This window comes from Mauremys reevesii, linkage group 26 (assembly GCF_016161935.1).
Source record: "Mauremys reevesii isolate NIE-2019 linkage group 26, ASM1616193v1, whole genome shotgun sequence".
NCBI classification, from domain to species: Eukaryota; Metazoa; Chordata; order Testudines; family Geoemydidae; genus Mauremys; species Mauremys reevesii.
In genome coordinates, this window is record NC_052648.1 from 2,291,775 (window position 1) to 2,412,216 (window position 120,442).

The 120,442-nt window shown below is 52.2% G+C and overlaps 2 long non-coding RNA genes across 2 annotated transcripts; both read right to left on the reverse strand.

Moving 5' to 3' along the window:
- Positions 1-8,553: 8,553 nt before the first annotated feature.
- LOC120391560 lies at positions 8,554-52,740 on the reverse strand. The gene is made up of 4 exons (XR_005591389.1): positions 52,141-52,740; positions 11,072-11,224; positions 10,229-10,403; positions 8,554-8,683 (listed from the first exon to the last, which is right to left on the reverse strand). It is a non-coding gene; the product is annotated as an uncharacterized LOC120391560 (long non-coding RNA).
- A 39,920-nt stretch (positions 52,741-92,660) lies between these two features.
- LOC120391813 lies at positions 92,661-94,734 on the reverse strand. Its single transcript, XR_005591496.1, has 2 exons — positions 94,349-94,734; positions 92,661-93,864 (listed from the first exon to the last, which is right to left on the reverse strand). It is a non-coding gene; the product is annotated as an uncharacterized LOC120391813 (long non-coding RNA).
- Between the last annotated feature and the right edge of the window lie 25,708 nt (positions 94,735-120,442).

Genomic DNA, 120,442 nt, shown 5'->3' on the forward strand with positions numbered 1-120,442 from the left:
TCGTTCCCCCCCCGTCCCATGACACAAAAACCGCTTTGAGAATTGATTTTACAGCCCCCCCCACTCCTCCCACCACGATTCATAAATTAGCATCAGCAAATGGAAGCTCCACAATGGCCCGTTGTTGGCGCCCTCGTAAGTTACTAGCTTAATGAGGGATCCCCCCCACCCCGCCATGGCCCTCCCGGCACGGCCCTCTGAGAAGGTGTTTAGGGGCTGGAGCACCATGGAAAGCAAGGTGTCCATGTGGGTGTGGGGAGGATGGTGTGGGGGGGTGAAGTCTCTGTTCCAGGGAGCTCCAAGCTCTGTTTCCGCATGGAGCAGAGACCGTCCAAGTTCCCTTCCAGCACCCAGGCACTGAGTGTCATCGCGGGTTTCATCTGCTGGCAATAAAGACAGTACGGAAATCTCCCTGTGTGCTAGAACATGGAGGGGCATTTCCCCAATGGCCTGCGTGGGAGGCAGAAAGAAATCACGAGCCCTCCCTGTGTTCCGCCATTCCTCTGCGTGCTTAGGAGAGAGGGGTTAGCGAGTGGGTAGCCCTGGTGCTCCCCTTGCATTCATGGCTCGGTGGCTGGCTGGAATGGGCTCTGGCTGGCCCCGGGAGGGAGCCAGGGGATGAGCTGAGCTGAGCTGTGCTGAGCATGGTGTGCAGCCTGGCCCGGGGCAGCAGCAACTGAGCGTCACTGGTGCCTGACCCGCTTGGTGGCCTACGTGACATGAGTTTGGTGAGTCCAATCCAGTTCCTGGGGGACGTTGTTCACCGTCCCAACTGGTCCCCTGCGGGCGGCTGTGTCAGAGAACAAGAACTGAATGGGTCCCAAAGACTGAATTTCCTCTTGCCCCATAGCCAGGTGGTCCCTGCCAGGGGTACAGGGTAGGGGTGTAGCTTCCTCGGCCACTGCCCGTTCTGTCCCTGCCCTGCAGAGAAGCAGAGTCCCCCCCGGACTGTCCCACGATGGAATAAGAGCCCCCATCCCTGGAGAGGAGACAAGCCTGATGCACGGGAGCTTTGTACACTTAGCTGAACAAAAAGCGCCAGGAATCCTCCCTGACTTCCAGGGCTTTACATCAGCTCACACCTGGGCCCGTGCTCTTCAGCTGCCCAGCCCGCCCCCACCCATCCCGGCAGACTTTTCCCAGCTCCTTCGCCACCCCTAGCTCTCGCGTTGCCCCTGCACCTGGCAGGCTGAGAGCCGGCCTGGCCCATTCACCCAAATAAGTTTTCCATTTTGCACAAAGGCTGGGCTGGGGCGACGCCTGGCATTGTCTGGCCTTGCATTACATTACCCAGGGCTCCCTCAGAAATCACTCGGAGTTCATGCTCCATTGAGCAGCTGGCTGTAGATATTTTCTGGGTTGCACTTTTAGCATGACAAAGGGAGAGGGCCTGTGAACTCCTTGCTCTTCAGACCTCTCCGCCGTGTCCCCTGGATGGACCCCCCCCCCCTTGGTTAGCATAACAAACTGACACACTCCGTCAAAGCCAGTGTGGACTCCCTCCCAACCCGTCAGCTGGGTAATTTAATAGATAGCTCAATATTTGGGCGTCTGGGCTGCTTTCCCCTCCCACCCATGGGGGCTTTTCAGAATTCTCAGACAGGGCCTTGTGTGGGAGGGGTGGGGTGGGGGGGATACCACCAGCCATGAACTGGGCTCTGACTCAGTGATGTTCTGCTGCTATTTGGAACAAATCCCTTCCCCCCCTCCCCCGGGCTGGACCCCCTGTCCCAGGGGCACATGCGTCCTGTCTGTCCCTGGCCGTTGCTGGCTCCCCGCACTGAGCACTCGCCCTCGTCACTGTCTGTAGCCTCACGAGCGCCCTGGGAGGTGGGCAGTGCTGGCATTTCACTGCACAGGCGAGACCCAGAGGGGCACCAGGGAGCAGGGGCTAGTTCCCACGCGAGCCCTCTGGCCAGCGGGCGACCTGCCCTCGGCTTGCAGACACAGGGCGTAAGGGGGTGTGTGGAAGGGGGCCCTCGCCCTTCATTTTAGCATCAGCATAATGCAGGGAGGGTGCAGCAGCCACACTGGGCCAGTGATCTCCTGGGCCGGACTAGCCCTTTGCGCCTGGTGCTGGGACCGTTTGGCTTGTGTAGTCGCACGGGGAGGAGACCACCCGGGGAGCCTGGCTGTAGCCTCCCCAGGGCCCGCTGGGAACACCCCTGCCATGTGGGGCTTTCCAGTCCATTCCAAGCACAGAGCAGCTGCCCCATGGGATAAATTTACCCCCCACTGTAGGGGCTGGTTTAGCAGGATTCAGAAGAGAGCAGGGGGGTAACTGTCAGACACGGGGGGAAAACACAGCAAACTGCCCTGCTGTTTGGTGGCTGGATCTTAGCACGGGGTTCCTGGGCTGGCATGTGCCCATGGAGCCTGCTGCAGCCTTTGGCTTTCATAAGGAACTGGGCACTGGAGGCACCAGGGGAGGAGCCTGTCCTCCCTCTCCCTTTTCCCAGCCACAGAGGCCAGTGTCAGAATTTCTGGTGCCCCAAATGAGACCACCTTGCCCAGTGGCACGTCAGGCCTGGGGTGTGTTACCAGCAGTGTTGTCTGTCAGACACAGGAGGTCATTGTCTCGCTGCACTGAGCACCGGTGAGTGGCAGGCCGGTCATCTGCTTTTAAACCGGGCAGTCCTGCTTGTCTAATGTCTGCCCCCCGTCCGGTACTGAGACGGACCCCGTATCAGATGGGGGACACGTAGGCCCCCACCGGCATCACCTCACACAACGCTGGCAGGGGCAGGGTGGCATGCTCCTCAGAACGGTGCCCACCGTGAGGCCACCTTGCACGTGAAGCCACGCTGAGGCGGACAGAGTCACACCAATGGTCCCAGAATGTCCAGTAATCCAGGAAGGTGTGAATGGCCACCCTGAAGGTGAGGCCTCAGCCTGTCCTTTGTCCACTTCCGGGTGACACATTCTCGGAAAGATGTGGACGAACTGGAGAGAGTCCAGAGGAGAGCAACCAAAATGATCCAAGGATTAGAAAGCTGTGCCCCCCACCACCACCACCACCATGAGGAAAGGCTAAAAACTGGGCTGTTTAGTCTGGAGAAAAGAAGCCTGAGCAGGGAGCTGAGAATAGGCGTCAAATCTGTTCAGGGCTGTTCTACAATTGTTCTCCACAGCCGCGGACGATACGCCAATTACTGCTTGGTCAATTACCTGCAGCAAGGGAGAGTCAGGTTAGATGTTAGGGAAAACTTTCTAACGCTCCCGGTAGCCAAGCTCTGGAACAGGCGTCCCAGGGTGGTTGTGTTAGTCTTTGAGAACAGGCTTTCCCCCCCTGCCCCCGAGCGACATAAATTATAGCAACAAAAGTGCTGGTGTAGAGGTAGCCTTTGAGACGAGGCTGGACAGCTGCCTGTCTGGGATGGCTGATGTTACTTGGTCCTGTCTCAGCGCAGGGGTTGGACTAGCTGGCCTCCTGAGGTCCCGTCCAGCCCTACATTGCTATGATGGGGGGGCACCTTTATCCCTCCCTGCTGCATTTCTAGCAGTATAAGACCAATCCCCTGGCCTGGCAGACTCCAGCTATGAGCCAGTGACAGACAACTACAAGAGAGGCCTGGGCATCGGGACTCCTCCGCTCAATGTCTGAAAGTCAGGCCCTAAATTAGGAGACTTAATTCATGCAAATTTGCAAATCTGTCATCCCACCTCCTCGGTTTCTCTCAAACAGTGCTAGCTGCTCAGCAGGGGTGACTGATTTGTCTTTCAGCTGGTTGATAGCAAAAAAATGGGCTATACCTGGAACCAGCTAGAGCGAATGGCCCAGGATAGAAGACTATGGAGATCTGTTGTTGGCGGCCCATACCCCGGTTGGGGTGACGGGCATGAATGAATGAATGATGATGGAGGTGCCGGATTTTCACCTGTACATCCCCAAATGGCTCAGGGGCTGCCTTCCCCTCACCCCGGACCATAGTGCCAGAGCGGAGAGCAGCAGCTAGTGCCCGGCTGATATACGGGGGAGGTGGCTGCTGACTGGGCATTCTCAGGGGGAGGCCCCACTGCTTTTGAATTCACTCTCTCTTTGGCTGAACTAGCCGGGATCCAATGACGACACTTGGCATGGTTTATGTCCCAGCCCACCCCTCGAGGATTTGACAACGGGGAGGTGGGGAGAGAGCTTGAAACGCTGTGTGTGTGTGTGTGTGTGTGTGTGTGTGTGTGTGTGTGTGTGTGTGTGTGTGTGTGTGTGTGTGTGTGTAAAAGTAATAGCTTCAATTGTTGCACTTCAAATGTATTTTTAAGTGACGTGAAGAGTGCAATGGCCAGGCCCGTTTTATGGTATTCCTGGAAATCACAATAAGAAAAATAGTCACAAATGACACATTGCAGAACTAGTGCAGGTGGGGCAAGAATACGTCCGCAAAGAGAGAAACCAAAAGCCAGGGGGTTTTCCAAGGGAGGGGCTTCAGGTCTTTCATCCCAGCACCCTCAGAGCAGCTGCTGCATTCCCAGCTCTGGGCCTGCTGAGATTTCAGGCAGGGGGATGGAGCTCAAAGGCTGACAGGCAAAGGAAAAGAAACCCCTTTGCTTCTGGCTTTCAAAATGCCCCTCACCTGAGTGCAGCCGAGCTCTGGAGCAGGAGGCCTGGCCACAGCACAGGTGAGCCACAGGTGTTGTGCTGGAGCAGATGGAACCATATGGCTTCAGGCTCCACTTCCTGGGTTATACAGGAGAAGGGCCAATTTCATCCCCTCATTCCACGGTGGCCTTGGCTTCACTCATTGCCAGCTGGGGACTTACATTTCTGAACACTCCCACAATGAACAAACTTTTGTAGTACAAAGTTGTGTGGTGTGGCCCCACTAGCCTTCACAACCGTGTTAAGTACCTAACGAACAACATTTAACTCAAGGTACGAAGTCTTCTCAACCCTGAGTGTTCAAAATCATGATGCCTAAAAGAATCACAAGCTTAGTTTAAAAAAAAGGTATGATTTTTTTTTAAATATACCATTTGGGGTTCTTTATATTGTGCCAAGCCCTTAAGGGGGGGTCACATTTTCCAGCTTTTCTCTGCAACCACAAGGGATGGAAACTTTCCTTTTTTTAAAAAAACCAAAGGCTGATATTCTCACATAAACCCATGACTCCAGGAGCTGGGCTTTAAGAAAAAACACCAAGTAGCCTCCTGATTAAATTGTGAGCATTGGCTACATGGCTGAATACTGGCTATGCCAATTGCTTTCCTTTTTAAAAGCTTTCTTGGGATGCAGGGCAAGGGTTCTAAATATGGTTCCCTTCTCAATCACTTGGATCCATTCTCTTGTGATGTCATAATCCCCCAAGTTCTCCTGTTGCCATAGAGTCTTTCAGGGGAGACACGGACAGGGATTGATTTTTCTAACACAAAACACAAGCAGGATTTTCTTTTTTTAAAAACCAAACCTCCAGGCGCCTTTATCCTGCATAAACAAACAAAGACGACATGAGTTGGAGGCCACTGGCTTCTCCATCTTTGCAGGTGGTCATTTGGGCACAGGGCTTATCGGGAATGGCTCCATCCTGCCCTACGTAATAGGCCATATCATAAAGCTTTCAAAGGGGGACAGAATTTGATGTTGATTGAAACAGAGCAGCCTGGGGTGTCTGTAAAGTTCACAGCAGCTCCTCTCTGTGAATTAGTCTGTCTTGATTGCTGTCATGGCGCTCACCTTACCAAAGCCCAAACATGGAGAGGGAAGCTAGCGGCTCCATAGTTCAGGTAGCATCTGAGGTTCCATTGTAGGGCTGGTTTGGATGATTCCCAGCACACCTCTAAAAGCTACAAAAGAAGTCAGGTCAGCCCCAATGTTGGTAGGTTAGGTGTGAGGCCAGGTTAGAATTTGTCGTGATTGGGGAAAGGGGTTCCTGACCTGGCATGCTAAGAATAGCGAGTCTTTTGCGTGTATGTTTGAAAGCCCGGTTCTGCTCCCAGGTTCAACAGTGTAAATCTGGAGTGACGCCAACCACAGCAGTAGCGTTAGTCTGGCTGTGCACTGGGGTAACACAGCAGAATCTGGCCCTATGTATCTTTTCATGACTTGATTATTATTGGTGCCTTTCAGTGGCAAGTCAGGCCCTTGCTGAGGGCAGGTCCTTTGGGAGGTGAGTGCTGCTCCAGCTGTTGGCAAAGTCTGGCTGCTGGAATTCAGTGGATCTGCTCAAGCAAAATGGAAACAAACCTAATCTCCAAGGTTGGGGGAGGGTCGGGGGTGGAAGAGACTTTTTGTCCCCCTGCCTCCCAGCTGAAGGCTGGCTAAGCCCTAAGTCTCTTGTAAACTCTCTATGCGTTTTATACTATATCAAGGATATATCATGGCTGAGTGCTCCCTCAGTGGGTGGTCTGTGGCCTAAAGCTGGATTAACATGAGGGATGGTCAGACTTTTCATGCCTCCAGCCAGCCAAAAAAAAAAAAAGTATTTTCTTCCTGGGCTGGAACATTTCCCTCCCTGGACACTGTCTCCTAAAATGTTTTTCGTAACCACTTCGTCTATTATTGTAGTTTTAAAAGCTTGTTTCCTTGGGCATGGGAAAAACTACCCATTCTACGGGGACCTCTTCTGGGGCAGAGATGGGCTGCCATGAAAATACCAGAGCCAGGCGGCACAACGAGACGCAGGAGAAATGAATATGTACAGCCGGCCCAAAGCTCTCCAGCCCTTCCCTCAGAGATCCTGCTGCCTCTTCTTTAGAGGGAACAAAACTCTTAAAGCAGCAAAGGTACGAAGGGCTTGTCAGGTTGGGAAGACTGGAGTTTGCTACTGCTTAAGGGCCGGATGCCCTTGGAATCGCTGACATGGGAAAGTGACTCTGTCAAAAGACCAGGCGGCCAGTTTCTCAAAACAGCTTGGGGACAAATTTCCACAGTCTGAGCAGCCAGCTTCTCCAGGGCTCAGCACCCCATATGCAGCTGATGTGCTGAGCTTTTTATTTTGCTGCCTAGATGGGAGCTGCGCTCCTTGGAAAGTCTGACCCCAGTTGAGGCCATTGATCACTTTTCAAAATCTGGCCCATGGTGGGGCAAGTTCATGCTCTCTCAGCAGCTTCCAGAACAAAGTAGCTGAATTGTACAAGTCAAGGGAAGGTGTTTCTAACAGCTGGCACCTTGAACTCCACTTGCTAAGCAGAGCTGGGGTCTGTCTGCCTCTCCCGTCATTAATAAAGATCCACAGTGGGAATTTGGCCAGTGCTCAGATGTTACAGGGCACCATAGAAGAGCCTAGAAAAGTGGATTCTAGGGCTGGTGCAGGAGGCAGAACGGACTACGTTTCACACTCCCATAGCTGTGTTGTCTCTGCAGGGGTGAAAACGCCTCTGTGTCAGTGCACGTGGCTAGCACTCCCACCACGGGCCCATCGGGATTCTTAGCAGCGCCCCAGCACGCTAACAACAAGAGCAATTCATCACAACGTAAAGAGGGGCTGAAACAACAAAAGCCAAAATCTGAATTTTGAACATTCGGAAGGCTGGGAGCAGGGGTTGGCTGGGTGGCTTCCTAAAGGGAGGGGCCATTTGCAACTTTCATGTTCGGCTGGGACTGCGAATGCCCCAAAGTCTGTGTGTGTAACAAGCCCATCTCCCCAATCCCCTTACAATTAAATCTCAGACTTTTGTTACAAAAGAAACCCTCCCCCCACTTTTAGTCCAGTGGAACATTCCTCCTCGATCAGCCAATCAGAATTTCACCTGCGAGATCAGCCACTGAGCAAGATGAGCACCCCTTGGAACCTTGGGGAATCCTGGCTGCCCATTGGCTGGTGAGGTAATCCCCTGGTTTATAATGAGAGGACTATTTGCAAAGACCCATCCAATCTGAGAAGGCAAAGGGACGCTTAATATGGCGCATGTGATGGAGGATGTGTGTGAGCTGTAGCTCCGGCCGGGAGCTCGGAGGCGTTCTTGGCTATCCCAGCAAGAAAATGGGAACATCAATGCTACAAGCTTCAGCAAAGTAAATCAATAAAGAGGAGTCCAGACTATGAGTCAAATTCATATTTTTAATACACATCTCACCCAGCAGCAGCCAGGACCGTAAGAACTTACTCAGCCAATGGAGTCTTTCATTCCACAGGGTCCCAGGACACATGACAAACGGATACACAAATTAGACACAGTCTCTGTGTAGCAGCACGCCGCAATGCTATGTAACCCGTGCTTGTAGGCTGCGGGGCTTTTGTCACCCTCCAATGACTAGTCCACATAAAAGACTCAGTCTGCCCCGGCTTCCAGCTGTTGGATTTAGTCTTTGAGCTTAAGCATTAATGCTGTTTATGGTTTGAAATCCCACCAGTGACCCAAGTGGAGTTCATGACAACTATACAACCCCAGAGAAAAGGAAGGGAAGACTAATCCCATAGCCAGTGGAAACCACAGTGGGGATTTTAGGAGGCAGAATGCAACCCCCGCCGCCCCACACTGGGTTTGGCTCTGTTTACCTTGGTGCTTTCTGCTCAGAGGGGAGATGCACAGCTTGTCTTACTACTGGCCAAGCGTTTGTTTGTTTGTTTGCTTGTTTTTTGGCTATTTACCAAAAAATGACCCTCCTCTCCCATCAACGCTCTCCACATGCTAGTCACTGTTTTTATTTTGGAAAGGAAACAAGTCTTCGAATGGAACCTCTTGCAAATACTGGGCCGTTCTTGTGGCTTTTGTGCTCATCCAACATCACATCTTCTGATCACGCCACCTGTCAGTCAGAGAGAGCTGTTTCAGTGATAGGACATCACATACATTTCCTGCCTCCCTGCCTGGCTAGGAGTATGGACTCCCCAAAGGCCTGATTTGCAGACATGATTGGCATCTACAACTCCAGCGTTAGTCAGTGCGGGAAAACTTGCCTCACTGAAATCAATGGGCATTTTGCTACTGACATCATTTGGGCCAGGATTCCAGCAATGGGAACTGCAGGTGCTCAGCACCTCTGAGAATCCAGCCCTCAGAGGCATGTACTTGTTGACCAGAATGTTTCAATCAGGCTGTGAAACTTAGACTCTTAAATGCAAAAAACAAATTCCCAAAAGATGCAGATTCAGAGTGACCAAACTGTGTACGAATTTGAGTAGATTTTTCAGTTAAAATAAATTAATTATTCACCCAGCTCAACTCTTCAATCCATATTTAGCCATTTAAAGAAAAGGTGCTGAGGGCCTGCAGATCCCATGGAAGTCCCTGGGAGTGAGAAGTTCTCAGTGCCTATGGAAATCAGACCTCTTTTCCTTGGGGATCTCAAAGCTGGTTTAGGAACCTCACCCGAAGCCCCCAGGTTTGATAATTATAGCCTTTATTTTGATAATACAGCAGTGACCTCCATCGCGTGATTGTTGACATTTAACCAGTTATCTAGCTCAGTGGGGAAGGAAAGTCCTCTGGTTAAAGCACTGGACTGCGACTTACGAGACTGCCGTTCTATCTCTGGCTCTGCCCCAGGCTCCCTGTGTGACGCAGCCCAGTCACATCAGCCCTCTGTTCCCCATCTGTGAAATGGGGATAAGGGTCTTTCCTTTCTCCCACCCTTTGTCTGGTTGGTCTCTGGTGTCTGTGGGAGCTTTGGGCCAGAGACGCTCTCTCACTACATGCTTGTGCAGTGACTGGAGTCTAGGGTGACCAGATGTTCCGATTTTATAGGGACAGTCCCGATTTTGGGCTCTTTTTCTTATATAGGCTCCTATTATCCCCCACCCTGTCCTGATTTTTCACATTTGCTGTCTGGTCACCCTAGTATTACTGTGACACCCCCCCCAACAGGCAAACCTAGGTGTTCAGAAAGCAGCGAGAGAATCTAATGAGAGTGATGGGAAGAGGGAAGAACGTTTACTGGTTATTCTCCACTGCACACATTCTACTGCAGGGAGCAGTCGGGCCCTGGCTGTGTGCGGTGTGCATGGGATGATCTAACAGAGGTTTTTCCCCATCTCGGATTTCTGCTACTCTCTGACTCACACTGTGGGCCTGGCCTGCCTATTCCGCCCTCTTTGCCCACAGACAAGAGATAAACCAGCGTATCGGGGAACTTCCATGAAATGTTCTGTGCAGCTCGTCCCCTGGATCCTGTTTCTTTTTAATTATCAGGAAGTTTGGCAGATCCTTTTGTTCTCCTCCTGTTAACCTTCATCCCCATGACCTAAATTATCACACAACATCCTCTCCCCCGCGGAAAGCAGCTACTGCAGTCATAGGTTCCTCCGGGCCATCGGAAGAGAAGGAGATGATAATGAGAGGTTTTATGCTTTACCTTGAACTTGTGGGCCAGTGACGGAAATCCCCCTTATTAATTCGACTGATGGGAAGTCGTCATTTACAAATGCCCTGTTCATCGGACACAGGTGGCCGCCGGTCAGGTGTCAACAGGGAGTGGGAAGAGCAGATGCACTAAGAGGGATTCTGCTGAGACTGTATTAACTGCTTGGCTGCTGGGAAACAGAGCCGTGTAAGGCACCGGGGAGCGAGACCACTTTGCACACGCAGCGTGGCTCGGACATTGCATCGACTGCAATGGCCGCCCGTGGCCGCAAGCCCTGCAGCTTGCAGGAGGGTCCCTGCAGTATCGAGGACCCAATCTAGAGCCTAGTGCCCTTCCAATGGGATTTGAACCTGGCCCTTTATTGATTTTAGAAGGGGGTTTACTGGGCTAGCAGATGTCATGGAAGTCTGGCTGGGGTGAGGGGCCATGTGTTTGGGGGACAGGTGCACCCCAGCTCTCCCCAGGGAATCTTGAAAGAACAGAGAACAAATGATAACAGGGGCCTCAAGTCACGGCTGTGTCAATGCTTAACAGGGAGAGGAGGGGCGACCTTGTGGGTAAAGCACAGGCCTGGTACCTAGGAGACCTGGCTGCAGTTCCTGGACTCAGGGCTCACAGACTCTCTGGGTGACCCTGGACAAGTCACTCTGGGCAAGATTTTAAAAAGCAACTAGCAATTTTGAGTGTCCTAATTTTGGGGGGCCCAACTTGAAGGGGCCTCATTTTCAGGAAACACGGAGCCCCTGCATGCTTCCCCCCTCCCAGTTGGGTGCCTAACTCCCATAAGCTGCTCTGGAAATCCCAGCCTAGAGCAGTTCTTTTCCATGGCCTTACTTCGAAGCACAGTTGTGGTGGCGTGAGATGCGCAGCATGAATCTCTGTTGTTAAGTGAGTCGCCTTCCAGGGCTGCCTGACCCCCGGAAGTGGATGAAATCGGTTGGCGGAGCCCTCTGGGATAGGGTCAGGCCAGCGGGATGGCATAATTTCCTGAAAATGAATGCGTACATCATGTTAGCATCTGGGCAGGATGGTTTCTTTGTACTTTCTCTCTTGTTCTTAGTTAATAACTTCTTTGTAGAACATTGATTTCTGCCTGGATTCCCCCCTTGTATGCAGCGTGACCCCACCCCCGGGCACTGCCCCCTCCTCTATAAGGCCCTACATGCAGCTTCCCAGGGCTGAGGCCACATTGATTAATTGCCCCATCAGGGTATTTCTCTTTTCCAAGATGAGCTGTTTGGTGCTCATCTCACGCCACGCCTGCCGCTCACGTAGAGCGAGCCCTGAGCCGAAGACCATCACTCAACTTGCACTTGCGATCTGAGGCTATCTCGCTCATTTACACCCTTGGATCCATGTCTCTAATCGGGTTACAGCAGAATTTGGCTTTTAGGCTATTTCTTACTCATCATCGTTTTTCCCTGATCTGCTCCGTGTAGGGAATTAACACAGATTTATTCCTTTCTCCAAGAGTGTATGCACATGTGTGTACATGCATGGCTGCATGAATGATCATGTGTACACATGGGCACTGTGTCTGTGTGCGCATGCTAGAGCTGCTAAAAGTACTAAACAAAACTTTTTTGGTCAAAAATGGCTGTTTTTCAAAAATAAATATTTTTGCAAAAAAAGTTGACAATTTTTTGTTTTCATTTCTTGCAAGATTTTATACAGACATTTTTACTGTCAATATTATCAAAATGGTTTTCGATAGCCAGGTAATCAAACCTGGTTTTCAGTAAATGAAATGTCTTCAAATCGAGACTGGCTGCCTTTCTGGGAGATCTGCTTTAGACAAACACAAGTTATTGGGCTCAGAGCAGGGATAACTGGGGAGTGTCTCTGACCTGTGCTAGTGGGGGTCAGACCTGATGATCTAATGGCATCTTCTGGCCTGAAAATCTATGAATCTATGAAAAGTTTAGATCAACATTTTAATAAAATATTTCAATATCAAAATTCAACACCCGCACCCCCCCCAACCCAACCAACCAAGGTGCATTTTGAACCTTGCAAATAAAAACAAGTTTGCAATTTCAAAACTTTTCACCAATTATTTAAAAAACTGTCAGCCAGCTCTACTGCATAAGTGGTTTACCATATCCCTCTCTGAGCCCTTTCCCTGCCTCTATTCTATAATCCTCTGTACACACACCCTCAGCACATCGCACCGCATCCACAGGTCTTCCTGCTGAGGAGGACAGGATGGGCTCTACCTTGGCTGTTCGTTAGAACCACTTTCCTTACGCAGCCAGAATCTGGGCTCATTGTCTCGTCAGCATGCCCAGCCCTGGGGTAGGAACCCAGCACTCCTGTCCTGCAGTGCAGAGCTGGCCCAGAGCAAGTCGTCCTCAGAAGCCAAACCATTGCTAACACTCTGTGCCGTCTATAGTCCTGGCTGGCTTGTCTTCTGAAGCTTCCAGTCGTTCATTTCCCCACCGGACAACAACACAACTGTGACCAATATTAAAAGGGGCCTAGTCTGGAGCTGACGGTAATTGAGTCTATGCAGGTTCCGGCAGAGGATTTGCCTTGTGAAGGGTGGTGTGCACTGGGCCAATGAGTATTTATATTGTGGCAGTACCCAGTGGCCCCCAGGACCAGGATAGGGCCACATGCGCTTGGTGAGGTACAGACTTTCAGGAAGTCCCATTTGCTGAAGAGCTCCCAGCCTACCCAGCAGGGCATGGGCACCACGGCTGCTATATCCATGAACAAAGCCGCTCAGCCCAATGAGCTTCTGGCCTGACCATGAGATTCCCAAGGGGGGTCCACTCCGCCCAGCAGGCCAGCTTCCTGCAAATCTCCCCAAGCAGTACGCCTCACTGTCCCCTTGGACTGCCCACCGTCATCTCTCAAAGTGGGCAGGACACAAAGGAGGATGATTAGCGCTGGTGGGAAATCCTGGTACTCCCATCCTGGGCAAAGTTTTGTGATTTCAGGAATTCTTCCTGTCACGAATGGGGACGAAACATCGAAATGCTAAACACGGCCGAGAACGGAAAAGCCCGAGAAACCTTTTGACTTGGGTCAGTCGGAACACGGAGTTTATATCATTTCAAAGATGTTTCACTGACACTTTGAGCGTTGTTGTTTGAAATGATTTTTGCCATAAGGCGATTACATTTCTAAACAGAAAAGCTCTTTGAATCGGAAACGCGGAACTTTTTGTTTGGAAAACGTCACAGCGAAGGGGGTTGACAATCTCTAAACTTCCTTTTTCTCTCTCTCAAATGATTCAAGTCAAGAACTTTGTCAGACCCGACCTGTCCCCGCGAGAAGGTTTGATTTTGACAAGTGGATATTTTCCATTTCCCCCCACCCCCCATCAGATCTCATAAAAAAATGCCCAACCGTCTCCAGTGATGATGAGTTAATGGACACGTTTAATTGGCACGGCAGCTAAAGCTGCAGAGCCTGCCAGCAGCTGCTCTACACTAGGGCTCCCAGTGGGAATTGCTGGCTAGCAGAGCTGAGGCCTGGCTGGGTAGCTGAATGCAGACCGGAGCTCCCGAGGAGGGTGCTGTCGGAGGCTGGCTCGTCCCGCTCACATGGCTCAGCATGTGTGGGGGTGGCAGAGAAAGCACCTTGGGGCATTCGCCCCCCAAGAGCGGCCGGTGGAGCTGGATGGAGGGGACGGGGATGTTGTCATTTCAGGCTGGGATTCAGGAACGTTGAGGCATCTGGAGATGACGGGAAAAGGGGAGTTATCGCTCCACCTCCTCCATGCCCCCATGTCTCCTTCCTTCCTCTGCTCACCCCCTGCCTCCTCCCCTCACAGCTCCCCCCGCCATTCCCCCCGCCCCACGCATGCAGGGAAAAGCTGTGTCGGGGAAACAGCTGGTGATTCCAGTCACAGAAGTGATTTACATACATTTCCATATGGATTAATTGCTTCCCCCTCCCCATCCCAGCAGTGGGAATCGGAGTCTGCTACCAAGGGGTGTGTGTGTGGGGGGTTCCTGTGAGCCTGGAGAAGGACAAGCGGCGTGGGGGGGAGCTGAGCTCAATGGCGGGATCCCTTTGAGGAGGGCTGGGGGGGGCATTACGGCTGGCGCTGGTGCTGTGCATGAGAAAGGCTGAGAGTGTTTTGCTGGGGACATGGGGTGGGCCCCCGCTTCCATCCTCCCATTTTATTAGTCTCGTGCTCCCAAGGGAATAGATTTACTGAGTGACCTGTCCTCCCCCCGCCCCCCATGCCTTGCAGTAAAACCCCCAATAATAAAAGTGAATTTGTACCCGGAATCTTTAGCAAATGAGGAGGACTTCAGGCACCCCTTATACACAGCTGATTGTGGGGTAGGGGGCAATTGGGGGCAACTAGGAGTGGGATTGGGGCCCTCCATCTCTAGGTTGCTGCTGGCCCTGGGTCAGGAGGGTGCTGGATGGCTGGGTGGGGGAGGGGGGATGGAGTGTTTAACCCTTTACCTCCTGGCAGTTGGCGCCCGCATGCAGTGAGTTTGCCTGTTGCAAAAGCCTTTGAAATGAAACCCCACAAAATTTTGCTGGGTTTGGGTTCAAGTCCAGTAACAAAACGTAATGAGTTCCAATCAGGCTCTGGCCTGAATCCATTTGGGCCATCACTGGGGAGTCTTGGGTCCCCTTGGACAGAGATGGTTTTGTAACAAGGCTCCAGAACCTCATGACTACACTGAGAGCCATGGCGATGGGTTGGAGCCTCAGCTTTACTGTATGGAAACAAACTCTGCACAGGACTCAGTGGGTGCAAAACTGTCTGAGCAGAGACCAATGAGAAATAACCAACCTTTGCTCTTTTCTGGCACCTCCTATGCCAGGACCCCTCAAAACACTTCATGGACTTGAAGGAATTTAGCCTCACAGGTAGGTCGGTTTTATTATCTCCATTTTACAGATGGAGAAACTGAGGCACAAGGAGGGAAGTGACTTGCCCAAAGTAACATACATGGAGGCTAAGGCAGAACACAGGCTGGAACTCAGGTGCCCTGGCCCTTGTGCATATTCTTTAACCATCCACACTATTCGGCCCATATTCTCAGTAAAAGACTAGTGCTTTTGGGTTGCCTTAAAGAGGCCAGATGGTCAGAAAGTGCTGGACATGCACCCTTTGAAAATGAGTATGGGGAGGCCGTATGGCCTAGATCAGTGTTTCCCAAACTTGGGACAGCCGCGATCGGCCGGACCTGCGGACGCAGCAGGTAAACAAACCGGCCTGGCCCGCCAGGGGCTTTCCCTAAACAAGCAGCGCCCCATGTTTGGGTAACACTGGCCTAGAAGATAGAGCACTAGACTAGAACTCAGGAGACCTGGCTTCTATTCCTGGGTGACCATGAGCAAGTTACTTCATGGCTCCGTGCCTCAGTTTCCCCATCTATACATTGGGAACAATATACTCTGACCTCCTTGGTAAAGCATTTTGTGATCCACTGATGAAAAGTACTATATAAGCCCTGGGTATTTAGATTATTATTGGGTTTGCAAACACGGACGCCGCCAACATTACTGGCCCCTTTGAAAGTTTGGCACTTCCCTTCCTCTCTGGGCTGTGGGGTGGGGAGGATAAAACCTCACTGACTGTGAAGGGCTCAGATACTACAACAATGGGGCCCAGAGACAGAAAGATCCACCCTGTGCTGGCCTCTGCACAGGGAGAAACGTGCCCTACGTGAGTAAAACAGCCACCAGGGCGGAGTTCAGATGCTCACTATGATGGCATATGGTTCTTTAAACCTGCTTTGGTTTTACCCAGGCGTCTCCGTCAGGACTGAGTGGGCGCTTCGAGGAGAAGAGGGATGAGGGGAATGCCAGCGGGAGAACCACCCTTGGTAAAATACCCCACGGGGGCCCCACTGTGGAGAGTGGCCCCTGTTGTTATTTAGGCAGTTTCAGTGAAGTTCCGCCTGGGCCAGGCAGCTGGCAAAGTGCTGCTGGACTCCGAAGTCATTGGTTGTGTGGACTAACCCTCAAACCAGCAACAACATGCATTAGAGGGGATGCTCGCTGAGGTAAACCCATGGAAGTGCAGTCTGGTCCTCAGCATGGGGGCTGGGGGAAGTGAGAGCCCGGACTCCTGGGTTCTAGCCCCAGTGGGATCTACAGCAAGGAGAGAGGCGGAGCATCAGGGAGCCTGGGCTCTAATTTGCATCTCTGCCACTGGTTCACTCTGTGACCTTTGGGCAGTTGCTTCACTTCTGAATTGAGCAAGAACCTTTTAAAATCTTGCCTTTAGTGACTTGCCCGGTCTGTGGTGCAGACACGAACTGAACTCAGGTCCTCTGAGTCCCAGGTCAGTGCCCGCTGGCAGAAGGTTATTCTCACTCCTTTTCCCTGCCCTTACTCTGGGGACTGATTGAATTTCAAACAGCTAGAGTTTATTGCCAGGCCCAAGAGGGTCAGGTGGGTGCTTCCCCTCCCTGCCAGTCCTGGAGGGCTCTGCACCCAGCCCTATCCTACAGTTTCCTCTCACTGCCATTCTCTCATTTACCCAGTAACGTTGCTGGCTGGAGGCTGCTTTCCTTTGTCAGTGGGAACACAGGGGTCTAGGCCTCTCTTCTCTGCCGCTGCCAGACTCTGTGCTCAAGGCCCTTTTGGCTCCTGCAGCCCGAGCGCGCCGCGGGGGGCGAGGACGCAATAGAGCTGTCGTGAGTGGGTGACAGCAGAACGGGCCCCGTCTGAGGCCTGCTGGGAGGTGACAAAGTAGCTCAAGGCTTACGAACGAGTGAGCCCAAACCGCCAGCCTGCTGGGAGCAGGTGAGTCTGCAAAGGAACAGTCAGGCCAGTTCCACCCTGACGAGACCAATCAGTGTCAAGCGGGGCAGGGTAATGCCCGTGCACTGAGCTGATCTGTGCCAGTGTCCGGTGAGGGTGGGGGTGGCAGAGGGAAGATGCACATAAAATTAACTGTTTGCACCCCCCCCTCCACCTTTGGAAAGATTTCGGGGATGGGGCGGGACCCTCTGATGGAGGGAACTTCAGTGAGAAGAATTAAATAGCAAAGGCTCTCATAGAATCCGACTGAAAAGAGCCCAGGGGTCCCTTCTAGCCCAGTCCCACTGGCCAGGAGGGCTTTGCTCCCTCCAGGGCTTTGTCCAGCCTTGTTTGTGTCATGAGATGTGCATGCAGACTCCCTACGTAATGGGACGGGCCTGATCTCGATGCGTCCTTTCACCAGGCTGGCCCCCGGGATGTGGCACCAGGAGACGGGGTCAGGGCTCAGCATCGAGGGGCCAGGGAGGTGGAGATTTTAACCACCAAACTTTCTTTCAAGGCCTTAATTCCGGGCTCAGGAAAAGATCTGGGGGTCGGCCTCATCCTCAAGCAAGGTGGTCTGTAGCAACAAGTTTGCTCAATGCCAGAGAGGGCTGCACCAGCTCCAAATAGGGAGGGGGAGGAGAGGGGAGTTGTTTCTTGGCACACACACCCCCACCCCCGGAAATTCGTGTTGCGTTTCAGTTTGGAATTAAATCTCCTTTGAGTTTGTTTCCTTGTGCACTAACGAACAGAGATCTCCTGAGCCCCAGGCCACCTCCTTTGTGTCGGGCCCATCCAAACGCTCCTCGGTCTTTATTTCATGTTCCCGCCGCGCTTGCTTGAGGGAATTTTCCTTCCTTTTTCTGCAGTGACTCTCCAGGGAGAGTTACATGGTGACCAACAACTGCTCCAAGCCAGTCGTGTGTGTGTATGGGGGGGGTATTTTGTTGGTATCGAGAAGGGATTCTCCCCCCTCACACACACATATTCACTGATGTTCCTAAGCTACAATTCGCCACAGTCCAAGCAACATACTGGGCCCCAGCCAACGAAACCCCAGAGGGTCTCGGCCTGAATTCACATTCGGGGGACACAAGGGGACCTTTTCCCCTTGAGCCAGTGAAGCTCAAGTGCAGATGAATAAGGCCACCCAGCAGAGGTAAGAACCTGACGCCCACTGGGCTGCAATCAGGACCTTTCACTGCTAAATGCTCCATGGCTGCTGAGTAATTTAGTCCAGCGAGGGGGAGGAGAACCACCTCTTACAGCACCACTCCTGCTAACTGCCTATTCCACCCTCACGACGCCTCAGTGCGGCAAGCAAAGGGTGGTTTTGCTTTTGGGCTGGGGAGTGTCAGGTCTGCCCCATAACTCTGGAGCTGCAGACCCAGAGAATGCCGTTCCTCAGGTCTGCCCCATAACGCTGGAGCTGCAGACCCAGAGAATGCCGTTCCTCAGGTCTGCCCCATAACTCTGGAGCTGCAGACCCAGAGAATGCCGTTCCTCAGGTCTGCCCCATAACTCTGGAGCTGCAGACCCAGAGAATGCCATTCCTCAGGTCTGCCCCATAACTCTGGAGCTGCAGACCCAGAGAATGCCGTTTCTCAGGTCTGCCCCATAACTCTGGAGCTGCAGACCCAGAGAATGCCGTTCCTCAGGTCTGCCCCATAACGCTGGAGCTGCAGACCCAGAGAATGCCGTTCCTCAGGTCTTTCCCTTGGAAATCTCACAGGCTGCTGCTTTAAGATGGGGAGCTCCCAGGGCTTTCTCTTCCCTTTATCCCCCGTGTGCTGGGTGACTCAGCCTGCTCTTGTCATCTTTCACTCCTCCGACGAGGATGGTCGTGAGCTACAGCAGAGTGGAATGTTAATTCTTATTTAGTATCTGTATTGCAGTAGCACCTACAAGGCTCAGACACGGACCGGTACCCCATCGTGCTAGGCTCTGTGCAAACACACTGACCAGCAGCACCCTGCAGGGCGCCGGATCAGGGTGTGAAGGGAGCGGGCTGCTCCTGTGTTGGTCACTTGGGAGCAGGGTTTGGAGTGCAGCAGGAGAGCACATGCTGTGTCAACATCATGCAGCATCTGACTGGCGTGCAAGCCGGGATGAAGCCCTGAAAATACTATAAATGCCATTTGGGGCACGTTCCAGAGGCTGAAGCCTGTTCTGAAGCAAAATACTCTGATGCCATTGAAATTTAAGCCCATAAGAATGGCCAGACTGGGTCAGACCAAGGGTCCATCTAGCCCAGTATCCTGTCTGCTGACAATGGCCAGAGCCAGGTGCCCCAGAGGGGATGAACAGAACAGGGAATCATCCAGTGATCCATCCCCTGATGCCTATTCCCAGCCTCTGGCAAACAGAGGCTCGGGGCACCATCCCTGCCTGGCCTGGCTAATAGCCATTGATGGACCTGTCCTCCATGAATTTATCTAGTTCTTTTTTTCATCCATGTCTATAGTTCTCCTCTCGAGGGAGTTTTGCCCTAGACACATACACCGGGGGGTTGGGGGGTGGAGCAGATACCCCAGGCTGGCTAAGGAGACTGGGGAAATGGAACAGGGGGGCTTAGCAGCACTAGAATACTAGTTCCAATCCAGGATTTGCCCCGATTCCAGCCCCGGTGACCAGCTATCAATGTAGCTGCACCAGTACAAATGCCTCCATGTAAACCATGATTTGCACGGGTGCAGCTGAGTGTGGTTCATGCAGGAGTGAGCTGGTGCAAATCACAGCTTTGCTTGTCTGTGCTAGGGCTTTGCACTAGTGCCTGGTTGCCAAGGGCTAGAATGGGGGCAGAGCCCCAGGGCAGAGAGGGCTGAGGTGAAGGGACAGGGAGAGGTGGCAACTGCTAGATGCAGCATGGCCTAGTAGACAGGGCACTGGCCTAGAACTCAGGAGACCAGGACTCTATTCCTGACTTTGCCACAGTCACAGGTGTCTCTGTTTCTCCTCCCAGCCTGTGCCTGTCCTGTCAGACTGTGAGAGGTGGAGGCAGGGACTATCTCTCTGCCTGTGAGCTGCCTAGCACACGGGGGCTGGATTTCAGCTGGGGCTACCATAACACAACCAAACAATATCGCCACAGATAAGGGGAGGTAGAAGGGAGAGGAGGATAGATAAGAAGTCAGGTAACCTTAAAGTCAGTGGGAGCAGAGGATGCTTATTGGCATCCATTTTATCAGCTGGACCTAGCCCAGGGCGGGTTTTAAAAACAAAAACAAAGCTGGTAAAAAATAAAAGCTCTTCTTCTAAATTAAAAACGAAGCATTGTCCAATCTACTCAAGAGTTTGGACTCAAAGCCCACAGTGCTCCCCCAAACCAATGCAAAGAGATTTTTCAAAAATAAGATTTAGTGAAAAATTGAAGCTGCAAAGCAAGGGAAACACCCCCTCCCCTCATTGTTAGCTTTAAAGTGTGTCTGTGTGTGTGTGTGCGTGTGTGTCCATGTGTGTGCGTGTGTGTGTGTGTGTGTGTGTGTGTGAAGGTTCCTTCAGAGTCACCATCGCTGTAGGAATTAGTTAGATTCATAGATTCCCAGGCCAGAAGGGACCCCGTGACCAACCAATCTGCCTTCTACCTCCCCCGTATAACACAGGACAGAGCACTCCCCCAGAATAAGCCCTAGAGCAGATCTTTTAGCAAAACATCCCAGCTTGATTTCAAAATAGTCAGTGATGGAGAATCCCCCACAACCGTTGGTCAGTCCATTATTCTCAGTGTTGAAAACGTGCACCTTATTTCCAGTCTGAATGTGTTTAGCTTCAGCTTCCAGCCGTTGAATTGTGTCCGACTTTTCATTAGTACGAATTCAATAAACGTTGTACTGGGAGGAAGGAGGTCTCCGCTTTTCTACTACGCGAGATTAAATAGGGTAAATGAAGATTCCTTTGCAGCCCCGACCCTGACCAGTTGCCCCTGGGGGCTGGGCTCTAACGGGCTTCCCGTAAACAGCAGTAGGGGGGGCGAGGGGAGGGAGATTTATTTCGCATTCTTGCTCTCGGAAGAAGAAAAGCGAGAGGCTGCAATAACACCCTTCAGTTCAGTGCTGCCAGGGCTTCATTATGAAACCTGTGACCAGAGACGTCTATTCAACTCTCCGATGAAGGACAAGGCTCCTTTTAGAGCCACTTAGGCTCCTTTTCTATGCGCTGTGAAGGCAAATTCCTCAGGATGGCAAATATTTTGATTATGAACTGAAAGAAAGAGCCATTCCCTCCCCCCCCTCACTTTAAACCAAGTACAAGAGTTTGAGGAGGAGGGGGAATCAAACTGGAATCACATTGAATTCTGCTTGTCCTTGAACAGTAGGAAAGGGACAACCGTGTCTTTCCCCGTCTCTTTCTTAGCCTTGCATTTGTGGCTCAGGTGTGTTGAGAACAGAGTGCTGAAGTAGCACCAAGACCCTGACCGAATCCCATCAGAGATGCCATTGGGTTCATCTGCAGATGGGGACCCACAGGTTTATAATAAATACTGGAGCTGGTTGGCAAATGGAATTTTGCCTGGCAGGAAACGTCACCATGTCAGAATTAGTTCCCTGTGCTGAGTCAGAATGGAGAGTCAAAAATATAAAAAATTTCCCAAAGCGTTGGAATTGGAAATCACCCAAAACAAATGTGGTTTTTTTGACACTTTTGATCAAAAGGAAACAGCTATTTCAAGGTGACGTTTTTAATTTAGAATCAATGTTTCACAACAAAAAAACGTGGATTTGTTTCAGAATGTCCACATGAAAGAAAAAATGTCACTTGGATTTTCTCAAATTGGAAATGTGTTAAAATGTTAAAACTGACATTTTCCTGCAGAAAGTTTCAGTTCTGATGAAGCAAAATTTTCCGACAGGAAAGCTGCTTCTATGGAAAATATTGACCAGCTCCATTAAATGCAAGAGTGCTGGAAAGATGCTGGTTTGAAGGGCTGTGACCAGGCCAAAAATCATACATGTGTTTGTAGTAAAACTTCCTGCCACCCTTCTCTGGGTTTGTATGATGGGGTCCCAACCTGGGTGTGGCCCTTAGGAGCACCACAGGATAAAGCTTAAATAACAACACAATCATTCAAACTAGGGTCCTGATCCTACAAAGACTTATGTACATGAGTTGGCTTGTTGATTCACACAGCACTGGATGGGACCTCCTGGATCATTCAGTCCAATCGCTGCTAGTACAGATACCCGTGTCACATAATTCTGGTCATAAATTTATCAAGCTGCATCTTCAGACTAGTTAGGCTGACTCACATGCTTAAAGTTAAGCGTATGTCCAGCCTTTGTGAGATCAAGGGGCATAGAAGCTTCTCAGTATTGGGGTGTGGGAGGGGGGAAACAGATGATATAGTTTCATCATATGGTGATAATAATACTCTTTCCATATCACTAGTATCTCTAGAAGAGGTTAAACAAAGGCTACTAAAGTTAGACATTTTTAAATCAGCAGGTCCAGATAACTTGCATCCAAGAGTTTTAGAAGAGATGGCTGAGGAGTTCGCTGGACTGTTAATGTTGATTTTCAGTAAGTTGTGGAGCATGGGGTAAGTTCCAGAAGATTGGAAGAAAACTAAGGTTGTACCAATTTTTAAAGAGGGTAAACAGGATGACCCAGGTAATTATAGGCCTGTCGGCCTGACATCAATCCTGGGCAAGATAATGGAGTGACTGATACGGGACTCGATTAATAAAGAATTAAAGGATGGCAACGTAATGAATGCTATTGAACATGGATTTATGGATCCTATCAAACTAACTTGAGATCTTTTTTTGATGAGATTACAAGTCTGGTTGATAAAGGTAATAGTGTTGGCATAATAGACGTCTGTAAAGTGTTTGACTTGGTACCGCAAGGCATTTTGATCAAAAACTAGAACAATATCAAATGAATGTGGCACACATTAAATGGATTAAAAACTGGCTAACTGATAGGTCTCAGAATGTAACTGTAAACAGGGAACCATCATATAGCGGGTGTGTTTCCAGTGGGATTTTGCAGGGATCAGTACTTGGACCTATAGTATTTGATGTTTTTATCAATGACCTAGAAGAAAACTGTTAAAGTTGGCAGATGACAGTAACATTGGAGGAGTGTTAAATACTGAAGAGGGCTGGTCACCAATTCAGAGTGCTCGGGATTGTTTGGTAACCTGGGCACAAACAAACAAAATACCTTTTAATACGGCTAAATGGACATGTCTTCATCTAGGACCAAAGACCGTGGGCCTCACTTACAGGGTGGGAGACTCTATTCGGGGATGCAGGGACTCCGAAAAAGACTTGGGGGTCTTGGTGGCTAATCAGCTGGATATGAGCTTCCAGTGTGACACTGAGGGCAAAAGAGCGAATGCGATCCTGGGAGGTGTAAACAGGGGCATCTTGAGTAGGAGCAGAGAGGTTATTTTGCCTCTGTATTTGGCACTGGTGTGACTGTGGCTGGAATCCTGTGTCCAGTTCTGGTGCCCACAATTCACGAAGGATGTTGATAAATTGGAGGCGGCTCAGAGAAGAGCCATGAGAATAATTAGAAAACCTGCCTTATAGTGATCGATTCAAAAAGGTCAATCTATTTAGCTTAACAAAGAGAAAGTTCAGGGGTGAGTTGGTTACAGTCTGTAAGTATCTACACAGGGAACAAATATTTAATAGTGGGCTCTACAATCTGCCCGAGACAGGTCTAACAGAATCCAATGACTGGAAGTTGACACTAGACAAATTCAGACTTGAAATAAGGTGTACATTTTTGACAGGGAGGGTAATTAACCACTGGAACAATTTACCAAGGGTCGTGGTGAATTCTCCATCACTGACAATTTTAAAATCACAGTTGGAGGTTTTTCTAAAATATCTGCTTCTCAGAATTACTTGGGGGGAATTCTCTGGCTTGGGTTATACAGGGGAGGGGTCAGACTAGGTGGTCCTTTCTGGCCTTGGAATCTAGGAGTTTCTTAGCCTGATCCTTCAGTCCTGCGGGTTGTCCTTATTATTCCTGTGGATATTCCCATTGAAGTCAAGGGGAGTAAGGGGTTTGTGGGATCATGGCCAAATGAAATGCCGGTTGAATATCTGATACATCGGTGGTTAGATACCAAGATGACTGGTGCTCTGTCAATAGACAGGCTAAACATCCTCCTTTGGGAGACCATGGACCTCACCCCGTGCCACTGAAGTCAGTGTGAGCCTGGCTGCTGAGATCAGCAGAAGGAGAACAGAGCCCTGTCTCCCTGCAATTGTGGCAGGACGTGGGTAGGTGCTCAGCTGTTGTCAATTTCACTGGGCTTTGCTGATTCCCACCAGATGAGGATCTGGCCCCGGAATTTCTAGCACTCAGGGGAAAGCTGAAATGAAAGGATTCACTCAGCCTGGACAGCAGCTTGTCAGTTGCAATTCTGCTCCTTGTCATTCTCTAAGCAATTTCAGTTGCTGGATCTGCTGCATTAAGACCCCAATTCAGGGAAACACTTAAGCATTTGTTTAACTTGAAGGATGTGCTTATGTCCCATTGACTTAAGTACATGCTTAAAATTAAAGCACTCGCTTAAGAGTTTTCCTGAACTGAGCCTAACACAGAGCTGCTGTGTTTCAGGACCAGATCCTCAGCTGGTGGAAATCAGCATGGTTCACTGACTCTGATGGTACTAGAGCGATTTACATCAGCTGAGAATCTGGCCCTGGGATTCCCAGAATGAGGAAAGTTGAAATTAAGAGATACAAACAGAAATAATTTCCACTGTAGTTTTTTAAACAATGCATTTCCTAATATCAATTATTATTATTATTGATGTGTATTGCGGTTTTGCCTAAAACCCCCAATCACAGAGCAGGACCCCATTGTGTTAGGTGCTGTACAAATACAGAATAAAAAGGCTCATTTCAGACCTGCTGCAACCGCTTGTCCATGGCTTGCCAGGAGCTGTTACATTAAACTAAAACCGGACACGGCCCTGGTTCTAAATCCTGTGAACTACAGAGTAATGCCAAGGTTGTGAATGAGCCAGGTTGGTCCCAGAAGAGACCCTGACTGGCTTAAAGGCTGAAGTGGGACAGCAACCTCGAGAGAGAAAATAAACTTTCTACTTGTCTGGGAAGGAGGAACCTCATGTTAGGGATTTCTTTAGAAATATGAAGGGAAATCTCCCCTTCCCTTCTCTCTCCTGGTGCCTCTGGGACATCTGGGGTATTTCCCCGGATCTGTGTTTTAAAACCCCAACCAAGGGCAAATTCTACAAGCCAGACTGGATTTTAATCCCCCTGATTACTGCCCGCTGGCATTTCAGGGCTGGATTCTGGGGCAGAATGGAGCTGGGGCAGCACTGATGCTTAGAATGAAATTAACAGAATTACAGTTTAAAGCTAAGCTCAGCATCAGCACAAAGGTTCTTTGCCATGGAAACAAGGGTTGCTAAGGGATTGACTAATATGTAGTAAAATATTCTAAAAGACAAGTTCTCGTGGTGCTGTGATTACAATCTGTGAGCTCAGGGGCTAGGGAACAGGGAGGGCGGTGGTGGTGGGCGTACCAGCGCCTTTGGCTGGGCATTTCCAATCACATCTGTGTGAGTGCTGCATCATCCAGGTACACGCTTTTTCACTAGCTGTCTTATTGCATGACTTCCTGCAAGTGTCCAGTCACTTACACACACACACCACACTGGATACCAATAATCTGGAAAGCTGTCCACACACTCCTGAGGGCATCATTTTGGCAAGCGTGGCACGTAGGCAAAGAAAAGCAATAACCCCATCACACAGCAAAACGGAAGCTGGCTGCCCCTGCTGGGTACGCTCTCTGCAGATAGGAGCCAGGAGGGAATGCAGGGCCCACCTGTTTATATCCATAGGGAGAAAATCACCGCAGTGCAGACAGGGCCAGCAGCACACAGCCTGTGAGCCATTAAATCATAAAAATAAGGCTGAAGTAGGTCAGAAGAGGTGCACAGGCGGTGGATATCGGCCGGTCACCCCCAGACCAGGTCGCCACCCCACGCACTGCCCTGGCAGCAGACTGGACAGACTCCAGGCAGAAATAACGTGTGCCTGGGCAGCTGCGCACGAGGCTTGCTCCAGGCACCTCGATGGAGCTTCTGAAGCATTGGCACCCCCAGTCTGGGGCCCACTGCACTGTGCCTAGAAGTCCATCCCTTTCAAATGCAGCGACAGACACGCACGCACAAAGCATTTATGTAGATTTAAAATACTAAAAAGAAGCCTATCCAAAGCTCTAGGCTCCCTTCCGTCATGAACACGGGCACATCTCAGACGCAGTAAGTACCCATTGCAATAGGAACTCGGACAGAAAGACACCGACAGAGACTCCTTTCCACTGCCCCATGGGAAGGAAATCCACAGTCCGCTCCAAACCCCTCGCAAACAAGCGTCTTTTGCTTATGTGCTTCCCTATTGTATCATCTGGGGCTTTGATGACACCAATCACACCCACTCCCCCCTATCCCTGACTTTCAGAGACGCTGGACACCGGAAGGTCCCATTGGCATTAGCTGGGTTTGGGTGTGCTCAGTGCCTTTGACTCCCAGGCCCCCACGTTGAGATCAGTTTGACTAACCTCCCAGGCGCTTCTTTTCGACTCCAGACCCCTGACTCTCAGAGCCAGCCGCAGAACGGAGCCATGCAGGGCCTGGCCAGAGCACTGGAGCCTGGTCCTGCCGGTTTCCCCCAGGTTTCCGGGTGCAGAAGATATCACAAATCTAAAACTTTGCCTATTTTTTTCCATGAGCAAAAATTTTCCAACTAAAGTCGCAGGTTTCAGGGCAGCGTGTGTAGAATCACAGCGACCCTAAAGTCCCACTTCTGAGCAGCATGAGACGGCTCCAGGCCACTGAGGGGCTAGCCCAGAGCTGGGCTAAAGCAATTCAGATCTGCCTGTCAATTGCGCTTTCTACCCCCTGCCATGAGGAGCACAGCGTGAACATGTGGACAGACAGAAAAACCTCACCGGGGAGGTTGGAATCAGAGCAGTTTGCATAGAGCAGTCCTGCCCGTCTCCCAGTGACAGGGCAGGATCAGCTCCCTGGCTGCATTCTCTGTTGTTTTGCCCAGTCTGGTCCCAAGCTTCCCTGGGAAGATGATTCCCCAGGTAGATCCTTTTCATGGCAGGGAGCAATGGGGCTGTCTCCCCTCCCCTTGGGGAGCTGACGCCTCAGCCAGATCCATCTCACCGGCAGGAATTTTATGTCTATTCAGCCTACAGGACAGATTCTCAGCTTGGTGTGACTTCCCTGGAGCAGTGCCAAGGATCGGGCCCTAAGCGTCTCTTTTCTTAGCGCAGCCCCGTTCCTCCTGGTGATACACTTGTGTACAACACTCGAGCAACCAGGGAGACTTGGGCGCTGAACCCCAGTCTAAAGAACCGAGCTCCCTCCTTGGCATCGACCCCCTTGATACACCCAAAGAGCATCATCCCTCCCCTCTGCCCCCTCGTGCCTTTCGTTAACCTCCCAGCAAAGACGCGGGGGGGGGGGCTCTTTTTCTGAGCCACCAGAACGTGCAGGTGTGTTCACGTGGACACATGCGTTGGGGGATGGGTGGGAGCTATGTCTTTGGCAGCCCCTGAGCGGGTGGCTCTCAGGGCCTCGGATCAGGGGCGCTGAAACAATGTGTATAGTTAGGGTGACCAGTCAGCAACTGTGAAAAAATGGGACAGAGGGTGGTGGGTATAAGAAAAAGTCCCAAAAAATGGAACTGTCCCTATAAAAACGGGACATCTGGTCACCCTACATATAGTGCGGGGGGCTGAGAGTCATTGAACCAAATTGCAAACCCTGCATATGATGGACACCACTTTGAGCCAGGGGGTGCGGCAGCCCCCCTAGTTCCAGCCCCTATTCTCCCGATTGGCACTGGCAGCCAGTTGGTATGTTCGGCATGTAACAGCCAGTTACTTTTATTAGTTTTATGGACAAAAATAAAGGGGCTTGGCTGAATCATACACGAGGGGCTACCGCTGACCTTGAGCCCCTGGGTCCTTTTCACCCGCTGCGCAGCCCATTCACAACAGCTGGGCTGTCTAGCCACTGCCTGACACTTCAGTGCAGGCATTGTCTGGCCCGACTATCACCCAGCCCAGTCGAAAATGCAAAGAAGTTCCAATATAATATTTATGGAGCACACAGTCACCTTCTCTGCCCCACTCCCCTTTCCACTTCTCTTCTCCCCCTGCTGCCGCCTGGCACAGAATAAAAGAAGAATTCACGCAACACCCCTAGCAAGACTGGGAGAATTCATTAATTTATTGCCAGGAGAGTTGCTGGTATTTAGCCAGTTGACCTGCAATGTTTGGGAGTAGCTAATTCTAGTTTAAATCCTCTCCAGTATCATTCCTGTGTGTGAGTAACGTGCCTGCCTCCGTTAAATTCTTCCTCTCTTCACAGCTCTCTAAGTTTTCTCCATAAAGAGGATTTTTAATGTGCCTACGCACACATATGCACCCACACATGGAGCCAGTCTCCTCCCCTCCAGCAGACAGACAGACAAACAGACATATATTTTCCTTGCTTTTCCCAAATACTGCAAGCTTCTTCTAATAAACTTTGGAACAATGACATTATACTCACAAGAGCACCTTTGGGAAAAGATTCTCCCGCTTTATCTCACTGCATTTCTGTTCACTGCATAACTCCTCCATCAATTCAAACAAAAAAGAAAGGCAAGAAAAGCTTTTCTCAAAAGGCAAATGCCAACAAGGGATATTTGGGATTATTCTGCACAAGCTGATGGGGCCGTACCAGGTTTGCTGGCGTGATTCTCTTTCAGACACGTGAGAATTTCAGATCCCATCCAAAGCCTGTTGAAAAATCAGTGGAAAGACTCCCGTTGACTTCACTGGGCTTTGGATCAGCCTCTTCATGCTGGAAACGAGACCAACTAGGAGAGTCTGGCACTAAAGAAAACACGAGGGGGAGATTTTGAAAGGCACAAAGGACAAAGACCCCCAATTTCCACAGGTCTTTGAAAATGTTCCCCTTAAAGTCTGTGCAAAGCTACTAGAGGAAATTCTCCCCGGTGATACGATTGGATACATGGGAATTTTATTTGTGTAAGGAAGAGGAGGGTTTAGCCCCAAATTTTAATTTTGGGCAATTTATAGAAATGGAATTGACACAATTCCATGTTGCCTCTAAGTTGTTTCCACCTCTGAAGAAAACAGGGCTGAACTGCTGAATCTCGGCAGTGTTTGTAACTGGGCCGAGGGGCTGGATTATTGTATCCTCTACGCATATCGCAGCGCTGCCTTTCATCGACTGAACACGAACATACAGAGCCACACAATCAACTATACCTTGGGTGAGTGGCCTTTAGGTTAAACGCAATAAAAACCCGACTGGAGCCAAATTCTGAGACTAAGTTGTTATAAATATACACAGAAAACGCCAAGAATTGACAATTTCTGCAGAGTTGAAAACTGTGGCAGGGGCTGGTCATCACTAAAGATTCCCCCCCAGCTGCATGGGCACGCTGGGAGAAAGAGGCAATTTTTGATATCATTTAAGTTAAACCATTTTCTTTTAAGCACCAATAAAATTGGAGTTTTACTCCTACCAGAGAGCCACAATCTGTCAAAAAATTAATTTTATCAGAAAAATTGCCACCACAAACAGAAACTGAATCTGCATCATCACATAGCAGAGCCTGGGAGTGGGAACTGTTTTTAAATGGTTCCTCCTATCTGAAGTGGCTTCCAACTGCTATGTAGGTTTGACTTACTTTCTGTTGTCTCTGTATAGGACTGTCTCAGTGACCAGTCGCTTTCTGTCTAGCTCCCATTGATACTTGTGGTTGTTGAATATGTATTTTCACTAGTGTGATATTTACAATTCTAGAGAATCTCTCAGTTAAAACATTCTGTTAAAAAGACATATACTCGCGACACCAGAGATGATGATTGTAACATCTTTGACATTTTAAGTGGGAGGAGAATCAGGCCTTTTAGCATCTCCTTAAAATGAGTGCAGCAGATGCTCAGTGTGCCATTGTCAGATTTGGTGCATGAAAGCTAGAATTCATTATCAGGTTACAGCCATGGAGAAACCTCGATTATTATTTCCACTGAAGAGCATTTGTGCTTTATTTTACAAAAAAGAAAGCCTCAAATGTTTTCTTCACAGGAATAACGGAAGTGGTGCATGCCGATGCCAAGCAGAAACATCCAGACTCTTTAAGAAATAGGAGATCCATTTTTAACACACAAATGCTCCCAGTGCTGCAAAACCCCGTAAATGTACAACACTGCTCCAAACACAGGGGTTGTTAGAGATGAAGTGAAGTCACTCTACAAATGCCACCTGTGAGTACCAGTGAGAGCCATCCCAGTGAATTCAATACGGCTGCAGCACATGGTGGTTCTCACTCGCCACGTTCAGTGGTGCGCATTTGACGGATCAGGCCCGCAGGGAAGTCAATTCTCCCCATGATTCCACTGCTAGCAGGACGGACACATTTGTTCAGTATGTAGTAACCAGGATGACCCTCCACATAACAGCCCGTGTCACTCTAGCCGAATTTACCACATGCGAGTTCCGGCAGAGCAACCGACCTGGGACAGATCCCCAGCTCGTGTCCATCATCACAGCTCCATTGACTTCAGCACAGATATGACAGTTTCAGCTGAGGACCTGGTTTGAGACGGCACCGAAATGAAAAATCACAGCTCACCCTGATACTTCATGTTCACAATGGGGAGGAAGGCACCAGTGGTCTGCTAGAGAAATCCACCAGGGCCTCAAAGATGCCTGCTCCCAAGCAGAGCAGGCACGTGGTAGTGAAAATACAGCCCCCAAAGCAACTCCTTATACATTCTGCTAACTACTGTGGCACCATAATCCATAGAGGAAAGCAACACAGACACCCAGAAAAATATATTTCCAATGTATGTTCCCTGTCCTTTTTTTAAAATGACATGGGGTCTGATGCAAAGCCAAGGGAAAGATTCCCACCAACCTGAAGGGGATTTGACTGGATAATTCGGTTCCTTGTCAATGTTATTCAAGTGGAGAGAAAATCTTGCAATGGATAGTTCATTTAGCAATTCTAGCCTGTTTTCCTGTTTCCATCCCTCTCAGCTATTTCCTCACCTCTATTTACTGGATTTTGTTTAAAAGGAAGAATTGGTGGTAAATATTCAGCCTTCAGACTAAGGATCGTTCAGTTGAGTCAGATGATATTTGGTTCTGTTCCCCAGCACTTCAGGTGAATACTTTTACCTGCAAATCAGACATTCAGGGTTTGGGAACATGGCATTGATGTTCACTTCCTGTCAACCTTCCTCTGTGTTTGTTTTTTGGCCAGCAAACACTGGTACTGATGGAAAGCAAACATGCCCAGATAGAATCCATTACAAAACTCAAAGAGATCTTAGTCCTGGTCCTTCTCTGACTTTGATTTGTTCTTATAAGGAGGCGAGTATGTAGAAAAATAGACATCAGCTGATCTGCATCCCTGAACAGGATAATGGACTGAAAATGCAAGCAGGTATTTTTGCATCTATAGAACATTCCTTTGTGCTAAGATAGACATCGGAAGTGGACAGAGACATTTCTGTAACGCTGGGTATTGAAATGCTACTCAAGCAGTGCTACAAAGAAAAGGTCCATTTGACCCACTTCATACCCTTGCTAAGGGCATCTCTGTCCTAGGGCCAGGATTTTAGGGAAGAGGCTGAACCTTGGCTTCTGGAGGTGGACTTATTTCCCTGAAAGGGACATAGCAGTTGCCTTTTCAGATTACTGCTTAGTTGCAAAACACAGTGGGGGTTGGCAGGCAGGCGGGCGGTAGGTGGGGGCGGGGGGGTAGAACCTAGCTGTGACTTTTGCATAGGTGCAAAGCTCCCTCTTAGCTGACTTGCCTCTGTGGCTGCCATGCAGTGTGGCGGGATCTGCAGGCTAATGACACAGCACAAAGGCTAATCAAATAATCAACCACTAGCCGGAGAGCTGACTGCCTCCTGGATTGCACAGGGCAACCTACCAGATCGGCGGCCGAGCAGGAGTGAAACAAGCGAGGGGGGCCCCTTCGCCGTATGGAGCAAGGCGAAGAGATTGTTCTAGAATCAGAGGTGCAGTTTGACCAAAGATGCTGCTTCGGGGGATCATGTCGTTCCCTAAAGGAACCAGGACTTGGAACCAGTGAACCCAAACTAACCGGGTGTGACTCTTTGATGAAGACCACAGGAAAGGAGAACTTTGGGTACTGGTCCCTCCATCACTGCGCACTGGGCACCTCAGAAACAGAGCAAAAATGTACCCTCACAGCAGCACCAAGCACAAAGGAGTCCTGGTTCCAGACTAGGGGGTCTTAGGCCCCATAGTAACACAAATAAATAACCACAACAACTAAGATGCTAACCCTGATGGGTCTGAATGTCGGTGGGAATGTTTCCGTACTCCAAGCATGTCGGCAAAGCAGCGGGGGAAGTTATTTGAAAAGAGAGAAACAAATCTGTTACCATCCTCTTCAAGTGGGCGCACTGTGAAACACAGAATAGCTTCCTGCGTACACGTTTGCTTGGCTCTAGGCTGCATTTGCACAACAAACTGTAAACCCCCATAGCAAGAGGCAGTGAACACTAGTGACAAAACTAGCGAACACTGATGCTTCTCTCCAAAACACATGGCCAGCGAGCACACCTTTTTCTCCCTTATTTCGCCAGTGCAGCGTTCTCATATAGATGCACACGCATCTTTGGACGTTACTGTGGAGACATGTGCTGAAGTCGGTGCTCTATTAGCATTCCCGTTCCCACAGGGCTCATTCAGAGAAATGCTGCGTGACATTAGCCCCCGAGCAGCGGAGTCCGCAGATGAATTTGAATTGTCAGCTCCATCCCCACCCCCCATAACAGGAGACAGGCACAGCCACCCTTGCTGCACTGAGAGGGAGTGGACACCCCCCCACGCACACTCTTGAAGAGACCCATGGAAATAATACAGTCTCACAAGCAGTGGGGAAGATAGGCAAGATGGGAGGATTGTGGGGTGACATTTCATTGAGATGGCTCTTATTCTCTGGGGTTTTGAAGGGGGAGGTCTTACTCCTCCCCCGTCTTCCGGATATCTCACACCGAGTGTGCATGAGTTATTGGTGGAGTTCCTAGAGAGGAGGGAACCACCTAAAAGAAGCCAAAGCTGCCAGGAAATAACATGGCATAATAATACTTAGCAAACACTAATGCAAACCACAGTAACTGTGCTTGGGGGCCCGGGGTGGGGTGGGCGTACGGCAAGGCTGTGAAGTTATCAGTGAATGCTTAAAGCTGGGGAAGAGTGGTAGCGAAAATAAAGCTGGGGAACAGAGAGTTTGTGGGCAGCCAAGCCAGCCTCTGCCACCGAGTGATCATTGCTGTTTGCAGAACACCCGGAAGCTGGGACGTTCTTTGGGGTCAGTAAAAGCATTGGGACCCTGCGGACCAGCCATGCTCCCTCCTTGGGGGCCTGCTTGCTCTCTTTAAGAAGGGAACTTCATGGAGGAAACACGATGGCACCTTGCATCTAGCACATCCCTCGGGGGAACAAACTCCCATGTGTGTGTGGGGGGTGGAGATTGAGGGTTGTTGTAACAAGCATCATTCCCGACTTGCTGAGCTAGGCATAATTGTTGCAAAACCGCTGTGCACATGCTGGGTTTCATAATTATCCAGCTCGTCTGCCAGCCCTTCCCTTCCCCCAGCATAAATGCACATTTGATTATGATTATAGTGGCTAATTTTGTCTGGTGCATCTTAGGCATATGGGCCTCCACCTGCTCTGAATATGCAAACGCCGGCTGATTGCTTTCCCCTCCCCCCCTGGCCTGTCTGAGGCAGGTCTGTGCCCTATGGATGGGCGGGGGTGGGGGGGAACCTGGCTGCCATTCCACCAACAAAGAAATTCTGAGCAGCAGGGTGGGCACAAAAAGGGGCCAGTAATTGTCACCTGCATGTGTAAGTGCACAAACGCCCCCAGCGTGCCAGTGAGTTCGGGCCCTGAGCTGCAGGCAGCCCCCACCCCTTGCACCCAAACTCCACTTGACACAGATGCATGAAAGGGACTGTCCCGGGTCAGCTGGGAAGCATATTGCATGTGTGATATTTTATATCTATCTGTGTATATACACCCACCCCCTGCAGTACATTATATACACTGGACACAGCACATCTACCCATTCTCTCACACACACACACAACCGTGGGAGAGTACAGCACATGGAGATATTGATAGACGCCTGCAGTACATCTATCCGCACACCGTACACAGAAGCCGTTACATCAACAGACCCACACAGCATTGTACGTGATACGTATCTCACGCTCTCGCTACAGCTGGGCTCCTCTATATCTTTCTGCCCTGCAAAATTCCACTTGTCTATATTTTGGGAAAGCGTGAATCTAGTTTTGTTAGTAAATGAATGACACTTGTCAAAATAAACGGAGGAAGGGCTGGGAGACACGGAGCGGCACAACATCTGCCATTGGTCATTTTTTTCTTCTTCATATTGTGGTGCCCATTTGCAGGTGTGCCGGGGTGGCCTGGCCGGGGCAGTGAGGTTCAGTTGGGGCCCCCACCCCCGGGAACAGCAATAACAATTATTTGTATATTTATGGCAGTGCCCACATCACAGTGGGCTCCTTCCACACACTCGAGGAGGGCAGGCCCTGCTCCCAGGAGCTAACAATCTTAGGGCAAGCAGACAGCGTTTAGTCATCAGTTTTAAGGCCAGAAGGACGGTGATCATCTCGTCTGGTCACAGGCCAGAGACCGCACCTAGGGACCCCCGGGGGACTGGGGAAGGAAAGAGGCCACCTCTAGGCAGGTTAACTTGGTCCGTCCCTGTTCTTGCTTGGGCTACACCGCTGCACCGCTGGGATCAATGAGAGACGTGGCACAGATGGCCTGGGGTGCTAGGCTGGGCTCCTTTGTTTAGTTACAAGTGGCCCACAGCGACGGGAGGGGGCAGCAGCCACAACCCCCGTCACATTTATGTTAAAGTTGAAATTGCTTTTTACAGTTTTTTTGTCCCTCGTTTTCCACCGTCAGGAGGAGAAGAAAATTATGAATGGGGTTGGCGGGAGGTGGGGGGCAAGATGGATCAGGGAGGAGAGAGACGCAAACAGGCCGACAACAGAGACAAAGGAAAGTGTTTCCTCCTGTGGGAGACATGGGGCATTCACATGGTGTATAGAGTCGGGAGGGGAAAGCGTGGTGAAAGCCATGACAAAAAATAATCTCACTGTTGGTTTATTATGTCTCCCTCCTCCTTTGCTGCATTTACAGCCCTGTAATTCCAGCGCCCGTGCACACATCGGTATTGCTGCGCTGCCTCACAGGGGTGCTGGGTGGATTCATTAGCTAGTGGGCCTGATTAATGAGCTAATCTATTCCTGCAGTGGGAACATAAGAACTCTCATGCTGGATCAGACCAGTGGGTCCATCCAGCCCAGTATCCTGTCTCCACTGCTGCCCAATACTAAATGGTTCAGGAGAAGGTGCAAGAGACCTTGCAATAAACCGTTGTGGAATAACCTGCCCCCATTCTTGGTCCCTTAATCCTGCATTTCCAACCACCTGATCCTTTTTTTTTAATAAAATCCAGGACAGTTTGGGCCAGGCAGGATCGGGGGCCGGTGCTTTTAGTGCCAGTGCTGAAAGGCCTGGTGTCAATTCCAAGCACTGTTATTGTGTCTCTCTACGCTGCATAGTGATATAGATGCTCATGTTCACAAAACCCAAACTCTCCCTAGACTGTCTATACATGTGTGTGCCAGGGAAATTGCATATGAAATTACAGACAGAGACTATGAGAAACACTTAATTAGCATCATTCACAGACAAGATAATAACGGTGCTCGGGAATGAGCTGCTAGCGTTTCATATCCTAGAAGCATTTGTTGGTTGGAGCTCTGTGCCTGAGACTAAACTCCCACGCTTCGGCGCCTTTGAACCGGAGCCCACAAGACTCTCCTGCGTACCCTACCCAGCCCCGAGACATCAGCAGTGGTCAGTCTCTCAAACTGCTACCCATTCCATCCCATTTCATGTAGGTGCTTAGACCGTGCTCATCACCCTAAATGTCTGAGCACCTGTCAGTCATGCATTAACCAAGAGGACACATCTGACACTGTTCTTTGTCTTGGTGCTCTCTGTCCCATCACCAGAGTCTGGATGCCTTGCACAAAGCAATAGTGAAGTCACTAGTGAACTCCACAGAGTCTCTGGCTCTTCTGTCTTTTTGGGGTGAAAATGCTACGTGAGGGGGATTTGGGGTTCTCTACATTTTATTCATTGACATTTTTAGGTTGATTTGTTTCATGTTAGGGGTTTTTTTTGGTTGGTCAGGGGTCTGGAGGGGTCTGTGTGTCAGGTGGCACCAAAGACGTCATTCTTTTGGCAGCATTTCCAGAAGAAATTGGCCCAACCAAAAGCACATCTGTGTAGCTGGCCAAGCATCATGCTGGGAGCGACAGAACAAGCCCCGCTCCGGGTGCGGGAGGGATAGATATCCCACCTGTGCTGGGAAGGCTGAAGGGGCAGGGGAAGGCGGGCTGCGTGGTTAAGACACTGTCCTGTCCTGAGACTCAGGGGATCTGCTTTGATTTGCAGCTCTGTAATTGGCACCTTTGTGTGCCCCTGGGCCAAATCTCACCCCTGAACTGGGTACCCACCTGGGAGCTGAGCTCTTCGTAAGTTGGTCCCTTGATCTCGCTGTGACTAAGTTTGCCAAGTCGTAAAACAGGGCGATTAATACTTCTTCCTTCCCACCCTTAGGCTCGTCTATTCAGCCAGCGTGGCCTTTGGGCCAGGGACCATCTCTCGCTCTGGGTCTATGCCGTGCCCAGCTTGGCAGGGCCCTGATTTTGCTTGGGGCTTCTAGGGGCTATCAAAATATACCCAGTACTAATGCATCTGTAATTAACAGCAAGGGTCTGCATTTCTGCCTCCCAGGACCCCAAAGTGCTCTGCAAACATTTAATTAAGCCTCAAAATTCCCAGTTGTTTAATATCCAGGCACTTAAATGAGCACAAAGGGGTTCCACACGCCAAGGCAGAGAAATGAAGCTGCCAGTAAGGGATAGATCACCTAGCTAGTGAATAGATCACCTGCTAGGTCTTATACAGCACGTTTCAAGTGCAGCTTTCCAGGCTCTTTCCAAAGGAGGTCAGTATCAGTATCCTCATTTTATAAATGGGGAAACTGAGGCACGGGGAGGTGGAATGACTTGCCCAAGGCCAACCAAGGAGTCAGTAGCAGAGCCAGGAACAGAATCCAGTCTAGTCCAGTCCAGCACCCTGTCGATGGGCCCCAAGGTAAACCTTAAAGCTTCCATTCAATTCCTTGTGTACTTTCCCTTGCTAGACGTGGGCTCGGTGCACATAAAGCAAAGAGGAGCAGAGACGACCCAACGCCTCGCAGATGGAATGCTGCTGCTAGAGCATCAAACACGTGAATGTAGGAGAAAGAACTGGAGCAGGTCAGTAAAACCTGGACAGGTCCATGCTCCACAAGAGACGCTGTTCCACTGCAGTCCAAACGCTTCGTGAAATCGCGTGGCGTTAGCTGAACTGATATTTGGGGGGGAAGAATGGTTCTGCCACTCGCAATGTGCCGCTCCAACATGATGGGAATGAAGCATTGCAAGGTTCCAGTTTGAAACGACTTTGCAGTAGACGCTCTAACCGAATATAAAACCAACGGGGTGAAACCGAAATGAAACATTTTGATTGACCCCAGACTCCGTTTTTCCGGGTTTTCTCTGGTGGAGAATTTCCCAAGGTTCAGGTTTCACTCCTAACCGGAACAAAGACAAACACTGGAATCGCAAAGTACTTTGTAAAACAGAATTGGTGTCTTTTGCCCGACTCCAAGCCAAGCCAAGGAAAGCTAATGCACAGGACCCGGGAACCCGGTGGGAATCGCACCATCTAGGACCAAGTGCCGCTCAGGTCCATGCACAGCACTACAGGCTCCTGCTAATACCTGCCCCCTCCCTAGCTACAGCGTTTATCTCCCCATCCCTCTCTCTAGCATCTCTCTTCCCCTCTCTCTTTGTCGATCACTCCACCAACCTCTCGATTATCTTCACTCTCGCTTGCTCTGTCTCTTTTTATCTCTCCTGCCGTGTTCGCTATTATCTTTCCCAGAGATATCGCTCTCACATCTTGCCTTCTCTAGAACTTCCCTCCCTCCTGCTTTGTGTCTCTATCGGCTACAGGATTTGAGCTCTCTGGTTTCCTTTTCCCAGAGCTCGCTCTCTAATTCATTTCCTCTCTTCCTTCACCTGACCAGGGACGGGGCTTGGAGGGAAGCTGCTCGGGCTTGCACTTCTACAGAGCAGATACCAGGCCAGGAACAGAAAATCGGTTCCCTGTATAAGCATACCAGGCCAGATTTTCCAGGGAAGCCAGGGTCAGATTTTCAGATGCTCAGCTCCTACCAGGCTGATGATGATGGGCCTGATTTTCAAAAGAGATTCATAGGGTTAAAGGCCAGATGGGCCCATGATGATCCTATAGCATGTCACCCTGCAATCCCTGCATCAGGCACAGAGCTTGCCTTTTAGAAAGCAATGGCCAGTCTTGCTCAGCACCCCAGGTGCCAACTTCTTTGGAAAACCTAGTCTGTGCTGCCTGTAAAGTCCTACTGCTTTCAGGCCTTCTTGTGGCTCTTCTTGCTCGCACAGAGCTGGGACTTTGGTATGAAACCCAGCCAGCCTCTCCATTATGCCGGCAAGGCTCCCTCCAGGGCGTCAGCATTAACTTCAAGACAGAACATTTCAGGTCCACTTCTCCATCACCCTGTACGTGCTGCAGTCGTTCACACCAGCACCATGTGGGCGCACACCAGGAATCAGGGCTGTTTGTTTTAACTAGAACCCACAATAATAGTTACATTTTTTAAAGATGTAATTTTCTCAAAACATTCAAGTTTGGGGGAAAAAACAACCCCGATTTGCCCCAAATCACCATCACCCCAAAGGCAAGAGCTTCTCTAAATGCCAGTGAGCCTGGACTTTATTCTGTTCATTTGGATTTACTCCCGCAAGTGGTGGCTTGTCCTGAAATTCAATGTGCCCCCTCCTTCCAGGAACCACAAAACAAAGCCCCCCTCCCCTGCACGGACCTGCAGTAATCTCTGCTGCCCAGTGAAAGTGACCCCATGCAGGGGCCAGCGCAGACCCACAGGGTGATGTATAGGCCTCTGCAGGATGCAAATTCCACCCCCACCCGCCCACTGGGCCCGTCTGCAGTCACAGAATAGCTCCACCCACTCTCCTCGTGGAACACAGCACCTGGCAGAGCACATCATCGAATTGAACAATTTGCATAAAATGTCACACATGGAGCAGAAGAAAACTCAGCAGGTCTGTGCATGCTGTAACCCAGAGGATTCTCGGGGCCCATGACAGGTTATTGGCTGGATCCCTCGACTCAGTGCAAACACATGCTGCTAATGCTGCTCTGAAGGCCTGGGGGAAGGTGGGCAGAGGTTGGGGAGGGGAGGCAGGGCTCAAAGGGAGCAGGACTCATAGGGCTTTTCCCCCCTTTCCCAGCAGCAGGAGCTGAGCTCCAGCCCTTCCCTGGAATTAAAGGAAAAAGAAAAACGTTTCTTGCTTATTTCACTTGAGCAGGAAAATACAATGTGGTGATTGAGAGAGAGAAGGGGAGATCGGAGGGGGAGAGCGGCTCAGGCCAGGGACAGATTAGCCGAGCTCTGCAGGGCTGAGTTCATTCCAGCTGGGATCTGCTCCCTGACTTGGCTCTGTGCTGATGCCACGCAGCATCCCGCCCCCAAGTCCTGATTCCTAGGCTCCCCTCTGCCCTGCAGCATTATGGGGCTCTCTCATCTCCGCTGCCGCTTGCTCCCCATCTCCAGCCTGCCCTGCAGCATCACAGGAACCCTGTTCTCCCCCATCTCCATGGCTTTACTTCTGGGGTTCCTCGACTCAGCCCTACCCAGTAAGAGCCACCCTGTTCTTTGGTGGCCCCCCCTTCCCTGCTTAACTCTTGGAGCCCAGGTCTGAGGTGCCATTTGGGACTAACACCCAATTCGTTAATCTCCTAACGAAGTGGGCAAACTAAGGAGCAGCTGGATCTCACTGGCTCGTCACCACGGAGAAAAGTTTCCCCTTCCTCGTTCCCTGATGGGTTTTGGCTTTGCGGGGCGGGGGATGGAATTCCAAGGCCCTTTCTAAAATCCCAATTTCCAGGAGGTTCCCATCGGTATCCACCAGGCCCCTACATCCCTGCAGGTCCGCACAGGGTCCCCCCCGCAGCTCAGGTGAGCAGGCCTCTGGCCTCTCCCAGCACATGCTGGCAAACCAGGCCTCGCAGACGGCAGGGTGTTGTCTCTTTAAGTGGGTGTCGGAGGCAGCTCAGGCGGTCTTATCTGGAGCCCAGCTATGTAGGTCACATCCATCGCTCCGAGGGAATGTCGGGGGCTTTCGTCCCTGGAGATTAGTCAGAAGATAACCCCCTCCCTCAGGTGCAGATGCCAGTTTGTATTAAATTGCTAGATGCCTTTTACAGAGGCTGCCACGTGTGTCCCTCTGCAGCAGTATGCATCGCGGAGCAGGGGCTGCAGACATCCAGAGGCAGAAGGGGCATTCTGGGGAAGGATCAGATAGTTGCATCCCAGTCTATTCCTCACTTGATTTTTAAGGATCTTTAATATGGTGGGGAAGCCTCTAACGATCCTGGTTGCTAAACATCATGAAAAACACCCAGGTTTAATTCTGTCAATGTGGTGACGCAAACCAACCCCTTTGGCAGACTGTTTTACTGCAACATGAGAGTTCCTGGTGGAGCAGCCTCACGGGAATAAGAACAGTTCCCCCCCCCCCCACACACACACCAAGAGATTTCCATCAGAGCCTGTCTGTCTCAGTGGGTTTTTCTCCCTGGGGTTTTGGGCAAATGTAGAAACAAGCTGCCATCACCTCAATGTTGGCAGTTGTCACTGTGGTGTTACTGTGGCCTTCAGAGCCCCATTCCTACCATTATAGAACACACGCCATCATTCGGTTTCAAAGAAGGTTGTTACTGCGATCTTCTATCTAGCACAATCATTCTTTTGATACAAACTCGACTGATATTTATACTTTTGCCTTTCCTTATATCCTTCTGGAAAAAACCTAGGTAATCTATTTACGTTTTCCATTACATAACAACTGTGCAGGTAATAAACCTTCTTGTAACGGGCGATATTCTACAATTTAATAATGTCAAATATAAATCAGTAGTCGTTTCTTCAGGTTTTGTTAGTAATCTTTTCACTATTTTAACACCATTTGCAGCAGATTGTGAATAACCTGGACTAAGTGTGATGTGCCTGAAAACACGTGCTATGGTTAACTATGTATCTAATAGCGTGTTGTTAAATTACTAGCCGTGAATTATTATTAAGACTAGCAGATTACTTGAATATAAGACAACAGAGTCTGCTGCACACAAAGAACACTCAGAGCTGCAAAATGACACCAGGCTAACCTCAGAGCTCCAAAAGCATGGACCTCTGTTACTTGAAGAAAAGGAGAATCCCCATCAGATGTTAGCACTATAGGGCCTATAACACACACATATCCAGATCTGATTCCATCCAGGCAGCGGGGTTCGCTTGCACGTGCACATGTGCACACACATATACATGGCTCATTCCATTATTTTCTTTAGTTCCAAAGGTGAACTATCCCCATTTCACTTGAGTCTGATTTCAACTAGACTTCTGCATCCAAACACCCCTGAACATTGGGATCTTCACTTTGCAGATTGGGCCCATTGCACAGACAGGGGAAATGAGGCTGAAAGGGAGAGAGACGTACAATGATCTGGGATGGAACTGGGGACGCTCAATCTGGGCTGTAAACTCAACCTGTCATTGCTTAACCGAATTGCTACTAATGAATGGTAGTAATGGACACAAACTCACCTTGCCAGGTCCTGGTGAAGTATCACAGCAGCAGATCACAATGGTGGAGATGAATATCTAGATGGCTCAAGCTGTCAGACCAGCTCCTGTTTTTAGTAACCTGCCAGGCCCCTTAACCGGCCTCCCTGCAGCCAAGGGGCCTCACAGGACCAGTAGGTTCAAGGTCCCAAGCGGGAACACAGGATCCACTCTGAATACATCCCATTCAGCTGGCAGACCTCAGCCAACCTAAACTACAACAACTCATCCCATCTCCCTCCGGGGAGCACAGTCCCACCAGTCTGTCTTTGGGCAGAGGCCTCAAGGGTTTTCCATAGCAAGGGAGATCTTACTGGAGAGCTCATCTGCAGAGACATCCCCTCCTGTCTGCAATGACGTGGACCCCACCAGCTCCCCTGCCAGTGCCTGGAAACGGACCCCACCCCAACCCCCAAGCACTAAGCCAGAGTGAGAAGGGACAAAGCGCCATGGCCGTTGCAGTTTAAAGGCATAAGGCTGGTCTGCACTGGGCTGCGGCCAGCTTGTTAGTAACGTATTGCACTCCGGCTCTCTTTCCCTGGCGTTGTTCCACCTTTCCCCTCCCTCTAACAAACCATGGCAGATCTTTCCCTAACGTATCCCCAGTGCCTGTTTCCGTCTCTCTCCCTCTTTCCCCACATTGTGTGGCTACCTCCTCTATGGCACAGTATTGTAGGTTCCTGACAAATCTGAGCGCTTCTGAAAAACAGTAGGAGCATTTTCTCTCTGGTAGCACCTAGAGGCCGCACTCAAGGTCAGGGCTCCATTGTGCCAGGGCCTGTACAGACATAGTAAGAGACAATACCTGCACCAAGGGTCTCATAGTCTAAATAGACAAGATGAACAAATGGTGGAAGGGGAAACTGAGGCACAGAGAAGGGAAGTGACCAGGGAGAGAGACGATGACAGAGCTAAGAATAGAACCCACATGTCCCAGGCTAGTGGCCTAGTCATCAGGCCACTCTCTGTTCCCCTCTTCCACCTTATAGCCTGCTGGTTTTGAGATAGGCCATCTCCTCCCCTTTAAGCTCCATTCTGACCTATCCTTCCCAGGAAAAGCATCAGTGCTTGCCTTGTCAGTTTTGCTGCAGTGCACAGGTTCCTAAACAGCAGCAGTGAAAACTGATGAAATCCTGGCCAGGTTTCACTCCACTGCAGCTCAGCAAAGCTTTGAGCAGCCATGGAGGTGCTGGAGCAAACTTTCTGTAGATTCAGGAAAACCGCACTGCACTTCTTGCACTTGGTTCATGCTTAGAAGGTTTTCTCCCCAAGAATAATGGCTAAGAGCCTACATTTTGGGGGGTTTCTGCAGAAGTTGCTTGCACTCACCCAGGAAAGATTCTCCTTCACCGCGGGTGAGCGCATGAGTGGATTTTTCAAGCCCTGTCCCTCTCATTCACAATCACGTAACATCCCCTGTGGCAGCGACAACAACTGCATACATGGTGCGGTAACGTTAGGAAAAGCATCTCGTGGACTCTTTGCTTCCTTTAATACAATCTGCCAGGTGGGAACAAGGAAAAGGATCCGTCACCATGTCAGTAGCCAGCAATCCGCAGAGCACCACTGACCCACAGAGTGTGCTGGGGAGCTGGAAACATCCCAGGGGATTTAGGGCACTGCAGACCTTTCCCAAAACCTCAAGGGGGGGGGCGGAAACTGTGGGGAAAGCTCCTGGGTCTTTGTAGGGCAGGTCAGAGCAGGGGCCCATTGTGCAGCTGGACAGCTCCTGACACTGCAGGCAGGGCTTTGCCAGGGTATCAGGAGACGCAGGAGTGGGACAGCCCCTGGATGTTACAGGGCAGGGCTGAGCTGGGGAGCAGAGCCCAGGCGAGATGGGGAGCAAGGGGCCCCCCAGGACACTGCAGGGCAGGGCTGTGCTCTCAAACATTTTGCCCTGGGCATCTCCACCCTTCCAAATCCATCTGGCGACCAGAGCTTGGCCTGGGCCTTCCGTCACCAGCCCTGCATCAGCTGGGCTCTGACAAACCGCTCAGCGCTGGCACTGCTGGATGGAGGCTTCCACGTTAATTGGTGAGAAATACATGACTCAACCTCCCTTCCTCCTCCGCGCAGCTGCGGCTAAGGGGGTGGGAGAGGAGTGTGAGCAAGACGGAGCCTCACGCCAGCGCTTCCCAAAATAACACCTGAACCCAGGCTGCCTGCGACACTCAGTCCCTTCGTTAACATTGGACAATGCTCCCCTATGCCAGTCGCTTTAAGATGGGGCTGAAGGCAGGAGGGGTTCACCGGGTCTCCCAGTGCTTCCCCCAATTGCAGAGGATCCACAATGAGAGGATGTTGCAAACCGCTGGGGGTGAATCCACATGGGGCAGATTCACCCTCGTGCACAGGTGCCCATCGAGGGCTTTGCACTTGCCCCCAGTCACATCCCAACAGAAAAAAGCAGTGCCGCCAAGATCGTTGAACTAAGTGACTTGCTCAGCGGCATCCCCAGGAGACCCTCATTCCTCAGCAATAAGGCCCGTCCCCCGGGCAGAAAGCTGTCATTTCATCACAGTGAAGCCCTTTACCTCCCTAATTAATTATAATTGTCAGTTTGTCTTCCCCCACTTCTCTCCACACTGAGATGTTAAAAGCTGCTGCACTGACAGCCCTGGGAGCTGGCACTGTCCCTCTCAGGATGAAATCCTCCAGCCCTGTACAGAGGAGACAGCACAAGGCCCATGCCCGGCTTAACCCTGTATTGAGGCCTAAGACTCATTGAGGATAACACAACTTTATCCTCAGACCAGGCAGTGGCAGGGCAACTCCTCCTCCATCACCAGTGTGTCTCAGCCCGAACCCAGAGCAAGAGGAGCTGAGCGTCCCTGCTGAGTCTGGCCTGGTGCGAATCACCAGCAGGACTCCATACGGGGAAAATTGGGCCAGGTTCTCTGGTCTAGTGTGCAGTAGGCCAGAGACTTGATGATCTGATGGTCTCTTCTGACTTTAAAATAAACAAACTAATCTCTGTGATCTGCACAGAGTAAAAACATTTGATGTCTAAATGTTTGGTTTTTTTAATGGAAAATGGCTTGTTGAGAAAAATGGGAATTTTCTCAAAAATAAATACATAAAAAGCCTGTTTTGTTAAAAAAATCAAGCCTTTGTTCAACAACTGAAGGTTATTTGGGTTTTCAGCAACTGAACCCCCAAGTTATCAATTTTAGGGTTTTCAATGAAAACCTGAAAAATGCCAAAACCCAATTTTTTCCAGCAAAATGAAAAAGAAAACTTTAGATGAAAACAAAATTTTCATGTGGAAAAAAGATTCCCTGCAGGCTGCAGATTTGTAAAGGTGTATTAAAGTGTCCGGCCACGTGCTCTTTCTGGTACATATCCAAAACATACAGCAACCAGGCAGACTACAGGGTCAGAGCAGCTGAATCAATCAGATATAAGCAGTTAGAAAATTTAGGGAAAGGAAAAAACTAGAATTCCTGGTTAAAATCTTTCCCTGGGGGGGATGGAGGGAGGAAAGTGCATTCAAACACCATTTTTTTCTTTTTAAATTATAAACTATCCAAGAGAAATTCAAAAGAAACTCAACCTTGTTGTGTGCATCAGACAAGGTAGCAATAGTAGGTAACAGTAAGAGTCTATATTCCACTAAGCTACACTGGGGGATTTCAATATTTGGTGTGCTCTTCTAACGAATACATAATAAAGCTTTGCATTTCTATAGGTCGCTCCTTCCATCTGTGGATCTCAAAGCACCTTCCAAATATTCACTCATTAGCTCTCAGACCCCTGGGAGGCAAGTGTCTTTCTCACCATGATATAATGTGGAATTTGAGGCACAGAGTCATGATGTTACTTGTTCAAGGAAACACAGCAAAATCAATGGGAAAGCCAGAAATAGAACTCGGGGTGAAATCCTGGCCCATTGAAGTCAATGGGAAAATTCCACCTGTCTCAGTAGGGCCAGGATTTCGCTCCAGGAATCCCAATTCCTAATCTCCTGCTCCAGCCGCTAAACCCCTCTGCCCGCTCAGAGCTGCAGATAGAACTGGAGAGTCCTGGTTGCCAGTCTGCTGCTCTAACCACTAGACAATTTTTCTTGCCACGTCAGCAGCACTGAAACAAACAGCCGCAGGTAAACACAATTTGTGTGCGCAAGGAAAAGAAAATGGAGATGTCAGTGATGCAAGGACTTAGGAGAGATGTTTAAAATATCACCTGAGTTTGTTTTAAATGTGGGGAAATAGTTTAGAAACCCCTTTTCCCACTCGAGTGGTATCATACTGAACATCCCAGTCAACGTTATTTAAATCAGAGCCATCACAGCACATAATTTATATCACTAGGTATATAAATATAGCTCTCCACGTACATCGGGCTAATACAAATACATTAACCAGGTTCGATGCAGAAAGATACTGAAGATAGAAAAGTCTTTGTATTATTCGAAATGGAGGCTGAGGGTCAGATTCTCGGTTGGTGTAAATTGACATAGTTCCACTGAAGTCAATAGATCTTTGCAGAATTACACCAGCTGAATATCTGGCCCTGCCCTTTTGAAGATGGGATTTGTGATACAAATATATCGCTTTAAAAAAAAGCGCTTTTAAAATGAATCCACTGGAAATTTCCCCCTGGTGTGGTTGTTGCGTATTGTGTAGCTACGTTTCAGGGGAAGGGGAGATGCGGGCTTGGTAAGAAAGGCTAGAGGTGAAGGGGTATTTGCCAAAGAGAACTGAACAGGGTCCCCAAGACAAAACAGAGCCTGGTGAAGTCAAGGGGAAGGGAAAGCGTTGGCATTTCCTACATGAAACATTTAATTAGGATGCAGGAAGGGTACGTTGGGCGCGAAGGCGGATGGGGGACAGTGCGGGAGGCGAGCACGAAAAGAAAGGAACAAAACTACTAGTATTGGAGGGCTTGATGGCTTAATTACCATATTCAAATCTAATTAATTCCGTTTTGCATAAAAAGGCCAAGCCGGGCGTGGGACCAGCTTTGCAGATGGCGTCTCGTGCTCAGCACCATTTTGGGACGGGCGGCCATTTTAGAGCCAGGCACGGAGGCACAAGATGGCTTCGCCCATCACGTTCAGCCAAAGAGCATCTGCTCTGGGTGCCCTACTTTTGTCGGGCAGTGAGAAACATGCTCAGCTGGCTGCCCCCTCCCACCCCAGGTCTCTGCAGGATAATAGAGAAAAGGAGCCAGCCCCTATTTACCATGTTGGTGAGGGAGGAGAGGGGCGGAGGGGTGTTTAAAAGGGACACAAATGATGCAGGCGGCAAAGCGGGAAGAGAAGGATTGTGGGGGAAGGAACAAAGCTAACGGGGCTGCGCATTTAATTAGTTGCCACTGGAGCTCCTGACACCATCTCCTGCACCCAGCCCTGTCCTCCGGGCAGCTGGAGAGCCAAGACGGGGGGCACTGCCCCCCTCCCGCAATTCTAGGGCGGTCGGCATCCATGGATTCAGATGGGGAGACGTGGCGTCCGGGGGAGTCAGGGGTTAGTGTCGACGTGAGGATTAATCTCGCTAAAGCTAGTTACTGTAAACCAGGGGGACAGGCGGACACAGCTGCTCTCAGGACTTCGGAGTGATCACGGCTGCCATAGGACAGGTCCTAATGAGAGTGGCCCGAGTGGCACCTCTTGGACTGGTTGGCTACCCACACGTGTACGGTCTGGGCCTGTGAGTACCGGGGCACTGGGTGTGGTAGCGTGGCACCTCAGCGAGACGCCACCTCTCGGTCTCAAGAGAGCGACGCTCCCTTCCCAAATAACTGATGCTCTTGGAAGGACTCCTCCCTAAGGGCCAGCCTCCAGAAGCAGCGGGTGACCAGCAGTGTCCTGGAGCTGGAAACACGGATGCTCCCTCTCGACAGGCCGCATCCTGCTTCCACTGATGCTGAGTGGAGTTCTGTTGTTCATTTCCCTGGGAGCAGCTCTGGGCTCCAGAATTAGCAGGGGGTGGGGAGAGTTATTTCATCTTTGTGTAAGAACTGGGGGAGCGCACCATGACTCACTGGAAGCACTCGGACATCTCGAGCCAGCCCCCAGCCGCTGTGAACCAACGCCACTCCGCCGACTGCCACTGACTTCAGGGGGGTGACACTGACTTATGCCAGCTGGGGGATCAGCTCTGTGTGGTCAGAATTTCCTCTCTGACATTACTGGCTTAGGGAAAATTCAAGGCAAGCTGAGCCAATGCTGTTTGCAGCCTCTGATGCAAGCGAGGTTTTGCCTGATATCCCAGAAACTGATCTTCAGCTGAACCAAATGGCAACCGTTAACAGCAGAATCAGTACTGGGGAACAACCAGACATCCTGGCTTTAAGTGAAAACTTGCACAATCTCTCAGGTTTCCCAGAAGATCAGACCAGTGCCATGAAATGTGAAAAATTTCCAACTTCTTGGTGAATATTTTGCGTAACATTAGGGTCACCTTCCACCAGGGCTCAGGCACTTCCAGCCAGTAAGATCCAATCGCTCATGATGGTCTAGTTCATTTGTCCTCCACTTCAGAACAGGTATTAACTGCACAAAGTGGCTCGAGTTTTACAGGGGTCAGACTGGATTACCACAATGGTCCCTCTTCCAGCTTTAAAATCTGCAGCTTTAAAAGTGCAGATACCATCCCAGACAATAGCCTCTTTTTGTTCCCACTAGGCACTGAACTCATCCCTACCCCACAAACGCTTGTGGGTACAGATACACGTGCATGAAGGGTCTCCTGGAACAGACCCTGTTCTTGTCAAAGTGATGGTCAAGGCAGGTTCCAAGGAAGAATTCATTTCCTTCTCCCATGAAGGCTTGGGGCAGGATGTTCCAAAGAGCCCAGCTTGCTGGGCATCAGGATGACCTGTTCTGACAATCTAGACCCTAGGGCCTCATCTGAAGTCTACTGAACTCAATGGAAAGACTCCTATTGGCCTCACTCGCTTTAGCTTCAACTCTTAATATCCACCACTTAATATCTTAATGGCGGAGGAAGCTCTCTTCTCTGGCTGGAATGATGACTAGGAAGGACCTTCCCACTAAACAGGCCAGAAGCCTTTTTTCTGGGAGGAGATTTCCCCCTCCCCAATCACTCTCATTTTGAGGGCAGGGGCTCGGTACCTCCTCCATCCCTTCCACACACACCCCCAATGGGCATCCCATTCGCAGCTCTGCGCTGGCAGGGCTCAGCTGAGATCTTCAAACAGAATCCCTCGGGAATCTGGCTCTGGGGGCTCAGACAAGAACTGAGAATGCTTTGCCATCTTTGGAAGCAGACGCTGCCACACTGGGTAATCTGACAAGGAAAGGAAAGCTGGGACGGAGCAGGCAGTAATTTCAAAGAGAATCGTTAACGCAGGGCCTATGGTCAGGCTCGTTAGCCTTTCTTACCTAGAAAAGGAAGAGGTCTTTTGTTCCCGAAAGTGGCTGCCAGGGCTCCAGAAGGGAGAGGCAAGCTGGCAGCCTCCCGCCCCCGCCGCCTCCCAAAGAAACGTTACAGGAGACGATTCAACAAGACAAAATGGCCACCCCATTAGAAAACACTCATCTCAGAGCCTGCAGCTCCTGCGAGACTGGCAGCAATCAGGAGCCTAGTGAAAGGCTAATAAACAAAGATGTCAAAGACTAGGACGGGTGCCAGTCCTTCGCCCTTGCCTAGACCCCGGTCAACCAAGAACACCAAACCACTTCACGGTCAGTTGAACAAGCCACACAGGTAGGACAGCATTAGCCTCAATCCACAGCTGGTTTGGCCGAGGCACAGGGCGGTGAAGTCATTCACCCACACTGACCAAACACCTTTGGAGTAGAAATCAGGCCACGCAGCAGCCATGTTTAAAGATGGCGGCTAACAATGGAGAGTGGGCCTCAGGGATGCACTCCTCTGCCTCATAAGATCCAGATTTCCACTCTAGGGGCCTGATTTTCAGAGAAGACAAGCACCTACAGATATCACGGCCTTCAGCTGGAGCTGTGGGTGCTCAGCTGCTTCAGAAAATCAGGTCCCAGGTCAAGGAGGCTTGAAAATAGCCACTGCTAGCTGATGGCAGCTGAGACACCTCCATAACACAAGTCAATGGTTCTACGCCCAGGTCAAAATGGACAAATAGGTTAGGGGTTTGTTATAGAAATGGATGGGTGAGATTCTGTGGCCTGCATTGTGCAGAAGGTCAGACTAGATGATCATAATGGTCCCTTCTGACCTTAAAGTCTATGAGTCTATAAATATCCACCTCACACAAACCACCATTCTCTTAGCAGAAGCCTCAGCAGAGCGGCCAAGGATTGACTGGGCAACAGAGACCAAGGTGGGGCAGAGGTGAGCTCCAAGCTGAGGGGGAAGCATGTTGGTGTGAGGTCAGGTATCGGGGAAGCTTGCCACATTGCCCATGCTGTGTGGAATGGGAGACGGCATGCTGTACATGGACCGTCAGCCTCTCTGCCTCTCCAGTCAGCACGGAGCTCACATGCAGATGCACAGCAGCAGAAGAAAAAAATAGCCTTGTTACCGTGGGGTTGATGAAGGGTGACATAACAGTGCCTGCGAATCCTGCAAACGGGGGTTCTGTGTTTAGAAACACACAAGGAAAGGTGAAACTTCTTTTCCTAATGCTTTGGACAGCTCCACTGTCATGTGAAAAGTCGGAGCTTTTAAGACCCCAGGGTGTGTAGTTTTTCTCTTGACTAACTCGCAGGGATCTGTTGTTGTTCAAAGAACATGTTCCATTCCCCCCTCGTCAGTGTGAAGCAGACAGCTAGGAAATTAAAAACATCAAGCCAAAACCCAAGACCAACCTGGGGTGAAGGATGGAATCGGACGTCACTCAGCTGGTAAACCTGACTGCCCCCTCCATGGAAAACAAATGAAAGGAGGTTTGTGCAGGATAGGAAGGAGGGGTCTGTGCATTCGGATGGAGAGCACTGGCAGCCTCTGTGGTAGTAAAGGATCGGGAGCTAAATGCCTCAAGGAAGAAATGTTCCTATATATATATATATAGGGCTTTGTTTGTTTCTTAGGCAGCCAGGATCAATGGAAAGTGACTTCACAGCAGAGAAATGAGGACACTGAGAACAAGGGGAAATGGACTCATTAGGGCAGGGGGAGTTTATGACTTTGCCTCCTCTGGAAACTTCCTCTGTGGATTGAGTTGTTTACATGGGGTTGAATTTTTCACAGAGCCAGATTTGCCAAGGCTCAGCACCCACAACTGGGGTTGGACATTCCAAAGAGCTCAGCTTTGCAAAAAGCGCTTGGAGACATTTGCAGCTAGATTTTTGGAAGAGTTCAGGACCACTGGTTGGTAATGTCCCACTAAGAAGTTTTCCCCTGGGAAAGGGGCATTAAGACTCAATGGAAATGTCTGTTTTTATTGAAAATTTCTGTTTTCTCATTAAAAAACAAAAAAACTCAAAGCTGAAAATTTCCCAGTCACCAAAAACTGCCTGGTAGAGTTGTTTTGTTTTGTTATGAAAACCTGCAAAAAGAAAAAAAATCTAAGAAATATTTTGACAAAAATGAAAAAAGAAATTGTCATCAAAATTTGTCCATGGTAAAAACTAAATAAAATCATGTCCTGGCCAGCTTGAGAGCGCAGGTATTCGTACAGCGCCTGGCACAAGGGGATCCCTGGTCCAGGACTAGGGCTTGTAGGCACCATGATAACACAAATGATGATGATGAGTTCTCCCAGGTGACATTCACCCCAGACAGAAGGCCGGCACAAGGCCTAGACCCTTTAATTCCCATTGACACTCATGGCTGGGACTCCCAGAATCCCGCTCCCCCATCCAGGTCCAGCTCCAGTCTCCACAGGCTAAACTCCTGCCCCTACTGCTAATTGGCTGTCATTCTGTGGAGCCAAGATCCCAGAGCCAAATGCCCCCCGACACAAGAGAAGTTGAGCCACTGGACAGAGTCCCCAGAGAGTCGCAGGTGTTTGACAGGGGTTCCTCACTTCCATCACCCATCCAAGGGTTTCCTCTGATTATCATCCATTGCTCTGCACTCCCATCCCCCTCCCAGGTCTTCTCCTGCTCTGCTCAGCCCTTCACCCCAGGAGACTGCTGATGCAACCTGAAGCTCAGGGCTCTGGCTTGTCTGCCCTTTTCCCCACTGCAGAAACCCACCTTCCTTAAGATCACCAGGAATCACTAGGTGTTTGGGCTGCAGCCGCTGGCTCTATGTGTCTGGGCAATTCTTGGGGGCTTAGGGATCAGCGGAAGGGACTCATCTCGTGGTAGGTGTGAGTATGTGCGTGGGGCAGGTCAGTGACAATGCAAGAAAAGCTGAGGCTTACCTTCTGCAAGACAGCCGGGGCCTCTAGCATCCATGTGTGCAGTGAGGGAGCTCCTTTCCTCCCTGGATCCCCCAGACTTTCATCCTTGCCTTGGAGTTATACAGCCAAGCCAGCCAGTCATCCAGAGCCACTCAAAGCATTGCAGGTAGAAGACAATGACATTAATCTCTTCCTGACCAGGCAATTCCTCATAGGCGGGAAAAGTCTAGCCCACCCTAGGCCTGGGGAGGTGTAACCTATCTCTGTCGAGCCCTCACTGTCTCTACGCAGATCCTGGGTCAGATTGTGTTTGTTTTCTCAAGTTTGCATCGTGACCGTGCGTTGCAGGCACACGCGCATCTAGGCAGTTCTTACGCGCCGTGGTGTAGGTCACATTCCAGCTTAGAGAACAGAACCCTCTCAGCTGTGCTAAGTTCAAAGCCTGCATGTTCCAATGTTCTTTATTTCCCCTTCTGAACTAGGGATGCTTCTTTCTATCCCTCTTCCCTGGCTGGGATTGGTGCAGAACTGCATCCATCGGAGGTGGCCGTGGTTTGGTTTTCTTCCTCTTCTGCAAAAGAAAAACAAACGAACAAATAAAGAGATGGTTAAAGGATGTCCTGGTAGAAGGTGAGAAGTATGCTAGGTCTCTGGGCATTCTCCAGATTACAGCCCCATTGTGCTGGGCTCTGTACAAACACAGTCCCTGCCCTGAAGAATTTACAATGTAAAGAGAGTCCTGACCTCCTGAGGCACAGACCCAGTCACAGAGGGAGTCTGCGGCACAGCCAAACACTGAAGCAGGTCTCCCAAGTCCAGCATCTTACCCACAAGCCCATCTCCAAACAACATAATAAATCTGAGCTGAAGACGAGCTCTGTGTAGCTCCAAGGCTTGTACCTTCCCCCAACAGACGTTGGTCCAACAAAAGATATTAACTGACCCACCTTGTCTCTCACAATGAATATTTGGCATTTACCTAGCACCTCCTCTCCAAAAAGATCCCAAAGGGCTTGTCAGTCCTAGCAAAAGGTATACGTGCCTCAATTCGCCCACCCCTGAAAAGCAGTCTGCCAAGAAGAGACGTGTTTAACAACCTGTGGCAATCCTAGATAATACCTTAGGTCAGGAAGTAAAGAATACTGTATCCAGTTGAAACTACATGCAAATCGGAATCTGGCCAGGACACTGGGATTGACATACGCTCCTGGTCTGGGGGGAGGGGGGGGTGAAGTGACTTGCCTCAGGTTGCAAAGCAGGCCAGTGGCAGAGTCAAGAAGAGAACCCAGATGTCCTGACTCCTAGGCCAGAGTCTGATCCACTAGATAACCACTCTGCCTCTCACCTAGTCCTGTATTCCTACTACTGAACTGATATCACACTTTACAGCACCAGGATGCTTCCTTGCAAGGTCTCCTACCCTCACGGGGGGCAGCTGAGCTACAGAAGTGCCATCTTGATACTGCGGACCCTGATTTTGCCCATCAGATCAAGATGTCATGCAGATTTTCCCCTGCTCCCACAAGCCTCAGGCAGCCAAACTCCAACCCTGGTCTCTAGTTTCAGAAAAATTAAGAGAGTCACCAAAGCTTTGCAATGAACCCATCAGGTTCTCTGGGTCAGGCCTTGGCAGAATCAAAAAAATGCCTGCAGCGTACATTGCCACCTAAAAGTTATACAACAAGCAGCCAAGTGAGTGGGATATGGGGAAATCATGGCAATAGGGGAATTATTGGACAAGCATAGATCCTTTCTTGCAAAAGCAAAATGGATGGGGAGTCAGATACCTGATGTTCCTTTTCTCAGATCAATAGATCATACTTTGGTTACCCACCCTATTAAATATGTGGCTTTAATTGTTTTGCTAAATCCCATTCGCTTCCGAGGAGGTCTCTAGAATCCCCCTATTTACTTTGCAGCACAATCGGCCAGTGAACGGGGGGAATGCACCCCAAAGTTCTGTGTCTACCGGCCTGTGGTGGACTCTCCCCCGTCCTCCCCAATTCACTCCTTTTATGTAAATGGAAGACTTGAGAGAATAAAACATGAGCTCCCCAGAGATCAAAGAGCCCGAGCAGACGTTCTCTGCTCCTGAGCCCGCAGCAAAAGTAGGGGCTGGAATGGAGCAGAAAGGAGCTGATGGGCCTGATTCTGATCTCATTTACACTGGCTCAAATCAAGGGTATAACTCCAATGACATCAAGGGAGTTCCACCAGCCTCAGAGCTGAACATGGGAACTGCGCAGCGCAATGCCGAAGTACTGGTAAAATGCTGGGCTGAGGCACTTTTTAAGATCTCGGCCAAATGATTTGCTTTTCTCTAGGTCAGGGGTTCTCAAACTGGGGGGTCGGGACCCCTCAAGGGGTCGTGAGGTTCTTACATGGGGGGTCATGAGCTGTCAGCCTCCACCCCAAACCCCACTTTGCTTCCAGCATTTATAATGGTGTTAAATGTATTAAAAAGTGTTTTTCATGTATTAGCGGGGACACACTCAGAGGCTTGCTGTGTGAAAGGGGTCACCAGTACAAAAGTCTGAGAACCACTGATCTAGCTCCTTTCCCCTGAGGATCTCAAAGCACTTTACAAAGTCAGTCTCTAAGCCTGACACCCTCCCCAGGTCAGTATAACCATCCTCATTTGACAGAGGGAGAAGCTGAGACACACAGAGGGGAAGTGATTGCTCCAGTTCAGTGCCGGGCCTAGAACCCATGAGTCAGAGGGGCCCAATCCCCCTGCTTAGCTCCTAGAGTATATCACAGACTCACAGGATGGGAAGGGACCTCGAGAGGTCTTCTAGTCAGCCCCCTGCACTCAAGGCAGGACTAAGTATTATCTAGACCATCCGTGACAAGTGTTTGTCCAACCTGCTCTTAAAAATCTCCACTGATGGAGATTCCACAACCTCCCTTGGCAATTTATTCCAGTATTTAACCACCTTGACAGAATTTTTTTCCTAATGTCCAACCTAAACCGCCATTGCTGCAATTTAAGCCCATTGCGTCTTGTCCTGTCCTCAGAGATTAAAGACAACAATTTCTCTCTCTCCTCCTCATAACAACCTTTTATGTACACCTCTACCCCGATATAACACGAATTCAGATAGAACGCGGTAAAGCAGCGCTCCGGGGGGGCGGGGCTGTGCATTCCAGCGGATCAAAGCAAGTTCGATATAACGCAGTTTCACCTATAACGCGGTAAGATGTTTTGGCTCCCAAGGACAGTGTTATATCAGGGTAGAGGTGTACTTGAAAACTGTTATCATGTCCCCCCTCAATCTTCTCTTTTTCGGACTAAACAAACCCAGTTTTTTCAATCTGCCCTCACAGGTCATGTTTTCTAGACCTTTAATCATTTTTGTTGCTCTTCTCTGGACTCTCCAATTTCTCCACATCCTTCCTGAAGCGTGGTGCCCAGAACTGGACACAATACTCCAGTTGAGGCCTAACCAGCACGAAGGAGAGCAGAAGAATTACTGCTTGTGTCTTGCTTACAACACTCCTGCTAATATCATCCCTCTTGGTTTAATCAATATCCTAACTCATGCCCTCCTGCTTCCCATGGCCAATAGCATCTGCCACAGGTACCAAGAAGGCCGGCCTGCCTGACGGTGATGAGTTTAGAATAACACATGTTGGGACTGCCATGGCCCTTCAGCACGTTCCCTCTAACAGGAAAGGTTTTGCACCTTCCTCTTGCTAGAAGGCTGGAAAACACCAGGCTGCAATGGAATCATATGGGCCTGAAGAAGGCAATTTTTGCTGCCATGTGTTGGTAGCAACCTGGACAGGCTGCCGAGGGTGGCTAGCGCAGGCTGGAGCAGAGGGGGAGGAGGGAAGGTGGGTGCTGAGAAGATGGAGGACTCAGACACAATGGTCCCATTCACTGGGGCCTAGACATGGGCTTCAGCCCTTCCTGATCAGACACAATAGGGGCTTCTCCGCTCGCCACTTGTGTGCATTGTCAGCAGGCAGCCGGCCCACACCCCTCCTTTCCGTCCCCCATTGCATAATGGCACTGCATTGTGTGCTTGGCTGGACAAGGACTTTGTTTAGGAGAAAAACTGTGTTTGTCTGTCAGGAGAGATCAGGCAAGAAAGAGAGAGGGAGGGCTGGGTCCCCACACTACCCCCCTCAGCTCTGGCCTTCTAAGGCCCCAAACCCAGCTATAAATATTCAAAGTGCTGCAGAGGGAAACTCCTCTTTGGGAACGCTCCCCCTCCCTGTTGTAAATTACAAGGAGCCAGACGGACAGGCCCATCTGAACTCCCGTTCCCCTCCGTCCACATCCCCCAGCAGCCAACCCTGGGCAAATGTTAAGGCCAGAAGAGACCATCCTGCATAGAAAATAGACATGCTGAGGGCAGGCGTGTCCACTGCCCTGCTCCTCGCCTAGTCGGCTGCGCCAGCACAAAGGTGGTGGTGGGGATGGGCAGCGCTCGCGTTCTGATTTCACTGCCCTTCCCACACGCTCTGCACTGGCGTGAACGGTGCAGGGCCCTGGACACAGCTACCGGCAGAGTGTCTGTCCTGGAGGCAAATGGCCCTCGGTGTGTATTTACCTCCGTGTTTCCAGGAAACGCTGGAACAAGCTAAAATGAACTGCTCATGGCACCAAAGCGTTAGGAGAGCCGCTGCCCACCTCAGCAGTGATGAGCTGAGAGGATGGGTCGTTAGCGCGTCTGCTCCTGCCTGCTTTCTCTCTTCCAGGGGCTGCTGCTGCCTTGCCTTGAGAACCTCATCTGATCTGAGAGACTGACAGGGGATTAAGTCTCCCTGCAACATTGCTCTGATTGTAACAACGTCCAGCCTGTGGGGAAAGGCGGGTAAAAAACCCCTCCCTGACAGTCCTAGCGAGAGCCACAAACAGCAGGATTAATGGGAAACAGGCATTAATTTAGACATCCGTAGCTGGGTTCCTTTTATTCCCCCTTCCCCAGCACTTCTCTGAAAGCATCAACCCGTTACAAGAAGCAGGAGCCTGGCTTGCTGCCTCCATCCTCCCTTCGCCAGGGCCTGGGGCTTGCCAGCGAGACGCTGCTCCCAGAGCCAGCTGCGGCGTCGCTTCTCTTTTTAAACGTTAGCCAGGGCAATTCCTGAGCTGGGAGTCTCAGCAGTGGCGGTAGCTGCTCCTGAAGTGGACACGGGGGTTGCCTCGGTCTACCCACCTCCCAGGCCCACTTCTCTCGCCGGAGCTACGCTCACAGTGAGAACTACTGTACGCCCTGTGCTGTGCCTGTACCAGGCCTGGCACACCAGGGACGCGGCTGGCAAGGGCTCCCGGCACGGCCGCCTCTGCAATTCCACATGCAGAATTGCCAACCTCTTGCCAGGAAGCTACCGGCCCCGATTTCCCATGGCCCCCATTGCCTCTCCCCGGTGGAGTCACTTACATCAGTGCAACGCGGGCGTGAAATGTTCCTGTTGTGACTGGGGCAGTGTGTTATACCCACCTTGCACTAGCCTGAATGACTCCATGAGGTGCAGGGCAGAGGGGAGCTGGGCCTTTGTGCCATCACTTACCCCCCCTGTGTGAAGTGCACATAAAATGCTACCAAAATTCTCCACTCCCCTGGTACCTCTCTGTGCCCACTCTGCACAGGCGTCACAGATTAGCACAGCCACAAGGCAGGGAAGAATCAGGCCCCAAAGGATCCAGATAAGCAGCCAAGCTTTAGGATGCCTTTCCGAGCTGGACTTTGAGGTGACTCTCTCCTGAAGGGATGATTCGTCTTTGGAGCCGAGATTTCACAGCTGGAGCAGGTCAGGAGACAGGCCAGACCCGAACATTGGAGAAAAAAGGCCTGCCTAGTGCTCAGCTCCTCCTGCAGCTCAGGTGGCAGCCAGCTGTGCTGTGAATCTGCAGGCCCACAACCTGCTGATGGCCCATGTGAGTCTGTTCTTAAATTAGTGCGAAGACTCTCTACTAATTATAATGGTAGTTGGCTGCTAAGGGTGTGGTGGATTCTCCGTCACTGAGAGCTTTAAATCTAGCGCGGCTGCTTCATTCTAACAGACGTGCTGGACTCAGCTCCTGGGTAGCGGCTTCCTCACAGGGGTCTCAGGACCTGTGTCTGCAGGAGCTTAAACTAGATGGTCTTATGGTCCGTCCTGGCCCCCCAGTCTATGAACCAGTGTGCCAGTCAGGACTCTCCTGACAGCACCAGTCAGTGGCATCTGAGTGCAGATTCCCCCGGTTTCTTGTGGCGCTGGGAGTGGCAGGATCAGGGCTTTGCCAATCTTGTATGTTTTCCCAGGGGAGCACACAGCCTGTTGGATCCAGTTTGGGCAGCGGGTGTGTGTGTGTCTCCTTAGCTTCTATCCTTTGGCTCGTAGCAGGTCAGGTGTGACTGGAGATGAGCCCTGACCTGACAAATAGGAAGTGATTAGCTCGTCGATCAGAAGGGGATGGAGATACTTCTGCTGGGCCCACGCTTCTTGGCCAAGCAGCCCCATCTCACTCACTGCCCACACAGCAGCCTGGTAGCCCTGGGGCTCGCTCTGATTTAAGGGCCCAATCTGGTGCCACATCCACTCCTGTCTGATTCAGGCCCTACAGAAGGACAAGCCGAACCAGCCTCCTCCTTCCCCACGGACACACTTACTCCTGCTCAGGGCATGGACTGATGACAACAGCTACCCTGACTCTTGCTCAGAGAACACCTGGAGTATCAGGATACCCAGAATCCTTCACTCTGGGCCCAACTGGCACTTGCGCAAAGTTAGTGAGAGGGGGATTCCAGTTCACACTCCCTTTGCACGAGGTGCCCAGCAGTGAGCAATGGGCCTCAGCCTCCCAGCAAGAGCTGACCTGTCAATCAGACCTGGTGCCTGCAGAATCCCAGGCTGTGAGGACACTCTGCCGCTGGCTGGCTTGCTGCTTTCTCAGAGATGAATAGGGCACAAACTGTACCTGCCCGGAGAAGCGCTGCTTTGTGGGGATGATGCAGACCAAGCCGGGGTCAGGAAAGCTGGGAACTCTGGCTGTGCAGCGGTGCTTGGCTGGCGGCTGCTGCTGCTGGGGAGGAGCAAAGCTGTCTCATTATCAGAGACTGGCAGTGCCAATGCTGAGGGGGGTGGGGGTGTTACCGCCATGTGCAAACTGGCTCTCACATGTTACACACACAAGGATCCTGCCAGTGCACAGCTAAACTCCAGCCCCTCCAAATTAACCATTGGCAGCTGAGCCCAGCCGGTCACGTCACGTGCAGTAGATGCTGTTCCTCTGAGCTGCACACAAACGCAGTGCCTGCCCTTTCCTCCTAGGATTTGATGACGGTGCATTGCCCTCCTCTGGGAGCAGCGGCAGCAGCTATGCCAGGGCTGCGTGTAGCTATTCCAGGAGGTGGATGTCACACACAGAGACAGGAAAACTTCTTCTTCCGCCACCCCTTCAAAGGTCTAATGGGCCCTGCCTCTTTCTGGATGGACATCTACGTTCCTAAAATATCAGCGCTCCCTACGGAACCAAGCAGCGCGTCCTAGAGCCGGTTCGGAGCAGGACTTCAGATGCTGTTTCATAAGAGGGGGAAAAAATCAGTTAGAGCTGGTCAAAAGAATGTGGTTTCCCATCTGTGAAACATTTCAGAGGAAAATGGAAACTACCAAAAATTGCCGTCGGCAGTTGTTGGTAGGCGGATTAGGTACAAAGGGAACATTTGTTAATTTTTGTAATCTCAGTTGTCAAAACAAACCAAGCCACCCCCCACCCCCAATAAACCTCAGAAAGATGTTCAGTTTTTATGAAAACCTGTTTGTTTGTTTGTTTTTATGAAAAAAATGGAAATTTTCTCCCCAGAATTTCAATGTAGCCTAAAAGCCATTTCTCAACCACCAAAAGGTGACAACATTTTTCTGACCAGCACAGACACTTCCCCAAACCATTCTTGTTCTCCAGAAAAGCCAGAATCAGAGGCTGGAAAACATCCCCCATCTCTCTGCCGAACCCTGGGAGAATGAGCCTGCTACCAGCTGCTCCAGCTAAGTTTCCCTTCCAGAGGGAGATTTCCCCATTGAAAATGTGTTAGGTTTGTAGCTTTTTATAATGTAGCAAAGGAAGATCTGAGACAGGCGGAGAAAATAACAAGTGACAGGCTCTGCTTGCTCCAAGTGGCAGGAGAAGAGTCTCTGTCAGAGACAGGTCTGCATCACATTCCCTAAATCCCAGGACCCCAAAACTTCATGGCATGTTGGAGTCCAGATCTGGATACCCCAAATCCTGGGTAAGTTTGGAATCCATGTTGTGGGCTTTACTGTTATTGGTTATTTGCATTAGTGCCCAGAGGTCCTAGTCGCTCTTGGGGCCCCATTGCATTAGGTGTTGGGCAAACATCATGGTAGACGGCTCCTTCCCCTGAGACCACCCAATCTCCAGTCTCCACTTTTTATCTCAAAGCAGAGTCCTCGGGGGTCTATTGACTCCTGCATTTTCTGCGTGTTTCTGACCCCTTTAAAACCTGCTCTCTGAAAAGGAGGAAACAGCTTTGTGAAATAGTCAGGACCATGGTGAAAACCACTTTGGCCCAAAACAGGAAACCTGGAAGCTCCCAGCAGAGCGCCACCCCACCCACTAATCTTTGGTGAAGCTACTTCCACCCCCACATTGTTTTTCATTGCAGGACTTGGCTGCACCTAGGGGCACGTCTACACACATAGGTGCTGGAACTAGGGGTGCTGCAGCACTCCCTGGCTTGAAGTGGTTTCCATCATACACAGGGTTTACAGTTTGGTTTAATGATTCTCAGCACCCCCACTATACACATTGTTCCAGGCCCCCTGTCTACACAGCTACAAAGGTGCGGCCTGAACTCAGGTTCACAGAACAGCGAAGACGTGGGAAAGCAGCTTGAATTTAACCCCAGACTTTAACTTGAGCTGCTAACCCAAGAGAACAGTCGAGTTGCCATGTCTTCGCTGCTCTTTAACCCAAGTTAAAAACACTCCTTCTCTGCAGCGTCGACGGACCCGAGAGCTCCCAGCTGAGACAGAAGCAGAAGCTCCATAAGGGCCAGGCCTGACCTGGGCAATCTTGTTAGATGATTGGCAAGTGGAGGCACCAGAACCCGTTGGGAAAGGACTCGGGGGGTGTGGGGGGAGGTTTCCATTCACAACATGCTGAGTGCAGAGCTGCCTGGCATCATTGGTGACTCTTTGGATGGGATTTCGCTGAAAAAACAAAACTTGGGTATGGACCGTTCTGGGTCCGCACAGCCAGGCGTTACTGGAGCCGATGAGCTCCCTGCCGCTCCAACCCAAGCTGCCCCAGGAATGCGCAGACTCCTTGGGCCTGGCCTTTCCCCTGGAACGCTGGGCTAGTCAAAGCCACGGAGAGAAGCGGCCACTCTTTCCTCTGATCTGCGTAGAGACCCAGCCTCACTGAGCCAGCCGGTCGCTCTCTGACCAAGCAGCGCGGTGGCTGGGGAGTGACTCCCCTTTGGTAACTGGGACTGTGGACTGACAATTGCAATGCACATGGGGGGAAGGGATGTGAGCTGGGACACGAAGGGGAATTGTCGGCAGGGTTGAGACTGAAGTCCTGAGCCAGGCCAAGGGGCAAAATCCCCCCTTTCTCCTTGTGCATTCTGCACCTCGGTCCGGACCTGTAGCCCTCGGCAGTTCCAGTGCTGGGCTCTGCACACGGCTCTGCTGTCAGCCCTCAGTCTCCATCTCTTCCCGCTCGGGCCTGCACACCCCCAGCTCCGTTGATGCCTTTCAGTCCTGACCTGCAGCCCCCTAGCCGCTATCCCCGTCCTCGGGGGCAATTCCCCAGGGCCTTGCACCTTGGTCACACCTGTGCAGAGTGGGTGTGTGAAACACTATGCTCCTGCTCCCTGCTGTCATTTGCACCAGTGTAAATCCGGGGCATTCCGCCTGGGGTGACACTGGTGTCAGGGAGAGCAGGATCAGCCCCTACGCTCGAGATCTGGCTGTGCTTCACGCCCCCTCCGCCAAGTGTCACGGGGAGGGTCCAACCTCTTGTAGTCGCCCAAGTGAAAAGGGAGCAAGAGGCAGCAGGGACGGAGCTGAGCAGTTGCAGGGTCCGAACTGTCCCTGGCGTCGGTGCGGAGCAGCAGGGCTGGCTGGGCTCCGAGACGAGGAGGCCTGTTCCCAGCCGGCACAACGTAGATCCACACGCTGGCCTGGAAGGTGATTAGGGCGGGCGGCAGAGTAATTATCTCATTGGGCGGCTAATGCCCTTTCCCTGGGAGCGGGGTGGGGAAGTATTGTTCAGGCTCTGGGATTACATCAACCAGGCTGGAGCAGACAATGTGCTCCCTGGGGGAAGTGCCAGGGGGAGATGAGGGAGGCAGGGGCTGAGTCTGTCTCAATTAGAACAAGTTCAAGGCAAGGCATGGGGGGGCAGAGGGGAGGATGGGGGGGGGGGGTAGAGGGCTTCCATGTGGCTCCAGGAGGAATGTGAGGTTTGGGGGAAGAAATGTATCATTACTCTTTGGGGTCTTTCATTTGAAAACTCATTGTCCTCTTCATGTTAATTAAGCCATGCAGGTGAAACACCAGAGAGGCAAAATGCAACCTTGCTTGCAGGCTCCCTCCCGCCCCCTCAGAGCAATCCCCATTTAAAGCTGGGGAAACTGAGGCACGGAAGTGACAGGCTACATTCTCAGCAGCAATTGGAAGACTTTTTTGGGGGGGACCTCCAGACTCAAGCACCCCCAACTCAAGAGTCACTTGGGGATAAGCAAGGACTCATTTGCTCTTGAATCTGAGCCCCAGGGACCTTGGGGTCTGGCAGCCAGAAGTTGGGGTGCCCACGGTCAGTGGTCACTTTGGAAAGTTTAAGCCTCCATGATTTGCCCCCCACGTTTCTGGTGGAGGCTCCGGGTGTTTGTAGCCCAGGCTGATCGTACATGTTACACAACTGCCCTTCTCAGGTCCATGGGGGTGGGATCCTGGCCCCCAGAACTCTTCCCAGGTGATACGAATGCCTAGTGCTTGTGTCGCTCTAAGTGCATGTTACAAAGAGAGTGAACGTCACTGCCCTCCTTTCACAGGTAGGGAAACTGAGGCACGGAACAGTGTTGTACAGATGGAGGGCAGGGCCAAGGAATAAAACAGACAATGAAGGCTGAAGACTTTTTTGGGGGGGACCTCCAGACTCAAGCACTTTCTTGAGTATCCACTTTCTCCCTTCTCACCACCTGTATTTATTTTTGTGCTGTGATGGCAGCTAGAGACCCCACCCAAGAGCGGCTGGTTGTGCTAGGAGCTGCACGTACAGCCAGACAAAGGAAGCATTTCACAGATGGGGAAGGGAGGCCCGGAGAGATTAAATACCTCGCATGAGGTCACCCGAGGGGGTCTGTGGCAGAGCTGGAACTTGAGCCCAGGTCTCCCTCCTGCCTGAACCACCGGTCGATCCTTCCCTTGCCACTTGGTCACCGTTAGCTGGCGAACGTCTTGCAGCCATTGCGGTAGAAGTGAGCAGGGATGTGAAGGAGGAGGGGTTAGTGAACCCAGGCGTCCTAGCCAGAGGCAATATTCATTTCTCTGTCCTAGGGGGGTTGTCCAAGCGCCTCCCAGCACCCCGTGAGGCAGGGCAGAGCCGTTCCCCTCCCTTGTACCGACGGGAAGTGAGGCTCAGAGCCCAAGCTCACGCAGAGCCCCCAGGTCTGACTCTAGTGCCCTGAGCACCGCACCCTCCTTCCTCCTTAACATCAGCCTGAGACGGACTCTCCGGGGGCCCTGCCCTGCGGCCAGACCCAGGGCCAACCCCCCTCTTCCAGCCACTCGCTCCACTTCCTGGGCTTCAGGGGGGTTCCGGGGCTGACAGCAGGGGTGGGGTGGGGCTATTTATTTATTTATTTTTGCACGTTCGTGCAAAATCTCCAGCTAGCGCCAGGCCCCCGGCGGCACGTAATGGTGCCAGGTTATCAGCCACCGTCTCTGCCTGTCCCTCTCTCCCCAGACTGGTGATTAAGCAGCGGGCGTGTAGCTGCCATCCATTTTTAAATAAATGAATAATACATAATGGGATGATAAATAAATAACGTCCATACATTTGAACTTAGCCTCTGAGAAAATCCTTTTAGTTCAAAAGGGCTGGGCGCTGGGAAGGGGGCTGCCGTGCATTGTCAATGGGCCGCCATCCGGGGTCTGGATTTGGGGAGAGACAAGAGCGGGAGGGTTAAGGACAATTCAAATGCAAGGGGGGGGGGCAGGTTAGATAGTCGCACATGATGGAGAGGCTGCCGCACATTCGGAGCAGAGATGGGGCTACGGCAATGGAAGCGCCAGAATAACCTGAATGTCTAGAGCGTCTCTCCCCAAAGGATCCCAAAGCACTTTACAGAATGTCCACACGTGACAGTCAATCCGGAATAAGGCAGGGTTTGAGTTTGAGGTGCATTAACAATCCCTGATTAACTCCATGTGTGGCTGCTGTTGTGACAATGGGGCCTATACACTTCTTGCCTGCTTGGGAATCCACCAGGAAAAGCAGGTCATGTTATTGTTAGCGAAGAATGTTATAAACAGGTGCAAGCAAACCAGGCTAAAAAACTGAATGAGTCCAGACCAAACAGCTGCTGATAGAACTCCAGGACTGTGTTGAGATCCTGCTTAGTAAAGAAGAACACGTGGGTCTGGAAATTAATGAACCAAAATTGGTCTCTCGGAAACGAGGCCTTATTGGTGGACAAAATAATGCAGGGAGGGGCTATTCCACCCATCACTCCCTCTTTGGGTCCTTAAAGAAAGAGACTTTGGAGGGGATATAAGAACTGATGGAAGCTACCATCCTGGGTGCCACCCCCACTGTCTTTGGAGACCCTTGGCCTTCATCATCCTAATCCTGAGAGGTGTCCGACCAGACCAGGCCAGAGAGAGGGACCCAGATGGCATTGGCACTTCCACCAACTCCAGCTGAATCCCAGCCACCACCTAGGAGGAAATAGGATCAGACTTCAACAAGCTCCAACCCAGTTCAACTAACTTCTCTTTTGCCCAAAGGGTCAGTTATCACCATCTGCGCGACCATCCAGCAAGGAGGTTTGCCTCGGAAAGCAAAGGGGATGGGCACATGGCATGGTGTTAAAGTGAAAGCCGGATTGACGCCTTTACATTTCAATGTTGAACGGTTTCGCCTTCTTTTCTTTAATGAAAGGTGAAAAGGAGATGTAATGATGCCTTTGCCAAGCAACCAAGCAAACCAGGGTTCTGCAGAAACCCCCAATCTCTATAATATTGTTTCAGTGTTAGACAATGAAAGAGTTTAAACCCTTTAACCTTTTTTTGGCCCTTGACATCCACTCAACACCACTCTTATTCCAGAATAAATTTTATTCCAAATTAGTTAAGTACACTGAGGGCTTGTCTTCACGTACAGTGCTGCAGCTGTAGCGCTTTACTGTAGATGCTACTCGGCAGATAGGAGAGCTTCTCCCTTGGTGTACCTAATCCACCTCCCTGAGCGCGGGAGCTAGGTCAGCTGGAGAAGCCCTAGTGCTGTCTACACAGGGGGCTAGGTCCGTAGACCTGCGTTGCTCAGGGAAGTGGACTTACCGATATATATCTGTAGCGTAGGCCTGGCCTTCAGACATGATCTCTTATCGGGGTGATGAGTTATAACTGCACCTCACCCCATAAATCCTCTCCCCACCCCATTCCACCCCCAACCCACGTTGTACATCAGGAGACAGAATTAATTGGAGGAAGGAGACGAATTTCCGTGCCAAGAGGCAAATGGCAACCTGAAGTGAAGAAGTGAGTCCAGGGCAGCACCACCCTAGTGAGGACACCTCAGTAGGCAGCCAGGGGTTGAACCTTGCCTAAGGAGGAATTCCTGTTTAGCCAAGGAAGTGTTTGCCAACAGTTAGCCCGGATGGCGTTGGGTGGCCTCGAAAGGAGGTCCAGTCGACATGGATCAGTAATTAGCTAAGGCCAGGTCTACACAACACACATACTTTGGTATTTCTCCGTGCTCAGCAGGGTGAAATAGCCACACCCCTGAGTGATGCAGTTATTCCAGCCGTGGCCGCCTGTGTAGACAGGGGAGCTTCTCCTGCTGACATCACTGCTGCCTCTTGCCAAGGTGGGTTTTATGCCGACTAGAGAGCGCTCTCCTGTCAGCTTAGAGTGCCTTCCGCAGACGCGCTGCAGTGGTGCAGCTGCACCAATGCACGTCTGTAGTGCAGACCTGTCCTCAGCCACCACAGCTGGGAGTGGAAAGGCAGCGGCTGGCGGACGACAGAAAGGCTCCAGGTTGCTGGAGCAGGCATGTGGTGCTGGGGAGGAGAGATTTATTGAGAGACTAGCCCTGGCCGTCTTCCTTCAGAGCCAGGATTCTTTGCACCGTCGCCCAGGACCACTGCCTGCCTGTGCACTGCCTTACTCCAATGTGCCCTGCCCACACACCAGGGTGGGGTGGGAGGGGAGGGGAAGATGGAGGCTGCTGGCAGGTTGTGTGCCATGGATCTGCTGCCTTGTGCTCTGTGGAGATTGAGAGCCACGGAGCCAACTTTAATTCTTTGAGCAAACTGTTCTCATTTGCCTGCATCCCTAAGTGGATATTGATTTATTAGGCTGTAATTTAAGGCAGAACGCTTTTAAATGAACTCACACAACAAGCCCAGCACCAGAATAAACAAAGCCTGATTCATTTGTTGCTGGTTCCTTAGCAGCCCTACGGTCCGGCTGCTGCCGGGTCGCCCAGACAGCGCGGGCTTTCCCCACCGGGGTGCAAGTCCAGGCACTGAATCATTGCATGGGGTGGGGAGGTCGGGGAGATTACTCATGGCAATTTGGCAGCCTGATCCTCCCTGGCCTTGCACCTCATGTCCCTACCTACACCAATGCCTGAGGGGCGACCTGGTCAGAGTGGCAGTGTTCCGCACTCGCTTTTCACCATGTGAAATCCGCACGTGGTGGAGGACAGGAGAATCAGGCCCTGTATCTGTGGAATGAGATTGGACCAGCTCCTTGCACATCTTTTTACACCCAGACTCCAGTGTTACCTCTGCACAGCTGCTTTTCCATGGAGTTGGGTCAGGGAGAGATACAGCCAGTGGGGATTGGTTTCAGGAAGAGCTTTTGCAGGCTAAGTACCTGACTTCAGTTCAGTGCAGCCAGCAGCACAGTCCCCTTGGGAAGCCAGCTCTGAGCCCAGCTCACCTGATCAGGATTCAGCACCATGGGGTGCACTTGGAGTTCCCCACGCCCTGCCTGACTCCTCCTATCTGGAGCGAGCAGCCTACAGCGGAGCAGGCGAGCCGAGCAGCTGCAAAGATTTGCTGTTCTATAGCTCTCACACCCGAGGATCTCAAAGCGCTTCACAAGCATAAGTTAGCTCCCTCCGCAGCCCACCAGGAGGTAGGGGCGTGATCAGAGGGGCGCTTGGCAGAATGCCATTTTTATTTGTGATCATCCCAATGTTTATTTTAAAGCATTTTAAAATGTTGATTGATTTAAATTTTCACACTTGTGGTAAATGAGCCGACAGTAATTACTGAACGCCAGTGACAGTTAAAGCTTTATAAGTGTTAAAACACAAACTCTCAACATGGCATGCCGAAATATACAAGGTGTGTAGCCTTAAATCAGACCTAAGGCGTTCTCGAGCAGCATTTCTCCTGCTTTGCCTGTCTTTGATTATTACCAATGGAAATTATAAACATTGATTATTACCAATGGAAATATTTTTTGTCAGTTTGTGGTGTGCACTGCGAAAGTGACTTTACTGACATTTACTGATAAAAATTGGCTCCTTCCAGCCTAGTTGTAGGCATATAGAGCAGCTTGGCTGATCTGGGCTCTGAAAGGACTTCTGGGGACCCCTCCCTCTCTCTGCCCACCCTCCTCTTCCATCACAGGGGCTCTTTCTCTAAGCAGCCCCTCACCCCATGCCCCCTGTGACCCAAACACCACAGGAGCCTGTGGAATACGCCCCATTGATTTCAGCGGTCTGTGGATCAGGCCCCAAGACAGCAACGTGGGAGCCCCAGGTTTGAATTTGAATGTACTTAGTTGTGGTTTCCCAGGGTGTTATCAAAGGAGTCCGAGTACAGGAGGAACATCCCGGCGTGGAGGGAAAGTCAGGCATCCTGCTTCCTAGGGAACAAGGCTCTGGAGGAGGAAAGCAAGGCACGCGGGGCCCATTGCTGTCATACCGAGACAGCAGCTGCCTCCCTCAGCCTTTGTTCTCATCTACCCTGGCACTGCCTGACCTGTCCGAGTTTTCCCAGGAGGGTGGGCAGCTGTGGCCAGGGGTGTCCCAACATGGGAAGGGGTATTGCCCCAGATAGGGCTCAATGGCTTGGGGCAGCCACCCGGCGGAGAGAGGAGAGGAACAAGCCTGTTGAATAGAAAGGATCGGAGGGGCAGGGGGAAGAATCCCCCTTAATTAACAGCAAATCAAAAAAAAACCCTTTTAATTAAAGGGCTAATGACCTTGATCAGAGCAGGGGAGATGAAATTCTGCTGTTCTGGAAAGCGCTGGGAGAACTGCATGGCCCGTGCCCAGCATGGCCCAGGGACTAACCTTGCTAGCAGCTGTAAGACGGAAAATAAAGGCGTGAGCCTGGGAGGTTCTGAGTGCCCTGGACGGGGTTAGCACGAGTGGCGAGGGCCTTTAGCAGACTTGGGGGCTGTACAGACAAAGTGTGGTAGCCCATTACCACCCAACAGATTGTCCTCTCTCTCCTGGGTGTGCACAGCGCACCTGGGAGAATTGGGCTGGCTGCTCCAGTGGATACAGGGCTGGGACTCAGGAAAGCGGCGTTCCATTCCTGGCTGTGCTGCTCGGGACCACGAGTAAATCACTTCCCTGGTCTGTGCCTCGGTTTCCCCAGGCACAACATTTGGTGCAATGTTTTTTCTTCTCTTTTATAAATCAGTTTGAGATCTACATTACTGCTCAGTAAGAAAAATCCTGGGATGGCGCACAGGCTGGGCCCCGGTTCCACACTTGCCATGAAATCGGAAGGACCTAGGACATTTTCACAATAGTTTTATTTTTTTTTAATTTAAAACCCTTGTGGTGAGACATTGAGACAACCTAACCCAGGTCCCATTTCTCCACTGGCTGCTTGTCTCCTTTCCTGCTAATCTCTGAGCAATGGTACGTGCTTGAATTCGTCATTTTCTCCCATGTGTAATTATTGGCTGGAGCCCAGCAAATGATGCAAAAGGGCCAAGGTTAACATTGTTAACTCAACACACATGCATGGGAAACCGCCAGCCAAACTGCATTATTTTGCAACCACACTCCAGGGACAAAACAACAGCCATACGACAGCAGAGGTTTTAAGCTGTGGAGGGTGGCTTGTGAATATTCATACCCCCTTAGAATGACCCCAAGATCCACCATCAAACTCAGGACGACTGAGCTATGCCTGGTTCAAAACACCAAAGCGAAGCAAACCGGCCGGCTCCTCTTCGCTTCGACACCTGAGCTAGCCCCAAATCGGCTTGAATTGGTATTTTGGTAGCACTCGGGCACGGACCAGAACTCCCTTGTGCCAGGTGCTGTACAAAGCAGAACAAAGAGATGGCGCTGGCTCCAAAGGATGTGAATCTAGGCTCAGGTTCCGGTGAAGGGTTAAAGAACCTTCCAATAAATCCCAGGCCAAGTTTGTAGGGACACTGGGCAGGTCTCAGGAGACTGGAGGGGCCATTGCAAATGCTCCACCCAGCTCCAGTGATATCTGCAGTTCATGGAAATCCCAGACTTAGAATCAATGAATTGAAGAACTGGAAGGGACCCTGGGAGGCCTCTAGCCCAGCCCCCTTCACTGGAGGCAGGACTGAGTATTATCTAGACCATCCCCGACAGGTGTTTGTCCAACCTGCTCTTAAAAACCTCCAGTGATGGAGATTCCACAGCCTGCTCAGGTGGGAGGCAGGGAGTGGGGCTGAGGGGTCCTGGAGCAGTTTCAGAAGGAGTCAGGCTGAATGGCCTGTGGCAGCCAATCCCCCACCCAGCACACAGGCAGCGTCCAGCCCTTGTGCACATCAGCCTCCTGCAGCAAAGCCTCTTCGCACTCTGGGACCTCCCCTCTGTGCATGCGCCGTGCCCCGTGGGCAGCAAACTCCCTGCCAGGGGAGAGCAGAGAGGGGAGGTCCAGGGGAGCGGGCAGCCTCTGTGCCAGAGCCATGCCACAGCCTCCGGGCCCCTGAGCCAAGCAGTGACAAACGTGTCTGTCTTTTGGGGCAGGAGGTGGCTCCTGAAAAGGGACATTTGGATCTGAGTCAGCCTCACTAGGGCTGTGGTGTCTAACTCTCTTCAGAGCAGGTCTACAGGCACGGCCGGGAAAGCACCAGCATCTTAGCTACACTATGGCTCCGGCTGATGGAGTTCAACTGGAGGCAGCAAGGACACGGGGCAAACCTGGGCCCGGCTTCTCTAGCTAGGGGGCCAACCCCACTGAAGTCAAGGAGAGCCTGTGGGTCCTAACAAATAGCTTTCACCTCCCCCGCCTTGTCTCTCCAGGTTATTAAAATCGCTCGATTACTAGCCCCCCTCAAGGGCAGGCCCCAGTGATGCGCCCAGGGGCAGCCCCTGCCCCCAAAGCTTTACAGCTGAGACCAGCCAGCCCAGGGGCAGGCGGGGATGCAGGCACGGGGCGGAAGGGATTTCCGAAGGCTGCCCAGCAGGGTTAGTGCCAGAGTTGGGAACAGAACCCAGGGCGCTCTCCTGGAGTCATCAGGGCCAGGTCCTGAGCTGGTGTAAATCAGTGTCACTCCATTAGAGTCAATGGTGCTCCTTTGATTTACACCAGCTGAGGATCTGGTCCATGTTTCAAAGACCTCCCAGCTCCTGCCTGCAGAACCAAAATAAGCCTTACCCATTAACCCGCCCAGCCCCTGCCAGCCCCGGGATGGTGCGGGCGGGCCAGCCAGCCACAGAGCCACACTCAGCTTCCTCTTCACCTTGCCGGTCAGGTGCTGGGGGAACGGGGGGAAGGCTCCGTGTGGGCCTTGCGGCCGCCTTGTCCCAGGGGCCTTCACATGGGCTTATGCAGCATGGGCCAGGAGAGGGGAGGGCCCGAATGGAAGGAGAAAGGAGTGTCCGTGTCTGTGCATTAAACAGCCCTGCGCCGGGCAGCGTGAATGAAGCCACAGCCTGTGTATATATTAGTGACGGGGGCTGACCCCGCTGGGAGGGCTCCTCCACTCGCTCCGCTCTCCGGGCGTGGGAAAAAGGCCTGGGCTCTTTTCACAGCTGTTCTAGCTGTTGCACTGAACTAATGGAGGGGCTGCCCAGGCTCCCTCGCCCCCCCTTCCTTCTTTTCAGTTATTCAGCAACTCCCCTTTCACGGTCCCTTCCAAACACACCTCATTGTTCCAGGCTGGCTTGTATTGAAATGCCACTAGCCCCGGTCTCCTAGAGAAGCCGGCGGCTCACTCTGCCTGGGACGTTGCCCCAATCAATCTAGAGACAGAGAAGCCGGTGCAGGGGTCTGCTCCAGCCCATTGCAAGGAACAGGACGGTGGGGTGGAGGGAGGCGGGGGATTACACTGAGGGCAGTTACCCTGGTATGAATTCTGAGTGGCTGCTCAGCTGGCGTTACTCTGGATTTATACCGGCGTAACTGAGATCAGAATCTGGCCAGAAGGATTCAGTCTACTAGCAACTTTGCCGCTTGCTGCTGGGTCCTACCCGAAAGGTGGTCACGTCACTGGGGGGGTGTTGGGAACTCTACATACAAAGCCAGGTTCCCCCTCAGCTGGAGTCGATTGGCCAAGCTCCGTAGAAGTCCAGGGACCACCACGTCCTCAGCTGGAGGGTTCGCTATCCAGCATGGAGAGTGCTACCAAAATAGGACAGACTGGTATGAGATACCAAGAAAGGATGCAGCCATCTTTGCACCATTGAAACAGACCCTAATTATTGCAAAGTATTTGTAACCAGTTATTAGCACCTGGGAATGCCCTGGCCCCACAGAGCTGACAAGCTAACAGGCAAAGGCAGAGAGGGGAAGAGACGTGCCCATGGCTGCACAGCAGGTCAGTGACGGAGCTGGAATCATGTTTCCCCACTCCCAGGCCGTCTACTCAGCTGTTTCTAAGTTAAAGCACCCACATCAAATATTCCTCCCCTCATTAGTGATCCTTTGCAGGAGAGATCACTGGGTAGCTATGTTCCAGCCAACACAGCTCCAGAGGCCAGAGATGCAGATTATTTTTTTAAATGGCCTTTTTAAAAAAAACCACAAACCTTTAACTGTTCATCACTCTGGACTGTGACAGCCATAAAACTGAACTCCTGTGTATTCGCATTCAGTGATGCTTAATGGCCTATGGCAAAGATTAACTACCAATACTTGACACTCCTAGTTGTGGAATTGACCAAGATCAAACCTGTAGCGGAGAAGAGCTGGGGGCAAGCCCCTTCTCCAGTGCTCTCTCTTTCTAACCTAGGTACCTCCTGGTAGGAGCCTGCACAACCCACTTGGGGTTGGGGGCTTCCACAAAATTTCTACAGCTGTTGTGGGGCTTTTCCCTAACTTTGAACCAGTGGCTTTAAAGGGAAGTTGTGCTTCTACCTGTAGGGATAGCTAAGATTTCTGGAAAACAACAAACAGCCTTGTTAAAGGGTAATTTTTGCCCTGTTCCCAGGAGACCTAAGGTGACCCAATATAACCAACACGTAGCAGATCTATGCTTGGATACAGACCCTGCATCTCGACAGTCCCAAGTTCTGCTCCAAGCTAGAACCTTTGACTTCTGAGTGGGTTCTAAATTTGGCGGGAGGAAGGTGGTTTCCAGTGTGCATTACACCGACCCACTGACACAGTGCTGCTCACAATTTTATCAGGAGCCTTCTGAGATCTGATGCTTTTCTTAAAGACCCAGCTCTGAGGCCGGCAGGATTCCATGAGGATCTCCACTTTCACTGAACACAAAGTACATTTCAAGCTCTCCCGGCTTGAAGAAAAGCTTGGAAACGTGACCCCTAAAGGGTCGAGAGACAGAAGGCAAATGAACAGAAACCACACAGGTTTTTAAGCCAATTTCATGACTTTTGAGGGCCTGACTCATAGTGCTGGAGTGCTTGGATTAGCAATACTGAAGACCTCCTGCCTCCCCATTCCCTGCTGTCAGCCGTGGATTCAGAGGAACTAGTCTCAAAACAAGTCCTGGCTCAAGCCTTAGAACCAACCTTCAAACGTTGGGGGCAGGGGCATCACTTAAAGAAAATGGTTATTTTCATTGCCAAGCACCTCTGTGCTGCCTGGGACAGGAGGGGACGTAGCAAAGCCCCGCAAAAGGGGAGAGAGTCTCATGGGGCCCATGTCACCAGTGTTGTCATTTACCCCAGTGCCATTTCACGCCCACTTTGCACTAATGCAAGTGACAACACCAGTGCAGGGCCCTGGTGACCAGGCCCAGGGGATTTGGGACCTGGCCGATGCTTTGGAGAGGTTTCACTCACTGCAGGAATACCCAGCAGCTCGCCCCTGCCAACACTTGCTCTGTCTCTGCAGTACTCTTCTCCCCTCACTCAGCCAGGCCACCCGTTAGTCCACCCCTTCCAGGGTAACAAAGCCCAACCTCAAACAGTCCCATAGCCCCACAAGGGTGCCTATGGCTCTGGCTCCAGACCCCTGCGCCCCACACCCTTGCCTCAGGGCTTTCCAAAGGCTTTGTCCCCTTCTGCCAGGGGAGCCCAGGGCCACCCGCTACCCCAGGTTTCAGCCCAGACCCGGGCAGCAGAGTCCCCTCCTTGCTGCTATTTCCCCAGCTGCTCTCTGGCTTGCCCTGTTTAGGTCTCTTGAACTCCCCTGACTGTCTCCTCACAGAACACCCCTGGCAGCCCAAATCCTGAGCTTCATTCAGGTGCCCCCCCAGGCCTGCTTGCAGCCTCCTTTAGTCAGGTGAGGGTCCCAGACCTGCTTCCCCTCAGCACCCCCCTTCCCAGAGAGAGACTCAGAGCCCCTCACTGCTGCAAACCTCCTCTCTTAACTAACCAGCCTGACTCAGCCCAGCTGCTCCTCCGGCCCAGTGCAGCCTGGTTCCCCCTCCAGGTGCAGCTGGGTTTGTTTACTGGCCATTCAGGGCTGGGTGGGGCTCCCACCTGGGCTCTGAGCCTTGCAGGAGCCATGTGTCAGTTCTCTGCAGCTGGAGGGTGCCGTGCAGGGCTACTCTGAGATCTTAGCAGCCCTGCGGTCCCCCTGGAGTCTTGTTTAAGAGCAGAATAGGGGCCAAGCAAGGGGGGAGCCCAGCTGGGATGGACACGGTTTTAACCTGGGATTAGGTTCTGTCCCCCTGCCAGTGCAAATCAGCCTAGCTCAACAGAAACCAATAGAGCTTCTGCACCAGCTCCCGCTGGCAAAGGAAGGCTTGGGCTGCTGCTTGTGTCCAGCTCTACAGAGGTGCAGTGAATAAACGGGGAGGAGGAGGTAAGATGTGCAGTGGGGCGGAGAAGCCAATCCGGATGGCAGGGGCTGCAGAGGAGAAGGCTCTTCGCCCATCGCTCAGTGGGGAGGGACCGAGACAGGGCTGGGGGCAGGTGAGTAGAGGATGGTCATTTCGCCATAACCAAATGAAGTCAGCTCCCCCGACAGAGAGGAGATTAAAGCGCCAGGAGGGATCCCCAGCTGCCCAACCGGGAGCACAGGTGCTGGAACTAGGCGTGCAGCGGGGACTGCCGCACCCCCCTGGCTGGAGGTAAGAATAACAACCCAAATACATGGTTTCCTCCCCCACGATAACAGTGTTCCAGCCCCACTGCACCCACTTCACCAGCACTCTGCCCAAATCCTTCCCGTCTGGGGCTCCACAAAGCCAGGGTCTCTGCAGCGGCTGGACTCGGAGGCTGAGCTGGGAGAGGACGTGCTCCTTGCTAGGATCTTGTTCTGTCTGACAAAAGAGGGATGTTGCATCCCTTTAATCCCCCGGTCTGTGCCTAATGCAGGGCCGTACCCGCTAGCAAGAGGCTGTCGCTGGCTATTAGGGGGAGAAGGCCTTCGCCACCGGGAGGCTCTTTCTGCATGAGCACTTTCAGCCAGAGAACATGCACGCTCCCCAATCCATCCACAGCCATCAGGGCCTCCTACGGGGATCCAGGCATGACACACAACTCCCTCCGGCTCCAGCTCCCTCACATCCAACCCTAGCACAGTGGATCAACAAACCGCCCCCTCGCTCACACACGCAGCTCAGTGTTCTTTGCAGGCCCCCCCCCCCCCCGCCCCAGACAATTACCTCCTCCCTACCCCACATGGCCCGGCCTGTCCGCGCTACCCCTCATGCTTTCTAGCGAGGGATGGATTCCAACCCCCATGCCCTGACTGCAATCCGAGGGGGAGCTAGTCTGTATTTCCTGGAGGAAAAATAAAGAGAGAAACCAAAAAGGGAGAACAAATTCGGGAGGGGGAGAAATTGGTTCTTCATTTCCTCTATCACTTTAATAAACGCCGATGTATTTGTAATTTATACACGTACAGATATTAATACACCCACATCCCGCTGTTCTGTCTGGGGCTGATCCAAAATGAGCTGAAGTCAATGGAAGTCTTTCCTTTGGCTCGAGAAGCTTTGGATGGAGCCGTGTGCGTGCGTGCATGGGCGTGTACACGCCCTCTGGTTACACGTCTCTTTTAAAGGGTGTAGACATATAAGCGTGTACATTCACCCACACAGACAACCATCAGCACGGCCGGTAGCACAGCTTAGCATTTAAAGTGGCCCAACACTTTCCATTATAAGACCCTCTTTTCATTTGCTTATAACTTTGCCAAACTTTAACTATTTGGAATGAAATTTTCCACGCTGGGCATCTGAATTTGGGGCGGGGGAGAAGTTTCAGGAAAAAATGGTTCCGTTGTTTCTGAGCATGAGATTAGGAAAAAATACATTGTTTTGCCATCTGCCCATGTTAAAGCAATTCTTACAATTGAGTCCTTGAGAGGCTCTAGCACTTCCATGGTTTGGAGCAGGGGCTTGAAATTCGGCAGGAGGCTTGTCCAGGTGTCAGGATGTGGGTCTTGCCATCCCCATGAAAATCTGTCTTCATTTAGCCAAGCTATAAAGCCTCTGAAAATATCCCAGTTCACACATGCTCAGTAGAGACTTGTTCGAGTTTGGCCCCTCAGTTCTCCAAAGGTTGCGGCCGTACTGGGCATCCTCTGTCCCCTCACAGCTCCTACCTGTAACCAGACTGCGCATGTGCCATCCCCATAGACGCTCTGTCTCAGGCTCATTCACGGCACAGCTTCCAACCAGGGGCGGCTCCAGGCCCCAGCACGCCAAGCGCGTGCCTGGGGCGGCAAGCCACGGGGGGCGCTCTGCCGATAGCCGTGAGGGCAGCAGGCAGGTTGCCTTCGGCGGCGTGCCTGCGGAGGGTCCGCTGGTCCCGCGGCTTCGGCGGACCTCCCGCAGGCGTGCCGCCGAATCCGCGGGACCAGGGACCTCCCGCAGGCAAGCCGCCGAAGGCAGCCTGCCTGCCGTGCTTGGGACAGCAAAATGCCTAGAGCCGCCCCTGCTTCCAACGTCTACAACAAAACGAGGCAGGGCTCCTCCAGACAGCCTGCTTCACGGCTCAGCCCTGATCCACTCCCAGCGCACGGAATGAGGCAGGAAAAAATCATCTGTGATCACGGCTTGGAGACTGTATCGTACAGCGGGGGGCCCAGGCCCAGTAACCTCAGCGCTGGCATTTCCTAACATTTGAGTGCTTGGCTTTGCACCTTAATGGCCTTTGGACATTGATTTTTGGATGTAATTTAACACACACATCTGTTATCTCTGGGCCTGACCCACAGCTTCTTGAAGATAACGAGAGTCTCTCCAAAGACTTGGAAGGCCGTTGGATGAAGCTATGTGTGTGTATGTGGCTATTTTTATTTTTAAAAGAAAGATAGTGATATGTGTGCACACGCGCGTGCACACACACACGTACCTTGAAACATTTGTCAGGCACGGTTCCCGGACACAAAGCCTATTAACCCATCCTTTGCCAATAGGAATAACAATCAAGGCCTCAGGCTACAAAACTACGTACTTACACAACGCCACCAAATTTACTCATGCCAATGATGGGGGCGGGGGTGGGGGGGGGATTTTTGCCAGGCTCCAGATTTCTGGGTTCTCTCACACATACCCACAGCTCTCTCTCGCTCTCTCTCTCTCTCTCTAATATCACCTTTTCCCCAGCCGGTTTTGACTTTCCCACCCAGCGCAGCCATGGAGTTTCCATAGAAACATGAAGATATTAAACTGTAAATAATAATTTCTCCACAAAAAAGGCTCCAGCTCACCATGTTTCATTGTCAGCCTTTCAAGTAATCGTCCCTGTCGTTCGCCGAGATCCCTCCCCACTTGCCGCCTCCTCTCCAGGCTGTTCGTGCTGCCTGGGGCTCACCACGTGCCCATTCCTCGCTGCCCCCAGGCAAGGGTTGGTTTGGGGTCCCACCCCCCTCTCGTCTGCTCATCCCACGTTGTGTGAGTGTTTCATGGCCCAGGCATGCAGAGCTGGGGGGAGGCCGACTCACGGTACCAGCCAAGGTCACTGATTGCACCAGAGCACATGATGCAGCGACTGATGCATCAGGCCCCTCCGATCCACGCACCAGCTGTCCCAGCTCACCAGTCCTTGCACCAACACACCAGTAACAGCCCTGAGCCCAGCAGGGATGTACAAGTGACACAAGGACTGCTGGTCACTGCAGTATGTTAGGAGTAATGATAACCCTCTGCTCTAGCATTGCTTCCCTGGGCTTCTCCAGGCCCTTTATAAGCACCGATGGATTCATTAACCTTGAACTCATATTCCCCAGGCTCCTGCACAACCCGGGCCAGAGGGCGTCACTCTGCCAATCCCATTGTACCCAGGTGCAGTCGGCCCCTGAACGCCGGCCTGAGCCAGACTGGCGAGTGGCTAAACACGAAAAGACCAAATTCACTTCCTCTATTTTCCAATGAGCACAAAACCCTTGTGCAAATACCCATGTGTTTACATGCCTGTGAACCTTTGTCTGCATGTGGGAGTGTGCACGGGAATGAGTGTGGATCTCGGTGTGACTGCACACACGAGCTGGCTTGGAGACGTCGGCAAGCAGCAAGAAGCGTGCATGCTCGTGAATCCATGGGCAGCCCTGGCCTAGGGTGACCAGATGTCCTGATTTTACAGGGACAGTCCCGATTTTTGGGTCTTTTTCTTATATAGGCTCCTATTACCCCCACCTCTGTCCCAATTTTTCACACTTGCTGTCTGGTCACCCTAGCCCTGGCCACACAGGTGTGAGGGGAGAGTGAAGGACCCTTGAGCAATGCCCATATCACTTCCTCCACCCCCAGCTGCTGGTTTGCAGCCTTCAGCCTGACATCTATCAAAATTAGCAGCTAAAGAGCTCCCTGGGCCATCCGCCTCCAGCTGTGGAGCAATGGGCAGAGGTTTTGCAGCTGCCCTGACACACCTGATTGGAAGGAATGCTTCCTCACTGTTGCCTGTTCAATGGTTACTTTTAAATGGCCTAAAGTCAAACACAGCCGTGTTCTTCGTTGTCTCCAGCCCAGGGACTTGGCTTTGTCCAGGGCTCTTACCCCTTCCGGCTTTTTAAGTGATACTTTTTTTTTCATAAATGACTTTTCCCCCTGCTATCAAGTACATGGTGGAGTTTGAAAATCATCTACGTTCGTTCTCCAGCTCGGAAGCAAGTGGAGGGATGAAGCGCTCATGTCAGAAGTTCCTGCCTCCAATGATAGCAAAGAAAAAATCCTCCTCCAAGGAGTCGATTCAAATTGATTGAATGGAAGGGTAATGCCCCCCCACCCCTGCCCCCTCCTCAGGGAACTTTTCATACAACAGATGGCAAAGCTATGAGGCTGTGCACCCTGGGGCTGTGGGGGACCCCTCAGATCACAAAGAGAATCTCAACTTGAGCTGGCAACAAATTATTTGTACTGAATTTTATTATCATTGTTTTGGACAAAAAGGCTTTTTTTCTTTTTTTTGGACAATAGACATTTTCACAAGAAACGTCAGCTTTTGTCAAAAACTACAGACTTTTTGTTCAAAAAATGATTCCCCCCCAAACTCCGTTTTTTGACAAAAACCTGAACAAAAAAACTGAAGAAAAACATTGACAAAAAGGCGGGGGATCATTTTCATTTATATTTTGTGTGAAGAAGAAAAGAAGAGTCATTTCCCAGCCAGCCCGAGCGTGAGTGTACGATACTGTAGAAGGAAAACACGTGGGTCACGTTAGCCCAAGTCACCAGAGGCCAGAGGTTCAGACCTACTCCTCCCGGCTTTAAAAGGGCTCAATCCCCACAGGTGCTCAGCTCCCTGTTCCCAAAGCCGCAAGCAGGGGGTTGGCTCCTGTGTCATTCTCAATGGGAACTGTTAGCTGATGAGATCAGAACTGAGCCTGCTGAGGGGTTCTGAGCCCGGCTGGAAAGTGCCTCCTAAGAGACCCACCCAACACCTTGACAGGAGCTTTCCAACCACTTCACAGGGCACGAGGTCACATTGCAAGTGACAGATCCCGTGTTCTTCCTTGCCGGGTGTAGATTTCCCCACCCAACCCCTCTCCTTAGACACCCAGGAGCAGTAAGAGAACATGCATTAATGAACTGGTTACCGGCCCTAGCCTGCATCCATGTACACGGCTAAGCACAAGGGCCTTGCACCCACACACCCACGGTGCTGTGGGCTCACACCCACCATCCCCAGTGCTGTGGGCTCCAGTGTCAATTCAGGACCATTACAGAGGCAGGCTGGGCCTCAGAAATGCAGCACCTGTCGGTCGCCATCTTTCCTCTCCCCTCCTCCTTTCCCCACCGATGGCCAATTAAAAATGCTCAGCCGCTGAATATTGTAAACACGCGCAGGCGAGAGGCAGCCTCTCTGCGGAGCTATTTTTAGCGCTCTGTGGGGCTGGGTGCCATGTCGCATTTACCTGCTGAGTTTCACCGTGCTCCCAATGAGCTGCCCGTCGGTTCTGAGCTCAGGGCCGGAGGCGAAGTCTCCATGGCCCCGGCCTGTCTGCTGCCCTCCCGCCCCAGTCCCGCCATGCAGCCTCAGCAGCTCAGCCATGCTGCTGTAAGTGTACAGCACCAAGGGCTACATCCTGCCCTGTGCACCTCTTGGGCCTAAGGGGGTGGGACCCCGAGCGGAATCTGGCCCTAAACCAAAGAGGCTCCTGAATAATTACCCTTTGCCTCTTGGTTAGCACCCTTTATCTCAGCATCTCGAGGGCCTTTCTCTGCATTAATGAATTAAGCCTCCCAGCTGCCCCCTCCCAGGGATTAACTCCATTTTACAGAAGGGGAAACTGAGTCACAGAGCGGCAACAGGCCTAATTTCACAGCTCTTCCTCACGTGAGCAGAGTCATTGACTGTGACCCTTAGTAGCTCACCCAAGGGTCCAGCTAGTCAGGGGCAGAGCCAGGATGGGAACCCAGAAGTCCTGGCTGTCCTCTAGCCACCAGGCCACAAGATGCTTGTTTCAAGTGAAGGGAGAAGTGTCCCCACCAGGCGATAGGTGCTGAAGCGGAGAGAGCTGTTCTCTTGCAGAAGAGTGAGAGATTTCAAGGAGCCGGGTGTCTTCCCAGTGAGGTGGGGCTGATGCAGGCAGCAGATCCCTCATCCCCGGAGCACCATGGAAATGCCATGTGGAAGACAAGATCACCAGGCGCTGGGGCGGGGGAAAGGACTAGGCAGATCCAGGGAAGGGGGCTGGGATGCCTTTGAGCTCTAGGCCATGTCTAGCCCAGGTGCAGACTAGCTGAGAATTGCTACCATCCGACGCCTGGTTTGTGGGGCTGGTCCTGGGTCCCAGCAGGCAGGGATTCACCAGGACAGCACCCGTCTCCCCACAGGGGCCCAGAACTGAGTCTGACTGGGTCAGGGAGCCCCCAGCTGCTCTCTCCAGGCGAAGGGCCAGACAGAGGGGGAACATATCCTGCAGTTCCCTAAGGGCTAACAGCTTACAGGGCAAGGGACTCCAGTGCTGACGTCACGTGGGTCCATCTAGACAAGGGACCTCCGGGAAGGGGAATGAATGAGGCTGGGATTTTTTAAAGCAACAAACGATGCTGGGTGTCCATCCTGAGCTGTGCCAAAGGGGGCCTGGTGTTTAGACAGTGCCCCATGCCCACCCCAGGAAAACCAGGCGCCCTGAAGGCATCTCGAGTTGGGCACCCAAAAATCAATAGGCCCCTGCGAAAATCTTGGCCCAGGAGCCCTCAACTCAGACTTGCCCTGAAGCGTGAGAACAACTGGGTGATTCAAGGTCTCCCCTTGGAAGTTCCTCTCAAATCCACACCACTGAGATCCAGAGTACCCTGCCCTCACCCCCTGACTCCTCTCAGAAGATCCAAAGAGCCCCCATCCCCACAAACCCCCACAAAGATCCAGAGTGAACCCAATCCCGCTCCCCACAGCAAAGGAGTTGATTTATGGGGCTGATTTATGGAAACCAGGCAAAAAAAACCCCGTGGCATCTTGGGCCACTCTTTGTGGTGAGTTTCTGGGCCTGCTACTGCTCAGGTTGTCCCACCGAAAGTCAGGAGCGCCTGCACCAAAGCCAACGGGGCTGCAGCAGAATCAGAATGAGGCTCCTTGGGGTTCAGCTGAACCTGCAACTCTGGGAAATTCAAGCCCCACGTGAACCAAGACAGGATGCAGCAGCCCCATACGATCCCCCGAGAAGCAAATCTGCCCCGCTGCCCGAGGACTCAGCCTCAACCCCAGGGGAAACAACCAGCAGTCAGCAAAGACACACAGTCAACAGGGGATCCGTCCTTCTGCCAGGAGCGTCAAGAGAGCAGGTCGGCTGATTGAGAGGCAGTTTAGCCGGGGAGGCATCTGGACACCAGCCTAACGGCCCCCACCAGCCCTAGGAACATGACAAAAGCCCCTTTCTAGTGCGGACAGGGCCCGGTAGCCAAGCCTTGGGCCCCAGCTCCTGGCAGCTCCCAATGAAAACCGACGACTTCAGGGGACGGCAATTGGCAGCCCTGCTGCATCTTCCTGACGGCACAGAGCGCGGCAGAAAGAGCCTGGCTGGGTGTGCAGGGAGCTGCCCGTTCCCATTCACCCCCCCCAGCCAGCTCCTTAATGGCCTGGCCAAGCCTTTTGATGAGCTGCTGGCATAGTCCCGTTCCCAGTTTCCTTCCTCCCAGTGGGTGCCAGGATCCCTGCACAAAAGCCTGCAAAGCAAGGGGACAGGAAGGCCCTTTCACTCTCTCTCCTGTTGCCAGCGGGCAGCAGGGGGTGGGATGGCAGCAGCTGCCCACCCCCCGCAGTTACTTTTACAGGATTAGTCAGAACCTGCTTTGATGGCGCTCGGGGACAAACGGCAAAGATGGCGTGAAAATCACCAGCCACTTTCAGAGAACTGGGTGGACGTTCCCACCCCAGCAGCTGCCGCTCAGGGTGCCAGCTAGTTTCGCGCCTCCCCTGGGAGGTGAGAATGTCCGCTCCAATTTATGGAGGGGGAAACTGAGGCAGGGAGAGGGGACATAGTGAGGGGCTGAGAGGAGGACCCAGGAGTCCTGACAACGCAGGGTCGGCATCTGTGCAACATGCCCAATCGACCAGAACAGAAGCTGTGGGTAGAGGCTGGAGGGAAAAGCGTAAAGAGAAGGGATGAGCCAGTCCCTTTCCTAGGACAGTGAGGGAAGGGGAGAAGAGGGTTAAAAGACCTCTTTGCCATTAGGCCCCAATCCTTCAAAGACTTGGGGGAGGGCCAACCCTTGTGCCCAAATGAGGCCCCATTGACTTCTCAGGCAGATGGGCTGCCACTGTTATCAACTCTTGTCATTATATTCTTGGGATATCTGGTGTTTTTCTTAAAGCCCCAGCTCCTGGAGTCAGGTGACGGCCTGAGAACCTCAGCTTTTATTTTAAAAGAGACAAAAAGGTACGTTTCTAGCTCTCGTGGTTGCAGAGGAAAGCTGGAAAGCCAGATCCCCCGAAGCCAGACTCCCAAAGCTCCCCCCAGACCAGAAGGTGAATACAAAAGCCGATGAAAATCCCCAGAAAGAGACTGCTCTTCCAGGTCTAGCTTGTTCTATCCCTGTCCCGGATCCGTGCGGGCACAGAGGGCTTCACTCTCCCAGCCTGGCAACATGCCCTGTGCCAAGCTTGCAGGAGATATGTCTCAACCCAATGCACACACAGAGTTTTACTTCCCAGGGCTAGTGGGGAAAAACTAAATACATCAGCAGGCGGAAGGCCATCTCTGGAGCTAGTTCTATCCCTGTGCTATCCGAGTGCCTGTAGCACTGGCCTTGGTTACACCTGGGCAGTCCCCACTGACTGCAGCCTGGGCGTAAGAGAGCAGGGACACTGAACTGGGGTGACTGCTAGAGAGAAGCTGCCCTTCAGCTGACCCGCCGCACCCCTCAACTAGCCTCCCTCAAACTGCTGGGGGTTAGTGGAAACGTTCCCAGCAAGAGCTTTATTCCTTTGCTGCAGGGTTTCCCCCTCTGACACAGCCGGTGCCAGTCCCCGTCAGAGACAGGATACTGGGTTAGAGGGACTCAGTTGTCTGATTCAATCTGGCGATTCCCATGCCCCCCTCTTTACAGGTAGAAAATAAAATAGCCTATACATTTAGCTCCTGTTATTTATGTGCAGATCCTGAGCATCCGATAGACTAAGAACCCGTGTTACAGCCCAGAGGCCTTAGCAAGGGCCAGGGGGTTGCTCTGTGGTGAGGTTTTCTGTTTGTTTGGGTGGGAGGGAAGGGAGTTAGTTGGTAAAATGAGACGGTCTTAAATATTTTTGGTTTGTGGGAAATTTCTCTCTCTCTCTCACCCCTTCATTAAAATAATAATAATCACATTAAAAAGGGAGTGACCTCCTGAAAATTAAAACTTCACTTGCTGAGACTCGTGCCCAGGAATTAACCTGAATGGCTCCTTTCTCCTGCCTTCGGTTGCACACAAAGTGCTTTCCGATTGGCTGATTTCCTGGAATAGATTCAGTTGCTATGATACCAAGTTTGCTTTTAACGAACCCCAGAAAATTAATGGCATTCAGCAGATAAGTCCTTAAAGTGGAAACTATTTTAAGAAATTCTTCCTGACTGGTTTACAAGGAGTCGGCAGGAAAAAGAAAGCTTCCAGAAACCAACATACCCTGAGAGCTTCCTCAGGTCCTCCTCTCCATAAAAAGCCATTAATATAGATGTCACCGAGCAAATATTTCCTGCAAAGAATCCCTTTCAATCTGGGCACCCATGGCAGAGGGAGCCAGAATTCAGAAGATAAGGCATCAACCATGTTGCATTATTCCTTTGGATTATGCTGCGGCATAAATACTGTCTGACAGGTTAACATGACAATACGAGTATTGCACAGACACTGCAAATGTTTTCCACCATCATTAGCTTCCATTTCTTTCCACTGAGTTGACCCCGCCCTGCCTGGGGTGCATGAGTGTACAATTTAACCGGCGATGTGCAGGAAGACAGCGTGAAACATACTAAATGTGTCAATTTCATAGGCCTGCACCCTGCTAGTAGAAGGCTCCAGCATTATGGGAACTAGGCAAAAATGGGCCCTGATCTTATACTGGCAAAAAAGCTGGGATTTTCAAAGGGATCTACCAGGGTTAGGCTCCTAAATCCCACTGGAATTCAATAGGAGTCAGACACCGAACCCTTTTGAAAACCATTTTTGAAAAATCTCAGGCCAGACTCTCATGGGAGTCAATGGAAGCCTACAAAGAATCCTGTGGCACCTTATAGACTAACAGACGTTTTGCAGCATGAGCTTTCGTGGGTGAATACCCACTTCTTCAGATGCAAGTCTTGCCTCCGTCAGGGACCCCAAGGTCCAACCCATAGAAATAAATGAATGCGGCTACCGGGAAGGTTTCACATCAGCCCCAGACAATAGCCCAGTGCAGCAGAAGTGAAAATCACCCTAAACAAAACATTTCCCGGAGAAGTCATGATTGGAAATGGACCCGGCCTGACCTACCCACAGCAAATCCAAAGGTATCTTCTATGACCTATACAGAGGCACCGGGATGGGTTATTTTCCTAGTGGAGAACAGCCCTTCCCCACCCTCTCTCCTTCGGGGTCCTCAGAGCCTTTGTCTAATTCATCGGGCTGGCAAAGAAGAGTGGGAGGCGAAGGCCATGAGCGCCTGCTGGCTCAGTAGGGCACTTTTCTCTCCCGAGTACCTGTGGCTGAAAGGCCAGCTAATGACATGGCTTGTCTGCCTTCCTTCCACTCAAACCTCGGCTGGACAAAGGGCCTCCAGACGCAACAGTGCGGCAGCCAGGGCTTTCAGCTCAGAATTGAAGAATTTCCCCCAGAATCCTACGCTCCTGCCCCCCTCCCCACAGCCCCCGCCCCATCAAGGAATGTGGAGATGGGTGCTCCATCCAACACATCCCGTCTCTGTCATTCTGCCCCTGCAGCGCTGTGGGGGGCTGGCGGTGTAGGGGCCACATTGTAACAACAAAACCCTCAGGATGGAGCTGGACTGGCCAAAACAGCCTGCAGGGCCTTTGTGAAGGGCTCACCTGGTGGCCAGGGCCACCTGTGCTAATGACGATTGAAATCCTCAGGCAGCCCTCGGTGCTCTGCTGGGCCAGGGTAACAGGAGTGTCTTTGGTGGCCGTTTATTAATAGACCCCTCTGCTAAGTAACCAGCACAGAAACGCTGTCAGCTGAAAACAGTCCTCGTTTGTCTGAGATCGCTCTGCTGTTCCCCCTTTCTGCCGCTCCCCTGTCACAGTTCTGCTGCAGCCTTCAAACCAAGGGGCTGTCAGATGTTTTTCTCTTTCCGTTCTCTCTTTGTTGGCTTAACCGCGGACATCAAGCGAAGCTGAACTTGGTATAATCTGAAACGAGCCACAGGCAGGATCTTCTGTCTCTCTGGTTGGGGGCTCCTGACACCCCCAGTCCAGTGCATGGGCCAGCTTTGATGTCACAGCCCAGACCAGTTATATTCCCAGCAGGGCAGAAGGAAGAAAACGCTTTAGATAAATTCTTCTCCTCCAGCCCACAGAAAAGCAATGTGAGATGGACACAAGGTGGCGAGAAGGACCCTCCTTTAGGGACATTAAAATGGTCTGAACCTTCTTCATGGAAACCTAGCGTGAGATTTACAAGGTGGAAACCCAAGTGAGGGGAGGAAAGAGAGGCAAGGTTACACCAGCGCAAACCCAGAGGGGCTCCTTGGCTGTCAGTGCAGTTACTCCAGGGCTTAACTTGTAATGAAGGAGGGGCTCAAGCAATTTTTTTATTTTCATAACTGATGCAGCAAGCCCAGAGGTGCCAGGGCCATGAACTGCCGAGCCCAGAGGTGCCAGGGCCATGCATTGCCAGGCCCAGAGGTGCCGGGACTCAGCCCTGGCAAGCCCTGCTGGACAAATTAAGTACTGAGTTGCTCTGGTGTAAATGGGATGAGAATCTGGCCCTTGGTGCAAGATAAAGAGAGATCCTTATCACACCACCTTGGAGAGAGAGCGTGAGCTGGAGAGGAAAGGGGGAAGTGGCTCAGACTGAAGCAGAGAACTCCACATAGACGGACTGACGAGCCCGTGGCCGACTGTCCAAAAGGGGGCAGAGATGGGGACAAAGATGAGGTCAAGACTAGAGGCCTGGGCATGGGCGACGGGGCTCGGCCCCAATCCCATCCCTGCCGCAGGGAGCACGCTGCTGGTGGACACTGCTACCTCGACGGCAACAGGGCGGCGGGGACAGAACCCACGATGGTGGCTTGGCAAGGCCAACACGCTGTGCGGTGCGCAGGCCCCGGCCAGAGAGAGGGTGCAGCAATACCTGTGCCACGGGCCCCCTCCAGGCATACGCAGAGAGGGGAAATATCCACTTTTCCCTCCCACTTTGGGGCCCCGGGAACTGGTGAGCCGCGGTCCCTCCCAGTCTCGCCCTGTGGCCTAACCTCCCGGGGGCGCGATGCTTCGGTCTCCTGTCAGTCGCTGGGTTCAGTGTGCGGGTGCTGCGTGGGGCGGGTGCCCCGTGATACTCAGGCCACATGACCTGGTCCCTCCTGGCCGTAAACGCTGGGCCTTAAAGGAGCAAGGCTGCTGCTGTTTAAAAGACCGGCTCTTGGAAGGGGGTCAGAGCCCTCCCCACCCTGGGGCACAGCCCGGCCCAGCCACTTCGCTGGGGAGCGGGTTCTGGCCCTTCTTTCCAGAACACTGACAGGGTTCCAAGCCACCCAGAGGTTTGTCCCCTGCCATCTCCCTGCTGCCCTGGGATTGCTGGTTTGCTGCCTCCTGTGGCCCCGCTGAACAGACCTGCACAAACTGGGGGCTGAGCCTGCAAGTCTTACTCATGGGAGTAGCACTTACTCTTGCAGATAGTCCTCTTGGCTTCAGTGGGGCCAATTGCCCAGGCAAGGCCTGGGCCCTGGGTCCCTTAACGGCAGTAAGACCCACCCCTGCATGGAGAAGGTTCACACCCAGAGATGGGGACAAAGCGAGTTCATTACTCTGGGGGTGGGGCTAGTGTTTTAAATGGACAAGACCCCGTCCTTCCTCCCGTGAGAACACTGTTTTGCTCTGTACATTACATATGATCTGCAGGGCCTAGGACACCCAACCCTATGGACAGTGATGCCCAAATCATGTGATGACATTTTGAAAACGCCCCCTGCCTGGCAGCTCGCTCACCTGTGCGCTGAATATCGAGCCAACTTCCGATGCTCCCCAGCTGGAGGCCAAGAACCAGGGCTGCTTTCGCTGGGACATGCAGGGACTTCCCAAGCTTCCTCTGATACTGGCTACCCACGGAGCTGGTCCCTGCCCACGACCAGACCCCACCCAGGATACGCCACCATAATCGACCCATGTGGATTGGCTGCATTGATCATCACATTACAGATACACCGGGACAACGGCGAGACTAGCAGGGAAGGTTTTAAGAGAAGAGAGGCCTAGTTATAACAAAACAAGCGTGCTGTAAATAGCAGGTGGGGTCTGCAGAATGGGAACAGGTTTAAAGGGGCTGCAAATTGCTAAGGGGGCATTTGATGTTTTTTAATAAATGATTTTTTCCCCTCTTCTGAAAATAGGTGCATTAAACAGGAGCACATCCCCTGGCCAAAGGGCATCAGTGAATGCAGGCGAGGTTTTATCTGAGGCCCATCACCATAATAGTCCTGAGCTGTATCATCCCCACTCTGGCATCACAAGGACATTGCTTAAGCTGCATAATTAGGCCCCAATCCTGCAAACACTTTAAGCGTGTGCTTAACTTTACCCCTGTAACCTGTCCTGTCGGAAGGAAACAGGCTGAGGCTGTGTTTGCACACAGTGCCCAGTGCTGGGCCGTCCCGGGGGCTTAGGGGCACTACTGCAATACAAAGAATAAATCACACGTGATTGTGGAACTGGGCCTTAAAATGCAAAGGGGCCAGTGCGCGGCCCGTGCCCTACTGCAAGTGCAGACCTAAAAGGCAGTTGTGGCTGTAACTGTATCAGCCTGCAGACGAGCCAAACATACCCAGATATTGCCCAATCCTGCAGCATTTGAACAGGCCAAGCTCCCAGAGATGTCAGTGCTCCAGGGACTACAGAGTCAGTCTCATTAGTAGTAATAATCAAATAATGATAATGCCACCACAGGGGCTGTTGTATGGACAGTCACCAAGATATTTTGAAATATTAACAATAGTGAAGCAAGACAGATCGACGGACGGGAAATGACAGTAAGAGTTTCGAATGGGACGTGCTTCTCAGACTTAAGTCGAGCATTGCTATGAACAACTCTGTAATATCCATATAGACACAGACAAACAATGGGACCTTCTAGTGAAATTGACTTCTTTTCCCTCCCAATGAGATAGATCATCCAGTCCACATGGACTTCACCCGTTAACTCTGTTACAATTTGCTTGTTGCAACACATTTAAGCAACTTTCCTTCTACTTCACCATAAATGGTGTTTTGCTCAAGGTTCCTTTTAAGCCATCTCTGGTCTATTTATCTCTGAACCTGCACAACGACAATATTGAATTGTCAATGTGAAGATTAAAACCATTGTGGGAAAATAAGAAGTTGTTGGAGTTTATAGCTGGCCCAGGGACCGTTAGACTGGAATGGAAATAATCACCAGAAAACCAGATGTTATCCCTGGGCCTCAAGAAATGATTAAAGACAAAAACCCAAGGAAATTTCAACCAAATAGACACAGCACATTTCACTTTAAATCTCTCTCCCTTTGCAAAAGATGTGTGCACTTCCTTTAGAAAGCTGCCAATAATTCAGAGGCTGGTGGCCTGTTGAAATCCACTCCCCAGTTTAAGTACAGGGAGAGCTCTCAGGTGGTAGGAAGTCCTGGAGAATAGTGAATCAGTTTTTACATTCGGTTCTCTAGCTTTATGATATCACATACACTCATACAGCTAGATAACCAAAGACAAAAACCAACCCAGTCCTTTCAATATAGGCCTCGGTCATTCCACACACACACCTTGCTTGGATCCTGCTGCCACTTCCTGCTTCATGCACCCAGCACAGTACAAAATAAAAACCAAATCCTTTTAGATCTACAAAGCGGATTCCTGCCTTTCAAGATCCTTCCCTTTTATATTTTTCTTAACTAGGAAGCCTCTCTGTTGCAATCCAGGCTGATTCCATGCATCTTAATCCCTGTGTATATTGCAACACACACACATCCTAATGCAACACACAAATCCACGCACCCTCTATGCAATAGTCACAGCTAACTCACACAGGCAACCAGGAAAAAATAAGCATTTATTTAGAGTAATGTCACCCAAACTGTCCATTCTCCCTAGAGATCTGCTTCCTTCTCACACCCAAATTTACCTTCAACCCCTCTCACTGTGCTGGGCTCTGAATTTAATTACTGTAAATTACAGGCATGAGAAATGCTGAGTCATGAGGACTCAGATGATGAAAAAAAATATTCATCTTAAAGGGACCTCCCAGGATTTTCGAGGCCCTCCGGTGCCTCCTGCCCCCCTCCTCCGCATCTTTGCTCTTATTTGGCATCTCTGGGCTCCGTTGAAGCCCTTGCCCCGCTCCCAGCCCCAGGCTGGGCCTTGGGGGGAGCCCGTGCAGTTTTTCAGACAGTCCTAAAGCGGGAGTGTTAAAAAAAAGGCCCCGTTTCTCGGTCTGTCACAAGCAGAAGGATCAGCCCAAAGCAAAGGCTGCAACCCTACGGGCCTAACCAACGGGCGGAGAAACTCTCACCCACCCCTCGCTGCACGAGCTGCTCCCAGCCAGGGCCCGGATTTCGGGGGTAAAATCAGCAAATAGCCCAGAGGCCGAACCTGGCGGGGGGGGGGGAATGGAGAGCAGCTGCGTTTGCCCTTTGTATAGGGGGAAATGGATTATTTGGCGGGGGTGGGGGGGTGTCTCCGTCCTTTGCAACCAGCCAGTGAGAAGGGAGAGAACCAACTTCTCCGCTTTGCTCGCCGGAGTCACACACACCCGGATACCGGCGCCAAGATCCCCACGCGGGGAACGGAACGGAACGGAACGGAACGCAAAGTACCTTCGACTTGCGCGGCTCCTCCTGCGGGTCAGCGGGTCTCGGCTGCGAGCTCCCGGCTCCGCTTCTCCTTCCACGCCTTGGAGAGTGGAGAAGGGAGGCGGGAAAAGCCCCCTCCCCAAATAACCCCGCCCCGCCCGCCGGCGGCTCTGGGGCAGGCGCTTGGCACTTCCCCGATCTCGCCCTAAACTTGATCCAAAGCCGCCTTCGGGCAGCGGGGAAAGTGCACATGGCTGGGGGGAGGGGAGGGAGAGAAGTGGTCTGAGAAAGTCTGAGGATGGGGCGGGGGGTAAAGAGAGGCGACCGCAGGGGACAAAGCCAGACTTTCTGGGCTGGGCCAACCTGCGAGAAAAGCCAGCCGGGGCGCGGGGGGGGGGGCGGCAGCCAGACAGGGCGGAGGTCAGACACCCGGGCTCGGGTGATGTCAGCACCATTAGACATGCTTATTGCTACATGGCTGAGCAAGTGGAAGTCTGGAGGGTACCAGGGAGGGGCTCCGTGCCCCCCCCGCCCCTCTTCCGAGCCCCGTTTCTGTCCCAGACACACCAGCTCCACCGCCGAGCCGCTGCGGGGTCAGAAAGTGCCCCCACCACCCACCCACCCACACTGACTCGGAGCATCCCGTGAGCTCTCTGAGCTCCGCACCGCAGCGAACCCGAGCGAGCCCAGGACGGACGGAGCCTGCACAAGGACTCGTGCAAACAGAGCCACTTCGCCGCCTCCGCTTTACCGAGATTTTAAAGATTCAAAATTGGACTTTTGTGTCGGGCCCTGGAGGGGGAGGGGAGGGAACAACCCTCCCCCCCCCCCCGGCGCCCCAACACCCATTGGCTTCTCTGCCTGAACCAGGACTGCGAGATTTTGGGACCTACGTCGTTTATTAAAATTAAACCAATTGCAACAGCAACAATTTACGCACACGCACACACTAGGACATGGGATCCTTGCCCTTGCAAGGGGAGTAATTGAGCTGCTCACAACAATGTTTAGAGGAGCGATCTGTTTATCCAGCCCCCCACACACACCCCTTTTGCTCAGGGAAATAGTCCCCCCCCCCCGCTGCCCCCATCTCCCTGGCAATTCTACTCCGAGTCGAAATGGAAAAGGTCCCATTAGCCATTGGCACAAGGTGCTGCCCGTCTCAAAGGGCCCCCATGGCTAAGAAATGTTTGGGGCCCAGATTCTGTTCTCTGTGCCCTGGGGTAACCCCGTGCAATTGCACTGGGGAGTGTGAGCTGCATTCAGCCTGCCATGGGGGGTGTCTGACTGGGGGGTTATCACAAGGGATCGTTTCCCTCTTAGCCTGTATGACGGCAAGACAGGACCCTTCTCTTAGGGGGGAATAGGACCCCCCCGCAACCAAACAGCTCAGCGATTTCTAATCCAAGGACTGGGATCAGTTTTCGTGATAGGAAACCGCTTGACAATTATCCTGCAGAAAATATGCACCCGCCTCAGGTCCGGGCGTTCGCAGCGTTACAGGTTTCTGGGAGGTTGAAACTGTTTTTAGATACAGATTGCGGGGGGGCGAAGTTCTGGAGAGGAGGAGGGGGCAGGGTTTGAAGTTGCTGAAGGATGAAGATTGTCCGTCCAGTCATCTGGAGCCAGGGGGATCAATGTTAAGGTCGCCTCTTTGTTTGCTCAAACAGCAAATTAGTGATGCAAACACCAACAACCACCGGGGGAATGTGTCGAATCTACGGCAGTGAGACCCCGGAAACAGGCCCAAATCTCTCTCTCTCTCTCTCTCTCACACACACACACACACACTTTACTGAGGCAACGAGTCCTCCAAACACCGCTCCGGGATCGAGCCCCTTCGCTCCCACTTCGGCATATAACGGGACAGGGTTTTTGGGGCGCTATCGCCCATGACCCCCTCCCACCCAAAAAACGACCCTGCCTTTTAAAACAAACCTGGCCGCGGCTCAGGCATTTGCCCCCGGGCAATGGGTGCCCCGGTTCCCAGATCCGGGCTGGGTCCCACTCGATTTTCTGCCCCTCTGCTGCACGTGTTTTTTCGCATCCCCCAATGTCTCCGCCCTGTGTCCCGGGACACCGGGACCTGGACTCCGGCGCGCGGCCCAGGACGCCAGACCCGCTGCTGAGCACCAAGCCCGAGGACTTTAAAGGGAGGTAGATTGAGACATTTTCACTCTTTTTTGACATTTGAACCCGCGGATCACTGGATCTCCCTCCTCCCCGGACCGCCGATCCCCGCCTCACACCGGTTCAAACCCCAAACCCATGGGTCCGCTCTTCTCTGTGTCTTACACGGAGCATTTCAAAAGCAAACGACCCAACCCTGCCCGCCGCCGCCTCCTCCAGCGCCTGCCTCCCCTTGTCGCGGCTCATCTCACCAGCCTTAGCTCCGGAGGTTCCTTCGCTCGCTACCGAGCCGATTTGCTCGTTCCCCAAAGTCACAGGCCCCTGCTTCAGCCGGTAACATGCCCGGCACGTTTCACTTGCGAGGCGCGGGATTTTTGCGCTCCCCGAGGTTGACAGAAACATCCGTGTTGTGCTCGGTGAAGCCCCGCGATGTCGGTTATAAACACACGTGCAGCTTCTCCGGCAGGATTCGCCGGTAATTGACATCTGCAGAAACCTGGCAGCCGCGCTCGGCGAGAGAGACATTGGCCAGACCGGAGGGTTGGAAAGTTGGTTCCAGCCGCCCCAGCAGATTCCCCTCTCTGGAAGGTAACCCAGCCCCCTTTGTCCCGAGCGAGCTGGGATTCCAGCGTCCTGCCCGTTAAAAGTCACTTTATTCCGAGGGCGAACGCGCGTGGGTTTCACTGATAACAAACCTTGATCAGCGAGAGCGATTCCAAAGCCTGGCCGGGCGCTTCCCCTCCCCGGCCCGCGTCTGTTAGCGTTTGTGCCAACCTCCAAAGGACTCCCATGCCCATGCCTATGTCCATGTCCGACGGAATAGCAGCCCGGGCCTCTCGAGCCTTCCTTAACCAGATTTACGGATTTGGGATTCTTCAGGGGAGGGGGGGAAGAGACGCGATGCGGGGTGGGGGGGGGAGTTAGCTCAGATTCTATTCCCGATCATAGGCCGATAGAGATAACGCTGTTTCTATGGGGCCACATTATTTTCAAAGGAGGAGACAGAGAAGTGGCATCCAAGGTAATCGTTCCCCGGGTCACCCACGGATCTGTCTATAATGTCCTTTTCGGTTCCGGTTCCCCCTCGCTCCTACTGCTGAGGAGAATCCGGTCAGGATCAGAAACGCGTTTGGGGGGAGCCAGAAGAAACCGGGCTGGGTTTTCTCCCCCTGTGAAGTACCCGGGGGGGGGTTTCTAATTGATGTGTTTGATGGGAAGTTCTCCTGCCTGCAAGGGAAAAGAAACACCTTGGGCCCGAGCTGTGATCCACCCCCGGGGGATGCTAGCTGGAGAACGGGGGCAGACCCGCCGGGGGTGGAGGCACAGGCCGGGAGCCCTCTAGGTCCGGGGAAAGGGGACCCTGAGCAGCTGCCGGTAGGACCCAGTGTTGGTGAGGGACCCCGCACCCGGTGAGGCCTGGACAGGTGTCCTGGGGCAGGAGCGACACCAAGGCGGGGGGAGGAGAGAGGAGCGTGGGCTGGCCCGGGAGGCCCACGGGTGGGAGGCCAGGCTGCGCGGGCAGCTCTTGTGCCGGTTGGGGAGGTGGGAAGTTTGTCCCTCCCTCGCCTGGCTCTTCCCCGCGAGCCTCCCGGGGTGGGGAGTCAGGGGCAGGGCCTGGGCCGGGCCACGGCAGGACAGATCCTGGGCACGGGGGTCCTGCGCCCCCAAAGGTAGGCGCCGCCGGATCTGCCCCCGCCCCCGCACGGCTCACCCGTGGGGGGGGGGCTCAGCGCCAGCCCCCGCCTTCCCTTCGCTGGGACTGAAGCGCCTCTGGAGCCCGGCTTCGCAGCAGCTCCCCTCGGGCCGAGACATTCGCAGCCCGATTCACCCCCCAGCCTCTTTCCGCCCCGGCCTCGGCAGATGAACCAGGCTCGGGGCTTCCGCCAGCAGCGAAGGGAACACTGGGGGGGGGCGGTTGCAGGCGTGGGAAGGAAAATCCCCCCCCCCAATTCTAGCTAAAGGCGCCCTTGGGTCTCTCCCGTTTGAAAGTTGGGGTCCCAACACTGGCACGCGCAACACAGAAAGCCGGGGGGCCGGGGGCGAGCCTGGAGCTGTCGGCTTGCTCGGATTTTAATCTGCACTCCCTGGAAAGGCGCCCCCCCCCCGCGGCACCCTCCCCCCTCACACACACTCCGGCTTGGACCCAGCGCGGCTCAGCCCCGCGTTCTAAGAACTCCCCCGTATACAATGGAAAGGACAAAACAAACCGAATGGACTCGACAGCTCCCCCCCCCCTGCCCCGCGCAACCTCCACGTGCAGCAGGACTAGAAGCGCCCGAAGCCACTAGGTTGTGTTGGGCCCGCGCCCACAGCAGCCAGCGCCGGCCCTAAATCCGCGTCTCCAGTAAAACCAACAGCAGCCTCCAGCCCCCCACCCCTTCCCATGTCCTGGCGTCTCTGCAGAGCTCGCAAGCAACGGGCCAGAGCCCGGGCTCGCGTGTGAATGGGAGCAGCCACCAGGCGCTGGTCCACTGAAGGGCCGTTGGTATCTCTGTCTCCTCAGCACAGCTCGCCACCTCCGTGCAGAGAGCAGCGCCGAGCACCCCCGGCTCCACCTAGCCAAGACAGAGCCCAGAGCTGCAAACCGACCCCTGGGGAGCGCAGCCCAAGGTGACCACCCGGATAACCAGCCTGGGAGCTGGGCCCTGCGCAAGGAACCGCCTGACGATGTGCCAGTCACATGCTGGAAGGGGCAGAGAGCCACGCACAGGCCAGGGTATTTCCACAGCAACTGGGACAAGCTACTTCCCCCAGAGTCTTAAAAAACACTCCACGAGGAAATAAACTCCCGAAACCTCGGGACAAGGAGCCTTTGGCTGCCATTGCGGCTTGGCCCGGAAATTCTCTGCGGCTGGGCCCCATTAACACACCGGGCAAGGAGGAGAGTCACCTCCCCTCCGGGCCAGTTACTTTTCTTAACTGGGCTGATACGGCTGCCTCTGTTCCGTGCCCCGGTTCGGGACATTTTAAAGAGCGCACGCAGGCAACTCCACCTCTGGAGCAGAGGCTTGGATATGATTGATGGTCTCATGTACGTGTATATGCGTGCACGCCTATGTAACACACACACACACACACACACACACACACACACACACACACACACACACACACACACCTTGAAATGCACTGATGGAAGAAACAGCATAAGCAAAGCATGTGGCCATAAAGATCTTGTCAAAATCTTTATGCTCGTGGGTGCCCAGGTCAGAGACATTCGGTCTTACCTGCCTCCAGCGCTGGCGAAGGCTCCCTTCGGCCTGCTGACGTGTGTTATTCAAGCTCTTTTGATGTATTGTTAATAAAAAAATAAATAAATTCAACGGCTCTGATAAAAAAATCCACGTTCCTATTTTTAAAAGACATTTTCCTTTATCCTCAGTTCTTGTTACTCGAATATTCCAGGTTTAATTTAATCCACGTGGTTTAGGACCCTGCAGGAGCCTGACAGCCTGCGACTGCTTCCCGAAAAGTAGCAAGTTGTCCACTTCAGCCTCAGCTTTGCCAAACCTGCCGGGGAGGACAGCGAGTGTAACCACCAAGGTCCTGGCTGGCTTTAAAAGCCAGTGATCCCAGGCTCTCCCGAAGTGCTGGTATTTCAGGCACATTTCTGATCAGAGGTAAACTTTTTTTTTTCTTCAAATGGAACTGCCATAAGGGGAAGAAATGTTCTCCCTGCCATCCCAGGTGGTGTGAGAGGGAGAGGGACCCACAAGCCCATCTCCGAGCCATTTGAACAAATCTGCCCACTTGGGCTTTTCTATTCAACTGAGATCTTGTCTCTTTAAATAGAAAGCACCTTCCTGTTGTGAGAGCGCCCCCTAGAGCAGGGTTTCTCTGCATTACCCCCCACCAAAGCCCCAAGTTACAAGGTACTAAAGTCAGTGTCCCCATCCCATCTAGCCATACAGAGAGGGAGGGTGGCTTTGGCCCCCTGAAACCTGTTCATGCCCACCATGGTGCAACTCCCCCCCCCCCCGCCCCAGCAGCTGCTGCAATCCACATGGGAGCAGATTCTTAGAATTCATTCTTCCAAGGTGCTCAGGCCCAGATCCAGCAAAGCACTTAAGCAGGTGCTAAACCTTAAGCATGTAAATAAGAAGTGGAAGCTTTTCTTAAACGTGATCTGACTCCCTCCCCCTAGTCCTCACACTTCATCACCGTCCAGCTGCCTAGGGAGGAAACTGACAGCAGCAAAGAGGCTACACCCAATGAGATCCTAGCAAGTCTCCAAACCCGCACCCAGTGTGGAATAATTGTAAAATAAAAACAAAAATTAGGGTGGGGGGGATATTACATGAAAGCAAATATGATCAACAAATTGGTGGGAAGATTTTACTGTTTGTTCTAACCTCTTTGTCTAGGGCACCATGAGTGCATTGGGAAAGCCAAGGGCGCATGGCTAAGCAGGTCTTAACTAACCCGTGTCCTATCGGTCTTTTAGTGTATTCCACATTGTACATAGTAGCACACAGAGAATTTGGACTTGGAGACCCCTGGTGCCAGGTGAGACACAAACCCCAGGCACTGCCCCAAAGGGCTGCAATACAGAGAGACAAGTCGAGGGCCGGGGGTGGGGAGGCAAAGGCCTAGAGAAGGGAAGTGAGTTGCCCAAGTCACACAGCAGAGGTAGGTGTAGAACCCAGGCAGGTGCCCCAGCCACGGAGCTGCACCGTTCTGCCACAGGCAGGCTCTCAGCAATGGGCTTAATGGCTCTGCGGGGGAAAGTGATTCCGAGCCTATTCCAGCCCTGAATGGGCAGGGAGGGGAGCAGTGGCTCCCCAGCTCTCCAGTCTAGGGGGACACACCCTGCTGGCTAGAGAAGTGCTGCAGGCCTAGGCCCAGGACGCACATTTTGCGGGGGGTGGGTGTCTCCTTTGGGGCGGAGGAAGGGAAATAATAGAAACACCTTCTGGACACACAGCCCGGAGGAGCAGCCAGATTCTTCCTCCTGCTGCAGAAAGGGTGCGGAGCCGGCTGCAGCCTTTAGGCCCAACAGGAGGAGATCACACTGCAGCTTTGAATCCCCAGGCCTTTGCTAGGATTTAAATGTCCCTTCAGCTTATCCATCCCTGGTGGCCTGCGTGTGCAATCAGTGAGTGGGTTCCAGGCCATTCCCTAGCAGGCGAGTGTCCCCAGTACAATAGGCAGCTGCCCCCTTGCCAGCAGGCTCCCCAGGCAGGCCCAGGACTGAAGGAGCCCTGAGACCTGAGCTGCCCTCTGTCTCCTAGAGGGTGTCAGAACCGGGCCACACAGGGAGGGGGCTGTGTTGGGAGAAGCCTGCTCTGTCACTGTCCATGCCATGTCTAGCCTAGACATAATGAGCCTGGATCCCAGAGCTGGGGACCCAACTCCTTTCGCCTGCAGTACATTAAGGGAGACAAAGACATTTAAAAAAACAACAACAAAATGAAACAATCATAAAATGATACTAAAGCAAGCAAAGAATCCTTCTCATGCAGACATCCACATGCAAAGGCTTGTGTGCACATCCATGCAATCACCTGTGTGAGCACACCCATGCAAACACCATGTGCACACACCCATGCAATCACCCGTGTGCGCACACCCATGCAATCACCCGTGTGCGCACACCCATGCAATCACCCGTGTGCGCACACCCATGCAATCACCCGTGTGCGCACACCCATGCAATCACCCGTGTGCGCACACCCATGCAATCACCCGTGTGCGCACACCCATGCAATCACACAGACTGCTGTGATCACTTATCCATCTCCCAGCCTCCTAAATTTTCCTCTGGCCTGACTGTATTGTTATTTTTGCCAACCCTCCATCTGCCATTGGGCTGCCGGCGTCAGCTGACACAGGAAGCCCCGAACCCTTCCCGGTGGAAACGCCTGATCTTCCCACCTATTTCTAGAGAAAGCCCGGACGCGTTATTTGTATCCGATTGAAATAAACCCAACACGGAGTCCATCAATTACCCCCCACCCCCGCAACTTCCTCACTCCGACCGACAGTAATAAAGGCCTGGTGACTTCCACCAACCAACCCAGCTCTGCTTCCCCGAGGCGGCCCGTCTCTAAGGAGCGGAGCAGTGGGAAGCGGGGCCCTCACCCCCCATTCCCATGCACCCCATGCAGATGAGTCACTGCGGGGGGAGGTGGTGTGGACGCGCCATTTCTAAGTGCTCCTCTAGACTGACACTTAATGCGCCAAAAGCCGGTCCAGAGACCTGCTCCTTGCCGCGTCCGCAGGTTTTATTTCTGCTTGTAATGACTCCAGCGGGGCTTAGCAGGCCGGGGTTCCGCGGGTTTGGCGGTGGGATGGGGGGTTTGTTTAGTCAGATCTCACGGCTCTTTTCAGAGAGATGTTTTCGGGGCCCAGGGAAGCCGCTCGTTTCAGGCCTTTCCTCTGATCCCAGAATTAAAGCGGCTTTTCCGTGGGGACAGCACAGCCCCAACCCAGCCAAAGCACCAGGCAGCCTGTCGGCTTCCCCGGCTTTCTCCCTAGCTGCGTTTCCTACAGATTGAAGAGGATGCAGCCTTCCCAGGTCCAGCTTTAGCCAACAGCACAACTGTAGCCTAGATGATTAACACGGTCCTGTGAGTGACTGGGCCAGGACATGCATCCTGGCACCCGGGGGCGATGGAGTCCTCAGGAATCACACGGCGGCTTCATTCTGCGTTTCGTAATTCGGACCAGGTTAGAGGAATCTCCCCAAAGTGCATCCCACCTACGAGGGCCCCGATCCTGTTCTCGGGGACCTCAATGGCCGGTATAATCTTTCGGGACCGAGGCCTCTCCTACATTGTTGGCTCTGTCTATTCCAAGGATGGGACAGCGGCAAATCGTAGGGGGATGAGCACCTCTCCCCGAGTAGGAGACCCAGGCGGATTTCTTAGAACCAAGACTTTGGGGGTACATAAGAAAATCTGGAGTCCGTAGTGTACCCCTTTTACCGTTGCAGACAATCGGCGGAGTTCTTTCCCACGTGGAAATCACATTTAAAAAATAAATCCTAATGAGCAACGTCATTAAACCCCCAGAAGTTAAATCAACCCCCAGATTGATTTATTCATTTAAAAAAAACACAGAACAAGGCACAAACAATAATCTGAAGACCTGAGAGATTCCTGGCCGTCTCGTCTGGCTGCAGAATGTTAGAATTCGGTGTCCCATCCTCACTGCGCCCATCACACGCGCCTGGGGAATGGGGAATGGGAGACCGCTGTCTATGGTGCTGAAATGCCAGCCCCTGCCTGCACATTTCCTTAGTGCCTGACAAATACAGCAAGGCTGCTTTGAATTGTGCATGGACAATGAAGACTACACCTGAAACGTCGGTTGGCACATACACAGGCCTTTCTTGCAAACTATTCCCCCCAAATCCCACACTCCAGGGAGGTGCATACTGCCGTTCTAAAGCGCCTGAGATTGCGATATAAGAAAGTGAACGCGGCATGTTCGTTTTCAGTGGATACCTTCCTATTTTCAAAGGCTTGAAGTGGCAAGCAGAGGTTTCTGCTTTTTTTTTTAAGTGAGGGGATATTTTTTTTCCTGCTACCGTACAGTGTTTATTAATTAATTAATTATTACTGTCAGATTTATTTTTAAAAGACAAACAGAACTTAATGGAGAGACTGTTGTTGCCCAGGTAACTGTTTCTTTAGTTAGCTCATTATTCCTCCCTGCCCCCCCATGCATTTGTAGAATTTAAATATTCCTGAGTAGATCATTATATGTCTCAGAGACACGTGGGTGTCTTGTGTATAGGCACACATTAGGCGTGTTCCATTACACTGACATTAAACAAAATGCTCCGAAATGACAATTTTTGAAAATGTGAAATATTATCTGTGTGTGTGTGTGTGTGTGTGTGTGTGTGTGTGTGTGTGTGTGTGTGTGTGTGTGTGTGTGTGTGTGTGTGTGTGATATGTATCATCTCTCATCGTCTCAGTCATTTCTTTTGTTAGGTGTTATATTTTTAATTGTATATGCCAGCTATCCTCCCCAAGGCTACATGTTACGCACATATTAATACAATTTGTGTATAATGTGGATTATTTAGAATAGTTCCCACTATGTGCCATATTTTGACTCTGTGTTCGGTGTGACTAGATATAATTTGCAAACAGAGTATAGAACATTATACATGGAGTATGTTTATATGTGTGTGTGATATTACACACACGCATGTGTATTTAAACAGCCCACAGAAATAGTGTAACCCGCCATTTCTATCATTCCCCTTTTCAAATATTTCAAACGATTTCCCTACAAACGGCATCGCCACGCTAGGACCTGAGCCTGCTGTCCTCTCTCAGACAAAACTCCCATTAACTTCACTTGCAGCTTTGCCTCAGCGAAGGCCCATTTTGCATTAGGTTTTGTTTGATACAAGTGTCTTCAGCCTGACCTGAGAACCGTGTTTGCGCGGGTTAGAATGTGGGGCGGGGGTGGAGTTTTTAGCCCATGTACTGGACTGTGCGAGTGTAAACAGAAAACAATTCTATCAAATGTGTTTGAATCGATTGCGGATAAGAAATGAGCTCAATCTTCTTCCCACAGGCCCCGAGAAGCTCCCAGTCGAGACGTTCGCACATAGAATAACGTCAGAAAAATCTCATTCATAATGTACCTCTTAAATATCCCCGTTCCAGGGAGTGAAACCCTACAGCCGCACCATGGCTGTACCCGCTATAATATGGAGGTGTGTTACACGCCCGCTAACATTGATACTGAAGTACGTGTACAGCTAATTTGTACACACACTTCTGGGTACATGTGCGTGTAGGTATTTTTATAACAATTTTTCGGTGTGCTCATTAAACACACAAAATGTTGTTATAAAAGCGTACCCGTATTTTATAACCCCATTGCTGAGGTGTTTGTTATGGGAGTGTCTAATTCGTACACCAACAATATTGTTATAAAATATGTACAAGCACTTTTCTAACAATATTTCATGTGTTTATTATATCGGTGTCTATCACATTCATGATGCACTATGGAGAAGATACACATCTGGTATCTAGTCTTACCGATACACCTATCACACAGATATTGGGATAAAAGTGGCTACATGTACAAACGACATACACACGTGAATAAAAACGTGTGTCAGATCTGCCGAGTAAAGCGTTTCGTGTGTGATTTATTGCGAACACCTTGCTAGGGATCTTTTCCGAGACTCGGCTTAAGGCCACAAATACAAAATATTACGGGGAAGTCTTAATGAGCAGAGGGAGTTTTAATATATTTGTTTCCAAATCAGTACAACCGCTTCCACCAGGCAAACTGCTTTCTCGTCAATCCGCACTGCAAAGCAGAGGCTTAAAATGCCACTTTCTATATTGTCGGGCCTTTTTTTCAGAAAGAAAAAATATATAACGAATGGTTCTTCTCATTCCCATCTCTCTGTATATATCTACACACACACACACACACACACACGCACGCACACACGCACACACACACAGGACGGTCCTTAAACCAGCTAAGATCTGTTTGGCATTTACCGTCGAATTCCAGATGGAAACAGGCCACATTCATAACGGTATTTTTCTCCTTTTTACCCCCAGCCCCAGCCCCTCGTTTTAAATCGCAACGCACCGATTTTCGCAGCCTGCCTGCAAAGCGAAGGGGCTCACGCTTAGCCTCCTAGATACACACAAACCCGCGCCAAAGCTGCCTCCACAGCCTGACCCCGGCGTGCCACAGTTTCACGGGGTAAAATAAAACAGGCATCTCGCTCCCTGTATCTCCCGCCCCACACACACACTGGATACACGCCCGGCTTGTCTAGATCTGAATTTATTTGATAGGGAGAGAGAAAAACAGGGGACCTCCAGGAAAAAACCCCAGAGTGATTATTTTTAAAGATCTTTGTCTCACTAAGAGACACCCGCCGCACACACGTGGCATCCTGCCTCTTCTCGTGCCAGTTACCTTCCAGGTCTGTCTCGGACACGGCCCAAAAACATCCCCCAGAAAAGCTTAAGGGACTGGGGACACCTTGGGGATTCCTGAGAGACCCGACCCCCGCTTAAACGAGGCCCGGCCCGCCAAAGGAGCCACGTGCGGGGAGCGCCGAAAACTTCTCAACAAGGAGGAAGTGTGTGGGGGCGGGGGGGGGCTACATTCAAAACAAATCCCAGCCCTTGGTTTTGCACTGAGGGGACCGCTTGATGGGCTGCTCTGCCCACGTATTACCCGTGGGCTGCTGCAGGAAGGCCCCATTGTCCAGCCCCGATCAGATTCCCCGTCTGCACAGCATGTCGGGGCTGCCACACGTGACTGGAGCTCGGGAACAGTCTCTAGGGAACCCTTGGGGGGACCCCCGAATTGTTCCCCTTAAATCCTTTCGCCAGGATTTTAAACGCGGGGCGAGCTCTGCAGCCGAGCTCCCCACGGCTTGTCCCGGCCTCCCACCCAGAGTCCCAGGCTGCCCTCAGCTCTGTCTTCACACGGACCTGCAGAAACAACCCCGCCCGGATTGCTCTGAACCACCGGGAAGGGCCAGGATGGGGAGGACCACGGACAGATTGAAACTCCCAAACCCAAACCTGGCCGCGTCAGGTTCTTTTCCTTCTCTCCCCGATGGAGCTGCCAGGCAGCCAGTCGTGTCCTCTCTACCCCTGGGCTCACTCCTTTGAGTTTTAAGTCAGCTTTTAGGCAGTTGTAAAAATGATTAACAATGAAGCAAATGTTTATCCAGACAAGCACAAGCTTCGGGCCAAGAGGTGACCTTTCCTATTTGACACTTACCTGCATAATTTCTCCTGCATCCATATCTATTTCATTGACATGGGCAGGTTGGTGTGTGTGTATAGACTTCATTAGATAGATAGATAGATAGATAGATAGATAGATAGATAGATAGATAGATAGATAGATAGATAGATAGATAGATAAAATGCACCGTCTTCTGAAGCAGAATACCTTCACTCCAGCAGCCATATTGGACTGTGGTGTAAACACAGCACACACACAAAAAGTAATGTATCCAATCAGCTAATAAATCAGAGCCAACATCAACCGAATAAAAGGGGGGGAGACAAGACGTTTTTATAAAAACTGGGACTGCAGTTTAGTCTAACGGATATTTAAAAAAATGCAATAGCCTGGTGTGTTTGAATCAAATAGCAAAAAAAAAAAAAAAGGGCATTTCTGTCACCAAATACTAGGGCTGCCTACGGGTATTTTGAATCCGTGAACTGCTGTAGTTTTAAACCCCCCGAAACCTTTAAATCATTTTCAATTGCTTCAATAATGATACCATTTTGGGCAGGGGGTCTCACCCCTCCCACACAGCGAGTTGTGCAGTGGGCCGCTGTGCACGTGTTATTACTGATACGCAAAGACACCCAGTCTGGATGCACCTGGGAGGAGACCCGCCATTCCAAAATTACCTTTGGATCAGATCTGCAAATGTAACGGCGAGGTCTCTCTTTCTGAGCTGACCTAAAAGGAGCGAGAGAGATGGGGGTCGGGGGGAAGGGAGCTGCTATAACACCAAAGAAGCAAATGCTCCAACTTGGACTCACTGTCACAGAAAGATGTGAACTAAAAGCATTTGTTTAAATACCGGGGTATTTTTTTTAACAAAAAGAAAACCAAAAACCCAACCAGTAGCTCTGGGGTAACTCACGGTGGTTATAGCAGCAGAACAGCGACTGTCAATAGAAGTAAATGTGCCATTTACCAAACGTATCAAAATACCACTAGCTGTAAAAAACTCAAGAGCCCCCTTTGCCCGGATGAAAGATTATTTCGTAATTGCACCAGGAAAGCCACAGAACGTGGTTCAGAACCAGCACAGCAGCAGAATAGTCACTCACCAGATCAGGTCAGTTTCAGCGGGCTGGTTAGACTCTCATTCGGTGCCGCCAAGGAGTTTCCTGATCCGAAATCTCGCCCCTTTCCGGGGGGTAAAGCCGGGGAAATTATATTTAAAAAGCAGAAATAAAACCAGCCCTGAGATTCCATGTATAGAACTTGTCCCAGCATCACCGCCAGGTGAAATGACAATCGTGGGAAAATCACTAAATAAAGCAGGAATATGCTCGGGCCTGCGAGCCAGTGAGGAGGCAGGTGGGGGATAGAGACATGTGTCGCGGTATTTCCTTTCCCTGTTATTCGACACATCTCTATATAACCCTCCGAGACAGAAATACAAACTGAAAAGCACTGAGGTGTCATTTTCTCCTCCGTCTCCCTGCAGAATTCCAGGGTCAACAGTGAGCGAAGGGATTCGGGGCGGCATACAGGATCCACTGTAAATAACACACATAACCCAGACACCCAGGATGAACATTGCTTTCCTTGTCAGGCTCCCAAAAACCTAGCGGATCTCACAGCACGTCTCTCCTCAGAGGCAGCTAATACTTCTGCTAAGCTGCAGGCAGCTCATTTGAAGCTAAAATGTGGTACCTCTCCAGAGAGATTTTAGCACGTTTCTCTTGGGCTATTATTAATTATTATTATTGCTGATTAGCATTTGCATTTTTTTTAAATATCACTCACCGCGAATGGCTCTGTGCTGATCAACTTATTCAGAAACAGCGTATAAAAAAGGGTTTAAAAGGTTTTCAGTCAGAGCCTAAGCCAATATGTCCCCAAAATGCTAAGTCAGACTGGAAATATAGATCTCGCCATAAATTATATATCTAGCAGGAGGGGTTGGTTGGTTCCCCCTCCCCCCCCCCCCAGCTTATCAGCCAAAAGGTGCTTTAACAACAAAGACTCTTCTGTGCAGAAACATTCTCCCGGTGCCTGCACGCTTTGCAAAAGATTGACTTCCCTAAAAAGCACTAGGCTCCTGCTCCAGCAAGTGCCTGCAAAGAGCGGTGTCCCACACGCGGGGCACAGAGTCCAACTCTTCAGTGCACCTAATACTTCAGACAATCATTAATCATCAAATCAGAAACCCAAACAGCCAACTCAGACTTGTAGCGGGCTATTTCCCTCGGCTGCAGGACAGATGTTTTTCTGATCAGTAAATACTGCTGAGAAAATCAAAGCCTTGACACCTAGGAGATGTGCAGCAGTAGAGTCCTTCTGTGCGAAGATGACCCGGGATACGCTAGCCTGGCCCCCTGGGGTGTCTAAACCAACACAAAGCTTCTCCCTCTCGGTGTTAAAAACCAAGTTTCTTGGGCTAGGCGTGTTAACAATACAGGCGCGGAGGACAGGAGGCATTTCAATGAGAATTAGAACGGACTGAAGGATGCGCGCAAACACACACACACAAAATACACCCGCAGCCAAATCCAGCCCATCCCAAATCCAGTTTACTAACCTCATCCCCATCAGCCTCTGAATTCCGAAATCCGACCTCCAGAGCCCCTCTCTCCGCACACACTTACAACCCGCCGCCCCCACCCCGCGGCACGTAGAATTCAATCTCGCTCCCTCCCCACCTTCCCTACTGTAACCGCGCCGAGATGGGGGCTCCGGCCCTGGGAACTCACCAGGGTTATAGAAACTGGGTCGCTTTTGTAAGTTTGCCAGAGTGCCCGTCTCTCCCCCTTTGTGTCTCCTTCGCAGAGAAAGGCCCCGATTAATTAATTTCACACTGTAGCCCCAGAGAAAATTTTCCCACAAACAAGTGGCCGGGAAGACGTGGAGCCCCAAAGAAAAGAAGTCAACATCAAGTTCAACAGCATGCGGGAGGGTTATTAGCATAACAATCGAGTCTGAGCGAACAGAAGTCTTCTCAACAAGAGCGACTGGCGTCATGGCAGTCCCCTATTCACACCGCCAGGCACATTTTCCCAGGCTCCTTAACAATCACACAACTGTTTGCCTTGCACATGCCAACGTTTGGGCACGGAGTTTGCCTTATGATAACAAGGGATAATGAAGGCTTTGGGGAAGGGCGGGTCGTTGAAAAACAAAAAAACGAAGGAGGGGGGAGGAGAGAGAAAAGTACCAGCCCCTGAAAGAAGCAGAAGAGGAGGACAGAGCTTTTTAAGAAAAATACAAATAACCCCCCCGCCGTCAGCTCCTCCCCCCATCCCTGCACCCCGTGTAGAAGGCTCCAGAGACGAGGGGGAGTTGGCCAGGACCCCGAAAATGCAAAAGGTGAAACATTGTTACTTACTTGTTGATTCAAAATACTAATAAAAGCCAGAGAGCGGGAGGGGAGGGATCCTCCTCCTCCCCGCAAATTGCAATTGCTCGGACAAGGTTTCCAAGGGAAAAGCCCCTCGCAGCCTGAAGCTCCTGGCGAAATGCTCCGGCGGGTCGGGCAGGAGAACACGCGGCGGGTTCTAAGGTCCGGGCCCGGCCAGTCATTCAGCTCCCAGGGCTGTTTGCCGCTTTTGCTTGGATGAGAAGCCATGGTGGGGTGGGGGAGGGGGAAGCGACCGGGGGGGGGGAGACACTTTCCTAAACTTTGCGGCCATGTCCCTCCCCCCCCCCACATTTTCTCACGGCTCCAGCGCGAGGCGAGGCGAGGAGGGAGCGTCTCTGCCCGGACTCCGCGGCGGTCGGTCCCGCCGAGCAGCCCGAGCCGCGGTGAACGTGTCCAGCACTCCAATCAGCAGCCCCCGCGCTCATTGTCCACCGGGAGTTGGGGTCCATTGTTCCGAGCTCGGCCTGAGCTGCAGGGCGGATTTGTTTTCACGCCTTTGGTGTCCGCCCCCCCCCCAACACTGAGTTCCATGGGGGGTGGGTGGGGAAAATCACATAGGAAGCCCCAGTTTAATCCGAAAAAATCCCCCGCCCGCGCAGGCAGAGAATCTGCGGGGTCCCTTTAATTTAGGAGACAACTTGCTAAGCGGAGATGAGCAGCTCTGAAAGCTGCCTGGGCTGGGCTGGGTTGTTCTTCCGGCTCGCTCCCCCTTTTTATTCCAAGTTCAAAACTTTGGGCTGTGCCGCTAAATGAGGAAGGGGTCCCTGGGAGCAGTGCTCGGTTCCCCCGCCTCCCCCTCCAGGAGTGTCTGTAACTTTCAGGCTGCCCGCAAAGGCAGACGGTCCAGCAGTTCTCACGGTGCATCAGCCAGCGAGTGGATTGATGAGCAGGAGACGAGGAGAGAGAAAAAAGCGACCCAGAAGGACAAGCTGAAAGGGGGGCGGGAAGGGGGTATTTACCCCCTACACGCCCCACATCTGCATCCTCAGTGACTTAGGTACCACACACATCAGCTGCCGTCAAGCTATGACAGCTTCAGCCGAGAGCAGGGGAAAACCAGCCTCCCAGGGTCTAGGTTAGAAAAAGGAAGCTCAGACCGATGCCTGCGAAGGAAGAAAAACCAAATCAATCCACCCGGGGAAGCACAGATCCAGCCGCAGCTCTCGCCTCCGGAGTGCGCTGCCAAGAGGCATTGGAAGCTGAGTCTTGCTGGTCACGTTGTCGTTACGTGGGGTTAAATAGAGACGTCTGCTTGCCCCCCCCCCGCCCCAATACCTCTGGCAGGGAAATGGGGACCTTGGGGGGAGTCTCGCAGCGGCCTAGATTGACCTGGGGGAGGCAACGGGCAGCTCCGCGCACAGGCACCGTTACAGGCATGTTACCAAACATCCATTTTGTCCATTTTGGAAATGGAGATGGGAGGCAAAGGCAGGAGAGAAAATGCCCCCCTCCCTCTTCTCCATATTTTACTACGTAAAGCCTGACGTCGTGACGTGGCGGAGCAGGATAGGTTAGCTGTATCCATATCTTAATGATTTTTTTTTGCGGGGGGGTGGGTCAAGCCAAGGAGAGGCTGCGTGTCTGATCTTCTAGAGGAAAAATCCAAAAGAGTGGAGACTTCAGATGCTGGTGCGTGGTCAGTCAGTAACCCCCGACGGTCAATGTAAAACCAACCAACCAATAAATAAATACACCCCCCCCCCGACGGGGTCTAAGCCCGGCTGTCTCCTAAGAATGGCTCAGCCTTGGTTAGTCGCAGCTCCTGATCGATGGGGGCTGATCAGGTTCCCAGGGCAGCTTTAAAGCCAGGTTCAGAAATCAAAACAGCTAGAACCTGGGGTGGGGGGGGGGGGCGCCTTTCAGCCCGCCGGGGGGCCGGAGCTGTTCTGAGCTCAGGTGCGGCGTAGTGCTGGGCTGGGCTATCACCGGCATTTCAGTGGCTTCGTGCCATGCTAGCAAGTCCCTGGTTATAGTACCAGGTATATCGGGAAATCAGGTGCAGGCGCTTTTTAGAGGGACGTGGCTGTTGCGGTGCAAGGGTTTCTGGTGTGTCGACTTCGGAGCCTGTGGGGAACTGTCACCTTGTCCCCGGGAAATTAAGCTGAGGGATGTTTTCCTTTGACGGTTGCTGGTTCATAGTTCTGAACTCCAGCGAGACAGAAAATCAATCACGTGGAGAAGGGAGCACGCCCACCGCTCATTTCCGTGTGTTTTTGTAGGGTGTGAATGCATCTACCTAGCCTGGGTTTTATAGGAAGATAAGATTTGCAAAACAATCTCCATGTCCTCTCCCGCTGTTACACATTTACTCTTTTCTTTTAGCAGCCCCCCCCCCCCCCAAACAACAGCAATTTTGAACCGGTGACGATTTTTTGTTACCGGATTGAAGTTTAGAACCTGACTTCGGGGTGTAAAAATCACAGCTGGAGCCCGAGACCACTCGCAACAGTTGGCTGAGAAACTCCTCACGAGCAGAGCAGGAGAATCTGGGGCTCGTTTGCAAAGGGTTGAGTTAGAAACTGGGGCAGCCCAGTGAGACGATGTTAAAAACCACCGGGCTTGTCCTGCGCAGGGAGCGGGGCTTCATTTGCACACTGGAGTTCAGGGGACGGAAACACGGGGCTTCATGAACTAGAAGAAAATCAATCGCTTCGCTTCTGCAGGCAGCAGAAACACCCAGACCCCGCTGCAGTATTTACTGGGGCAGGCTCCATCACGCGCGGGAGATTTTCTTTGCTCAAAATCAGCTACAATGTTGGGACACCCGCATGTCTGCGGGGGGAGGGAGGCTCCCCGGCTTTCACGTTGCTGTATTATTGAAAGGTTGGTTTGAGATGAATGGCCAGATAGATGCAACACCCCCGCTCATCCCTCATTTGTTAAACTCGCTACGATCCCCCCCCCCACACACACACACAGACGCCCAGGAGATTTGCAGGGCCTGTAGTGGAGCCTGTAAGAGAGCGGAGATAGGAGAGGCAAATCCGAGTGTAAATCGAGATAGGAGAAATGTCGATCTTACCCAGACCTTCCTCTTTGCTGGCCATCAAACGCCTCGGGGAAGCCGGTTCAGATGTGAACTTGGAGAGATTTCGGAGGGAGCCCGAGTCGGATTTGCATGTTTTGGTTTCTGCGGCTACGCGAGGGATGCCGGCTCCAGGCGCTGCCCACAGAGATCCCACGCCCAGAGGTTACCGGCATCCCGCTACATACAGTAACCGATCAGCGCCAGGACACGGCCCTGCTCGTTAAACCCCAGCGAGAACATGTTAAGAAAAACGGTATTTCTCATAAGCAGACAGTAGCCCGGACGCTAACCTGCCCGCCTCCTCCCGCAGATACCGCTAAACAGTAACTGTGCACCTGTCAGCGAACCCTTCCCCCACCCCGCCCCAGGCCAGGGATCCTGGGTTAAAAATTGGCCAGGCCAGTTTGGCTCTACACGGCCCATAGATGAGTAGCTGCTAACAGTCATTCCTAGGCGTCAGAAATTAGCCGCAAGGTAACTTGGGACGTCCCGGTGCCTTTTCGCTGTTTAGGACCAAAATCGCGTTTAGGATTTATTTTGGGAGGGGGGGGGGGCTGTCCCACAAAATCCAAGGAGGTTGCTCGCTCTGCCCTTCGGATGTTTGACTAGCCTAGAGAAAGAGCAGGTGAGCGGAAGGTCCCCTGCCTGGCTTGGCTTTCCCCCAACAGGAAATGCGAACGGAGCCCTTCACCCGCTCCTTCTACCCTCGCCGTTTACACGGGAGAGATTCTTAAGGGTTAATTAGCGTAGTTAAAAATCCACTGAATTTACCTCACAGTCCGAAGAGAAAAGCATCAGGCTTTAGGGGAAAAATAAAACCCAAAAACAAAACCCAGCCCAAGCTGTGAAATCCACGGCGAATTCTTGCAGGGGTTGGAGGCATTTACAAGAAAAGAGACCCCAGTCTGCTACCTGGGGGGGGGGGGTGCCAGGCGCAGGTAGGGGGCTGTTTCCCAGAGGTTTGTAACATTTGCAAAAGAAAGATACATAGACTTGGAATTCAGCTGCCTTAAAATGTTACACTCCAACCGCCCTCCTGTCGTCCAGACACACACAATTCAGGCCGATCTTTCGGGTACAGGCGCACGCACAACGTATTTGAATGAAGGAGAGATTTTTCTTTTGGAAAGGAAATGGCCTGGTCTCTGTTTGAATTCACGCTGGTTTATGTTCTCCACACGTTGTACTGCATTGGGTGGCACATACATCCCCTCGCATTAGAATACACCCGTGATATGGATTTTACAGACACACACGCGTGTATCTATTGAGTGGCTTGTACCTATGGGTACACACACATACAGAGATACACACGCGATCCAGTACAGGTACACACGTATGTTTGTGGTGGCGGGTCTATCGGTGAGTGTGCCCCACACACAATCCAGGCATTGTAACACACCCGCCACCCTCTGGCTCTATCGTTTCAGAAAGTTCGGCGAGGAGCTGCCCTGCGACGCCGGGAGAGGGTGACCCGGAGCCGGGTTCCGCGGAGAAAGCCCCTTGGGGAACGCAGCGCGGAGTTCCCAGAGTGAAAATCCGACACACGCCCCCCGGGCCAAGTTTAACCCAGAGCTGCCCCCGCCGGTCGTTCCCCAAAAGACTCCTCTGGTCCCACCCGTGCAGGCTGAAGGTTTTGCTCCCCTGGTGAGTTCTGCTTTCGCGGGTGTTGGCTAACGAATATTGGCCCAGGGTGTGAGCGAAGCGGACGCTGGGGGCTGTTCAGGACCCGCAGCCTGAGTGCAGCTTCCACCACAGGCTTGGGCAGAAGGGAACAGGCCCCGCGAGGCCACCCGCCCCCGACCCCCAGTATGAACAAGGGGGAATGAACATAACAGACAAGAAAGGAAAAGCCCCCCCCCACCCCCCCGGATTCGGTCGGGAACAGGTTCGCAGCCCTTCCTCAGTGGTGTCACTTCCGCCAGAACCTTCCGCCCCGACCTTTCCAGCCGCTGCCCCCCAAAGTAACCCGGGTCTGTTCTAAGGCGCTGTGGGAAACAGCCACACCGGCCGGCGGGATGGATCATTCCCCGCCCCTGCAATAGCGAGGCCAATACCATAGCTGTGAAAAGCAAAGCAACCCCCCCCCCCGGACTGATCTCTACAGCCCCTGAGGTCTGGACTTGGGGGACTGGGCAGAGGTAGAACCCCCCCCCCCCCGTGGGTGCTGGAGTTAAAACATGCTCCCCTGCCCCACATTTAGCAGAACGCTCCGATGATATGTTGAAAGGCAAAGGAGTAAAATCGTTCCCCACCCCCAGGGGTAAACTCCCCCTTGTCTGTGCAGCATTCTTCAGGCGAATCTGCTAGCCTGGCTCCCCTCATTCTCTATCCGAGGCTGCGTGCTCACCTCCTTCCCTGAAACAAAGATCGGGGCTGTTATGTGATGCTCTAAGATTATTATGCATAGTTAATAGTCATGCAGGGAGCAGCCACCTCTCTCTCTCTCTCTCTCTCTCTCACACACACACACACACACACACACACACACACACACACACACACACACACACACACACACACACACACACACACACACACACACACACACACACACACACACGGCTCAGTGTGTTAGAAATCAGCCCGGACTCTGCACTCCACGTAGGAGAAGGTGTTTTACAAAGAGAAGCATTTGACTTCGTGCTCAAAGCCTCTCTCGCCGTGGCTTCCGAGATTGCATTTTCCGAGTCGACCCTCGGAGGGGGAAGAACAATATTATAGACGTTTGTAAAAGAAGTAATTTTAAATTAACTCCGAGCGCACCCACTTCCAGGCACGGCAAGGTAGGTTTAGTACCTGAGAAGGAGCAGCGAACGGTCCCTCGCATTGTTTATGTTGGGTGCGTGGCACTTTCTAAAAACACAAGAGAGGTTTCTTGCCTCCCACTTAGGCCTGGCCAGGGGAAGGTGGGTGCTGGAGTGAGTCATTGGCCTGTGCTCCCTTCCCAAAGAAAAGCCCCTTCCCCGCCGCTTCGGCTCTGCTTTCTACCCACCAGCGGGCTCTCCTCCCCGCGCTCTCCTCCCCGATCCAGTATTAAGGATTTGAAATATTGATGAATTAGGCAGGAGACAGGCAAAGTGGGTTCTGACATCTGTCTGTCAGAGCCACGGAACCCAGCAAGCGTCTCCCTGGCACGAAATCCCTCCTTTCCCTCCACTTAAGGAGGATGGGGGGGTGACAAATGTCCTCCCCCCACCTCTTTAAAACCCACCTTTTCCACTGAATTCCCTCCTAGGATGAGGGGCGGGGGCGGGTGGAACTGGCTTGCGTATTTTGACTCCCTGTTAATGTTTTGATCAAAAATTCATTAAAAAGAAATCTCCATTGCAACTAGTTATGAATATTTCAGTGCTTTTGCAAAACAACAAAGAGAGGAGGGAAGGGGGGGAGTTCGAGGCATAACTCTGAATAAAGAGGAGGGGTGTGTGTGTGTGTAAGAGCCCAGCATACCGGCTGCATTGACAATGGAGGGGTTCCCAATGTCCGGCAAGCCTACAGGTGGAAAAGACGCCGCTGAGCACTGGGAGAACAGCTCGGGGGTCTGCCAGCTACCTGCGTGGGCCCTGCCTTCGCCCCGCCCCGGGCTGTAGGGACCTCCAGGTATTGACAGGCTGGGGGGTGAGGTGGGCAGAATCCCCTTCACCCCATCACTACACTAAGGCCTTGCCGGGTGTATGTTTTATTGGGGGTTGACTTCCTGAAGTCACTCCCCTGCTTGGGATTCTGCTCATTCTGGGGTGGAACAAACCAACACCAGGTGGAATCCTGACCCCGCAGAGCTCAACGGGGGGTGGCCAGTGACTTCCGCGGGGCCCGGATTTCACTCGCGGTGGGGGGCGGGGTCACAGATAGCAGCCAGCCAGCAGCCTTCTCACGGATACACCACCCCAGACCAAGTGAACAGAGACCAAGGCCGAGCAGGGAAGCCCCCCTCGCTAAGCGTCCCCAGCTCTGGGAGAACAAGGCTCCTGACGCACCATGCCAAAGGCTCAGCTGACGCCCAGTGGGGCACAGAGTGCACAGGCGCTGGAACTAGGGGTGCCGGGGGGCTGCCGCACCCCCTGGCTTGAAGGGGATCCCATCATACCCAGGGGGGTACAGTTTGGTTCAATGGCTCCCAGCCCCCCCACTGTACAGTGTTCCCAGCCCCCACCCACCCTGAGCACAGCCAAAGGCCTTGAGGAGTCAGCCAGGGGCTGGTATTTCTTAATGTGGGAACCGCCCCCCCCCCAGCTGGAATGAAAAGCGCTGGGATCGCTCCACCCATGGGAAGGAATCGGGCTGGTGAGGGGAAGGGCCTGGGCCATACGCGGCACGAGGGTCAGAGACACCGGGGGGGCGGGGGGGTGTACGTACACACACACACACGCTGCTTGGAGCAGGACCCAGAGGAGGGGGCTCGGCTCTCGCGGGCCAGCTCCGTTTATTCACAGCTGGAGAGTTGGGAGCCAGGTCCCCTCGGTCCGCACGTGCCCCTGGTGTATCCCTGTGCCTCGCGCATCGGTACCTAAAACCGGCAGCCCTCGCCTCGCCCCCCCCCCTCCCCGTATTCCACTGGGCTGCTTCAGCAATCAGCCCCCTCCCCCCTGGTTCTGCGGACATTACACCCGACAGGCCTGGGGAGCGGGCCCAGGACCCGAGTCTCTCCCTTCTGCCCCGGGCTGATGCGAAACTCTTGGAAAGTTGAGGCGAGGCCAAGTCCCATCTGGCAGAATCAGCTGGTTTGGTTTTTAAATGAGCCACGTGTTCTCCCCTCCCTTCCCCCCAAAACACAGAAACCTCCTCTCCGACGGTCACCGGCCCGTCGAAAGACTTGAGCTCGGAGGACAGGACGGGGTGGAAAGGACAGATCAGGGCATTTCACTCAGGGAAATAGCGTCATTGACCCCTCCCCCCGCCCCTATTCCTCGAAATGTCCATTTTTAATCGTTTTCCTCCTCCGCAATTCGCGGGTGGGACGTAGGGTCCGGGCACTGCGTGTAACCAGTTTTCAGAAGATCCGCTTCTCTAGCGGAAGTTCCCTGACGCCCCAAATCCGCGTGAGCAGAACCGCGCCCCAAAGCAAACCAGGCCGAACTCGTTCCCGGCTGGTCTCTGCGGCTCTTGGCGGGCGATAATGCCTCGTGTTTGGTCCCTATTCCGGACCACGCTCGGCGTGGAGTCACCCGCCACCTCCCTGCAGCCAACCCAGGGCTCGGTTCCACGGTCCGAACCGATTCCTACCGCGAACCGCAAATCAAAAAGGGACCCGATTCCCTGCGAGGAACAATCGCAAATCGTCCCTCCCCGAAGCTGCCCACGGCAGCTGCAGCCACAAGCTTGCAGAGAAGCCAGAGCTAAGGAAACCCACAACATCGCTAGCCTGTTGGCATCGAAGCCATGGCTCGGTTCTCTCCGGGGTTCTACAGGTTAACGTCAGGACTGGGAAACAAACATATTTAGTCGTTAAAAAGGGGCCCTGTCATTATTTCTGGTTTTATGAACTTTAGGCGAGGTCCGGGGAGAAAGGTTTATTCCAAGTAACACATTCGGGGGAGCAGGGCTGTGTCATGGCAGAGATCGGAGCTGGGGGCGGGTCTGCGGGGCTTTAGAGCTTAAATACACTCAGCTGCTGCTCACCAAAAAATCATCCCAACGTCTGCAAAACACCCGATTTCCTGGTGGAGTCTGGGATTTGACTGACTTCCTGGCCTAGCAAAGGGGCAGCCGCCATTCCCTCGTGCCAAGCCAGACTGAGTTACCCAGGGCAGGGCGATGCCCCAGCCCCTGCATTCAGCAGGCGCCTCCACACACCCGATGTCCGTTGGTCCGAAGGGGTCTGACATCTCCGCAGGTCCCTTCTAGCGGCTCGAACCAGGGGAGAAGGGACGGAGCAGTCGGGCGCTTTGCGGGCCCAAGGGGCCTCGCCGACGGCTTTGCTCTTTCCGCTTTTCCTCCAGGAAAGATTCGCGTTGGGGCTGGTTTTTTACGCTACTGAAACCAGTGGCTACCCCACCCTCGCAGCCGGGACCGACCGCCGCTTCCTCCACCCTCCCTGCGCGGGGGCCCAGCAAGGAACCCAGCTGCCCCAAACCTGGAGAAGACTCGTAACCCGACCTCCGTGTCTCTGCTGCGCAGAGCCAGGCTCCCTTCCCCCGAGGGGCGCCGCGGCCCAAACCCGCCTGGGCCTTCGCCCCACTGTTCCAGCCCAGACCTGGGGTGGCAGATGGTTTTGGAGGAAGAGCGCGAGCTGCTCCTCACCCTTCCCCTAGTTCCTGGGCCCATCAGCTCCTCACGCTCGACTGAGAACCTCCCCCACTCCAGGTTCGACACCCCCTCTCCTTCAGCTGCTCCGTCCCCCTCTTCTAGCTCGCCACGGCGGGGTCTGCTCCCTCAGACCCCACGCTCTGGAGCTCGTCACTGGCGCTAACTGGGGTTAGCGAACAGCTTTGCAAACACTGAGCGGACACGCCACAGGGCTGGGCTCCAGAACAATGGATACAGTGGGGGTGCTGAACCCTGCATGTGGTGGAAACCACTTCAAACCAGCGGGGGCACCAGCCCCCCTAGCTCCAGCCCTTATGCACGGGGCTGCACATTCTCGTCTAGCTCCAGGCTGTTTTCCACCACTTTAAACCCTTTCTAGTCTGCAGCCCGAGACACCGTCAGCAGCCAGCTCCCTCCTCCTGCCGAGAGATCCCACTCCCTGCGCCCCCCACCCTGCAGCTCTAAGCACATTGTTAACACGTGCCCCAGACCTGGTTGCCGCCATGAGCAGCTGAGCCGCATTTCAGCCCCCCTCCCCCCCGCCTCTTCTGTGCAGATCAGGGTGGGGTCACGTGCCCAATTACACGCGCGTTCCACCGAGCTGGTCAGCAGCGGACACGGCCGCCCCTTATGCCAGTTTCGGGCAGAGACTCGGTGCGCGAGAACCGCCCAAGCACCCGCAGTGGAGCCCCCAGGAGGACTTCGTACTTTGGGTTGTTTTAATATTTTAAGACCGATTTCATACGCCCACGTGTCCTGGCGCTCCGCATATCAACTCTCAGCCCCGCTTCCCTGTTCAGACTGGATTTGGGAGTCAATTCGGAGTATCAATGGACAGCAGCCAGACCCTTAGGAAGTCAGCTGCCTTATGTCCACAAACGCCCTCGTGGTGTAAATACACTTCGCTTAGAAGTGATCTTGCTATCAGCTAAACCCGCTGCCTGCGGGTTTTCACGGTGATCTTTACCTTGGTCCTGAGTTTGGAAGAAGGAACCAAAGGGAAATAAAATCATTATCAATCCCCCCTCCCCCGAACCAGGCTGTGCCATCGCTTCTTATGCGTCATGCGAAGCACGTTGATCTTTGGGGTGAAAACTCTGCCCCCGAAGGTCCCCGGGACAGGGTGGGGCCCTGCCTGGATGCCGAGATTTGAACACCAGTTGTGGGCTCCCACCGAGGTTCGGACACCGAGTAGTTTGTTCTCACCAAGGGACTAGAGAAGGAAAAAACACCCAGCCCAGGCCAGAGGCGGCTGGTAGGTCCGATCCACCCACAGGAACCAGATAGATCCCGGTCTCTCCTCCGAGTCCTGTTCTAATATAAAATAAACCAGCGCCCGCCTGACGCCAGATCCCGGCCCGGCAAAGGCAGCTGGAGAACGTACCCCGGACACAATCTACCCGCAGGAGAAGGGCTCGGGTGTCAAGAGAGCGAGCTCCGGGGGGGGGGGGGGTTGAGTCCCGGGGGCCTGATTACCACAGACCGGGGCGCAGCTCAACACACTTCCCGGATTGGGCAGGAGCCAAGGGGGTCCAGCGGGCGTCGGGCTGACCCCTGCCATAGATACACGGTGTGCAAAAACCAACCCACCCCTCCCGAGACCCTCCCTGAAGGGGGGTGTTACCTGGGGTCATCACACCCCCCCTCGCCTTTCCACTGACACCCCCCCCCCAGACACCGGGCCTCCTGTGGCGGGAGTGAGGAATGTTTCTACACCGGGTCATTTCACTCTCGCTTATTTCCCCAGATCACATTGCAAGGATCCACCGTAAGCCTCCCCCACGCTGGTCTCCGCCCCTCGTGTGCACCAGCTGTCCCAGGGGAGGCCTTTCTACATACAGGAAACGACTGAGACCTTTCTTTCTTTTCAGCCACTAAAGCCAGTCCGACACCTGTTCTATGGTGGAAACTGAGCGGCTTATCCTCTCAGCTACCAATAGATTACGAAGGTCAGAGCTGGGCAAATCAGGGCAGTTTCTGAATTGCTTAAGAGTATATTTTTTCCCAATCAAATTACCTACTCGGCTCCCTCAGTTTAGCCTGGTCTATGCACGCAGCCATACAGATCAGCGTTCCCTGACTTTCCTCGCCAGCGATCTCGAATAAGGCTGAGAAAGGGATTCCTTGGAAGCGTAGATCTAGGGAGCAATTCGCGTTAAGCTGCAGGGCATTACAGCCTGCAGATCCCGGACACGCTCGGGAACATTAGACACCTTGTCTGCACAGATCAAAGCGGGCAAAGGTATTGTGTCCCCCAAATCCTCACAACAATGGGTCAGGATCTATCATATTCCAGGGAGCTGGTCATTGTCATTGCAGCTATGGAACCGTTCCGAGCGCAAGACAAAGTACCAGCTGTTAGAGCTACTCCCAGGCCGTCTTATCATCGTGCAAAGATTGAAATGATACAGTTCAAACACTTCTTCCAATGCAGGGGGCTCCTCTGGAAATGCACCCAGACAGGAAGGAGACAGAGAGAAAAGGAACCAGCTGGCACTGGGCAAAGATCACAGTGTGGAGTTATGTTTAATCTCGCAGGCCGATGTCTCTCCTGGGAGGAGCCCAAACAGCGGGTCCTAGTTGACTGGCAATTTGCTAAAAGATCTCGCTGTCCCCACGCGATCCGCAGGCCCGATGCAAGCCGTGCGCTTTACACCTGCCCCTGCTAGGCGGGGCTGGATGTTCCACTCGACAACCAGCGAAAGCCGCACGATACAGGGGGAAAACCAACAAGCGAAACTGCAGCTGCCCAGGCAAAGCAAAACCCGGCTCCATGCATGCCCTGAGTTTGAACTAACAGGAGGAATAGTGGGAAACATTTTCATTTCTCTCCCCCGCCCCCGCCCCGCATCATGTGCTGGGGTTAGTTTCAAGTTAATATAAAGGTCGTTCTTACAAATGTTATCACCTTGATTAGACAGACAGAGGGGCCGCATGGCGATAGAGGGATGGATGGATGGAGGGTGTATGGGGACAGACAGACAGAGGGGCCGCATGGCGATAGAGGGATAGATAGATGGAGGGTGTATGGGGACAGACAGACAGAGGGGCCGCATGGCGGTAGAGGGATGGATAGATGGAGGGTGTATGGGGACAGACAGACAGAGGGGCTGCATGGCGATAGAGGGATGGATGGATGGGGTGTGTGTAGGGACAGACAGACAGACAGAGGGGCCGCATGGGGATAGAGGGATAGATAGATGGAGGGTGTATGGGGACAGAGGGGCTGCATGGGGATAGAGGGATAGATAGATGGAGGGTGTATGGGGACAGACAGACAGACAGAGGGGCTGCATGGCGATAGATGGATGGATGGATGGAGGGTGTATGGGGACAGACAGACAGAGGGGCTGCATGGGGATAGAGAGATGGCTGGATGGGGTGTGTGTAGGGACAGACAGACAGAGGGGCCGCATGGCGATAGACAGATGGCTGGATGGGGTGTGTGTAGGGACGGACAGACAGACAGAGGGGCTGCATGGCGATAGAGGGATGGATGGATGGAGGGTGTATGGGGACAGACAGACAGAGGGGCCGCATGGGGATAGAGGGATGGATGGATGGAGGGTGTATGGGGACAGACAGACAGAGGGGCCGCATGGCGATAGACAGATGGCTGGCTGGGGTGTGTGTAGGGACAGACAGACAGAGGGGCTGCATGGCGGTAGAGGGATAGATAGATGGAGGGTGTATGGGGACAGACAGACAGAGGGGCCGCATGGCGGTAGAGGGATAGATAGTTGGAGGGTGTATGGGGACAGACAGACAGAGGGGCCGCATGGCGGTAGAGGGATAGATAGATGGAGGGTGTATGGGGACAGACAGACAGAGAGGCTGCATGGCGGTAGAGGGATAGATAGATGGAGGGTGTATGGGGACAGACAGACAGAGAGGCTGCATGGCGATAGAGAGATGGCTGGATGGGGTGTGTGTAGGGACAGACAGACAGACAGAGGGGCCGCATGGCGATAGATGGATGGATGGATGGAGGGTGTATGGGGACAGACAGACAGAGGGGCCGCATGGCGGTAGAGGGATGGATGGATGGAGGGTGTATGGGGACAGACAGACAGAGGGGCCGCATGGGGATAGAGGGATGGATGGATGGAGGGTGTATGGGGACAGACAGACAGAGAGGCTGCATGGCGATAGACAGATGGCTGGCTGGGGTGTGTGTAGGGACAGACAGACAGAGGGGCTGCATGGCGGTAGAGGGATAGATAGATGGAGGGTGTATGGGGACAGACAGACAGAGGGGCCGCATGGCGATAGAGAGATGGCTGGATGGGGTGTGTGTAGGGACAGACAGACAGACAGAGGGGCCGCATGGCGATAGAGGGATGGCTGGATGGAGGGTGTATGGGGACAGACAGACAGAGGGGCCGCATGGCGATAGACGGATGGCTGGATGGGGTGTGTGTAGG